The sequence below is a fragment of the Ornithorhynchus anatinus genome, chromosome 4 (genome assembly GCF_004115215.2).
Source record: "Ornithorhynchus anatinus isolate Pmale09 chromosome 4, mOrnAna1.pri.v4, whole genome shotgun sequence".
NCBI classification, from domain to species: domain Eukaryota; kingdom Metazoa; phylum Chordata; class Mammalia; order Monotremata; family Ornithorhynchidae; genus Ornithorhynchus; species Ornithorhynchus anatinus.
In genome coordinates, this window is record NC_041731.1 from 62,815,366 (window position 1) to 62,959,544 (window position 144,179).

The window sequence follows — 144,179 nt, forward strand, 5'->3', positions numbered from 1 at the left end:
ACTGCTGCTCTCTTGGTCAGAAACTCACTGGCTTTCAGACTGGAGTAGAACAAATTGAGTGTGGCTAGGGCATTTGGTGTTCACTGTGATTCTTCCAGGGAATCAATCAGTGGTATTTTTGGAGCACTTACTGTGTGCAGAGCACTATTCTAAGCCTGTGGCAGAGCACAGTACAGTAGACATATTACCTGAACACAAGGAGCTTAAAGTCTAGAGCAGCTACCTATTACTTATTTGGTAATGAATGCTTTTCCTAAAAGATATCATCAAAGTGGTCACTTTGATAAGTGTAAGCTTGATGTGGGCAGGGAATGTGTCTGTTTACCTTGAATTGTACTCTCCCAAACGCTTAATACAGTGCTCTGCACACAGTAAGCAATCAATAAATACGACTGAATGAATGATTATTCCCTAACCACTTGGAGTGAACTCAATTTTCATGTAATGATGATGACTATCACTAAAAAGAGATTGCCCAAAGTGTTTCACAAGCAGAGGGTCCAGCTCTGGAGTGTGAATTTTACAGCACCTTTTAGCAGAACACCCCAGCCCCGACCCCAAGCATACTTTTAAGGCTTTATGTGCTTGGTGGGTTGGAGTAAAGGATAGGTTTCTGACCTTCAAATTCAGAGCCCCTGAACTGGGGCTCTACGTTGAACGCGCTAGAAATGATCCCCTACTGATGAGTATACTTCCAGTCTGGCCCTAGTGGATAGAGGGTTAAGGAGGGATGAGTAGGACACAGGAAAGAAGGAAGAATAATAGTTAACATTAGATCAAAACTTTCTCTATGGGAGGGGTAGCAGGACAGGAGTTCAAGCAGTATGGATTTTGTGCCAACTGGGATTTGAAAATACTATGCCATCTCCAACTATTCCTCCTCGGGGCTAGTGACTTGCTGGGACTGGCCTAAATAACACTGGACTCTGCCCAGGAAGCAAAGTCATCTTGACATTTGGCAATATTGATGTGAACTCTGCTCTGCCCGGCCCCCCCCCCCACCAAATAACCCATTCCTGCTCTATAAAGAGGCTTACGCACAAAAAAGACAAAGCATTAGTACTTACATTTATTTCCGTTATGCAGTGTACACGCATATTGCTGAGCAAAATTGGATCGCAACAAATATACAAATACCATAACAAGCATCAAAGAACATAACTGGCACTAGTGTTATAAGCATATTAATGGAACCGAGGAGGAGGAGGCGGCGTCATGAAAGAGGACTGTAGCTCATGGCATTTTTCTTTTTTATCAAATCAAAACTCTCAGTAGCACCATAATGGCAATACTTACAAGAAACACAGGAGACGGAACTTTTTTTTTTTCCCACTTATCTGGATAGTCACTTGCTTTGCATTTTAGTGAATTACATAGGTAGGTTAATGCAGGCAGTTTAGCCAACTCTAGTTGGTGTTAGCTGACGTCCGTCATAAGCGAGCGCATAAGGGAAGAAGCCAGCCATATTCTTAATCTTCCTTTTGAAGTTGTGCGAGCTCTGCCCTGTGCTTTGATTCCATGACTGGGGATGTCTGGGTTTTGCAAACCGATGGGGAAGTAAAGTGTTATCCACTAAAGCCTGAGTGAGTCTTTGGTAGGCTAATACATTTTCATTATTATTAATAACAACACGTAGTTAACTATCTACCACAGTCTTTTTTTTCCCTCTAGTTTTCTTCAGAATCCAGGGTGGCCAGAGAGGATTTTACAGCCAAATCCTCAAACGACCAGGCACTTTCAACCCAGTCTGTTCCAAAGGCACCGAGAATCAATGGGGCACGGTCTCCCCGCCTCGAACGAAAGGTGGCTTTCTTGAAAATGCTTCTAGAGCAACGGAGGCTTGGTTTACAATTTTCATATATTTAGCGTTACTTGTCTTAATTACCATTACAACGCTCTTATAAGGTGTCATGGAGGTTCTACAAGGTCTATCAAGTACCGTGTTTCGTTATTTCAAAGTTGTGCAAAGACGGCCGTGACCTCGCTCAAGGCGTACAAGCGTCCAACCGGTAGTCAGAGGGTCAGTTTTTTAGATCCACGTTGCATTTGGTTTCTACTGGAAGAAAAACATCCCAAGTTTCCGCCCAGTTATGAGCGGGATGTAAAGAGCGGGGGCTAGTGCAGAACAGCCTGTGAGATTCCTGGGGGGGTGGGGAGCAGTGGGAGCAGGGGGCAGGGGGGAAAAGATTCATATTTTGCTGAATCAGTGATCCTTAGTGGTTTTGATAAATTGCGACCACCCACTTTTAACCCTATGCCTCAAGTCTGTCTCGAGAAGACGGTAGGACTACATTAGTATTTTATATATCTATCTGTATATCTATCTGTTAGATAGATATACAGATAGATATCCGTTATAAATTAAACCAAATTTCCATCTGAATACACAAATAAGTACTTTCAAGCAAAGTTTTGTGGCCAACACATACACACACACACACACGCGCGCACAAAAAAAAAAAACCCCGTTAGTTTTGACTTTACAGTTTATTGTCCGTTGTAATGCACTTTTAAAGCCTTCATTTCACTTCAAGAAGTTCGGTGGCCCAGAGCCACCTGTTGCGATGTCCTGCCTCTCTGCCGTAGAAAATGGAATTGCCCCATCCTTATAAAAAGTCACTTCTGCCGGCCACTGGAAGCTTACCGTAGCCACGGGCCGTTCGACCGGACTCCAGGCGGTGGGGGGGGGGGGGTGCTGTTTTGAGTGGTCCACATCTCGCGGCCTCTCAGGGCCTAGATCTCCGTGTGGATGGCAGCGTTCAGTTCCCTAGCCGGCTGGGAGTGGTGGTTGTTGTTGGCTTCCTTCAGGACGTCCCCGAAGCAGGAGCGGACGGCGCCGGTGCCCCCGGGGTCGGAGCGTTCCTCGGCCCCGTGGCTCGGCGCCGGCCCGTCCCCGCCACTCGGGACCGGGGAGTTTTCCAGGCGGTCGTTTTCCACCTCGGGGAGGACGCTGACCGTGGCGAAACGGGCGTGGTAGTCACTGGACCCGTGACTGCAGGAAGTCTTCATGCTCTCCAGGTCCGAGCAGCTGAACTCGGAAAAATGGCTCGAGTGCGACTCCGCCACCGACGGCAGGCTGTCGCTCAGCGAAGGGGAGTCGAATTCACTGGAGTTGGTGCTCTGTTGTTCTAGCAACTGGGCGTCCATGTCTTCCCGGGTCTCGTTTATCTTCATGCTGCTCTTTTTCCTCAGTTTCCCTTTGGATTTCTTCCCGCCGGCGGCTTCTTTGGACCACTTCGGGGCGCTGGATTTGCCGTCCGGCAGGCCGCCGCCGGGCCCGGCAGCCGCGTTCCCCCGGGAGGGCACGCTGCCGTCGTCCACGCTGCTGCTCCCGCTGTGGTGGCGGAACTTGGCTGGCTTCGACTCGATGTCGACTTGGACCTCCATGCTGTTGCCCTCCCTGGAACCGGAAACACAGACAAGTAGAGCCCTCTCTTCCTCTTCTCTCGACTTCTTCCTGCATCCCTCTGACTTGCTCCCTTTATTCATCCCCCCACTCCCAGACCCACCGTATCTCTGTAATTTATTTACATTAATGTCTGTCTGCCCCCCAATATGTCTGAATACTGTACCCTCCCAAGCGCTTACGCTCGGCCCCCGGTAAGCGCCCAATAAATACGACTGACATTCGGCCTGGCCGGTGAGCATTTGTTCATTTGAGCTTGGACAGGTCACTTAACCATTCCGTGCCTCAGTTTCCTCCTTTGTAAAATTGGGATGAGATACAGATTTTCCCAATCTTCTAGGTTGTGAGCCCCGTGTGGTACAGACTGTCTGATGACCGTGCAACTATCCTAGCACTTAAATGCACAATACCGTAATTACTGAATACCAGCGAATGTGACACCATCGTGTATTTAATTCAGCTGACAACTTTTTTCATATGGAAACTGAAAAGGATTCTATAAAAAGTTAAGTCCAGCACATCTCCAAAGAGGCTTTAAGTCACTTCCCTTTGCCCTGGACAATTCCCACCTCTAGTCTATAATCACTGTCAACTTTAAGTGCCAAACTTTGAACTCGATTCCTCTCCAAATAAAGGCCTGAGAGTATTGTGTTATTCTACAATCTCACTGTTAGCTTAAGTACCAAACTTCCCATTTTCCTAACTCATTTCCTTTCCAAACAGAGGACTGAGAGTTGTTTGGTTAATAGTTTCATATTCTATGTCAAACGAATTCAGTGATCAAGTGACCAAATTGAATATTTAGCCTAAAAACCAGGAGAGGCACAAGTTCTCAATTTTAAATAATTTTGTTCTTACTTATCCAGTGGGATGTAGGAATTTAGAATGGATCCTGCCATTGCTTTGGTGCTGGCATTATCGCTAACTGTTCCCAAACTGACAGTGCCAGATTCACCGCTCAGGCTGTAGCGTTCTTTCTGTACATCTGCTTGTACTTCCAACCTTGGGAGGAGGAGAAAAAAGAAAATCCGATAAGCATCACCCGCCACACCAAATTGGCACTTTTGTAGCCTGAGAATTTATGTTGGTTTGATAGTTACTTCAGAAAATTAACAAAACATTTTAAAGAATACTTCTCTTGCTTAATAGCAGTGTTCTTTCAGACTACACCATTTCATCAGTTCAGAACAGAAAAATCCTAGAATGTGAAATGGGGCATAGTGGAACTTGCACTTAAAACGCATAAAATAAATAGCTTTAGAGTCTCGTTCCTAGCTCCTGGCACTTTGCCTTCAAGTGGCCAACTTGGAAGCACCTGACAGGACCTGACCCAGTGGAAGAAATCTTTTAATTCCCACCAAATCCCAATAAGAAAGCCTTTCAGAGAGCCACTTTACCACGCTGGGAAGCCAGAAGAGGATAGTCAGCTTACTCACTGGTTTCTCCCCTTCCAGCTCTGCTGCCTGAAACATTTTTCTTCAGTGTTCTTTTGCACCTGTCTCTGCACTCCATAAACACCTCCAGTACTTACCTCTCCGCAACAGGCAGAAACTCCTGGCTTTTAAGGCAGTCCATCAAATCTCTTCCTTTTGTTTAAGTTCTCATCCTTCCCCTCAAGCTAACACCTTCACCTTGTTCTCCTCTCTCACCTCCCCTTGCTCAAGTCCTTCCTGCCTGAAATCCCCTCCCCCTCCAGAGGCTTTCCCCAGTTCATCTGTCTTCTTGCCCACTCATGTCCTCTAAGCTCCCTCCACCCCACAAGGCATTTCAGTCCACAGTGACTTACATCCTTCACTATTTAAATATTTATTCCTCCGGCACACTCATCTTATCCTTTTCTTGAACTTCCTATCTGAAAGTTATCTCCCCAGATAGGTCATTAGCTCCTTGAGAGCAGGGATCTTGCCTCCAAGTGCTTAGAACAAAACTCTGCCCACAGTTGAAGCTCAATAAATGTTATTGTCTGATGGATTAATCATAATCATATACCTTGATAAGAGGAGAAGAAAAGGACCCAGTAACAATGGGAAGCAGCATATTAGTCTGTAAGCCCGTCAAAGGGCAGGGACTGTCTCTATCTGTTACCGATTTGTACATTGCAAGCGCTTAGTACAGTGCTCTGTACATAGTAAGCGCTCAATAAATTCTCTTGAATGAATAGAGCATGGGCCTGGGAGTCAGAAGAACCTGGGCTGTAGTCCCGGCTCCATTTGCCTGCTGTGTGATCTTTGGCATGTCCCTTTAACTACTCGGTGCCTCAGTTTTCTTGGCTGCAAAATGGGGATTCAAAACCAGTTCTCCCTCCTACTTAGATTGTGAGCTCCATGCAGGACAGAGACTGTATCTGACCTGATTTATCTTGTATCTACTCCAGCACGTAAGACCGTGCTTGACATATAGTAAGTGCTTAAAAAAATGCCATAAAAAATTCGGTAGCCAAAGCAGATTTTGTTTCCTTTAAGTATAGAATTTGAAATAACGTTGATGGAAATAGAAAAAACATTTCTATTCATCACCTGGCCTAGGGCCAACTTTTGATTTTAAATATGGAGTTGAACAGGAGGCAAGCATTTTTAGACAGCAGGAGGACTTTGTTGGAACAGGCTTCAAAATCTCACAGGAAAGAAGCCGCCTTTGTGGGTCTTTTCAGACCCGAGAAGAGCAAACAGAGTCCAGTCCAAAGATCTGTGGGGGGAAAATACCACTGACCATTTTTTAATACTGACCACTGTATTTTTAAGTGCTTATTCATTCATTCATTTAATCATATTTATTGGGAGCTTACTGTGTGCAAAGCATTACACTAAGCACTTGGAAAGTACAATTTGCTTACTTTTGTGTCAGGCATTGTACTAAAATCTGAGATATATACACCTGGGATAAATACAGCTGGGATATATGAGAAGCAGCGTGGCTTAGTGGGTTCTAATGCCAGTTCTGCCACTTATCAACTGTGTGACTTTGGGCAAGTCCCGAAACTTTTCTGTGCCTCAGTTACCTCATCTGTAAAATGGGGATTAAGACTGTAAACCGCACTTGGGACAACCTGATTACTGTGTATATACAATAGTGCTTAGAACAGTGCTCGGCACGTAGGAAGCACTTAAATACCATCATTAATATTATTACAGCTGATCAGGTTGGACACATGTCCTATATGGGGCTTAAAATCTTAATCCCCATTTCACAGATGAGGTGACTGAGGCATAGAAGTTAAGTGACTTGTCCAAAGTCACATGGCAAACAAGTGATGAAGCCCGGATTAAAACCCAGGTCCTTCTGACTCCCAGGTCCGTGCTCTATCCACTAGGCCACGCTGCTTGATAAAGAGCACCTGTGGTTATTGTTTAATTAAAACGGACATAATTTGAGTCTTTTCAGTCAGTCAATCAGTGGTGTTTTTTGAGTGCCTGATTGCCTGGGGGACTACAACGGCAGCAAGACCTATATCGCCTGCCCTCAGGAAACTTACAAATCTAATGGGGGAGACAGACAAAATGTCAGGGTGACACAGCTGAATAAACAGAATATGCCGATAAATATCCCCAAGTGCTAAAGAGAGGAATTAAAGTTATAAGAAACAAGGACAGCTGCTCGAGTAACTGAAGTGCACAAATGATATTAGCAAACCAGTGATTCCAAGTTAACATAGCTAGACACTGTTGGTAACATTTCCTTGACCCTTGTTGAACAGTGAGATACTAGGCCTTGCTGATAAATTTTTATCCAGTTAGGGTGAAGTAAAAATCATTTCTCACCTGTTAAAACAGTTGACCATTGCACTTCCTGACAAGCTTCCTGTTATACTAGCCCCGGCCAGGGCCATAGTGCTGGCAGTTTCACTGAGATTGTCGCGAATGGCTCCTATTCGATCCATGTGGCTACCACTTGCACTCAAACTGCCGGTCAACCCACCGACGCTTCCCTCCCCAATGCTAGGGTTGTGCCGGGCTTCTGCTACTGAAGTCGTATCTGAATAAAAGATTTCAAAAATGGGAAATGTCGTTTAATCTGGCCGAGGGAATTTCGAGAAAACACCACAAAGTATCAGGAGACCTTGCTTGTTGAGTCTTTTGCACACAAACCCTCCCCCAACCCTCTCCCGGACAGAGAACACCATGAAAAGGAGACGATCCAAGGCCAGTAAAGTCAGGGTGATGAAAAGATAAGGCCAGGAGAGACTGCTCCCCCACCCCCAAACATACTGTAATCTTGTCTTTTTGGCTGCTTCTCCCATTACTTGGGTCTTTCCCCTTGCCAAACCTCATCCCTTCCCACTTCCAGAGACCCTCTAAAAACCCACCTCCCACCAGAGGTTGCCAGTTTGATCCCCACCCTTCTAGTCATGCCTCCTACCAGCCTACTTTTGGCCCCCCTTGAGGTTTATTTCTTTAAATGTCTACATTTCATTATTTTCTCTTCTTTCTTATTGGATATTTGCAATCTGTATCTGCTTCCCTCCCTCCATTAGATTGAGAGCTTCCTGAAGGAAGAGTATAGACCTTTAACTTGCAGTGACTATTCCCATACCCAGTATTCATTCATTCATTCATTACTGGGCGCTTCCTGAGTGCAGAGGACTGTACTAAACACCTAGGAGAGTACAATACAGTAGAGTGCCCCGCAAGAAAAGGCTATTGCTATTGGACCCGTTTTTGCTTCCAAGTTATCGATAACGTAAAGGTTTTCGGTGTGCCTCTTTGAGTAGGACTCAATTCTTGAACCTTCTTGGAAACATAATCTGATGAAATGCATGCTAATATCAGTATGAAAAGCACACACTATTACTGACACAAAAATAGTCAAAAAGGAAAACACCACTTGCTGAGAATGGAGCAACTTTCTCTGAAGGGGATACCTACTTTCAGAATTAGCAGTTAGAGTATTCTTTTAGACTTTTCAAAGGTCAGTTTCCGATAAGTTTCTGAGAAGCAGCATGGCCTAGTGGCAAGAGTAGAGGCGTGGGAATCAGAGGATGTCGGTTCTAATCCCGGCTCTGCCACTTATCTACTGTGTGACCTTGGGCAGGTCACTTAACTTTTTTGTGCCTCATTTACCTCATCTGTAAAATGGGGATTAAGACTGTGAGCCCCGTGTGGGACAACCTTATTATCTTGTCTCTACCCCAGCACTCAGAACAGTGCTTAGCACATAGTAAGTGCTTAACAAATACCATCGTTATTATTATAAGGGCCAGATAATATACATGAGGGGGTATATAGGACCAGCTGTTTCTGAACAGAGGCTTGAAGAAAATTACACAATTTGAAAGCAGCAATGGGTCCTGGAGACAAACATGATGGTATAATGATGGACAACTCTGCTGTGGGCGCGGTATGTTTGCCAACTGTTGCCTCCCACAGAGCCCCAGAGGTAAACGTCACCATCAGTGACTTCACCCCAACTACAACTACAACCGTCCTAGGGGCCGTGAGAGAAATGTGCCCTCCGCCTGTGCTTTTAGAATCCCCTAGAGCGTTCGGGTCCAGAAGAAGACCCGATGCTGAAGATGCTGATGGGCCCCGTCCCTCCATCACTTGGATAATGGTAGTGGAGACCTGGGTCTGCACACATTCCCCCCACCGGGCCGCCAGCTTGGCGGAGGTGAGACTGAGAGGAGGGACAGGTATGCCGGACTATCATGGGCGGTGTCCCTTGGGAACAGTAGCCTATGTGAAAACTCATGCCAGCAGTGGCATCCCTAGACTGTAAGCGCATTGTGGGCAGGGGACGCATCTGTTTGCTATACTGTATACTCTCCCAAGCACTTAATAAATACGACAATGAATAAAAAGCACAGTTCTCCACAAACTCGGTTGGCTCTGGGCGGGAAGGATCTGTAACTTTCAACATGTAAAACGTTTAGAGCTGATTAAGATTTGGTAAAAAGGTGATTTTTCACCACATCCTTCTGATCGATCATAGTATTTGAATGCTTACTGGGTACAGAGCTCTGTATTAATAATAATAATGACAATGCTGGTATTAGAACAGTGCTTGGCACACAGTAAGCACTTAAAGTGCTGGGGTAGATACAAGGTAATCAGGTTGTCCCACATGGGGCTCAGTTTTAATCCCCATTTTACAGATGAGGTAACAGGCACAGAGAAAAGTGACTTGCTCAAAGTCACACAGCCGACAAGTGGCAGAGCCGGGATTAGAACCCGCGACCTCTGACTCCCAAGCCTGGGCTTTTTCCACTAAGCCACACTGCTTCTCTGTTAAGCTTCCTGTATGCCAAGCGCCTTCACCAGATTCTCCTCTTTGCTCAGTTATGAAAGCCTGCAGCCTATAATATGAAGTTGTTCTACTGTTTCACCCTGGACTCTCCCTGCCATTTTTTGGATCAGTAGGATAAAAATAGGTTTTCAAAAATGCAAAACAGCCCTTGCTTTTTAACACTCAAACACAATTTTAAAAGTAAAAAATGAGGCCGTGTAGAACACTCAAGATAAAAACACTTGTTTGCTTCAGTCGAAAGCCTTCCTCACCTACTGCTGTATTGGTTCCTCCAACATTTATATCATTTTCATCATCAAATTCGATCCTGACTCCTTTTCCATTGCCAGCTGACACTCCACAGCCTCCACTTCGGCAGAGAGAGATGGGAACAACTCCGTATACATAAGCCAACATGATGGGAACACCGATTCCTGTAATAAAATATGTAAATTAGACTTAAAAATACACTAGTAAGATGTGATTACAAAATATTTCAAAGATGTGATTACAAAATATTTCAAAGCCACATAGAAATCACTACAATAAATGAACGATTCCACTAAAATTCACCCATCTGAGACCAGTTCCCTCCCCAGAGCCACAGAGTTTTGTACTACGCAACACTGCTACTGGTCTGAATAAATTGACCAGAGGTTTCCTTCGAGACTTAGTAAACCTTGTACTAGAAGGTTGATGGGGGAAGTCTTCTTAAGTTTAAATTTTCAATACATAAGAAGTCTAGAATTGGGAGCACTGAAAGTTTGTCATTATTTGCTTACCTACAGTTACCGCAGCTACAACCGGAGATACAATTACCGACAGAGTTACGCCGCCGGCTATAGCTAGATTCCGCTTATGCTTTGAAATATCCTTGCCTTCATATCGGTTGTGAATCTTGAGAATACAAAGAAAAGAAGGGGATAAGGGGAAGAAGATGTCAGTAGCTAAAATGCACATATATACGTTTACACACGCTCACATTACATTATATATTAGAATATGTGTTGGTCTGTCCTCTCATGCATTTCAGTCCTTTTGGGAGCCAGGACATGGACCAAGCATGTCTGACCCCTGACCAGAATCACAGAGTTCCATATATGCACTGTATGCGACACCTCAAAAATTAATGTAATTTTCCAAAGCGATGCTAAGCAAAGCAGCTGGTAGCATTTTACAGAAATGAAATTGACTTTGAATTTGCCAGGCCATTAAAAGTGCTTTTAAACAAAATTCAAGGCTGCTTATCAGCAGGCAAACCCAGTATGATTTTTGAGCACTACCCACAACTGCATCTTGGGTTCCCTATAAGGATATTTACAAAGGCAGTAACTTATTTTGGCCCCTTAGAATCACACTAAATTTTTCACATCCGTCCTCATAACTGTTCACTCTTGAAACGAGATCTGGCCAGGTGTAATCTGCTGGAATTCTAATAATTGAAAATGCAGCAAATTCATTTTTAACATGGTTAATTACTGGATACAGGAAGAAGATACAGGGCTCAAAGACACTTCTGCTATATAGGTTTCTTTCTTTTCAGATTTGTTATGATATGAATTCCAATAAATTCATTTTAGAGAAAATTTGCCCCCTACTTTCTAATTCATTTCTGACCACGGGGAAAAGTTCTAGCAAACAAGACTTAGAAGACTGTAAGCTCCATGAAGATAGGGATTGTGTATACTAGGGATTGTGTGGGTTCCCAAACCCTTAGTACATTGTGCTGCACATAGTAAGTGCTCAGTAAATACCACTGATTGATGAGCTGGAGTTATGTTTCCCTTCTTCCTTTATCTGGGGAAAAAAAGTGAGGCCAAATACTCAATCACAGACTTATGCAGCACAGTGGTCTTTTTCCTGCCTTTTCTGCTGAAGAATCCCAAGTAGTAATTAACAATTATATGGAACAAAATTTGGTTTTAAACTACTGTAATTGTTTTTGGGTTCATGATATATGTATAATTTATTATCCTCATATACCTTTTTCTGATGGACAATTTAGTAGAAGATATTTAGATAAAAGCTATAAACATATGCATGTCTAAATGCTATGAATTAAAATATTTTTATGCCTACTGTTCCTCCATATGGATGGGAATGAAAAGCAGCCTGGCCTAGTGGATAGAACATAGGCTTGGGAGTCAGAAGGATCTGGATTCTAGTCCCGGCTCCACTTGTCTGCTGAGTGACCTTGTGCAAGTCACTTCACTTTTCTGTGCTTCGGTTGCCTCAACTGTAAGATAGGAATTAAGACTGTGAGCCCCATGTGGGACACGGACTGTTTCCAACCCGATTTGCTTGTATACTCAATAGTGCTTAGTACAGTGCCTGGCACATAGTAAGCACTTCGCAAATGCCACTATTATTAGTAGTAGTAGTAGTAATTTTAGGGTGAATTGGAATAAAATGACATCAGTGAAAACTCTTTAACTTTAAAACAACTCCCTTGCACTGGGGCTGGATTCCTCCAACACTGGCCCTCTTTTTTTGAATTTGAAACTTTCAAAGGAAAGGGAAATTAAATAGTTTAGGATCAAAGTGAATCAACCTTAATTAAGTTACGAAGCATAACACAGTTCTTTTCAGACTGTGATCCTTATGTTTAAGAAGAATGAAGAATATTTAACAGAAGGTGTCTGTTTTGAACAATGCGCTGCAGAGATTATGCCTTGTGGGCAGGGAATGTCTCTGTTTATTGTTGTACTATACTCTCCCAAGCGCTAAGTACAGTGCTCTGCCCACAGTAAGCACTCAATAAATACGATTGAATGAATGAACCTATTAAATCCATTCGATGATCATGAAAATGGGTCACCTTACAAGTGACTTTATAATAAGCAATTGAAATACATTAGTTCAGCCCCAGGTCCACCAAAATAATGTGCAAAATGTCCAAATAAATATGGCCCTGAGCTGGGCATTTGATTGATTTGGTTGAACAGCCAAGTTTGAGGTTTTCACTAGGGCAAACAATCTCAGTAAACATAAACAGGAGAGAGGTCATAGTAAGCTCTTACTGTAATGTTAGATTGTGTACCCTGAGGGACAATTACTATTCTAATACTCACCTGAGTCCTCTTTTCCAGCACTTAATACAGTGCTCTGCACACTGTAAGCGCTTAATAAATACTATGACTATTACCACAAAGAGGAAATACTGGTGCTTTTGATGGGTGGCGTCTCTGAACTGGTGCCCCCTCAATCTGGGAAATGGCAGAATGAAAACTCCTCTGTCCTGGAGCTTGGCTGTCCTGCAGCCAGCCTTCTTGGGAGTCAACTCTGGATAGCGGTGCTGCCTAGGAGTGTGACCCTACTGCCTAGGAGTGTGACCCTATTGGACTGGGGGCCTGAGACAAACTCCACCTTCTTGGATTCACTCGAAGATGCTTGCTGGAGGTTTCTGGCCCCAAGCAAGCCTTCACGGGCCCACTTGAGTGGATGGTTACCAGCTAACCTTTGGCCTCTGGGAACCAGAAGGGAGCTGTGAGCTGGAGCGTGCTGGGCGCCTGCCACCTGCGATGCCCCTCTGTACCCAAATCACAATGCAATATGCATAATGATGGCATTTGTTAAGCGCTTACTATGTGTCAAGCACCGTTCTAACCGCTGCGGTAGATCTGAGCTAATCGGGTTGGACACAGTCCCTGTCCCACAAGGGGCTCACGGTCTTAATTGCCCTTTTGCAGATGAAGGAACGGAGGCCCAGAGAAGTGAAGTGAAGTGAAGGGACTTGCCCAAGGTAACACAGCAGACACGTGGCGGAGCCGAGACTAGAACCCAGGTCTTTCTGACTCCCGGGCCCGAACTCTATCCACTAGGCCATGCTGCTTCTCCTGTTTATGGTATTCGAGGAGTAACCCAGCTCCACAAATGTGGAACAGGCAGATATAAAATGGATGCTGCTTCAAAAAAAAAAATTATATTCTCAGATTTTTAAGACAGTATGAACAATGTTTTTTTTCCACGAAGGTTATGTGCAGGGGAAGGAAGGAATGTGGATGTGAAATGTAATAAACATGTCCATGTCCATTGCGACTTCTTGATTTCTAATAACTGAAAGCACGCAAGACTGCCAAGGCTTCCAGATTTAGAACATTTGGGGAGCAATTTTTCACTTTGTTAACGAAGTGGCTTTTTAAATACCTTCTAGACTGAAGAGAATATGTTTGTTTTTTATTTCCTAGTAAAAAGGCACATACACATTTAAGGAAAAACACTACGCGTGGTGTAAAGAGAGATGCACTTCAGAATAAAAAGGAAAAAAACAACCACCTCAAACCCAGCAGAACAAAGAACTTTACCTTCCGCCCCACGTACACAGGGATTCCGATAATCATGGCAGGAATAGCAATGCCTGCTATTAAAGCAATTCCTACAGGAGCACCCACAAGCGTTCCCAGCTGCCACAATATTTTCTTCTTCCGACTCCAGGGTTTTTTCCCCCAAAAAGTACAACCTGATGGGCTAATAGAAACATGTGTAGGTAAAGCAGTTCTCAAGGCCATTTGGGAAACTAAACAATAACTGCTGGGAAGTCTTCAATTCAAGGTCCCACCTTCCACTCTATGGATTTCTTTCATTTCTCTTAATCCTCAGAAATTACTGACAATGAATAAGAATGGAAAATAATTTTGTGAAACGAAATGTCTGCCTACTTAAACATCAGTAATTTACTATCTCTTTTGAGGTGTAAACCCCACCTACCCTCCCCCCAAACTCAAAATTATTACGGCCAAGCCAAAGCCTGGGAAATTACAGAGTAGGCAGTCTCTAGACTGTATGCTTGTTTTAAGCAGGGAAAAGGTCCATTAATTCTGTTGCACTGTACTCTCCCAAGCGCTTAGTACAGTGCTCTGTACATACTAAGCGCTCAATAAATACCATTGACTAATTTTCCTGACATTCCCTGCTCACAACGAGTTTAAAGTCTAGAGAAAACTTATAGCCTGCAGAGAGACAGACTGATCAAAGCAATTCACACATTTACTTTATCTCCTTACCTGACATACTGCCATATTCCTCTTTCAGTCTTTGGATCCCTAAAATCAATTAAGGACTTTTTTCCTGCCCATGTTTCAATTATTTAATCAAAGAGTAAACGTCTGTGTGATGGACAAAACCCAGGTAGACCTATTTTCAGAATCTAATCGAACTATAAATTTTACTTTTACTATTTTGCAAAGTTGGGATACCAACCGTGGTTAAACGGAAATGGTTTCCCAGAACTCTGCCAGTCCCATTAAATGCTACCCTGCTCCTTTCCTCTTAAATTTATGGCACAGAAATGGACTAAAAGGTAAACCTCCAGGCTTAAGTTACAAGAGTCCGTTAAAAATGCTAGTCATCAAACTTTTCAAAATGCCCTGGCTCCAGGACGAAGAATGGCCCTATACCATCTGTTCCTAAACTTACCTTAAATAATGTAAATCTGAGATCTCTTTCATACACAGCCAACAGAATTCACAACCACAGACAGCACACGTCATGTGGTTGCAGCTTCCATCGTTCATTTTGATTATGTAAGCGGCACAGCGTGGGCATGGCTTTATATCGTCAGCTGTTGAAACAAGTCATAGGAGACGTTTATTGAAATTTAAAAGCAGTTGGAACGCAGTCGGTGTGCACTTTTCATTGTCAGATAGTTTCTGGGAGAAGATGGTCAAATCACACATGGCCACGTTTACCCATCCTTAAAAAAACACACCAACCCTCCCTGCCCACGCCAGTTATCGCCCCATCACCCTCCCGCCATTGCTCTCCAAACTCCTCGGACAAGTTGGTTAACTCTGCAGTCTCCTCTTTCTCTCCTCCAACTCTCTCCTCGACCCTCTGCAATCTGGCTTCTGCCCCCTTCACTCCACCAAAACCAACCTCTCTCTGGTCACCGATGACGTCCTTCTTGCCCAAGCCGATGGACTCTAACCTGTCCTAAGCCTCTCAGACCTGTCGGCTGCCTTGGACACTTTTGGCCACCCCCTTCTGGAAACACTTTCTAACCTTGGCGTCACTGACACTGTCCTGTCCTCTTGCTTCCCTGGCTGCGCCTTCTCAGTCTCTTACTCTAACAGCTTCGACTACCAATCCGATGCACGTGACTCACAAATCTACCTCTCCAACCCTGTCCTCTCCCCTTCTCTGCAATCTTCAATTTCCTCCTGTCTTCCGTGGCCTGGGTTCTAATCCTGGCTGTCACTTGTCTGCTATGTGACCTGGGGCAAGTCATTTGACTTCTCTGGGCCTCAGTTTCTGTAAAATGGGGATTGAGACTGAGCCCCACATGGGACTTGGACTGCATCCAACTTGATAAGCTGTATCTACCCCAGGGTTTAGTGCACTTTCAAATACCATAAAAAACCCCAAACTTCTCTGTGCCTCAGTTTCCTCATCTGCAAAATGGAACTTCACTACCGGTTCTCCCTCTTAGACTGTAAGCCCCATGTGGGACCCGATGATTTGGTATCTACCCCAGCACTTAGTATGATGCTTGGCACCTAGGGCTTAACAAATACCATTATTATTATTATTGTTTAATTATTATTATTTCTCCTCAGATGTCCTGCCAACACCTCAAACCTTGTCTTTCCCTTGACTTTCCTATCACTGTAGACAGCATCACTGTCCTCTGTCTCACATGTCCACTACCTTGGCATTATCGGACTGATCTCTCTCATTCGACCCAAATACGTAGTCAGTTGCCAAATCCCGCTGAAATCCACTCCTTTTTCTCTACCCAAGCTGCCTCCATGCTGGTCCGAGCACTTGTCGTACCCTATCTCGACTGCTGCTTCAGCCTCTCTGCTGACCTCCCTGACTCTAGTCTCTCCTCTTGTCAATCTGTAGTTGAGACTGCTGTTGGGATCACTTTTCTAAAAATTCATCCTGTGCATCTCTCCCTGCTCTTCAGAAACCTCCAATGGCTGCCCATCTATATCTCTAACAAACAGACACTCCTCATCATCGGCTTTAAAAAACTCAATCAGTTCTGTACCTCCTAGGCTCATTTCCCACTCTATCACCCATCATCTCCTATGTCTCGATCATCTCTCCCGCCGCCGATCCCTCGCTCAGGTCCTCCCTTTGACCTGGAACTCCCTTCCCATCAGCAGCCCGGCTACCACCCTCCCCATCTTCAAATCCTCTAAAATCATTGGGAGTCAGAGGTCATGGGTTCGAATCCTGGCTCCACCACTTGTCAGCTGTGTGACTGTGGGCAAGTCCGTCCCCTCCACTCTACCGAGACTGCTCTCTCTAAGGTCACCCATGACCTCCTTCTTGCCAAATCCAATGGCTCCTACTCCATTCTGATCCTCCTTGACCTCTCTGCTGCCTTTGACACTGTCGACCATCCCCTCCTCCTCCGTACCTTATCTCACCTTGGCTTCACGGACTCTGTCCTCTCCTGGTTCTCCTCTTACCTCTCTGGCCGATCATTCTCGGTCTCCTACGCTGGAGCCTCCTCCCCCTCCCATCCTTTAACTGTTGGAGTTCCTCAAGGGTCAGTTCTTGGCCCTCTTCTGTTCTCCATTTACACTCACTCCCTCGGTGAACTCATCCGCTCTCACGGCTTTGACTACCATCTCTACGCAGATGACACGCAGATCTACATCTCCGCCCCTGTCCTCTCCCCCTCCCTTCAGGCTCGCATCTCCTCCTGCCTCCGGGACGTCTCCACCTGGATGTCTGCCCGCCACCTAAAACTCAACATGAGCAAGACTGAGCTCCTCATCTTCCCTCCCAAGCCCGGTCCGCTCCCAGACTTCTCCATCACCGTGGATGGCACGACCATCCTTCCCGTCCCGCAGGCCCGCAATCTCGGTGTCATCCTTGACTCGTCCCTCTCGTTCACCCCACACATCCTATCCGTTACCAAGACCTGCCGGTTTCACCTCTACAATATCGCCAAGATCCGCCCTTTCCTCTCCACCCAAACGGCTACCTTACTATTACGGGCTCTCGTTATATCCCGGCTAGACTACTGTGTCAGCCTTCTCTCTGACCTCCCTTCCTCCTCTCTCGCCCCGCTCCGGTCTATTCTTCACTCCGCTGCCCGGCTCATCTTCCTGCAGAAACGATCTGGGCATGTCACTCCCCTTCTTAAACAACTCCAGTGGTTGCCTATCGACCTCCGCTCCAAACAAAAACTCCTCACTCTAGGCTTCAAGGCTCTCCATCACCTTGCCCCTTCCTACCTCTCCTCCCTTCTCTCTTTCTACCGCCCACCCCGCACGCTCCGCTCCTCTGCCGCCCACCTCCTCGCCGTCCCTCGGTCTCGACTATCCCGCCGTCGACCCCTGGGTCACGTCCTCCCGCGGTCCTGGAACGCCCTCCCTCCTCACCTCCGCCAAACTGATTCTCTTTCCCTCTTCAAAACCTTACTTAAAAATCACCTCCTCCAAGAGGCCTTCCCAGACTGAGCTCCTCTTCCCCCTCTACTCCCTCTGCCATCCCCCCTTTACCTCTCCGCAGCTAAAGCCTCATTTTCCCCTTTTCCCTCTGCTCCTCCACCTCTCCCTTCCCATCCCCACAGCACTGTACCCGTCCGCTCAACTGTATATATTTTCGTTACCCTATTTATTTTGTTAATGAATTGTACATCGCCTTGATTCTATTTAGTTGCCATTGTTTTTACGAGATGTTCTTCCCCTTGACGCTGTTTAGTGCCATTGTTCTTGTCTGTCCGTCTCCCCCGATTAGACTGTAAGCCCGTCAAACGGCAGGGACTGTCTCTATCTGTTGCCGACTTGTTCATCCCAAGCGCTTAGTACAGTGCTCTGCACATAGTAAGCGCTCAATAAATACTATTGAATGAATGAATGAATGAATGAACTTCTTTGGGCCTCAGTTACCTCATCTGTAAAATGGGGATGAAGACTGTGAGCGCCACGTGGGACAACCTGATTACCCTGTATCTCCCCCAGCGCTTAGAACAGTGCTTGGCACGTAGTAAGCGCTTAACAAATACCAACATTATTATTATATCTCTTCCAGGAAGCCTTCCCCGACTAACCTCGCATCTCCCCATTTTATTCTCCCTTCTGCATCGCCTATGCATTTGTGTTCATATCCCTTAGCACCTGAATACTCACCCAACCCCCAGAGCATATTCTTATATTTTGCCGTTTCTCTTAATCAACCAATCGATTGTATTTATTGAGTGCTTACTGTGGGCAGAGTGCAACACTGAGCACTTGGGAGAGCATGATATAACAGAGTTGGTAGACATGCTCCCTGCCTACAAGGAGCTTGCAGTCCAGAGTGGGAGACAAGCACTAATATAAATTAATGAATTATGGATATATACAAAAGTGCTGCAGGGCTGAGGGTGGGATGAATAAAAGGTGCAAATTATTATTAAAAGGTGCAAGGGAGTGAGAGAAGAGGAAATGAGGACATAGCCAGGGAAGCCCTCTTGGAGGAGATGTGGTTTTAATAAAGCTTTGAAGATAGGGAGAATGATTGTCAGACATGAACGGGGAGGAAATTCCAGACCAGAGGCAGGACATGGGCAAGGGGTCCGGTGGTGAGATAGATGAGATTGAGGTAGAGTGAGTAGGCTGCCAAAAGATGATGGAAGTGTGTGGGTTGGGTAACATCTGTAATATATTTTGTTTGTCTTCCTCACTAATAAAATCAGTGGTATTTAAGAACTTTCTACATGCCAGGCACTGTACTAAGCACTGAGTTTATCGTAAGAATGGAGGTTGGACACAGTTCTTGTCCACGTGGGGCTCACGGTCTTAATCCTCATTTTACAGATGAGGGAACAGGCACAGAGAAGTGATGTGTCTTCCAAAGTCACACAGCAGACACGTGGCAGAGCAGCCATTAGAACCCAGCTCCTGACTCCTGGGCCCAAACTCTATCCACTAGACTGTACAATACTGTATGCTCCTGATGGGCAGGATCATATTTACTAAGTCTACTGTACTCTTCTGGGCATTTAGCATAGTGCCTTCTACACAATAAGCATTCAATAAATAACGTTAATTGACTGATACATTTGCAAATACGGGAAAATGTCAGAATATCATTTTATAATAATTTTTGTGCCTTCACTCTGAGTACGTACCGGATAAAGGATTTTTATGGAATTAGGGATTGTTCTTCCCACAGCTCTTGCCTATCACGATGTAACGCAATGCAGGGTTGGATTAACTGCTACCGTGTTAATCCCTGTGTTAATCCAAGCATTTACTGTATTCTGCCTTGATTACTGTATCAGCCTCCTTGCTGACCTCCCAGCTTCCTGTCTCTCCCCACTCCAGTCCATAGGAGAAGCAGCGTGGCTCAGTGGAAAGAGCACGGGCTTTGGAGTCAGGGCTCATGAGTTCGAATCCCAGCTCTGCCACTTGTCGGCTGTGTGACTGTGGGCAAGTCACTTAACTTCTCCGTGCCTCAGTTCCCTCATCTGTAAAATGGGGATTAAGACTGTGAGCCCCACGTGGGACAACCTGATTCCCCTATGTCTACCCCAGCGCTTAGAACAGTGCTCGGCACATAGTAAGCGCTTAACAAATACCAACATTATTATTATTACCTCGCTCTGCTGCATGGATCATTTTTCTCCAAAAACATTCAGTCCAAGTTCCCCACTCCCCAAGAGCCTCCGGTGGTTGCCCATTGACCTCCACATCGAACAGAAACTCATTATTAGCTTAAAAACACTCTACCATCTTGTCCCCTCCTACCTCACCTCACTACTCCTACCATAACTCAGCCTGCACACGTCAGTCCTCCAATGCTAACCTTCTCACGGTACCTCAATCTCATCTATCTCACCGCCGACCACTCACCCACGTCCTGTCTATGGCCTGCAACACCCTTCCTCCTCATATCCGACTAACAATTACACTCCTCCTCTTCAAAGCTTTCTTGAAGGCGCATCTCCTCCAAGAGGCTTGCCTGACTAAGCCGTGTTTTCCCTTCTCCCACTCCCTTCTGTGTCGCCCTGACTTGCTCCCTTTACTCCACCCCCTTCCCAGCCCCCCGGTACTTACGCACACATCTGTAATTTATTTTAATGTCTGTCTCCCCCTCTGGACCCTACTTAAAGCTCACCTCCTCCAAGAGGCCTTCCCAGACTGAGCTCCCCTTTTCCCTCTGCTCCCTCTACCCCTTCCTCCACCTCTCTGCAGCTAAACCCTCTTCTCCCCCCTTTCCCTCTGCTCCTCCCCCTCTCCCGTCCCACTCCCTCAGCACTGTACTCGTCTGCTCAACTGTATATATCTTCATTACCCCATTTATTTTGTTAATGAGATGTACCTCATCCTGATTCTATTTATTTGCTATTGTTTTAATGAGATGTTCTTCCCCTCGATTCTATTTATTGCCATCGTTCTTATCTGTCTCCCCCGATTGGACTGTAAGCCCGTCAAAGGGCAGGGACTGTCTCTATCTGTTACCGATTTGTACAGTACAAGCGCTTAGTACAGTGCTCTGCACATAGTAAGTGCTCAATAAATACTATTGAATGAATGAATGTATCTGTTATAGTTTATAATACACTCTCCCAAGCACTTAGTATAGTGCTTTGCACGCAGAAGCACTCAATAAATATGACCGAGGGCTTAGAAAGAATGGTTTTGGGTGTGCGCACGACATGGCTTGAGGTGGGGGTACAACAGTAACTGTTTTCTATAAAGTGAGATTCTTCAGAAGCAGCGTGGTCTACTGGATAAAGCACGTGTCTGGGAGGCAGAGGACCTGGGTTCTACTTTTTTTTCTTTAATAGTCTTTGTTAAATGCTTACTATGTACCAAGAATGGTTCTTGGCATTGGGATACATACAAGCTAATTAAGTTGGACACAGTCCCTGTCCCACAGTGGGCTCACAATATTTTATAAATGAGGTAACTGAGGCCCAGAGAAGTTAAGTGACTTACCCAAGGTCACACAGCAGACACGTGGCAGTGTTGGTTTTAGAACCCAGGTCCTTCTGACTCCCAGGCCCGTGGTCTATCCACTAAGCCACGCTTCTCCTAATTCCAGCTCCTTCACTTGTCTGCTGTATGACCTTGGGCTAGTCACTTAACCTCTCTGTACCTCAGTTTCCACAACCATAAAATGGTAATTCAACACCCGGGCTACCTTCTATTTAGACTGTGGGACTGGGACTGTGTTTCATCTGATTACCGTGAATCTACTCCAGCACTTAGAACAGTGCTTGACACATAGTAAGCACTTCACAGAAACCATAATGGAAAAAAAAAAAGAAAAGAAATCTAACATTCCATCCCTTACTCTGTATTACTACAACTTGCTGTGGGGTATCTTCTCCCTGAAGAAATAAAAGAACTTTCACAACTGTATGTAAATATTTCTTAAAACTAATAGCAGCAAAGGGGAGGGAGGGATGGATGGATGGATGGAGAGGAAAGATCCAGGATACAGAAGAGCAACATAGAGAAGAGGGACAGGGAAAAAAATATCAAAGAAGAGTAAGTACTTTATACAGACGGCAATGCTTCTGGCCAGTTTCCTCCCATACAAGACCTTCTCTTTCAAAATGATTCTAAACAATTTAGTTAAGATTGTTTTGCGGGTGGGGAATTATCTGGCACTTTCTCGTTGTTGACAAGTTGAACAACGATATTTCAGAACCCCGCCCAGACATACCCTCCCGCTCCCAACAACATTCAGATTCCAATTCTCTTTTGCCCTAGTCTTCACAATTCCTCAGTTCGCCTCTTTACATCTGTGACCTTCTTCTTACAGTCAGCTCCTCGGTCAGAGCAGCTTGCTTTTAGTTTATTGATTGAAAACCGGCCAACGATCCCAGTGGCTACTTTAAAAACTTAAGCAGTAAAAGGGACATATGCGGACCGTCCTGGCCAAGAGGAAGGTCATCCTTAAATCGGCAACCAAATCAGGGGCCTCTAGAGACCAAAGATTGAATGATCTCAACGGGAATAAACACCCCCGCAAAAAGAAGCTATGACTTCTTGCAAATGTACAAATGGATTAACTACACAGATTCCCTTTTTTGGTCATTTGCACTTATTTACATTCCTACAGTTTTCTCCTACCCATTCATCTCTGGGAACTGAGTGCTGGGGGCCCATCCCTCGAGCTCTGGAAGAGTTTGGGTCGCTGGTAGGTCCCATGTCCGTGTCCCACATGGGGCTCTCCCAGTCAATTCCCATTTTACAGATGAGGTGACTGAGAGCCAGAGAAGTGAAGCGACTTGCCCTAGGTCACACAGCAGACAAGTGGCGGAGCGCAGATGAGAACCCAAGGACCTTCTGATTCCCCGGCCCGTACTCTGTCCGCTAGGCCACGCTGCTTCTCGGTGATGAGGTGAGGTCAAACCTTCGACACGAGATTGGTAGCAGGCCAGGCTCTGATGCTTATTCCCACCGTTTCCCGCTCCCTGTCCCTCATTTAGCCGATTTCTACAATTCCCAGCAGACTCACCAAGGGTGAGTGACCACACGTGTTCGGCAGTTGATCCCCAGAAATGAGGCCCAGGGCTGCTGACCAGAAATGAGCCAGGGAGGTCAGCACCAGGAAGAATGCCTAAAGTGGTTTTAAGGATTTCAATCTTCCTATGTCGGGTGCCAATCTCCCAGGCTGCCTTTCAGATTGTGAGCCCTCTGAGAGGGCCAGAAACGGACTCATTTATCCCTTACTGTATTCCTCCAGCAGACAGCTGGTGCTCAATAAATAACACTGAATGAAACAAATTGGTGTTAAAATAGAAAGTCTTTTTTACATTTAGCAGTTTAACAGGTTTCTGTTAAAAAAAAATTCAATACTAAAACACTCGACATAATGCTTTGGTCCCAGGATTCAAGTTCATCTATTATTCCTGGAGGAAAACCACCTCAGAGGGACAACCTTAGTTAAATCTGTCTATAAGATATTAGTTACTAGAGTTAGATGGAATGAGATGAGATCATTTTTCTCCCTTACGTTTTCCTCTTCCTGAATTCACTTTTCTTTTTGTGTTCTGACTACTGCTCTCTTTCTTGGGTCCTATACTTCTCTGATTCTTACTTATTCTCCCTTTTGTTCTCGATGTGGGTACTTATTAATTATATGTCTAGGTATTCCTTTGAGTGTTTCCACCTTAAGGCAACGTGAGCCTGCTTAAACGGAATCCCTGCAGGTATGTCCTCTGGAGGAAATTTGATTTCCAAAGAGCTTTGCAAAAGGGGAGAGCTGGAAGGACAAGGGAGTTCCAGGCAGATAGGAAGCCCTGAGCAAGAAGTCAGAGGTGGGAAGATAATAACAATAATAATAATAATTGTGGTATTTGTTAAGTGCTTACTGTGTGCCAGGCACTATACTATGTGCTGGGGTGGGTACAAGCAAATCAGGTGGGACACAATCCCTGTCCCTCATGGGGCTCACAGTCTCAATCCCCATTTTACGGATGAGGAAACTGAGGCTCAGAGCATTAAAGTGACTTGCCCAAGGTCATCCAGTAGACAGTGGTACAGCCAGGAAGAAAAACTGTGGGCATGTCATCCCCCTCCTGAAAAACCTCCAGTGGTTGCCTATCAACCTTCACATGAAGCAAAAACTCACTCTTGGCTTCAGAGCTCTCCATCCCCTGGGCCCCTCCTACCTAATAATGTTGGTATTTGTTAAGCGCTTACTATGTGCCGAGCACTGTTCTAAGCGCTGGGGTAGACATAGGGGAATCAGGTTGTCCCACGTGGGGCTCACAGGCTACCTCACCTCCCTTCTCTCCTTCTACAGCCCAACCTGTACATTCCGCTCCTCTGTTGCCGCTAACCTCTTCACTGGGCCTCCTTCTCTCCTGTCCCATGGTCAACCCCTGGCCCATGTCCTACCTCTGGCCTAGAATGCCCTCTCACCTCACATCTGCCAAACTAGCTCTCTTCCCCCCTTCAAAGCCCTACTGAGAGCTCACCTCTTTCAGGAGGCCTTCCCAGACTGAGCCTCCCTTTTCCTCTGCTCCTCCTCCCCTCCCCATTCCCCCTACTCCCTCCCTCTGCTCTACCCCTTCCCCGCCCCATAGCACTTGTACATATTTGTACATATTTATTATTCTATTTATTTTATTGATGTGTAAACATCTTCGGTGCCTCAGTTACCTCATCTGTAAAATGGGCATTAAGACTGTGAGCCCCACGTGGGACAACCTGATCACCCTGTATCCCCCCCAGCGCTTAGAACAGTGCTTTGCACATAGTAAGCACTTAACAAATGCTATTATTATTATCTATAATTCTATTTATCTATTTTGATGCTATGGATGCCTGTCTACTTGTTTTATTTTGTTGTCTGTCTATACCTTCTAGACTGTGAGCCCATTGTTGGGTAGGGCTCTGTTGCTGAACTGTACTTTCTAAGTGCTTAGTACAGTGCTTTGCACATAGTAAGCGCTCAATATATACGAATGAATGAATGAGTGAATGAATGAACCCAGGTTCTTCTGAATTCTAGGCCCTTGCTCTATCTACAAGGCCAAGCTATGAGAGGAGTTTGGCTAGAGAGGAATGGAACATGCTCTTTGGAATGTAGGGTTCTGTTATAGTGCATTCTTCCAAGCGCTTAGTAATAATAATAATAATGATGTTGGTATTTGTTAAGCGCTTACTATGTGCAAAGCACTGTTCTAAGCACTGGGGTAGATACAGGGTAATCAGGTTGTCCCACGTGAGGCGCACAGTCTTAATCCCCATTTTACAGATGAGGTAACTGAGGCAACGAGAAGTTAAGTGACTTACCCAGAGTCACACAGCTGCCAAGTGGCAGAGTCAGGATTCAAACCCATGACCTCTCAAGCCTGGGCTCTTTCCACTGAGCTATGCTGCTTCTCTAGAGTGGCATGCACACAGTAAGTGCTCAGTAAATAAGACTGACTGACAGATACAGGGAGAAGAGCAAGCTCATTATGGGTAGGAACATGTCTGCTAATTCTGTTGTATTGTACTCTCCCAAGGGCTTAGTATACAGTGCTCTGTATGTAGTAAGTGCTCAATACATATCATGGATCGATACGTAGCGGGGAGAGGGAGCTAAACTGACTGCCTCAAAACCAGTAATGGGCAATCACTGGAGAATTTGGAGGAATGGAGAGATGTGTGCGGGATGATGTTTTAGAAAAATGATCCAGACAGCAGAATGAAATATGGATCTGAGAGGGGAGAGAGGAGGCAAGTGAAGAGGTTGATGCAGAAATCAAGTTGGGATAGGCTTGTGAGAATCTGGATGGAGAGAAGGAGTGAATTCTGGAAATGTGGTAGAAGGAGAGCTGGCGGGTTATGGTGACCGAAACAGAATGGAGACTGAAGGAGAAGGAAGAGTCAAAGATAAGGATAAGGCTAAGGGCTTGAGACATGGGGAGCACAGGGGAATGGGGGTGGGGGGTGGGTGGCTGGTCAACTGTGATGGGAAAGTTAGGAGAAGGAGAGGATTTGGGAGGGAAGCCGTTAGGGAATCAGGGGAATGTATGGCCAGAATGTGATGTGGCATCTGAAGAGATGGCTGTACGCGTGCCTGCAGCATCAGATGCAGGGTGAGGATGACAATCTGCCCGTCTGCCAGCCGGAGCCATAGAACATCCCTCCCTGACCTCCGCCCACAAGATCCCAGCTGTCTCCCAGATAACTGAGGGCAATTTGGGGAGGGGAAGGGGGAACGGGACAGAGGCCTTTGGGGGTGGGGGGAGGAAAAACTGGCGGAGGAGGTTGCTTACAGATCCTCTCGTGCCCTAAGGGAGAGGACACATATGGAAGGCACATTTGTGATGCTGACGTCTTCTCCCTCAGGGCACGGCAGAAACTGCAGGCCAGGGAGCCAGTGACCAGGGGGCATATGTATATAGGTAAAGGGGATGGCTCAATTTGGAATTTCTTATCAGCAGAATGTAACAATAAACCATGGCAATGCACCCACAGAAAAACAAACCAGACTTTGGATGGAAGCTGTTGCGTAAATATGGGGTGAGGTATTTGAAACCAGATCGGAAGCAATGGCTTGAAAATATATGACTGTTCCACTAGACATGACGTAAAAAACTCTGTCCAGATCGAATGTTTAGCCACCATCGCTTGCGGGCTACCCTGGAGACCCTGACCTCGTCCTTCCTGCCTCCCCTCCCCCCCTCCCTGGGGCTTCTGATGATGATGATGATGGTATCTGTTATGTGCTTATTATGTATCAAGCACTGTTTTAAGTCCTGGGGTAGATATAGCTAATCAGGTTGGACACAGTCCCTGGCCTACATGCGGCTCACAGTCTTTAAACTGCCATTTTACAGATGAGGTAACTGAAGTCCAGGGAAATTAAATATAGAAGCAGCAGGGCAGAGTGGATAAAGCACAGGCCTGGGAGTCAGGGCATGAGTTCTAATCCTGGCTCTGCCTCATATCTGCTGCGTGACCTTGGGCAAGTCACTTCACTTATCTGGGCCTCAGTCACCTCATCTGTAACAGTGCCTGGAACATAGTAAGCATTTAACATATGCCACAATTATTATTATCATTGTTCAGTGACTTGTCCAAGGTCACCCAGCAGACAGTGGCAGTGTTGGGATTCGGACCCAGATCCTTCTGACTCCCAGGCCCATGTTCTATCCACTAGGCCATATTGCTTCTACCAGACCAAACCCTGGCTCTGCTCCCCTTCCCTCTGCAGCCTGCCCCTCTTTCCCAAGGGATTAAAGCTACCCTACCACACTTCTCTCCTCCCCTTCAGCTCTCCTACTGTCTGCAGGCTCCTACACCTCAGCGTTCCTCCTGCCTTCCCAACTTCCCTGTGGGCTCTCCCAGCCCTCCCCCTTGTTCTGACTCCGACCCTTTCCAGAGCTCATCCCTCTCTCAGGCAACCTTCACCCGGGGTCACCTCTGAGCCAGAGTGCTTGGGGTGACTCAGATGGAGACACAACTTCTACTTGTGAGATCTATTTTTATCTCTCTAGATGAAGACACTTCCTTTTTTGAGAACCAATATTTTCAAGTGAAGTGAACTCCACTAGTTTTAAAGTTCCAGAGTACTTCTGGGAAGAGTGGCCTAAATCCCGGAAAAATCAGAGAGAACGAGAATCGGGAAGCTACTGAATTATACATTCATCTCCGATAAGATTCATCACGTGGGCTATTCCTTTAGAGGCCCGGAAGTCGGGAGAACGTACCTGCTGCTCCAGACTCTTGGCTATAACTAATGGACGAAGAACGGATCGTTCGCAGACGTAAGCTCTGAGCTCTCTCCTGGCGGGCGGCGTCACAGGTCTGGTTGGGGTGCCAGATCTGTTTGCAGTGGTAGCAGAACTCGGTTCCACAGCCTTCACGTCCACATGTAAGTTTGGGACAGCTGGCACAGCCAAATGCTATCACAGCGTACCTTAAAGAATCGAGGTAGAAAGAGGTTAATTCAATGTGAATATTGACACCTGAGAAATTTGTTCACTGCACTTAAAGCTACCTCAGAAAGATGCAACACTTCCAATATATATGTGTCTGTGTGTGTATATAAATATATATATATATATGTGTATATATATATATACACACACACACATATATGTCAGTCAATTGTTTTTATTGAGTGCTTACTGTGGTGCAGAGCCCTGTACTAAGCACTTGGGAGAGTACGATATAACAGTAACCACATTCCTTGCCCACAACGAGCATAAGCTAGTTGAGGAGATACATATTGAGAGAGAGAGAGAGAGAGAGAGAGAGAGAAAAGCAGTGTGGCTCAGTGGAAAGAGCCCGGGCTCGGGAGTCAGAGGTCATGGATTCTAATTCCGGATCCGCCACTTGTCAGCTGTGTGACTTTGGGCAAGACACTTCACTTCTCTGTGCCTCAGTTCCCTCATCTGTAAAATGGGGATGAAGACTATGAGTCCCACTTGGGACAATCTGATCACCTTGTATTGGCCCCAGCGCTTAGAACAGTGCTTTGTACATAGTAAGCACTTAAATACCATTATTTTTATTATTACATATTCATAAAACTCCTAGCAGTTTTCCCCAAAGGTTTCACTCTCCTCCATACACACTCTCCAAACAGCTATCACAGCCAACTCTATATTTGTGGAATGTTTCCTGATATATACATATATCAGGAAACAGTATATATATTCCTTGCCCATTCAAATGAAAGGCTAGATCCTCTTGCTTTAAAATTTTAAAAAAATCTGGCAGTGGCAAGCCAGATGGACAACGGTGACAAAACGATGAAACTGGACAACCTGAAATTTTGTCCCTGCCAAGATCCCAGGGGAAGCTACAGCCTTATATAATGGCTCTTGCTGCTGCCTGGGGCCCTCCCAGCTTCATCCCCACCATCAAATGGTGCCATCGAGGAAGGGGGCACAGGAGTATAACACCAGGTAGTCCTGGGACTGCTGGGGCAGGTGATTCCCAGAAGTGGCAGGGACCATCAGTAGGGGCAGGAGTTTGGGACTTGGCTTGGTCCTGGCATTGGTGTCTCAGCCAACACGGGACTGAAAGTTTAGGAGCCACCCAATCACCCCCCTCTGATATGGGTGTCAAAGATTTCACTTTTCAGAATTAAACTCTGAAACTTTTTTAATGGTATTTCCTAAGTACCTCGTCTCCCAGTCCTTTCTGCATAGCCCTGACTTGATCCCCTTTGCTCTCCCCATCATCTCAGCCCCACAGCACTTACGTATATAGCCGAATTTTACTTATTTGTATTGATGTCTGTCTCACGGCTCTAGACTGTGACTTTGTTGTGGGCAGGGAATGTCATTATTTATTGTTGTATTGTACTTTCCCAAGCGCTTAGTACAGTGCTCTGCACACAGTAAGTGCTTAATAAATACAATTTAAATGAATGAGTGAATGAAAGTTAAGTACTGACTAAGTGGCAGCTTCTGTTCTAAGCGCTGGGGTAGATACAAGCTAATCAGGCTGGACACAGTCCCTGTCCTACATGGGGCTCACAGTCTTAATCCCCATTTTACAGATGAGGGAACTGAGGCCCAGAGAAGTGAAGTGTCACGTCCAAGGTCCCATAGTAGACACGTGCGGAGCTGGAATTAAAATTCAGGTCATTCCGATTCCTAGGCCCAAGCTCTAACCACTTGGACACGCTCCTTTGCTGTTTCACCTGAAACCAAATGTTGACGCTTCAAAAAGGTTTACAAAATGAAAACGTGGAATAAGATTACATCTGTCTTTCAGATTCAATGTAAACTCTGGGTGATGAAAGACAGAAGAGAGTAGAGCAGATTCTCAGGAATTCCATGAGTAGTAAAGCCTAACAAAAAAACCACTGTAAATTATTAAAGAGTCCTGTTTAAAGAGCTGCTCTGTGAAAGCCTGCTCTTTAAAAATGGTCTTACAAATTATAGCCCATGTATTTGACCATTTTTAAAGCTTGCGATATATAGAAAGAGCACAGTCCTTCATCAAAGACAACACCGCTGACTCTGAAATTCATAGAAACGGGGAAGCAGCGTGGCCTAGTGGATAGAGTCCGGGCCTGGGAGTCAGCAGGACTTGGATTCTAAACCCGGATCTGCCACTTGTCTGCTGAGTGACCTTGGGCAAGTTGCATCTCTGTGACCCAGTTACCTCATCTGTAAACTGGGATTTAAGATGGTGAGCCCCACGTGGGACTGGGATGATGTCCGACCTGATCAGCTTGTATCTACCCCGGCATTTAGAACAGTGCCTGACACTTAAATGTCATTTAAAAATATTCACCGAGTGAATATTTATATATTATACATAATATACATATAATATATATATTTATTCACATTAAATAAACCAAAAGGCTGCTCTCTTGCTGTGTGATGTTTCAAGCTTGCAGCAGTTAGCCCTGTTTTCTTTTTTGCTTCCTCGTCACTTGTTTCTGATGAACATTTTGCTCAAAAATAGCCACTTCTGCTGCTGGTCTATCTCCAGCAAATGATGCCTAGTTTTCAGCTGGGATGCAACACTGCCTGATAAATCAATCATATTTATTGAGCGCTTATTGTGCTGAGAGCACTTGTACTGAGCTCCTGGGAGAGCACAACACAAAAATATAACATACATATTCCCTGCCCACAATGAGCTTACAGTCTAAAGGGGAGGCAGACATTAATATAAACAAAGTACGGATATGTACGTAAGTGCTGTGGGACTGGAGGGGTGTATAAAGGGAGCAAGTCAGGGTGATGCAGAAGAGAGTGGGAGAAGAAAAAACGAGCTTAGTCAGGAAAGGCCTCTTGGAGGAGAAGAGCCTTCAGGAGAGCTTTGAAGGTGGGGAGAGTCATTGTTGGATTGGAGGAGGGAGTTCCAGACCAGAGGCTGGACGTGGGTGAGAGGTCGGTGATAAGATAGACAAGAACGAGGTACCGTAAGTAGGTTGGCATTAGAGGAGACAAGTGTGCGGGCTGGGTGGCAGTAGAAGAGTAGCGAGGTGAGGTAGGAGGGGGCAAGGTGATTGACTGCTTTAAAGCTGATGGTAAGGAGTTTTCATTTGATGTGGAGGTGGTTGGTTAACCTTGGAGGTTCTTGGGGAGTGGGTAAACATGGATTGAATGGTCCTGTAGAAAAATGATTGGGGCAGCATAGTGAAGTAAGAGAAGCAGCATGGCTCAGTGAAAAGAGCACGGGCTTGGGAGTCAGAGGTCATGGGTTCGAATCCCGGCTCTGCCACTTGTCAGCTGTGTGACTGTGGGCAAGTCACTTAACTTCTCTGGGCCTCAGTTACCTCATCTGGAAAATGGGGGTTAAGACTGTGAGCCTCACATGGGACAACCTAATTACCCTGTATCTACCCCAGCGCTTAGAACAGTGCTCAGCACATAGTAAGCGCTTAACAAATACCAACATTATTATTATGGACTGGCATGGGGAGAGACGGGGGAAGAGGGGTCAGCAAGGCGGCTGATGCAGCACTCCGGGTGGGATAGGATAAATGCTTGGATTAACATGGTAACAATTTGGATAGAGAGGAACGGGTGGATTTTAGTGATGCTGTGAAGGTTGAACCGATTGAATTTAGTGAGAGATGGAATATTTGGGCTGAATGAGAGAGAGGAGTCAAGGAAAATGCCACGGTTACAGGCTTATGAGACAGGAGAGACGGTGGTTTTCTCTACAGTGATGGAAAAGTCGAGGGGAGGACAGGGTCTGGTTGGAAAGATAAGGAGTTCTGCTTTGGACATGATAAGTTTGAGGTGATGGCAGGACATCCAAATAGAGATGTCTTGAAGGCAAAAGGAAATGTGAGATTTCAAAGAGGGAGAGGGATCGGAACTTGGGATGTAGATTTGGGAGTCATCCACACATAGATGGTAGGTGAAGCCATGGGAGCAGATGAGGTCTCCAAAGGAGTGGGTGTAGTTGGAGAATAGAAGGGGACACAGAACTGAACCTTGAGGGATATCCACAGTTTGGAGGTGGGAGGCAGAAGAGGAGCCTGCAGAAGAGACTGAGAATGTGTGGCCAGAGAGATAGGAGAAGAACCAGGGGAGGACAATGTCAGTGGAGCCGAGGTTGGATAATGTTTCCTGTAGCTTTATCCACTAGGCCGTGCTGCTTCCCTAGCTCTGATGCTAGGAGACTAACTACTGTACAGAGCTTCACTGTTCATGACCTTGTCTCACCATTTGATATTGAGTATGGCCAGGAAATGACCCAGATGGAACGTTTCAGGGGAGTCCGTACTTTGTTGCTCTGATCGTCTTCCTAAAATGTCTCTCTGCAGACATTTCCCTACCCTCCAGAAGTCTCCACTCATTACTTATTCTCCGCATCGAGAAGAAACTCGTGACCATTGGCTTTAAAGTGATAGAGCACTTACCTATTGTTCGATGGTATTATCAATCACTTACTGTGTTCAGAGCATTGCAATAAGTGCTTGGAAAAGTACAATACAATAGAGTTGGTAGATACAGTCTCTGTCCTCCAGCGCTTAGAACAGTGCTTTGCACATAGTAAACGCTTAACAAATGCCATCATAAAAAAAAAGGAGCTTACAGTGTAGTTACAAAACTACACCCCGCAACTTCCCAACTACAGTAGATTCTCCAAAATAACTACACCCCCCCACCCCAACAGTCACTCTCTGAAATTCCCAAGCTCACCTCATTGTGCCTTGCTTGACTTTCCTCCAAACCCTGGCTCATGTCCTTCCTCCTGCCTCGAACTCGTCTCCTTCAAAATCTGCCCGACCTCAGCTCTCCCTATCTTCACAACCCTTGCGAAATTCCACCTCATCCAGTAGGCTTTCCCTGATTAATTTTTCTTCTCTCGGGGTCAAATCCTCCCAATTATCAGAGCACCATCTCAGCACTTTTAATAATAAAGAGTAATTATGGTACTTAAGTACTTACTATGTGCCCAGCACTGTTCTAAGAGCTGAGGTAGATACAAATTAATCAGGTTGGACACAGTCCCTGTCCCAGATTGGGCTCACACTCTTAATCTCCTTTTCTTTTTTTACAGATGAGGTAACTGAGGCACAGTGTCCGCAAGACTTTTGGACATATCAAAGTGTATTTTCTGCTATGTAAGCATGTCTTCATTTTTAAATCATGTTGTGTCTATAATAACAGTTGCAATAAGAGTGGTATTTGTCAAGTGCTTACTATGTTCCAAGCTTTGTACTAAGTCTTAGAGCAAGAGGCAAAAGTCCCTGTCCCTCTTGAGGATCACAGTTTAAATAGGAGAACAGGTATTTAATCTCCTTTAAAGATAAGGAAACTGAGGCACAGAGAAATTAAATGAGTTGCCCAAGATCTCACATCAGGGAAACAGCAAGGCTGAGATTAGAATTTAATTCTTCTGACAGCCAGATCCAAGCTATTTCCACTAGGCCGTGATGCTTTTCTATCCCTGTTGTTGGATTCTAAGTTCCCTGATGGGGAGAGATCCTGTCTTCTTCCTCAATTGTGATTTCATTCATTTAATTATGCTATTTCTTAAGTCCTTACTATGTGCCAGCACTGTAATAAACACTGGAGAAGATGCAAGATAAATAGGTCGGACAAAGTCCCTGTCCCACATGAAGCTCATAAGTAGGACTCTCCAATGCTTTGTACAGTGCTCTGCGCACAGTAGATACTCCATAAATATAGTGCAATGTTTGGTTATGGTTGCTGCCTGATTTCTTTAGTCCTAGAGCCTTTTTTTTTTCCCCGGGGAGTGGGCACAAAACAGCACCTCTTCCTGTTAAGCTAATAATCACACTTTAAAAATAAGTTTTCTAGTTTTATTGCATTGGCAATATTTTGCCCAACAACTGTTTCAAAGACAGTTTTAAAAATCTCAAGTTCAAATTGCTTTGGAACTCCCCTTATATAATTACACTCAACCACACCCTACTTAAAGAGTTCATTCACTCTATTTTGGAAATAGAAACTCTATTTTGAGTAATGTCGCCTCACAGAAAGACTCTGTGTTTTGCCAGGTGACAGAGAAAAGGTGGAAGAGAAAGGATCGGTCACTTAGAGTGACTGTCAGGTCCATTCGGCAAACCCTCAAGATATAGTACTTGTGGCCCTGGGGACACCGTCATGTACACCAGATTTACCCTCATGCACTCGCCTTGCCCCTGCCCCCCCCATGCCTACACACATGTCCCCCATGCCCAACACACACATGTTCATGAAGACTGAAAACCAGTAGCAATGCTTACTGGTATTCCTGGTGCAAAGTGGACCAGAAGAGAACAGTTGCAGCATAGGGACTTGTAGTGGGAGTAATACTGTGGCCTAGTGGGAAGACCACAGGCCTGGGAGCCAGAAGACCTGGGTTCTAATCCCAGCTGTGCTACTTGACTGCTGTGTGACCCCGAGCAAGTCACTTCACTCCTCTGTGCCTCAGTCGCCTCATCTGTAAAATGGAGATTCAACACCTGTTCCCCCTCCTACGAGATTGTGAGCGCTGTGTGGGTCAGGGACTGTGTCTGACCTGATTATCCTGTATCTTCCCCAGCACTTAGAACAGTGCTTGACACACAGTAAGCGCTTGAGGAATACTACAATTACTGAGGAAGAGGAGGAAGGAGAGGAAGGTCGTCACTCTCCCCTCGGGGATATTTCCATCACAGTCTTGCAACAGCTGAGGCCCTGTAGCTGAGGGGAAACTGATGTTAACTGGGCACCGCCCCCAGCTGTCAAACCTCCCCGCCCCCAAATCCCCCAAGGCCACCTCCAAGCCACTCAAATAATAGGCCTCGTATTTGTTAAGTGCTTACTATGTGGAAATTGGGTTGGATACCATCCCTGTCCCACAAGGGGCTCACAGTCTTAATCCCCATTTTACAGATGAGGTAACTGGAACATAGAGAAGTGAAGTGACTTGCCCAAGGCCACACAGCGGACAAGTGGCAGAGCCGGAATTAGAACCACTGGGAGGCGGCTGACTCGAGACAGCCACCCTTCCAATTTATATATAGTTGGATGAAGTGCAAAATGCCACACCCTTTGACTTGTTAGTACAAGTAGTGACTGATCTTCAAATAGTTGAATATTGGTTTCATTTACTTATATTTATCTTCTAAGGTGTGATTTTTTGAGGGATGGGGATGGGTAGTGGAGGTTGGGGGAATGGCCAGTTGATACATTTTTATAGAAGATCAATTTAAATATAAAGGATTCTAGGACCAACCCAGCTACCCAGGGAGTTACCAAATTGGAAGGGGAATGCTTGGCCTTTAAGTGTCCTGCTGCACTGGTCTAGACAAGGCAGCTGGGTCCTGTCCAGGATCCAGCCCGCACACTTAGCTCCTCCAGTGCTAACTTTCTCACTGGGTCTCTATCTCGCCTGTCTTGCCGCCTACCCCTAGTCCACATCCTGCCTCTGGCCTGGAACGCCCTCCCTCCTCTAATCCGCTAGACAATGACTCTTCCCCGCTTCAAAGCCTTACTGAAGGCAGATCTCTTCAAAGAGGCCTTCCCAGACTAAACCCCACTTTTCCTCATCTCCCACTCCCTTCTGCATCGCCTTGACCTGCTCCCTTTGCTCTTCCCTCCTCCCAGCCCCAAAGCACTTATGCACACATCTGTCATTTTATTTATCCCTTTGCTCTTCCGCCCTCCCAACTCCACAGCACTTATATACACATCTCTCATTTTATTTGTGTTGATGTCTGTCTCCCCACCTCTAGACTGTGAGCTCGTTGTGGGCAGGGAATGTCACTGTTTATTGTTGTATTGTACTTTCCCAAGAGCTTAGCACAGTGCTCTGCACACAATCAGTGCTAAATAAGTACGACTGAATGAATGAATGAATGAATGACCAGGGTGGGTTAGCTCACGGCTCCCAGGTTGGGTTGAACCTCCACAAATGGCAAGTACAGCGGGTATTGTCCCTGCGGCAAAGAACCCAGTGATGATATGATGATGATGTGATGATGATTATAATACTAAAATATTCATTCCATCATATTTATTGAGCGCTCACTGTGTGCAGACCACTGTACTAAGCACGTGGTACTTGGTAATAAACAGTGACATTCCTTGTCCATAATGAGCTTACAGTCTAGAGGAAAGGGTTGATGTTGGGGATTGAACCCAGAGCCTCATACAGGTGAAGCATATGGTCTACCACTGAGCTACTCTCCCCGTCGTCTGTGTCTTTTGCAGATAGTCGTATTTACTGAGTGCTTACTGTGTGCAGAGCACTGTATTAAGTGCATGGGAGGGTACAATGTAATAAACAGACACATTCCCTGCCCACAGCGGGCTTACAGTATAGAGGAATTGTCCATCCCGCTGCCACAGAAGGTCCAGTCAGTCCTTATTTATTGAGTGCTTACTATGTGCGGAACACTGTACTAAATACTTTGGAGAATACAACAGATTTCATGGATACGTCCCCTGCCCATAATGAGCTTACTGTCTGAAATAGAGTCGGTGAACAGAATACCAGTTTTCAAAGGGCTTACAATCTAGAGAAGCAGAGCAGCCTAGTGGAAAGAGAAAGGGTGTGGGAATCTTCAGGACCTGGGTTCTACTCCTGGCTCCACCACTTACAAGCTTCGTGACCTTGGGCCATCACTCAGTCAGTGGTAGTTACTGAGGGCTCCTTGTGTTAAGAGTACTGTACTAGGTGCTTGGGAGAATATAATACATCAGAGATGGCCGTCACACTTACAAGGAGCTTACAGTCTCCAGGAGAAGCTTCAAGTAATTTACTATGTGTGCCTCAGTTTTCTCATCTGTAAAATGGGGATTCAAAACCCAGTGTCCCTCTTAGACTGTAAGGCCCATGTCCAAACTGATTAACTTGCATCTACCCCAGTGCTTAGCATCATGCTCTTGGCATATATGTTCCTCCCTCTCTAGACTGTAAGCTCTCTGTGGGCAGGGGATGTGTCTTTTGTGGTGCTGTACTTTCCCAAGCACTTAGTACAGTGCTCTGCATACAGTAAGCGCTCAATAAATACAACTGAATGAATGAATATGTGTTTAACAATTGCTACAATTATTATTACTGGAGGGGATAAATGAGGAATAGTTTCAATAAGGGGATTCCACTTCTCTGGATGTTAAGAGTAAACTACAGGAAGACTACCGGTGTTCATCAAGAAGGAAAAAATATGAGCCAAAGATGAAGACCTACAGAAACGGAGAACAACATTCATTCATTCAATCATATCTATTGATCGCTTACTGTGTGCACAGCCCTGTACTAAGCGCTTGGAATGTACAATTTGGCAACAGATAGAGACAATCCCAGCCCCACAACGGGCTCACAATCTAAAAGGGGGAGACAGACAATAAAACAAAACAGCAGCAACTCACTTTATCGAGAAAATGGGTCACAGGCACAGGGAGGTGAAGATTATGATTCTATTTTATCAAGGACAATACAATATTTTAAATCACCTGACAGGACATGCTGTCATACATAACTTTTCAAAGCTAAAACCAACACCTCAATAGAATAGAATTTTTTTTAAAGTTTCTCTTTTCAGCATATTGGGCTGGGGGAGGAAGGGAGCAGGTGTTCCCTTGGCAACCCCATGGGATTAAGTTCCTGAGAGGCCTTTCGGTTGGCAAGGTGAGAGGCTTATAGAATAAGGACGCTGAAGGCGTGTCTGGCTTCCATCACACTGGGTGAAATTCCAACAAAAAAAGCTTTCTAAGTAACACTGAAACATTAGTTCATTAGCACGACAGGGGAAATCAGATGGTAGCTGACTGAGGTAACTGAACTTTAAACAGTTTCCATGAACTGCTGATTCAGGGCCAGAGAAGCAGGTTGGCATCCCTGACCCGAGATGATCTGTGAGAATAAAACTGGCATTATCCATGGCCACAGAAAAGCATGGCCACCCAAAACTGTACACCACGAGCCAAAATGGCACATAGAAAATTGGGTCTGGATACACAGCCTGAGCCTTCCCGTCCCGCCCCCTCATTCCCCTGGAGGGACAGGGACCACGTCTAATTTCCACCTCTATATTTATTCCCACTGCTTAGTTCGGTGCTTTGCACACAGTAAGCACTTAATAAATGTGATTACTTCCACTATTACTCCAAAACCACGATCGGAAGAACTGGGGAATCTGTTCCTTCAACAAACTTACGACAGGCAGGGCATGTGAAACGATCTGTTAAACCATTTTCTAAATTTGGTCTAAAATATCTTTTCCAGTCAAATTCACATTATTCAGAGAAAAAGCGGCATTCAGATCCTCATGACAGCTTAAAGTCAAGCGCCTGAAGAGCGGAGACACTCTGTGAAATCTCGGCAGTCTTGCCACAAGAGATCCAAGCGACAAACCTCAATGTGAATAGCAAATGGGCCCTTCCTCATCCTCTCAATCGACCAATTAATCCTATTTATTGAGCAGCAGAGAAGCAGCATGGCACAGTGGATAGACCATGGGCCTGAGTCAGAAGGTTGTGAGTTCTAACCCCGGCTCTACCACTTGTTTGCTGTGTGACTTTGGGCAAATCACTTCACTTCTCTGTGCCTCAGTTACCTCATCTGTAAAATGGGGATTGAGACTGTGACCTCATGTGGGACTGGGACTATGTTCAACCCGATTTGCTTGTATCCACCCCAGCGCTTAGTACGGTGCCTGGCACATAGTAAGCACTTAACAAATACCATCAGTATTATTATTATTGAGCGCTTACTCTCCCGAGCAAGCCTGAGGATTAGTCCTATTGCAAGGCCATGTCCTGAACATCATGTGGAACAGGGACGGTGTGCAATAGCATAACCACATATCTACCCTACTGCTTCACACATTTTACTACTGCTGATTCATTGGAAATAATTCAAATTAAAAAAAATATAAACTATTTTCAAAAACGCAAAAATGCATTCTCACTATTTTTTGGCTTCCCATGCGCATTCAAAAGAGTTCCCAAAACTCTGCAACAACACTTGGATCAAAATAAGAAGCATGTGTAGTCATGAGCGGAATGTCGAAGCTGAACAGAACCAATGTCATGCTGATCCGGGTTTTTTCCCATCACATGTCTACCAACTCTGTTACACTGTACTTTCCCAAGCGTTTAGTACAGTGCTCTGCAAACAGTAAAGCACTCAATAAATACCAGTGATTGTTCACTGAAGGGAAGTGATCCACACTCCTTACCATTGGCTTTAAAACACTCAATCACCTCGCCCCCTCCTACTGCACCTCGCTCCTCTTCCATTACAACTCAGCCCACACACTTCGCTCCTCTAATGCCAACCTTCTCACTGTACCTCCATCTCATCTATCTCACCACCAACTTCTCTTTCATATCCTCCCTCTGGCCTGGAATACCTTCCCTCTTCATATTTGACAATTACTCTCCCACTTCTAAGCCTTATTGAAGGCACATCTCCTCCAAGAAACCTTCCCTGACTAAACCATCTTTTCCTTTTCTTTCACTCCCTTCTGCCACACCCTGACCTGCTCCTTTTATTCATCCCCCCTTCCAGCCCCACAGCACTTACGTATCTGGAATTGTATTTCTTTATATTAATTTCTGTCTACCCCTCTAGACTGTAAGCTCATTGTGAGCAGGGAATGTGTCTGTTACATATTTTCGTTACCCTATTTATTTTGTTAATGAATTGTACATCGCCTTGATTCTATTTAGTTGCCATTGTTTTTACGAGATGTTCTTCCCCTTGATGCTGTTTAGTGCCATTGTTCTTGTCTGTCCGTCTCCCCCGATTAGACTGTAAGCCCGTCAAACGGCAGGGACTGTCTCTATCTGTTGCCGACTTGTTCATCCCAAGCGCTTAGTACGGTGCTCTGCACATAGTAAGCGCTCAATAAATACTATTGAATGAATGAATGAATGTTACATTATATTGTTCTCTCCCAAACTCTTAGTACAGTGCTCTGCACACAGTAAGCACTCAAAAATATGGCTATGGCAGCACTGCTGGGCAGTACAAATGACTTCATTCCCATCACAGGTATGGAGGGGATCCCAAGGAGATAGCAATTATACTACAATGATCACCTCAACGTGGCATCTCCTATTAAAGATAAGCCCCCCTGAAACATAGGAAATGAGCCCACATGTGAAAGCAGGGTATTGCTTCAACTTTGAAAAACACTACTATTGCAGTCAGAGTCCTAAAAACTCTGCAGAGATCTAAAAGCATGAAGTACAGATCTACAAGCAAGAAGTACACTTGAGACTTGGGTAGCCCAAATCATTTTTTCAACATATGGAAGACTAAAGAAAAGCCAAAGGATTTCAAAATGTCTCCATAATGAACATTTTCAAGAAAAAAAAGTAAATGTTGATGGAGGAAACTATAGGAAATCTCATGCTCTCTCTCTCTCTCTTTTTTGGTATTCATTACGCATTCACCATTTGCCAGGCACTGTACTAAATGCTAGGGTAGATACAAGCTAATCAGGTTGGACACAGTCCATGTCCCACATGGGCCTCACAGTCTTAATACTCATTTTACAGATGAGGGAACGGAGGCACAGAGAAGTGAAGTGATTTGCCCAAAGTCACACTGCAGACAAGGGGCAGAGCCGACATTAGAACCCAGGTCCCTCTTACTCTCAGGCTGTCTCGGCTCTCCACTGCTAGTAAGTCCCTAATTGGAAGCTTTTGGGGCAGGCCTTGAAGAATGTTGTTAACCATGGACTTCCTGAAATTTAGTGGTGTTTTAGACCAAAATGCAACACAGGAGACGACTCGCATACAAGACAGCTGCTGGAGAAGTTAAGGGGGGGGGGAGGAGCGTGGTTGAAGGACGGGGCTGGCTACACCCAAAGTCTACCAAAGCCACTACCAAAATCAACAACAGAAAATACCAAGTAAATGCTGGTACCTTGGGGAATCCATCAAAATCCTTAAGAATAACTACACCTTGACAATACAGTTGGACAAGGCAGAGTTACAGATTACCTGCTAACCCTTGGGGGGAAGGCAGGGATGAGAAATTGACCTAACCCAGTTCTATTTATTTTAGGCTTTTCTGGTTGAAGATGCAACAGGGTCTGAACACACTAACTGAATAAACCAACAGACAAATGAGAAGAGGTATAGACAAGTTCCCATGCATGAGAGATGAATATGGGTCTGCACGACCTTGGATGCTGGGAGTTGATTGGGGAAGGCTTGGTGGAGATGAAATTTTAGGATGGTTTGGACTATGGAGAGAATTTTGGGATGTTGAATCTGGGGAGGGAGTTCCAAGCCAGAGGATCAGTGTGTAAACAAAAGGATGGAGCGGGGTTGGGGGGAGAAGAGTTGAGACCGTAAGCTCGTGTGGGCAGGGGATGTGTCTGTTTATTGTTAAATTGTACCCTCCCAAATGCTTAGTACAGTGCTCTGCACACAATGCATGCTCAATAAATACGACTGAATGAAAGATGCTGCTGGAAAGTTAATTTGGGAGGAAAAAAAAGAGAAAGTTGGAGAGTAGAGGGTGAAGAGAAAGCAAAGGGGTGGCGTGAGTGGGTGGAGAGGCTTGAAGCTGATTTTGAGGAAGTGGTGCTGTGACAGCGGGTTAGACAGCATCAATTCTGCCCGTTGTAGTGTGCGTTTTCATTACACGTTAGAATACAGTTGGAAATTACGGAACAGTCTTCAAACAACTTGCAACTATCCGGATAGAACAAGGTACAAGATCAGAAGAAGTGGCTGCACACGTGCATGGCAGTGGTCAATCAATCGTTTTTTAAGTGTAATACTGTGTGAACCTCATCCCAAATTTCCATAAAATGGTGTTCCCTCCAGAAATATAGGAGAATTGAGTTTACTGGGCTACAAATGTTCAATTGTACATGGGTTTTGGGGAGTTACTCTGAACAAAGTATCTTCACTGCTTCAATATTAAAACTGTAAAAATTTCCTTGAGTTTTTTCGTTTGTTTTTTTTTACAGCAATACATGCGATGCTGGGATCTGGCCCGGCATTACTGACATTAAAAAATTTAAATCTCAGATGCATTCAAAAGTATTTTTCTATGGTACTTTTAAACTGCCCTGGCAAACATTTCACTATAAAATGTGGAAAAATCGGTGCATTAAAGGACTAGAGACATTCTAGTTTTCAAAATTAGAAAAAAACAGAACTCTGCTTGTGCTGTTCTGCTCACTCCGAATCCCTAGCATGGCAATCAGATGTCCTTTCAGAGGTCAAATCCAGTGCACATTGGATGTTCAACATAGGCAATGATCCATCTTTAAAAAAAGTCTGGCAGCGTGGCTTAGTGGAAAGAGCATGGGCTTGGTAGTCAGAGGTTGTGGGTTTGTCTGCTGTGTGACTTTGGGTAAGTCACTTAACTTTTCTGTGCCTCAGTTGTCTTTTCTACAAAAGATAGATACCAGATTATCAGGTTGTCCTACATGGGGATTAAGACTGTGAGCCCCATGTAGGACAACCTGATAATCTGGTATCTATCCCAGTGCTTAGAACAGTGCTTGGCACATAGTAAGCACTTAAATACCATCATTATTATAACATCTATTTTTATTCTTTATATCTAATTTTATTACATTTGAATATATATTATATACAGAGAGATTCTGATGCCTTAAAGTGTATCGAACAGTGTGCTGACCACAGGCGTTCAATAAATTAAAGTGGAAAAAACATAATTCTGATTAGTTTGGATATAAAGCACCCACATTACTTCATTAATTGAATAATTAATTAATTGAATTGAATTCAGAGTTTTGAATTTGTAGCCAATTTGGCTAGGCTTTTCTAACAATGTAAAAATACGGAAATATTTCACTTCCCTGTAACTGAAAATGGTTTTAATGAACACAGTGGAGTAAATTCTATGACAATGCAACCACATGACATTAACATGTCCTCTATAGTCTAGTCCCCTAGACTAAGCTTGCTGGTAGCAGGGAATATGTCTGTTATACTGTAATTTCCCAGGCGCTTAGTACAATATTCTGCACATACTAAGCGCTCAATAAATAGGATTGAGTGAATGAACAGTACCAAAACAATTGTACTTCTTCCTTACCTTACCAGACTGTTCTAAAACAAGTTAACCCCACTTCTATGGTGGCATTTATGAAATTTAATACTGCAAGAATAGAAATGTGATTTATTCTCCTAATAATAATGGATTCCTACAACTCGGTGACTATTATCTGTGACCTTTCCTGTCAGGTCACGATTGTAGGTACTTCCCCAATTTTTCCCTCTTTCACTGACACCCTAAAACCCCCTTTTTCTCCCCTGGTGAAGCGTGGTTTGAGGGGGTCTCAAGTAAGGCAATGAAGGGAGATAAACACCTGTACCATCACCGAATCTCCTCTCCTCTCAAGCACAGATGCCCAAAGAGACATTTTATTCTTTCTTTAAATTCACATTTGTTTGTGGTGGGTCTTATTTGGGAGAAGTCTCTCCACGCTTTGAAGAGACAGATCCACCCAGGAAAGGAGTGGCTGAACTGAAGTCACAAAGGGGAAAGGCATAGACAGGGCTTCCTCTAGACTGCTCTTTGTGGGCAGAATCTACAAACTCTGTTACATTGTATTCTTCCCCCTCCCACCCCCAAGTGCTTAGTACAGTGCTCTGCACAAAGTAAGCACTCAATAAATATCATTAATTGATTGGTTTTTTTCTGAACTTTGTCCAAGGTTCTGTTCTCCCTGTGTGTCTTAAACTGTGTGTCATGGACTGTGTCCAACTGTGTCCAACCTGATTATCTTGTATTTACCATAGCACTTGGTACAGTGTTTGACACATAGGAAGTGTTTAACAGCTACCATGATTCTAATTATTTTGCCTCCTCTTCAAATACTGCTTGAGAGGGAAGGGGAGAAAAGAGGAAGCATTTGGAAGTGAAGTGGCCTCAGTCACAAAGTGATGTGTTAAATGACTAGATGGTAATTTTGAGATAAGTTTATTTTTAATGCCATGTTTTTTCTTGTTTTCAGAAAAATACAGAAATGTAAAGAAACAGGAGGCAGTATGGCCCTGTGGAAACAGCACAGACCTGGGGCTCAGAGGACCTGGGTTCTAATCCTGGGCTCTGCCACTTGTCTGTTGCATGACTCTGGACAAGTCACAAATTCTGAGCCTCAGTTACCTCAGCGGTAAAATGGGGATTAATTCATACTCCCTCCTACTTGGAATGTGAGTCCCATGTAGGACAGGGACGGTGTCCAGCCTGATTTACTCCAGTATTTAGTAAGCACCTGACAAGTACCATTAGAAAAAAAATACATTATTTAGCAGCTGAAGATAACCTGGTAAACATCAACCTTTTTTGAGCCTTTTAACATACAGGAGCATTGGAATAAAATGTTTCCCTTCTCTTGGTCCCCAGCATTCTTTCTTTCATGCTCCTGGTTACGATTAATCAGTCAATCGATCAAGTACTTGGTAGAGTACAATACAAGCAGACACCATCTCTGGCCACGAGGAGCTTACAATCTAGCCAAGGAGACAGATAAAAGGAATCACAAATAGGGTCAAGTGTCTTTCTTCAGCCTCTTCCCAATCCAGTTTATACTTCACCCTACTGCTCGGATCACTCTTCTACAAAGGTGATCACCTTTCCACAGATAGGGCGAAATGCCCCTAGAGTATACAAAACAATATGTACAAAAGTGTAACTGGATGTAGTGACTGCAAAGGTCTTCAGGGGGTAGAGATATACTGAATAGGGGAGAAGAAAAGCAGGAGGCGGCTTTCCAAAGAACTTTGGCAATGGGGTTTTGTGATCCGGCAGATTTGAAAGGGGAGGGAGTTCAAGAATTGAGTTTTTCAGAGTTGGGGTATGAAAGGGTGAAGGTTGAGGTTCCCGTGATGGGGAAGATTGCCCAGTTTCCAGGGGGCCCACCTCCCCAAGAGAAAGGTTGTAAAGTGAACTGTTTGCAAAGTCCTAGGGGCACCTCTGGTTAATGTTGAAAGAGACCTGCAGGTGCTAACTTGAAATTGATGCTATGATGTAGGTGGAACTGACCACTTAAGAGCTAACCCGTGGCCTCACCGTGGTGACTGCAAATCAGTAGTGGCAAGATTATTCCAAGCATATATAATATATGAGTTATAGCAGTGTAGCTTAGTGGATACAACATAGGCCTGAGAGTCAAAAGAACGAGCTCTGACACTTGTCTGCTGTGTGACCTTGGGCATGCCTATTCACTGTACCTCAGTTCCCTCATCTGTAAAATGGGGATTAAGAACGTGAGCCCCTTGTGGGACAGGGACTGTGTCCAACCAGTTTAATTTGTGTTTACCCCAGGGTTTAGTACTCATAGAGAGCTCTTAAATACCATTCCAAAAAAAAAAAGTGCACACTATCCCTGTGTGCATGGGAAGGGAAGTGACTAACATCATTCTGCCTTCTGGGTGGTGCTCATGAGAATTGTGGGGGCAATAAAATGTGAGGAATGAAAGTCTCTATTGCAGTCGGATAAGTGGGGGATGGAAACTAACCAGCAGATCGGCTCCAGGCTGGTACAAAAGACTTCTGGCATCGGCCGGGAATGGGGAGCAGGGACGGGAGTCACTTGGGGTTCTGGTTAGCAAAGGGCATTAGCCAGGAGTCACAAATGGGGGAATAAAGGATGAAGCGTGGTGAAGACAGAGTTGGGGGGCACTGGGGGTGAAGAGAGAGAATAGGTAAGTGGGAGAGAGCTGATGGAGTGCCTAAAAGCCAATAACCAGAAGTTTGTAGTGGTAATAATAATTGTGGCACTTGTTAAGCACTTACTATGTGCCAGGCACTGTACTAAGTGCTGGGGTGGATACAAGCAGAACGGATTAGACCCAATCCCTGTCCTATACAGGCCTCGCAATCTCAATCCCCATTTTACAGATGAAGTAAATGAGGCCCAGCTAAGTGAAGTGACTTGCTCAAGTTGACACAACAGACAAGTGGCGGAGCCAGGATTAGAACCCCTGACCTTCTGATTCACAGGCCTGTGCTCTATCCACTAAGCTATGCTGCTTCTAGTAATAGAACTAGCAGTTGTATTCATAGTAGTAATAATAATAATAATTATTATGGTATTTGTTAAGCACTTACTATGTGCCAAGCACCTTTCTAAGCGCTGGGGTAGATACAAGATAATCAGCTGGGCATAGGCCCTCACACCCTCAATCCCCATTTTACAGATGAGGTAACTGAGGCAGAGAGAAGTGAAGTGACTTGCCCGAGGTCACCCAACAAACAAGTGATGAAGCCGGGATTAGAACCCATGATCTCTGACTCCCAAGCCCGGGCTCTTTCCACAAGTACATGTAGGAGCAGCAGCAGTATTTATTATGTGCTCACTGTGTGCAGGACACTGTATTAAGCACTTGGGTAGAGCAGACAGATGCAGAACCTGTCCTTCGAGAGGCTCACATATTCTAAGACAAGTGGGTAGCCAATGGAGGCTTTTAGGAGTGGAGAATGTGGGCAGGGTGACGCTGCAGAAGGGTTAGGGTGAGGTATAGAATGGACAGGGCAGAGGCTAAAGAAAGATAGAGACCAGTGAGAGGCTGATGCACAGTAGTCAAACCAGGAATCATCAAGCAACTGGACCAGGATGGTGGTGGTTTGGCTGGAAAAGGAAAAGGGTGGACCTGGGAAATGCTGTGGAGGAAAACACAATGGATTTCATCATCAGGCTGCTGAAAGAGTTGCAAAAGAGAAGGGAGTCAAAGTTGGTGCCCAGGTTGCGGGTTTGAGGATGGTGGTGGTGTCCACTGTGATGGGAAAATCAGGTGGAGGAAAGGATTTAGGAGGAGAAAGATGAGGTGTAAGCACTCGATCAATCCTGACTGAGAAGAGTAGGGGAGCCAGGACAGGGCCTTGAAAGGCATCTGCAGATGGAAGGGGAGAAGTGGGAGAGGAGCCAGTGAGAGCTAAATGTAGCAGGAGGAGTGGTCTACAGTATCAAAGACAGGAGGACGGTTCCGATAGAGACCAATTCGATATGGTCTTCCCAACGGGCCAACCTTAGAAATAAGCTAGAAAAATTCATCAGCCCACAAAAAATGTCATCAACTCAACAGGGTAAAGAACTACCTGCTCTCCCTCCTCGCTTAGACTGTGAACCCCATGTGGGACAGGATCTGTATCTGATCTGATTATCTTGTATTCTACCCCAGCACTTAGTACAGTGCTTGGCACACAGTGAGCACTCAAATTCCATAAAAAAGAAAGGTGAAAAATATGAGTCTTCTGGGCAATAGAACCACTCTACCTGGGAGAAGGCAGGTTAGACAGATCTGATTTGTTTCTGTGGCTTGTTTCTGTGTCTCTCTTGGGCAGTAGAGGTGTTTGGAGCTCCAAGAGCAACGATACGTCTGTTCCCCAAAGGTTTTTGGCTGAACTACAATCATCACAGAGTCAGCACACCACAACACTTCCTTTTCATCATCTGTAAAGTGGGGATTATTCCTACCTCTCTCTACCTCAAGGGGTATTGTGAGATTAAAATGAGATAACTGATGTGAAAGCACTTTGGAAAAATAACACACTGCATCTCTTTGTCTGGGCAAGGTGGAGGGGAAGACAGAGAATGACTCAATAAATCAATCACCCATGGTAGTGGAAGGATGAGCAAGTATGGAGCACCCACTTCAATCAATCAGTGGTATTTACTGAGCACTTACTGGGGCAAAGCAGTATACGGAGAGCCTGTGGCAATGCTTAGAACTAAGCTCTTGGAAAGTAGTCCGTGAGGAGCTTACATTCTTAATAGGGGAGACGCATATGAAAATATCTACAGAGTAGTCAGGGTAAATAAATTAACAACTGAATAATAACAGTGATAAAAGTGCCAAGGATGAGCATGAATAAGTTCTTGAGTATAAGAGCTAGCTAATAATATCACCCAATTTCAGGTCCTGGAAATTAACAGAGGCAGGTTACTTGAAAAAGGTGGAATTTTAGGATGGTTTTGAATATGGGAAGAGTTGCAGCCTGCTGAATTTGTTGTGGGCAAGGAATGTGTCCACCAACTCTGTTCATTCAATCATATTTATTGAGCGCTTACTGTGTGCAAAGCATTGTACTAAGTGCTTGAGAGAGTACAATATAACAACACACATTCCCTGCCCACAATGCGCTCACGGTCTAGAGTCGATTGTACGCTCCAAAAGTGCTGTACGGTACAAGGCTCTGCACATAGTAAGCACTCAATAAATACCATTGATTGATTGATTGACTGAATTTGGGGAGAGGAGTTCCAAGTTGAGGGAACACTGAGGAAACCACACTGTCTAATGTCACCGATGACCTTTTTGCCAAATCCAAAGGACTCTACTACATCCAATCATCTAATCCCTCTTAGCTCCCTTGGGCACTGAGGACCACCCCTTTCTTCCGGAAATATCATCGAATCTTGGCTACACAGTCACACTCTTCTCTCATTTCCCTGGATGCTATTTCTCAGTCCCTTTCACAGATTCCTCCTCTGCTTCTCATCCCCTAAGTGTGGGAGTCCCTCAAGACTCGAGTTCTTTGTCCCCTTCCATTCTCCCTTGGAGAACTCATTCACGTCCACAGCTTCAACTACCATCTTTAGGTGGATGATTCCCAAATACACCTCTCCAGCCCCAAACCCTCTCCTCTACAGTCTTACGTTTCCTCCTGCCCTCCAGACATTTCCACTTCGATGTTCCACCAACACCACAAACATCACATGTCCAAAATACAACTCCCTCCATCTTGCTACCCAAACCCTCTCCTCCCCTACCTACTTTCCCATCACGGTAGACAACACCACTACCCTCTTTCTCTCTTTCACGTGCCCATGCCCTGGCATTAACTTTGACAACATTCTCAATCGACATACATATCCAGTCTTTCTCCAAATCTTGTCAATCAATTGGATTTATTGAGCAATTACTGTGTGCAGAGCACTGTACTAAGCGCGTGGGAGGTACAATATAACTGAGTTGGTAGACATGTTCCTTGCCCTCAACGAGTTGATTTTACCTTCATAATACCTCTAGAATCCACCCTTTCCTTGACACTCAGCCACTTGTCAGTCTGCCTTGATTACTATATCAGCCTCTTCACTGAACTTCCCACCTCCAACCTCTCCCCGCTGCAGTCCATACTTTGCTGTCTGGATCACTTTTTTAAAAACAAAACTGCTCTGCACACATCTCCCCATTTCCGATTAATCTGTATCTACCCCAGTGCTTGGTACAGTGCCTGGCATATTGTAAGCATTTAAATACCATTAAAAAAACCTCCTAAACAACCACCAGTGGCTGCCCATCCACCTCCACATGAAACAGAACCTCCTTATCACTGGCTTTAAGCCACTCAATCAGCTTTCTCCCTCCCTACCTAGCCTAGCTGATCTCCCACTACAACCCATCCAGCTCACTCTGCTCCTCGATTTGGTCTTTCTTGCCGCCGACCCCTTGACTACAACCTCCCTCTGGCCTGGAACTCCCTCCTCTTCCATATCGACCACCATCCTCCCTATCCTCAAAACCCTGTGAAAATCAAATCTCCTCCAAGAAGCCTTTCCAAACTGTGGCCTATCAACATATCTGGTCATTGCCTTCTGGCTTACCCGCAGGCTCCTGGCCCCCCGGCCCTGTTGCCAAGAGACCCCCCTGCCTCACTTGCTCCGCGTACGCCAGACTACCCTGTCCTTTTGGCCCCTCTTCACCACTGCGATGGAACCAAACATCGGGTTCCTGCAGCCTCATCTCCCTGCGTGCTCTCGACCCTTTCTACTGAAACCGATCGAACTCGAACTGTCTGCCCCTCTACATTGTGAGTTTCCCTTAATACTGCGAGCTGGTTGTGTATCTAACAGCCCTACTGAAAGTGCACCTCCTCCAAGAGGCCTTCCCAGACTAAGCCCCCTTTTCCTCAGCTCCCTCTCCCTTCCGTGTCACCTCAACTCGCTCCCTGTGCACTTCCCCCCATCTCCCCGTCCCACAGCACTTATGTATATATGATCCACAATTTATTTATATTGATGCCTGTTTACTTGTTTTGATGTCTGTCTCCCCATCCCCGCCAGATTGTACGCCCATTGTGGGCAGGGGATTATCTCTCTTTATTACTGTATTGTACTTTCCAAGTGTTTAGTACAGTGCTAGCTCGGCACAAAGTAAGAGCTCAATAAATACAACTGAATGAACTGAATGGATAAATAGTGCACTCTCCCAAGCGCTCAGTACAGTGCTCTGCACACAGTAAGTGCTCAATAAATCCTGACCTTCTAGACTGTAAGCTTGTTGCGGGTAGGAAATGTCTCTACCAACTCTGTTGTAGTGTCATAATAATCATGGCATTTGTTAAGTGCTTACTATATGCTGAGCACTGTGCTAAGAGCTCCTGAGCACTGAACACAGTGTTCTGCACACAGTAAGCACTCAATAAATATGACTGATTGCCCCTGGCATGCTGTGGGAAAGAAAACAGCCCTTGCAGCATGAGGCCTCCTAAAACCTAGCGTGGGCTGGTGGCTACCATAGCCATTGCTGTGACTTTGGGAATGCTGTGGACTCTGAATCGTTAGCCTGCTCCTCCAGCCACAGTTTCCTACTGACTCTTGTTTTTATTTGCTGCATTATGCATTTGTCCTTGACCTTTATGCTGACTGAATGTTTTGTTGTTTCATTGCTCCCTCTGTGCCTGTCTCCAGTCCTTTCCCCAACCTACAATCATAAGTTATGAGCTCCTTGAGGGACAAGGCCCTTATCTAATTTCCACCTGTGTCCTCTTTCCCAGGACCCAGGACAGTTCTCTACACACGTAATAAACACCATTATTACTACCAGTCAAGAAGACAATGGTATTTATTATTATTAAACAACAACAACAATAATAATGGTATTTGTTAAGCACTTACTGTGCACCAGGCACTGTACAAACCACTGGAGTGGATATAAGCGAATCGAGTTGGACACAGTCCCTGGCCCATGTGAGGCTCACTGTCTCAAGCCCCATTTTACAGATGAGGTAACAGGCACAGAGAAGTGAAGTGATTTGCCCAAGATCACACAGCAGACAAGTGGAGGAGTCAGGATTATTATTATTATTACCTTATTAATTTTGTTAATGAGGTGTACATCCCCTTGATTCTATTTATTGCTATTAAGTTGTCTTGTTTTTGTCCGTCTGTCTCCCCCGATTAGACTGTAAGCCCGTCAATGGGTAGGGATTGTCTCTATCTGTTGCCCAATTGTACATTCCAAGCGCTTAGTACAGTGCTCTGCACATAGTAAGCGCTCAATAAATACTATTGAATGAATGAATGAATGATTGGAAGCCATGACCTATGACTCCCAAGTCTGTGCTCTAACCACTACACTGTCCTGCTTCTCATTCAATGAGCACTTGCTATATGCACAGCACTGTACCAAGTGCTTGGAAGACACGAACCCTGCCCTCAAGGTGTTTACAACTCAAATCTGCACCACTTTACCAACAATTCGGACACCTGCTCGACCTCATCATCGCTTGACACCGTACGGCCTCTACCTTCAACTCTGAAACTCCCATTCTCAGACCACAACCTCCTCACAAAGTATTCTCTCCTACACACCGTCTCCCCACAATTCTATCCTGTCCCTGACAGAGGCCGCTGATCTCTCTCGACCTCCCCCAGTTATCCCAGGTCACCCTGCCCCGTTTCTTTTCCATAGCCAAATTACCTTCTCTTGACACCCAAATCCTCAACCCTCAACTCCACCCTCTCCACCGAATTCAACTCCCTTGCTCTCCATCCCTCTGATCTCATCCAACCAGTCCGCCGCCGTGTCCGCTTTGGGGCTCAAGCTGCAGAGGACTACCGGTGGAAATCCAGACACCAGGCTGACTCTGTCCACCTCAAACTCATCATCGCCTGCTGTAACTCTGCCCTCTTTCAACAGTGTTTCTCTTCCCTTGACTCCCATGCCCAACTGCCCGAGCCAGGTGCTCCAGACTTCACATTTTCCACCTTTCGATTCTCAGCAAATACTTCTTTCCATTCAAGGGTGACTGAACATGTGGGCAGGGAATGTGTTGGCTTACTGTGGTACTGTCCTCTCCCAAGCGCTTACTACAGTGCTCTTCACACAGTGAACGTTCAATAAATACGAATGAATGAATGAATCTAGCTGGAAGCACATCTAGCGGGAGGTCATGGGTTCTAATCCCGACTCCGTGTCTTGTCTGCTTGGGCAAGTCACTTCTCTGTGCCTCAGTCACCTCATCTGTAAAATGGGGACTGAGACTGTGTGCCCCAGGTGGGACAGGGACTAGGTTCAACCTGCTTACCTTTTATCTACCCCAGTGCTTAGAATAGCGCTTGGCAGATAGAAGCACTTAACAAATGCCATTATTATCATCATCTAACGGGTCTAGCGGGACGAGAACTAGAAAGGGACTTCTTACCCACAGTCCGGAGCGGGGCACCACCGGCAATCCGGGTCTGCGACGAGCCACCGCCTTAGCATAAATTCTTCGTATTTTTCCATCAAGATGTCATCGCTCAATATCAAGCGAATGTCATGGGGATTAAACCGTTCAGAGCATTCCGGGCAGCTGATGTTAACTCTGCTTTCGGATATTTCTATCCTCAGATATTGCCGTAAGCAATCCACACAAGACCTATGGTGACAGGTCATTATGTCGGGGAACCGGTCCTTGGAATGCCGCAAGAGACATAAGGGGCACTCCAGAAAGTCGCCGCTCTGCTTGCTGCCGGGGGCTGTGCCATTGTCAGAGGAGGTACAGGAGGAGAAGATAGAGTTCTTATCCGTGCACATTTCAGAATGGATGCTTTCGATACTTGCGATGCCATCTACTCCGCTAGTTAGATCCCTCGATTTCCGCTTGGTGTCTTTTTTCCTCCGAAACAGGGAGCCGAGGGAAATGCGTCGTTTTTTGGGGGCCTTTTTGACAGAAGGCAAGCTCATGGAGGAAGTGGAAGACTGCAGGTCTCGATCCGAACCCATTTGCCGGTGCAGACTCATGTCTAGGATACTCATTAGAACGGAAACTGGGGCAGGGTTAGCCCAGAACGCTAATCAGAGTTCAAGATAAAAGATAAAACAGCATTCCTGTTTTGGCGTCCAGATGAAGTCATGTTGTGAACTAAGGCTACTTGACAGATGGAATTCTTTCCAGAGATTTTTCACAAAAGCATCATTTCCAGGAGGTGACTCTTTGAGGGGCTCTGCAAAACAAACACATGCATCTTAGTTTAATTATATCCTTAAAGTTATGAAATCACTTGGAAAATTAAAACCAGGGATAATTTCTATGCAAAAAGCTTGCTTTGGGCAAAAAGACACCCATCGGGAAATGGATGATCCTTGCTGGAAACCCTCTCAGCAAGATTCACTCCATATAAATGCAGGGCACTTCATTTGCTCAATTTTTATACCTTATTTACAAGTCAAGCAATTAGCAATTAAGAAAATATGTAATTCAGTCATCCTATCAATAAAGCTGAGTCTTTACCAATTTATCATATTAAACAGTTTCTTTCCCTTCAACAAAACGAAACTAAGCACTTTTTTCTACACTAAGCACAAAAGACTTTTTTCTTTTTTTATCATTATATTTAAGCGCTATATGTGTCAAGCACTGTTCTAAGCGCTAAGATAAACGTTAATCAGGTTGGACACGGTCCCTGTCCCACAAGGGGTTCACAGCCTAAATTAGGAGGGAGAACAAGTATTTAATCCCCATTTTACAGTTGGGAAAACTGAGGGACTGGGGAAGTTAAGTGACTTCCCCAAGGTTACACAGCAGGCAAGTGGCAGAGCCGGGATTAGAAGCCAGGTCCTAGGCCATACTGCTTCTCCTCAATTAGAAGTCAACTGAGGTATTGTACATGAGTAGTGGAAAAAAAAACAAGCAAAAACAGTACATGGAAAGACTGACTGTTTATATACAGCATGCCCTAAGGAAAATGTACTCATTTTACACTGAAATGCAAACAAAAGAGTAGGTTTTTGGAACATGTGGTACGAGTGTTAAAGTTCAACTCTGATCTCTTCAACAAGGAAGATTAGGAAATTAATATGGGCACTGAACGCCGAAGCTTGATTTTGAATAAAATACTCGTAAACTCTTGGACCTGACTGAGAAACTGCTTATCAGTAGTTTTTTTGAATTCATATGAACACATATGGCAAGGCAGTCACCTCAGAAGTCCTGCGTTTAACTGAGGTGAGAAGGAAAAGGCCTACTTTCAATCTATGCAGTCTTGAATTGCTATGTTTCTGTGACACTTTCCATTGTCCACTCTAACTGGAAACACTTTGCAGAACCACGCTAGTGTCCAACCCTAACATCTGGGTATAATTCTGACTAGCATTATTTTTACAACTGCCGAATGAGTTTAAGATGAAAAATACCACCAAAATCCCGACCTGGGCCACATTTCTAGAATAATACTGCATATCTGGATAGGAAAAATACATAAAATACATAAAATAATCCACGTTTTCTGACAACACTTTACTCACAAGTATGGCACATTAAAATATGCACCATTTAATGTATCTTCTCCAATACAAGGTTTATATCTAAAAGTTCAACAACAAACCATAAAAGTAATTACCTCTATAGTATTCACACCCACAAAATTTCTCCCCCCAAAACACTGAAGAATGTTCAGCCCTAATCAATTCTCAGAGTCCAAATTTACATTATGTGTAAATTGAAAACACAAGTAGCTCTGAGAAAAGGCAATCTGTGTATGTCTCTCTCTCTCTCAGATATTCTTTATCTAGGGGAATGCTGGGTTTCACACATTTAAGGAAATACAAAAGACACACTTCATACTAAAAAGTGGCAGAGCATTAGCTGTGATGGGTAAAAATGCTTCACTCAAACAGGAGCAATACTACTCTTCAGTTCAAAAAACAAATCAAAATCAAAATAAAGAGACAGAACCATTTCACGTTATTATTCAAAATACTCATCAACAGAGCATACGGAAAATGCCAAGGGACCGACATCAATAAATAAATCATTGAAACAATTCTGCCCGAGGGACCTGAATTATATTTTGCAAACGCAGCTACACTACTTACTTTTAGGTAGTAACAAGCAGATCTGGATCATCTTTAATAATACCATAACGGGAGTTTTTAATGAGAATGTTTACTTGCAACAACAGTTTACAGTACAGTAACCAGGGTGGCTGAAACCAGAAACATCACTTCTAGCAAAGGAGGAAAGAATGCGCAAGGCAGGAGTTCTGCCAATTCTAACAGATGTGTGGAACTCAAAAAAAATAGCAGCTTTAGTTATTCATAAACTACACTTTTGAAAAACAAAGTTTCTTCCTTGCCCTAACGAAAGAATTTTGAATCTTGAGGTTTCTCTATACCTTAGCGGTAGGTTAACTGCTCTTTCTGAGAGTAAGGTTAGCTTACCCAAGAGATGATAAACTTTTTGATAGCCTGGGCTATGAGGACTTGGATTTTAATTCTGGCTCTGCCATTAGCCTGCTTTGTGACCTTGGGCAAGACACTTCTCTGTGCCTCAGTTTTCTCATCTATAAACTGATCACTGATTAAACTATAAATGGGGATTAAATCCTAGACTGTAAGCTCCACTAGGGACAAGGACTGTGCCTAAACTAATAATGTTATGTCTACCCCAGTTCATTCATTCATTCGTTCATTCATTCATTATTTATTGAGCATTTACGGTGTGCAGAGCAGTGTACTAAGCACTTAAGAGAGTATAATACAACAATAAACAGACACATGCCCTGCCCACAATGAGCTTACAGTATGGGGGTGGGGGGCCGATGAGACAGACATCAATATAAATAAATAAAATTACAGACATGTAACCAAGTGCTGTGGGGTAGGACGGGGGGAAGAGCAAAAGGAGCAAGTCAGGCAGATGCAGAAGGGAGTGAGAGATGAGGAAAGGTGGGGCTTAGTCTGGGAAGGCCTCTTGGAGGAGATGTGCCTTCAATAAGGCTTTGAAGGAAGGGAGAGTCATTGTCTGTCGGATGTGAGGAGGGAGGGCGTTCCAGGCCAGAGGCATGACGTGGGCTAGGGTTCGGCGGAGAGATAGGCAAGATCAAGGGACAGTGAGAAGGTCAGCACCAGAGGAATGAAGTTTGCGGGCTGGGTTGTTGAAGAGGAGAAGCAAGGTGAGGTAGGAGGGGGCAAGGAGGAGGAGTACTTTAAAGCCAGTGGTGAGGAGTTTTTGTTTGATGTGGAGGTGGATGGGGAACCACTGGAGTTTTCTGAGGAGCAGGGTGACATGTCCTGAACATTTTTGAAGAAAAATGATCCAGACAGCAGAGTAAAGTATGGACTGAAGTGGGGAGAGATGGGAGGCCGGGAGGTCAGCAAGGAGGCTGATGCAGTAATCCAGGCAGGATAGGATCAGTGATTGCATTAACGTGGTAATACAGTGCTTAGTACAGTGCTTGGCACATAGTAAGTGCTTAACAAATACTATAATTATTATTTTAGGTGTTTTGTCAGATTTTGAAATACACAGATAAATTGCTATTTAGAACCAACCAACCAAAACAATTCCTTAAGTTTCAACATGTAGAAGGGACTGAGTGAGGGGAACAAAAGCAGAAAAAAAAAAAATCAACTTACACATTTTCGTTACTGCTGAGGATTGAAAAACAAAGCCCAGTGGGGTCAAACCAAATCTATACTTACAATGAAACTGTATTAGTTTTATTAAATATAAGATCTTTTGGAATGACTATTCCAGGGTGAGTTATGTTTTTAATTCCTGGCCTTGATCCCTGGAAGTGCAAGTTAGGAGAGGAAGAAGGTTCAAGAGCCGGTCCTTATGGGAGTGTAGGATGCAGAACTTAGATTTTTTTCCTTACCAGAGGGGTCAATACTAATGAATCAAAACTTGGGTGGGCAAGGAGGGGAAGGTTCTTATTTTAGCTTTATTAGATTGGCAAGGGATCCCAGGTAAAATCACTTTACTCTTTCTGAGTCGATTTCTAACCTGTAAAACAAGGATATCTTCTGTCAGAGTGACGAGAATACCGTGAAGAGCTTCACTGGTATTTACTAAGCGACGACTGTGTGCCGAGCGCTGTACTAAACACCTGGGAAAGTACAACAGAGTTGTGGTCCCTGCCCACAAAGAGCTTATAGTCTCCAAGGATGTGCAGAACTGTTAGTGATACTGAGAAGCAGTGGGGCATAGTGGAGAGAGCATGGGCCTGGGCATCACAAGGACCTGGGTTCTAATCCCGGCCCTCCCACTTGTTTGCTGTGTGACCCTGGGCAAGTCACTTCACTTCTCTGGGCCTCAGTTTCCTCATCTGTAAAATGGGGATTAAGACTGGGATCCCCATGTGGGACAGGGATTTTGTCTAATCTGATTAGGTTGTATCTATCCCAGCGTTTAAAACAGTGTGTGGCACAGAGTGCTTAACAAATACCATTATTATTATTAATAATAATAACAATAATAATGATAATACACTGTGATGATGGTGCATCCTGACAGAAATGACTGTTGAGCATCGGTCCTGAGGCTTCAAGACTGAGAACCTGCACAAAGGAAACTGTAAGCTCGTTGTGGGCAGGGAATGTGTCTGTTTGTTTTTGTACTCTACTCCCCTGGGTGCTTAGTACAGTGCTTTGCACACAGTAACCACTCAATAAATACGATTGAATGAGTGAATGAATCTGTTCTGCCAGTCATGTTGGAGAGTGGCAGCTTGGGGAAGTTTTGGGGGAAATGGCATATGGGGGTCAAGAAGAGACTTGATCCTGAAGAGTGGGAGAGGATGGCAGAGCTGGGTCTCATACCAAGCCCCCTCTTTTGCTCCCTTCAAGATCCCCAGACCCAGCTATCTCAACCTGTTGCCCACATGCCTTCGCCGCACCCTCTTTCAAGCTCCTACTGAGGTTCCCCCAAATACCATTCCTGCCATTCCATTTGACAGGACTAGTTTCATTCAGAAAATACCATCTCATTTGTACCCATATTCCAACCAATTTAGATTTTTTTTAAAATAATGGCCTACCATTTAGAGGAATCTGTAATTAAAACTACCACCAAATTGCTAGGGGTCTCAACATAAAAGTTAACAAGGAGAATAAAATGCAATCACACACTCCTGTTGAATTTCCCTCTACAGAGCTAAAACTTTGCTCGGCACCTCTTTGGAGATTTATCAGGGAAAAGCAGGGTGGGAAGGGAATCGAAGGGAAAAAAAAAGCATCGTTATCCTATCACCTTACTTTTCACAAGCATTCCTGTTATGCACTCTAACTGTGCAGAAAAAATCTGTTTACAATGCCCAAGTTGAATGTCTAGAAGTACCTGCTTCAGATGACATTTGACTTCTTCAGCCAATTCTTTAGAGTATTATGAAAACACTTGAGGAAAGCAGTTTAATTTGTAAATTGGTAATTGAATTTCTAAACCAAAGTTAAACTTTGCTGCAGCATCTCCAAGTGACTGCTGGCAATAATACTGCTATTTAAATTCATAGTTCAGTAATGAGAATTCAGAAAATTATTCTCCCCCACCTCAAAGCCTTATTGAAGGCACATCTCTTCCAGGAGGCCTTCCCTAAGCTCCCCTTTCCTCTTCTCCCACTCCCTTCTGTGTTGCCCTAACTTGCCTCTCGATTCACCCCCTCTCTCAGCCACAGCACTTATGTACATATCTGTAATTTATTTATTTATTCATATTAATGTCTGTCTCCCTCTCTGGGCTGTGAGCTTGTTGTGGGCAGGGAATGTGTCTGTTACTGTTGTACTGTACTCTCTCAAGCGCTTGGTGCAGTACTTTGCACACAGTAAGGACTCAATAAATCTGAATGAATGAATCAATTGACTGATCAAATGAATGCATGAATGGATCTGTTAAGCACTTACTATATACCACACACTGTGCTAAATTCTGGGGTAAATTCAATAATATCAGACACAGTTCCTGTCCCACATGAGGCTTTTGGTGTAAGGAAATAGGAGAATAGGTATTTTATTTTCCATTTTACAGATGAGGAAACAGAGGGGGAAAGAACTTCAGTGATTTACTGCAGGTCACGAAGCAGCCGTAAGGCAGAGGTGGGATTAAAACCAGGTCTATTGACTCAGCCCTCTGCCTTCTCCACGAAAGAGGGCTAAAAGAATGATGCATCAAAGGAATGGCTGCAATTTAAACTGTATTACAACTACAGTGCTCCTTGAAGGTTGTTTCATAAGCTCTAAGGCTCAACAGTTATAATAGCAAACCTTTGCCACAATCTCAGGGTAAGGGTCTAAATGACAAACAGCGTGGCCTAGGTGGAAAGAGCATGAGCCTGGGAGTCAGAAGACCTGGGTTCTAATCTTGGCTCTCCCACTTGTCTGCTGTCTAACCTTGGACAAGTCACTTCACTTCCTTACGCCTCTGTTACCTCATCTGTAAAATGGAGATTAATACTGTGAGCCCCATGTGGGACATGGACCGTGACCAGCCCGATTAGCTTGTATCTATCTACCCCAGTGCTTAGTACAGTGCCTGGTAAATAGTAAGCGCTTAAATAAAAAAAATCTGGACTCAAATGAATAGGGTTGAAAAGAAAATTGGGTAAGGCTAGAAAAGGTTAGGGTTCTAAAGTTTTTGTTGGCTTCCATACTCCATAGTCTTACTCTCACTTTTCATAATTTCTACCCCTTAATACTTAAGTCTTGCAGAAAGATTCAAGATAAACTAAAATACTCCTCATTCCATTTATAAATAGAGTTGTTCTTTGGTTCAAAGGCAGTGTGGCTGACGAGGAGACCGTCTCATTGAATCGCTGCAAACTGTGGCCAGGGAAATACAGTAGAGTACGTTTTCTGGCCCTTTTTTTGCCTGGGTGGCTCTTTTCCCACTCTCTTCTGTGTCACCCTTGCACTTGGATTTGCTCCCTTTTTTCACCCCTCCTTTCCCCTCTACCCCTCCACACCCCTGCCCCCACCCGCCCAGCCCCACAGATCTTATACATATATCCGTAATTTATCTGTATTAATGTCTGTCTTTCCCTCTACTGTAAGCTCGATAGGGCCGGGAACATGTCACCCAACTTTGTTACAGCGTACTCTCCCAAGTGCTTAGTACAGTGCTCTACACACTGTAAGCACTCAATAACTAAGCACTCAATACCTATAACTGATTGATTGGGTGAGCACTGCTCAGACTCTAAAGGGAAAGCTATGGGGTTTTCTATGGTATTTGATAAGCACTTACAGTTTGTCCAAAACTGTTCTAACCACTGGGTTAAAGCACAAGTTATTTAGGCTGAAAACAGTCCCTGTCCCACATGGGGCTTATAGTCTAAGCAGGAGGAATAATGGGTATCTAATCCCCATTTTAGAGTCTAAGAATCTGAGGCACAGAGAAGTCAGGTGACTCTTCCAAGCTGGGTTTCCAATTGTCCGAGCTGGGATTAGAACCCAGGCACTCTGACTCCTGGGCCCAGGCTGTTTCCACCTCCAGCCAGACAAAAGCTTGAGTTGTTCATGTAGTAGTGATGCCGGTTTTACACTGAGCCATTCGGGATCTCTGAGATATTCTGCTCAGTGGCCAGCCTGCTGCCCCCATTATCTCTGTCAGCCATCTCCTACTACTGGGAATGGGAGGATCAGACATGTAGAAGAAATGATCCCAATGAATGCTATTCGAAACCGGAATTTGAGAACTAGGCTCTATTTCCAACTTTTCCAAAGCTTGACTGTAGTTTTTTTTACCCACCAAACAGTTTCAAGCTTTTCCATGCTGTTGCTTTCTTTCTCTCTAAGTGTGGTGGAGATGGCTTAACTTTTTTTGTATTTACAGCTAAATGAATGTCCTGTATTTGTGGGCCTAATTCCAACAGCCTCTACTCCATCCTAATCCTCTTCAACCTTTCAGCTGCCTTGGATACTGTGGACCATTCCCTTCCCCTGGAAACACTATCCAACTTGATTTTACTTACATTACCCTCTCCTGGTTCCCATCTTATCTTTCTAGCCGCTGGTTCTCAGTGTCTTTCATGGGCTCCTCCTCTGCCTCCTACCCTCTAACCTGTGGGAGTTCCTTAAGGCTCAGGTTTGGGTCCTCTTCTATTCTCCATCTACACCCACTTCCTTGGAAAACTCATTTGCTCCCATCACTTCAACTACCATCTTTCATCCATTCATTTATTCAGTTGTACTCATTGAAGCGCTAATTGTGTGCAGAGCACTATACCAAGCGCTTGGGAGAGTACAATATAACAATAAACAGACACAGTCCCTGTCCACAAATGAGCTTTGTGGAAAGAACCTGGGCTTCGGAGTCAGAGGTCATGAGTTCGACTCCCAGCTCTGCCACTTGTCAGCTGTGTGACTGTGGGCAAGTCACTTCACTCCTCTGTGCCTCAGTTCCCTTATCTGTAAAATGGGGATTAACTGTGAGCCTCACGTGGGACAATCTGATCACCCTGAATCTACCCTAGCGCTTAGAACAGTGCTCTGCACATAGTAAGCGCTTAACAAATACCAACGTTATTATGATTCCTAAATCTAAATCTCCAGTCCTGATCTTTCTCCTCTGCAGTTTGTATTTCCTCCTGCCTTCAGGATGTCTCTACAATGGATGTCCTGAAAACACCTCACTCATCTTCTCAACCAAGGCCTGTCTTCCCCCTGACTTGAGAAGCAGCGTGGTTCAATGGAAAGAGCACGGGCTTGGGTTCCAATCCCTGCTCTGCCACTTAGCAGCGGTGTGACTTTGGGCAAGTCACTTAACTTCTCTGGGCCTCAGTTACCTCATCTGGAAAATGGGGATTAAGACCGTGAGCCCCACGTGGGACAACCTAATTACCTTGTATCTACCCAGTGCTTAGAACGGTGCTTGGCACATAGTAAGCGCTTAACAAATACCAAAATTATTATTATTTCCCAACACTGTAGGCAGCACCACCACCTTCCCTGTCTCACAAGCCCAAAACCTTGGCACCATCCTCAAGTCATCTCTTTCATTCAACCCACATATTCACTAAACTGTCGTTTCCCTTCCATCTCAACTGCTACTATGCTGATCCAATTACTTATCCCACCTTGACTAACGCATCAGCCTCCTTGCTGACCGCCTTGTTTCCGCTCTCTCCCCACTACAGTCCTTACTTCACTCTGCTGTCTAGATCACTCTTCTTCTTCTTCATCTTCAAAAAAAGGAACTGCACAGTCAGTGTCTCTCCATTCCACAAGAACTGCCAGGGGTTATCTATCCACCTCCGCATCAAAAAGAAACCCCTTCCCATAGGCTTTAAAGCACACAATCACCTCTCCTGCTCCGGACCTCACCTTGCTGATTTCCTGCTACAGTCCAGTACACTCACTTTGCTCCTATAATAATAATAATAATGATATTTGTTAAGCACTATGTGCTAAGCACTGTTCTAAGCACTGGGGGGTGGGATACAAGGCAATCAGGTTGTCCCACGTGGGGCTCACACTCTTAATCCCCATTTTACAGATGAGGTAACTAAGGCACAGAGAAGTGAAATGACTTGCCCAAAGTCACACAGCTGAGAAGTGGTGGAGCCATGAGCCATGCTGCTCTAATGCCAACCTATTCACAGTACTTTGAGCTCATCCATCACGCCGCTGTCCCCTTGCCCCCATCTGGCCTCTGGCCTGGGACCCTCTCCCCCAAAAGGTTTCCAACAAGATGATCACTCTCCTCACCCTCAAAGCCTTATTAAAATCATGTTTCCTCCAAGAGGCCTTCCCTGACTAAGCTTTCATTTCCTCTCCTCCTCCTCTGCTCCATAGATTTATACCCTTTATTCACTTCACCCTCAGCCTTTTCTATACATATCCATAATTTATTTTAATGCCTGTCTCTCCCTCTAGAATTTATGTTCTTTGAGGGCAGGGATCGTTTCTACCAATGTTGTCATATTGTACCCTCCCAAGTGCTTAGTACAGTGCTTTGCACACAGTGAGTGTTCAATAAATATGATTATTATTGATAATAATTATAAAATACCATCATTATTAAGTGCTTGCTATGTGGTATTTGTTAAGTGCTTACTATGGGCCAGGCACTGTACTAAACGCTGGAATGGATACAAGCTAATTGGGTTGGACACAGTCCCTGTCCCATGTGGGGCTCACAACCTCAATCCCCATTTTACAGGTCATCAAGGCCCAGGGAAGTTCATTTATTCATTCATTCAATAGTATTTATTGAGCGCTTACTATGTGCAGAGCACTGTACTAAGTGCTTGGAATGTACAAATCGGTAACAGATAAAGTCCCTGCCCACTGATGGGCTTACAGTCTAATCGGGGGAGACAGACAAAAACAATAGCAATAAATAGAATCGAGAAGTGACTTGCCCAAGGTCATAGAGCAGACTTGTGGCAAAGGCGAGATCAGAACCCATGACATTTTGACTCCCAGGCTCATGTTCTATCCACTACGCCATACTGCTTCACACTATTTGCCAAATACTGACCAAGACACAACATATTCAGATTGGACGCAGACTCTGCCCCAAATGAAGCTTAGTCTAAGGGTGGTGAGAGAATAGGGGCTTTATCTCTATTCTACAGACAATAAAACAGACACAGACAAATTAAGTCACTTATCCAAGGTCACACCGCAGGCAAGTGGTGCAGCCTGGACTACAACCCAGATCTCCTTACTACTGGTCAGTAAGTCAATTGTATTTGAGTGCTTACTGTGGGCAGAGCTCTGTACTAAGCACGTAGGAGTGTACAATATAACAGATTACCTGCCCACAACGAGCATACTGTCTAGAGGGAGAGACAAACATTAATATAAATAAATTACAGATATATATATATATATGTTATATATATTATATGGGTATATTGTCCCATGGTCTTTTCTCTGAGCTATGTTTAGGATGGGTTACTTTATTACAGTCCCACATCACCTATGTAGATAGATTAAGACTCTGCCAATTCCCCCATCGGTAATTTATTTTAATGTCCATCTCCCCTTCTAGACCATAAGGTCCTCGAGGGCAGATATCCATCCTACCAACTCTATTGATGAATTGATTAGGCATATTGGAAAATGCTAGTTATCTAAGAATCAGGGCTGTCAAAGAGGCGGCTTTGCAGAATCATATAGGGGATGCACGCAAAATCCCTACAGAGTTCCAGAAGGCAATATCAGAGTGGATCCTGGCCACTTACATTCAGATATTAGAGCAGGTCCTGTTCCTTAAATGGAGTAGAAGACATGCTCCCCGTTGAAGTGCTTCTTGCTAATCACCTTAGGAGAACCACAGGGCCTACGGCTTGCAGGAGAAGGAAGAGGAAGTTTCTTGACTGATAGTGAGTTAAGGCTGCTGGTTAATCAGATTAGCAGACAATCATGCAAATACTCTAGGGGAGCTGCATACTCCAACATTATAAACTCCTCCACAGGGGATCATTCAATCAATTCTGCCCAATTTGTGTGTGTGTGTGTTGTGGGGGGGGGGGGGGGGGAAGGGGGTGCTTCCAAATAACCACTTGGAAGAGCTTTCAAGTATGACTGGATGACCAAGACTCACTCTATCATAGCAATAATCAAGAAAGGTTAGTTTAGTTCATTCGTTTTTAAAAATAGATAAAATCAAATATATTCAATCTCTGCCAGTAGGTGATGTCTTTAGCTTATCTATTTTGTTTGTTTAGAAACCTATCTTTATATCTCTCTCCCCGCCCCCCACTGCTCTGTTTACTCACGTGCAGCTTCACAGCCTTGTCAACAACAAGTATAGGCTGAGCCCAGATTATAAAATTGGTCCCCACATACCAATTAAAATTAGAACATCCCTTCAAAGACTGTTATATGAGTGACACCCAGAACAGAAGGTGCCCAGTAAACAGGAGGAAGAATGGAAAGAGGGAGCTAAATCAGAGAGGGATTGAAAGTTCGATTCAATTCAATCGTACTGATTGAGCGCTTATTGTGTACAGAGCACTGTTGAGTGCTTGGTAGGGTACAACAATAAACAGACAAATTCCCTGCCCTCAATGAGCTTACAGTCAAGAGGAGTTTTGATCAACTCCAATAAAATCCTGGTTAATTCTCTGGTCTTCAATGTAAATTTTTAAAGAGAATGTTCTGAAATTTTCTGAATGTTCTCAAAGTAATTCTCCTTTATGTAAAAATATTTGATGAATGTAGTTAGCTCTCAAGGATAAAGTATAAACTCTTTACTTGGAAGAACTTCAAAATGATTTACAGAAGATTTGGGAAGCACAGTGGAAAAAACGGGTTTTGGGAGTCAAAGGACCCGCGTTCTAATCCTGACTCCACCACGTGTCTGCTGTAAAACCATGGGCAAGTCACTTAACCTTTTTGTGCCTCAGTTACCTCATTTGTAAAACGAGGATTAAGACTGCGAGCCCCTTATGGGACATGAACTGTGATCAACCTGATTAGCTTGCACCTACCCCAGTACTTAGTACAGTGTCTGGCACATCGTAACTGCTTAACAAATACTGTAGAAAAAGAAGAAATGGAAATCTTCAAGAAGTCTAATCCCAACATACTTCAATTCATTTCTAATTGCAAATGATGGTCAGATGATATCTTGAACACCTGAACATCATTTCACCAAGTCTTCTCATTTTATCTTTAGCTGAATTATTAAATTGAGTACTGTGTTTTATTTAGACCTTCAGAATGAGAGGAGGGGGGAAAGGAGAAAAGCATGCTCTAGTAGATACAGCAACATCCTGAGAGTCAGAGAAGTGGGTTCTAATCCTGGCTCTGCCACATGCTTGCTGTGTGACCTTGGGCAAGTCATTTCATTTCCTCTGGGCTTCAGTTCCCTCATCTGCAAAACGGGAATCAAAACTGTGAGCCCCACGTGGGAGACGAATTGTGTCCAACCTGATTACCTCGTATCTACCCCAGTGTTTAGAACAGTGCTTGGCCCAGCTCTATTATTATTATTAGAATTCACTCCTGCATCCGCTGCCCAAATCCTCCTCTGGTCAAGGGCAGCATGACTTCCTACTGCTGCTGTGGCTGCACCAGAATGAAGTCTGCTGGGCTGACGGTGGGTATTTCCCCAGCCTGACTGCCCTGGGAAGTCCCAGACACAACTTGGAAAGGCCCATTGGCCACTGTGGCTGAGGTTTCTGTCCCATCCTCATCTGTCCATTCATTCATTCAATCCTATTTATTGAGCACAGTGTACAGAACACTATATTAAGTACTTGGGAGAGTACAATGCAACAATAAATGGACACATTCCCTGCCCACGATGAGTTTTCATGGGCAGCGGGGGGAGGCAGATAATATAAATAAATTATGGATATGTACATAAGTGCTGTGGGGCTGGGAGGGGAGAAGAATAAAGGGAGCAGGTCAGGGTGATGCAGAAGGGAGTGGAAGAAGAGGGGGGCTAAGTCAGGGAAGGCTTTCTGGAAGAGATGTGCTTTCGATAAGGCTTTGAAGTGGGAAAGAATAAAAAGAGGTAGGGTTTATATCTCTAATAAAAATTGTTCCCCAGTTTAGAGAAGAATGATTACTACAGGAAGTGGTTTTCATCTGCCCATTCCACTTAGGTTATTGTTCAGTCCCCTTAATCTGTTATAAGATCGAAAGGGGAGCAGCGTGGCTCAGTGGAAAGAGCACGGGCTTTGGAGTCAGGGCTCATGAGTTCGAATCCCAGCTCTGCCACTTGGCTGTGTGACTGTGGGCAAGTCACTTAACTTCTCTGTGCCTCAGTTCCCTCATCTGTAAAATGGGGATTAAGACTGTGAGCCCCACGTGGGACAACCTGATTCCCCTATGTCTACCCCAGCGCTTAGAACAGTGCTCGGCACATAGTAAGCGCTTAACAAATACCAACATTATTATTATTATTAATGTGATTTTAATCAGTTTTTTGATAGTTCTCCTGCTCAAAATATGAGAGATCAAGAGGTTCTCTTGATGCCTGGCTCATCTTCCTGCAGAAACGATCTGGGCATGTCACTCCCCTTCTTAAACAACTCCAGTGGTTGCCTATCAACCTCCACTCCAAGCAAAAACTCCTCACTCTAGGCTTCGAGGGTCTACATCACCTTGCCCCTTCCTACCTCTCCTCCCTTCTCTCTTTCTACCGCCCACCCCGCACGCTCCGCTCCTCTGCCGCCCACCTCCTCGCCGTCCCTCGGTCTCGCCTATCCCGCCGTCGACCCCCGGGCCACGTCCTCCCGCGGTCCCGGAACGCCCTCCCTCCTCACCTCCGCCAAACTGACTCTCTTCCCCTCTTCAAAACCCTGCTTAAAACTCACCTCCTCCAAGAGGTCTTCCCAGACTGAGCTCCTCTTCTCCCTCTACTCCCTTTACCACCCCCCCTTCACCTCTCCGCAGCTTAACCCTCTTTTCCCCCATTTCCCTCTGCTCCTCCTCCTCTCCCTTCCCCTCCCCTCAGCACTGTACTCGTCTGCTCAACTGTATATATTTATTACCCTATTTATTTTGTTAATGAAATGTACATCGCCTCGATTCTATTTAGTTGCCATTGTTTTTACGAGATGTTCTTCCCCTTGACTCTATTTATTGCCATTGTTCTTGTCTGTCCGTCTCCCCCGATTAGACCGTACGCTTGTCAAACGGCGGGGACGGTCTCTGTTGCCGACTTGTTCATTCCAAGCGCTTAGTACAGTGCTCTGCACATAGTAAGTGCTCAATAAATACTACTGAATGAATGAATGAATTGAATGAGGTTACAGAAAAACAAGAGACAAGCCACAACTGCGATACTATATTGTTAACAAGGTTAACTATATAATTAATAGGCTTCAGTATAGTTTGTGGACCTAATTTTTTTAGAAAGATCTTACAAAGCTCCCTCTGCATTTCCCTGAAGATTCTTTTTTTTAATCAGGATTAGCCCGCTGCTCTTATTTTTGCTTTGTCAGGAAGAAAGCCATTTGTTCCCCAAATAAGCTTTCATCTGTGAAGTTCAAATTTTTATTAGCCTAACATTCCTTGCTTTCAAAACAGTCAAATATGCACAAAGGTCAGTTGTTACCATTAATTATTTGCTAACAAATATTATTCATTTAGGAAGTGGGTAAAAAGAACGGTCAAAATTCCACTAAAAGTTATGCTTAAATAGAATTTCCATGGCTGATGATCAATCAATGGTATTTATTGAGCGCTCATTATGTGCACAGCACAGCATTAAGCTCTTGGGAGAGTATAATACAGAAGAATTAGCAGATGAGCTCCCAGCTAGGGGAAGAAGAAAAGCATGATTTTATTGCTCTTCCCTGGCTGCAAGATAATCCAAACCCAAACAAACCAGGTCTGGAATAGATCAGCTAGCTGGGCTGTCTTCAGGGTTAATATTTTCAATAATATGGTTTTCTTTGGACGGAAAGCTTCCAGTAGAGAGCAAACGTCTTCTCTCATCACTGAATATGCAAACCACAAAAGTATTTAATAGTTAAATCACTATCACACAGTGGTATTTATTGAGCACTTACTGAGTGCCAAGCACAGTACTAAGCTCTTGGGAGAGTGCGATAATGTAAGTGGACACTACATTATACTCGCCCTCAAGGAGACAAGTATTAAAATAAATTACTGGTATGAGAAACAACCAACTATAATATAATAATGTTGGTATTTGTTAAGCGCTTACTATGTGCTGAGCACTGTTCTAAGCGCTGGGGTAGACACAGGGGAATCAGGTTGTCCCACGAGGGGCTCACAGTCTTAATCCCCATTTTTACAGATGAGGTAACTGAGGCACCGAGAAGTTAAGTGACTTGCCCAAAGTCACACGGCTGACAAGTGGCCGAGCTGGGATTCAAATCCATGACTTCTGACTCCAAAGCCCGTGCTCTTTCCACTGAACCACGCTGCTTAATTATGACATAGTAGATAGAGCACAGGCCTGGGAGTCAGAAGGTCATGGGTTCTAATCCCGGACTCTGCCACTTGTCTGCTGCGTGATCTTGGCCAAGTCACTTTACTTCTCTGTGCCTCAGTTACCTCATCTGTAAAATGTGGATTGAGACTGTGAGCCCCATGTGAAGCAGTGTGGCTTAGTGGAAAGAGCCCAGGCTTGGGATTCAAAGGTCATGGGTTCTAATCCCACCTCTATCACTTATCAGCTGTGTGACTATGGGCAAGTCATTAACTTCTCTGTGCCTCAGTTACCTCATCTGTAAATTGGGGATTGAGACTGTGAGCCCCAGGTGGGACAACCTTGCATCTACCCCAGCATTTAGAACAGTGCTCCGCATGTAGTAAACACTTAACAATTACCACCATCATCATCATGTGGGAAAGGGTCTGGGTCCAACCTGATTTGCTTATATCCACCCCAGTGCCTAGTACAGTGCCTGGCACATAGTAAGCGCTTAACAAATATCACTATTATTAGTAGTAGTATCCAAATGCAGTTGTTGGGGGTGAATACTAAAGTGCTTGGGGAATTTGGACTTAAGCACATACATGATGCACAGGGGAGGGACAGGAGTGAGAAGATAAGAGGTTGGGGGAGCTTTTTAGAAGAGATGTAGCTCTAAGACTTTGATAATGGAGAGAGTGGAGGCATGTCATACCTGAAGCGGGACTCTAAGCTCGTGTGGGCATGGAATGTGTCTGTTTATTGTTATATTGTACTCTCCCAAGCTCTCCCAAGCGCTTAGTACAGCACCTTGCACACAGTAAGCATTCAATAAATACGACAATGAATGAATGAGGACATTCCAGGCAGGAGGGAGGACGTGGGCCTGGGGTCGACAACAAGAGAGATGAGATTGAGGCTGGGGTTTGAGAAGCGGTATGGGTTCTAATCCCAGCTCCGCCGCCTGCCTGCTGTTCGATCTTGGGTAATTCATTTCACTTCTCACGGCCTCGGTTAGCTCATCTGCAAAATGAGATTAGGACTTTGAGTCCCAAGTGGGACAGGATCTACGTCCAATCTGGTTAGCTTGTATCTACCCCAGCGCTTAGTACAATGCCTGGCATATACTGAGTGCTCAGCGAATACTATTAAAAAAAAGGAGCAAAGTGTGCAGGAAGATCAGTAGTGGGAAAGGAGCAAGGAATAGGAAGTGGAGAGAGAGAGCTGAGTGTGTTATGGCCAAGACAGAGAAGTTTCTGCTTGCAGAGATGGATGGGAAACTACTTCAGGTATATGAGGAGTAGGGAGATTTTCGTATGATTTTTAGAAAATGAGCCAGGCAGCAGAGTGAAGGGGGAGAGGCTGGAGGCAAGGAGGCCAGCAAGGAGGCTGATTAGGTAGTAGAGATGGGGTATAAGTGCTTGAGCCCCCACTACAACGGACTGGATGGAGAGGAAGGGGCTGATTCTGGAGATACTGTGAAGACAGAAATGACAGGATTCGGTTCTCTCCCAAATACTTAGTACAGTGCTCTGCACACAGTAGCGCTTGACAAATACCATCGACGATGACTGGCTGACTCACTATGTCGGTGGAAGGAGAGGGATGAGTCAAAGAGAGTGCCAAGGCTGTGAGACAGAGGAGATGGTGGTGTTGATAACAGTGATAGGTAAGTAGGAAGGAGGAAAGGTCTGATTGGGAAGATACGGAGTTTAGGCAACGCGCTGTAATCAATTTATGTTTGCCTGCCGGCCAGTATACTGTAAGCTCACTGAGGGCAGAAACCATATTTTTTCCCTTATTGTTTCGTACTGTGTGCAGAGCACTGTACTAAGTGCTTGGGAAAGTACAATACAACAATAAACAGAGACATTCCCTGCCCACAACGAGCTTACAGTCTAGATGGGGGCGGAGGGAAGACAGATAGTAATACGAATAAGAAAACTACAGATATGTACATAAGTGCTGTGGGGATATTTTTTCCCTTACTGAAGGCTCCCAAATGTCAGCAGGAATGGTGTTCTTGCCTCATTAGATCCTCAATAAATACCAAAGAAGGAAATCAAGTTCTTACAAAGCAACACAGGACTTTTCCAAAATGTAAAACTAGCAATAGGTTCATGGAGGGTTTGAATAAATTAAGGGACAAGAGATCCAGAATAGGAAACCAAAAGGAAAACTAAGGGATGTTATCCTAAACTGTAGAAGAGTTGTCAAGGGGAATAATATCACAGGGTTCATCTAAGATCATGCTGCTGTCACAGGCAAATACTGGATCTAAGATTGGTCTGATTAAGTAGAGCTATTTACTGATAATGACAAGAATCGTATTTTATTACTGTGTGCTAAACACTGCACTAAATTCTGAAGCACATATAAGATAATCAGTTAAGACATGGTCCCACAGTGTAAGGGGGCTGGAGGGGACTCACAATCTAAGGGGAAGAGAGAACAGATATTTCATCTCCTTTTTAAAGATGAGAAAACAGCCTCGGAGAAGTCAAGCTGACAGCAGATTAGCGGCAGGGGCGGAATAAGAACCCAGGTCCTCTGATTCCCAGGGCCATGCTCATTCCATTAGGCCATGCTGCTTCCTCATATATCTTGTAAGCTTGGGTAATTTACTGGAAATTTATCACACCCCTCTCTGATAACTTCAGCTATTTGCAAGGAGAAGGTGGTCACCTCTGGGCTCGAGTGGATTTTTAATCTCGTTCAAGTTTAAATGTGTTTAAAAATTAGGGCTAGCCCTTCTTTAATCTTCTTCAAGTATTCATGAAGCTGCTCTGGTTCAGAGACCTCACTAAAGAACAGGTCAGAGAGTTAATATGAACGTGTACCTCATAAACCTATGACTTTATAGCTCCTCTATCTACATCTAATTTACAAGATGTGCTTTCGTTGGAGGAGATTCCGCTGCCATAAAAATTCCATAATGCCAGCTGCTCTCCTTAAAAAGCTTGCATCGATAGTATTTATTGTGCACTTAGTGTACACAGAGCACTGTACAAAATGCTTGAGAGAGTACAATAGAATTGTAGACTAGTACAAAATTGTTTCGTTTTGTAGTCTGTCTCCCCCTTCTAGACAGTGAGCCCGATGCCCGATGCCGGGTAGAATTGTCTCTATTTGTTGCCAAATTGTACTTTCGAAGTGTGCTTAGTACAGTTCTCTGCACATAGTAAACGCTGAATAAATACAATTGAATGAATAGAACAGAGTTGGTAGACACATTCCCTGCCCACAACGGACTTACATGCTCACGGTGTTTTGCTAGGGGCTGAATGGATCCACTCAGATAGTCCCTGCCCTCAAGAAATGTATACTATATGGTCTTCATAATCCAACAATGACATGGACGGAGAAATAAATACGGATGCCGGGTAGGAATTGTCTCTATTTGTTGCCAAATTGTACTTTCGAAGTGCTTAGTTCAGTTCTCTGCATATAGTAAACGCTGAATAAATACAATTGAATGAATAGAACAGAGTTGGTAGACACATTCCCTGCCCACAACGGATTTATATGCTCATGGTGCTTTGCTAGGGGCTGAATGGATCCACTCAGATAGTCCCTGCCCTTGAGAAATGTATACTATATGGTCTTCATAATCCAACAATGACATGGATGGAGAAATAAATACGTACATTTAAAAAAGACACTATATGCAAGCCAATGGAAAAATCAATTAATTTTGGACCTCCTACTAAATAAACTGCTGCCCCAAAGCAAAATGTCCACATCCTGGGATGTGGAATGAGATGAAGATATCCTAAAAGCACAACAATGGGAGGGGAAAATAATGAACTGGGATGAACTGTGTATGTCCTTAGAAGACTCTGTGCCTGTTTTAATATGCCCTGTACACAGATATATCTTCTAGGGTAAAGACCTTTGAATGTTGTGAGGTATTGAAGCACGATGGCCTAGTGGATAGAGCACAGGCCTGAGAGTCAGAAGGTCATGGGTTCTAATCCCAGCTCCGCCACTTGTCTGCTGTGTGACCTTGGGCAAGTCGCTTAACTTCTCCATGCCTCAGGTCCCTCATCTGTAAAATGGGGATTAAGATTGTGAGCCCTATGTGGGACAGGAACTGTGTCCAACCCGATTATCTTCTATCTACCCCAGCACTTAGAACAATGCCTGGCACTTAGTAAGCAGTAACAAATACCATAATTATTATTATATCCTCTAGACCAGACAGTCTAGATCTCTTTAGACTAAGTTCGTTGTGTCTGTTTATTGTGTACTGTACTCTCCCAAGCACTTAGTACAATGTTCTGCACACAGTAAGTGCTCAATAAATACGATTGAATGAATGAATATTTTGAGACTGTGGAGGGAAAGAGTACCAGAAATTAAGCTGAGGAGGTGAATAGGGAGTTTGTTTTGAAGGAGGATAACTGGGTGCAGAAATGACCCCCCAAATGTACCTGGATGGGCAGAGAAAGGTGTCCCAAGAGATCATGCTGGAGAAGCAGCATGGCTTAGTGGAATTAGTCTGTGCGTCACAGGATCTGGATTCTAATCCCAACTCTGCCAATTGCTTACTATGTGGCCATGGGCAAATCACTTCACTTCTCTGTGCCTTGGTTTTTTCATCTGTAAAATGGGGACTGTTTTCCCTCTCTGCTAGACTCTGAGCCCCAGTACCCTCTCACCCTTTCTCGCCACCGACCTCTGGCCCACGTCCTGCCTCTGGCCTGGAACGCCTTCCCTCCTCAAATCCAACAGACAATTACTCTCTCCCCACCGCCCCCACCTCAAAGCCTTATTGAAGACACATCTCCTCCAAGAGGCCATCCCAAACTAGGCTCCACTTTTCCTTATCTCCCACTCCCTTCTGCTTCACCCTGACTTGCTCTCTTTGCTCTTCCCCTCTCCCAGCAGCACTTCACTTATGGATATATCTGTTATTTTATTTATTTTTATTAATGTCTGTCTCTGCCCCTCTAGACTACAAGCTCACTGTGCGCAGGGAATGCCACTGGTCATTGTTATATTATACTTTTCAAGCTCTTAGTACAGTGCTCTGCACAGAGTAAGCGCTCAATAAATACGACTGACTGTGGGACAGAGACTGTGCCCAACCTGATAAACTTCGATCTAACTCAGTGCTTAGAGCGGTGCTTGGCATATAGCACGTGCTTAACAAATACCATTAAAAAGAAGATGAAAGTTCAGTCTGTCACCAAATCTTGTCAGTTCTACCTTCATAACATCTCCTGAATCAGTCCTTTCCTCTCCATTCAAACTGCTATCACGCTAAGCCAAGCACTTTCATCCCACCTTTGCTACTGCACCCAATCACTCTAATCCAATCACTTATCCTACCCTGCCTCGATTACTCTATCAGAGTTCTTGCTGACTTCCATGCCTCCTGTGTCTCCCCACTCCAGTCAATACTTCACTCTGTTGCCCGGATCATTTTTCTCAGAAACGTTCAGGCCACGTCTCTCCACTCCTCAAGAACCTCCAGTGGTTGTCTGCATCAAACAGAATCTCCTCACCGTCGGAGCCAACCCCTTGCCCAGGTCTCTCCAGTGGCCTGGAACTCCCTCCCCTTCATAATAATAATGTTGGTATTTGTTAAGTGCTTACTATGTGCCGAGCACTGTTCTAAGCGCTGGGGGTGATACAGGGTAGTCAGGTTGTCCCACGTGAGGCTCACAGTTAATTCCCATTTTACAGATGAGGTAACTGAGGCACAGAGAAGTTAAGTGACTTGCCCACGGTCACACAGCTGCCAAGTGGCAGAGGTGGGATCTTCGTATCTGACAGACCACCATTCTCCCCAGCTCCAAAGCCCTCCTAAAATCATATTTCTTCCAAGAGCCTTCCCTAATTAAACCCTCCACTTTCCCTATTCGCCCTCCCTCCTGCGTTGTCTATGTATTTGGGTGTGGCCCATAAGCACTTTGATATCCAACCCACTCCTATCCCCCAGCATTATATACACATTCATCTGTAATTTATTTAAATGTCACTTCCCTCTAGTCTATAAGCTTCTCGTGGGCAGGGATTGTGTCTACCAACTCCACTGCATCCTGTTTTCCCCAAGTAGAGTACTCTGTACTTGGTAAGTGTTCAATAAATACCATTAACTAATTGTCCCTTTCTCCCTCGCCTTAATCTCTAAAATCATTTTGTACATACTTAATTCCGAAAAGAAGCAAGAAGGGCAGCACATAAGTAAATACACCGGTCTACCACAGTCATTACCTTGCTCCAAATGCATATTTAGGTCAGCTATAGTCAACCATGGCATTTCTACCAAGGGCTGCCAACAGTCAGATATTCAAGAATCTGGAGATAGGGCATTTCCAAGGAATAGGAAAGCTTCAATCAGGCAAGTTCATAAATACACCTTTTGAGGCAAGCTAACCAAGTGGGAAAATCTTTCGACAATTTTAGGGTATTTTAAAATGGAACTTCAATTTAAATTTTTAATAGCATATCTTGAAATTATATAAATGCATCCGAAAGCCTTTCTGTGTGATGCGCGATCTAATAAAAATGAATCTTAACAGTGACAGTGGTAAGCCTGTGTGGGCAGGAGGGGAAGACCAGAGAAAAACAGGGGAATTTCACACGCCGGGTGGGAAAGGAAATGAGAAGCTGCAAGATGGGGCCTGCAGAGCAAGCCCCCGGAGTCAAAGCTGGACCAGAGTGCTGGATCCCTATGCCTGAGAGTGGTCAAATGAGTAGAGATCCAGGGCTGGCAGCGGGCAAGAGGCCTGAGGTTGAGCCAATTCTTGGCATGAGAAAATGAAAGCCACAAGTGGCTAGGTCCCGAGCCAGATCAACAGCACACAGTATGTCTGGGGAAAAAGGCTGAGACCTGGTGATGGGCAGGAGGCCCAGAAAATGGAAGCTGAGGCCCGAGGAATGCAGGAAATTTCGGGGAAGGCCCATGAGAGCCAACTCAGATGTAGCAGGGCCTGTGGGAACTGGATCAAACATTAGAGTGCCTCAAGAGAACTGGTGGAGAGAGACCTGAGGGGTAAAAAAGGGGCTGAGGACAGACAAAAATATAGGAAGAGAAGAAAGAGGGAGACCAAACAAATCGGACAGGTAGGGTGGAAAAATGGAGCACACACACACAAGAATTCAGGTTCCCTGTAAATTCTTCACAGAGTTAAGCTAAAGTGACATCGGCAGTCTTTATTAACTGCACCTGCTTATAAATGTCCACAACTTTAATGGCCCCATCCAATATTCCGAGACAAGGCCATTTTGAATTGTGAGGCTGCTGTTAAAGAGAGTGGCATTAGAAACCGATAAGGCCGTTTATTATCTACAGCAACAAAATAGCTATGCTTTCAAATCATACCCTTTGTAGTTAAAAATGAATACATCTACAAGTGGACTCTCACGAATGGCTCAGTCAAGCACTTTTAAAGACCCAATTCCATCTACAGAAGAATGTATACCAAACAAGCCTAAATTCACAAAGGCGTCCACTGAGACTTTTTGAAATGCCACATCAACAAGGTTCTTGGGTAGAGAAACAGATAGATGACCTAAAACAGATAGCTACTGTAAGAAAAGTGGACAGATAATGGAAAAATCAGCAATTATCAATAAAATAATAATAATAACATTGGTATTTGTTAAGTGCTTACTATGTGCAGAGCACTGTTCTAAGTACTGGGGTAGATACAGGGTAATCAGGTTGTCCCACGTCAGGCTCACAGTTTTAATCCCCATTTTAGAGATGAGGTAACAGGCACAGAGAAGTTAAGTGACTTGCCCACAGTCACACAGCTGACAAGTGGCAGAGCCGGAATTCAAATCCATGACCTCTGACTCCCAAGCCCGGGCTCTTTCCACTGAGCCACGCTGCTTTCATATCTCTATAACTTGTGCACATCAGCAAGAATCAAACCAGGAGGGTTCCTGGAAGAAGTAAGATGCTAAAGTACAATAATGGTTAGAATTTAGTAAATTCTAATTTGTGTTAGAAAGTAATATTCCTTTTACATAAGTTTCAACTCTTGCCAATGTTCTCATTTCTACTCGTTTATATATGCCTGTTTAAAAATAGATATGTAAACATGTTACACACCAACTAAATTATAAACTTCCATTAGAAAAAAACAGATAAACTATCAAGAGTTAGGCTTCACAACAAACTCATTCGTTCATTCAATTGCATTTATTAAGTGCTTACTGTGTGCAGAGCACTGTACTAAGTGCTTGGAAAAGTATAATACAACAATAAAGAGATACACTCCTTGCCTTCAATAAGTTTATAGTCTGGGGAATGGGGGGGGAAGACAGACATGAATATAAATAAATGACAGATATGTACGTAAGTGTTGTGGAACTGAGAGCGGGGAAGAGCAAAAGGAATAAGTCAGGGTGATGCAGAATGGAGTGGGAGATGAGGAAAGGTGAGACTTAGTCTGGGAAGGCCTCTTGGAGGAGATTTGGCACCTAGTAAGCGCTTAATAAATACCACTATTATTAATAAGGCTTTGAAGGCAGGGAGAACAATTTTCTGTCTGGAAAAGCAGAGTGGCCTAATGGCTAATGGCTGTGAGCACAGGCCTCGCAGTCAAAGGACCTGGGTTCTAATCCCAGCTCCACCACTTGCATTCGTTAAGTCACTTAATTTCTCTTTGCCATCTGTAAAATGGGGATTAGACTGTGAGCCCCATGTGAGACAAGGACTGTGGCCCACCTGGTTAGCTTGCTGCACTTACAACAGTGCCTGGCACACAGTAAGCGCTCAATAAATACTATTGAATTGAATTAAATATCATTTTTTTTTTTTAAAAAAAAAAAGCAATGATGGACACCTTGGTGTACTCATCTAGAAATTCTCCACCACTTCTCCATCAAAATTCTTTCCCTAACAAAGCATCACACTTCTGGAGTACTAAAGATGTGGGAGCTCCTGTCTCTTGATAAAATTCAGACTGTGTCCACGTCCAGTTGATCTGCTCTAACTTACTCTAACTTACTCTAACCCTGCCTGTAAGGAAAGCCAATACTAACATTCCCACTGATACCCAAAGAAACCGATTTCACAAAGTTGTAAATGGCTTGATCAAGGTCAAAGAGCGAGTTAGCGTTACAGAAATAGAACCCAGATTTCTGCAATAAACAGTTTATTAGCCCAGGTTGGCTTTACCTGGATCCATATTATTTTAGAATGGAAATGCTCTACTATCTGTGATCTTTAGATGAAATATTAAAAAAAAAGATGGTAAAATAATATTTTGAAATTATTTATGGGAAGTGAAGGAGGATTTTTTTTTAATTGGGAGGCAGTATTATGGACTATATTCATTGAATCGTATTTATTTAATGCTTACTGTGCAGAGCACTATATTAAATGATCAGAAAAAAAATGTTGCTGTTAATCTCTGAGCAAATATTTGTAATAGAGAGATAGGGGGATCATATACAGAGGTGCACAAAATTCGCCACAGTTTAACAGTACCCGGCACATAGTAAGCGCTTAACAACTATCATTATCATTACAAATGGTATTTTCCTTTGTGTGCCTGAGTAGCTACAAAATCGAGAAGATCATATAAGTGCATAAATATTAGTATATATTGAAAACTGAGTTTAATTGTTTCAATTTAGCACCATACATTTCACTTCTATTATATGAGGAAAATCACATCCTTGGCCTGGACCAACTTTCAGCACTTCCAAGTTCTCTGAAATTTTTATCATCTAGTAAAATGTTCTCGAAATAAAATTTTTGGTAGCTATGTGTTTCAGTACTCTATCTCCCTCAACTCCCATGCTTAGTGTCTCCACTATCTATTTCTGACCTTTAACTCCCTCCTGATAACCTCATCAACTACTTTACTGACAAAATTGAAACCATCAGGCATGAAGCTCCCTCAAATCTCCTCTTTACCTCTCCCCAGGTTCCTCCCACCCTAACATCCACTTTCTCATCCTTCTCATCCAAATCCTAAGAGGAAATCTCCCACTTGCTCTCACAAATCTATCCCTGTACCTGTGCCTCTGAAACCTTTCATTCTCACCTTCTAAAGACACTTGTGCTACCTCTTCTCTCCCAAACGACCAACTTCAGCTACTCATTCTTGGGTGGTTCCTTCCCCTTTGCCTTCAGGCATGCCCCCCTTCTCCCTGATTCTGAAAACCCCTTTTCTGGATCCAACTGCACTATCCATCTCCCTCCACCCATAACCGGCTGGAGACACCCATTTACCTCAACCTTCTCTCCTCTGACCCCCTTCTTGACCCCCAACGTTCAACTTTCCGACCCTTTCACTGCACTGGGCCTGCTTCCTCTCCAAGGCCACCGATGACCTCCTCCTTGCCAAATGTGAAAGACTCTATCCTAATCATTTTTGACCTCTTTGTCTGCTCTGATTGACTTCTAACCATCCCACTTTATATCCCTAACTGCTATTTGACCACTTCTGTACCACCTCAGCATAGGATTTTATAAGCCATAAGATTTTTACACCTATCTTTCTATTTAATATTATATTCTTCTTTCTGTAATTTTAGTGTCTGTCTCCCGGCTAGATTGCAAGCTTCCTGAGGGCAGAGACCATTTCTTTGGGTGCCATTACACTCTCCCAGGTGCTTAGTACAATGCTCTGCATATAGCATGCAGTAAATACTACTGATGGACTGATTAGGCCAAGTGGTTCAAAGTCACATGAGCTTCCATCACCAGGTGCCCAGGGATTCTCAAGGGAGGCTATATGTCCTGAAAGCTACATTCTGGTGGCTACTCTCACAACCATAAGCCAAAATAATTAGAGGAAACTACTCTTACAATGCGTCCATTTCAGGGTCGCACCTGGAGAGTTTCCAGTACTCTACCAGTCTTGAGTATGGGAGGGAGAGTGAAGCAGAGGCCTGTCCATTCCATTCCTAGCTTAGGCAGCAGCTAGCGAGTGGAAGACACTCTGCTACAAGTCAAAACTCACCCGTGCTGGGCAGCAGCGGCACGGGAGAGAATAGAAGGCACAGACTCATGTTGACTGTGTGGAGGAGGCAATGGGAAACCACTTCCATAATTTTTCCAAGAAAACTCTACGGATCTACTACCAGAACGACTGCAGATGGAAGTGGGCCATTCTGGGAGAGATGTGTCCACGGCGAATCTATAGTTCGGAGACGACTCGACGACATAAGACAGACTCTTACAATGCAGAAGTGCTTCATTCTTGGGACACAGATGTCCTGCTACTGGTCCACAAAACTCCTCTACTTCAGATTCCCTTCAAGGTGCAATGCTGTTCTTCTAGGGCCAGACCACCAGTCAAAGCATTATTAAGACCAGCTCTCCTCCAAGAAGCCTTCTCCGATTAAGTCCTCTTTTCCCCTGGCTCGCTCTCCCTTTTACCTTGTCTGTGCATTTGCATCTCTGAACTCTGGACATTTGATAGTCACCCCATTCCCAAATCCACTACAGTTATAAATTTATCTTTAAATTATACATTATAAATTATTTATTTAATGTCAGTCTCCCCCTCTAGACCATACATTCATTATGGGCAAGGAACACGACCATTAATTCTGTTATAATGTACTCTTCTGTGCTTAGTACAGTGCTCTGCACTTAATAAGTGCTCAATACATACCACTCATTGACTTTTCTTTTTAATGGTATTTTTTAAGTGCTTACTAAGTGCCAGGCACTGTTCTAGAGCACTGGGGTAGATACAAGGTAATCAGGTTGTACACATTCCATGTCCCTCATGGGGCTCACAGTCTTAATCCCCATTTTACAGAGGAGGTAACTGAGGCACAGAAGTGAAATGACTTGCTTAAGGTTATACAGCAGAGAGGTGGAGGAGGCAGGATTAGAACTCAGGTCCTTATGGCACCCAGGCCCGTGTTCTACTCTCAGGCCCGTGTTCTATCTACATACTTCCTGGCTTGGGAAGGGTGGGGACACAGAGGTCGGAGAAGCAAAACTGACCCCACAGATCACTCTTTTTCAAAATGAAAAGTTCACCCAGTTGAGAACAGGAAAGCCCAAAATCAAGCAGGCCAAAAAGAAGTTTGAAAAGCCCCTTGCAGGAGGTGCCAGAGCTAATAATAAAAGGTTCCTCAAATGGAACAAAAGGCGGAAGCCAGCTAGGGATTCGGTTGGACCACTGGATTGCGGTGGAAAAGACACACACGGGGAAGAAGAGGAGACAGTCGAGAGGCTCGATGAATTTTTTCATTTGGTCTTTATAAAGGAAGACGCAAAGGAGGTTCCATCTTCAAACTGTTTCACCTAACAGGCAAATCAGACTGTACTAACCGGATATTCTGGACTAAACGAACCCAAGAGATGGAAGCAAATATCCACCACTGGATGATATCCACCCAAGAGTTTTGTTCCTTCTGTGTTGAAGGAACACAGAAGGGCAATTGCAGAACACCTGCTTCTGCTCCTCAGCAGTCTCTGAATAACAGTTTAGGGTGTGGCTGTGCTTCTCTTCTCTCCCTAAAATATTTTGGTGGCTCTAGGACCTTGGTCCTATCTCCCTAAACCCTTCCTCTTCCTTGCCTCTCTCCATCCCCTTCGGCCCCAGCCAATCACCAACTGGTCTAAGTCAGAGGTGTTGGAAACTAATCTCAAAGCAACCTCTACTCTATAGAGATTATGCAGTTGCATTAATTTCAAGCATAATTCTAATTTGAAAGAGTCCTGCTCCAACTGACTTCACTGAAACTCATGAACAGCAAAATCTGTATGGTTGGCTCCTGGCCAAAGAAAAGTGTGTTTAAGATATAAATGTTCCAAGACACCCAGGAAAAAATAGTACACTGTGGTAGAATTTATAATAGGATAGATCTCAAAATTGCCATGGGTCCTCAATATCAGAGAAGTTAACAATGAACTCTTTATCTATTTGATCCTTCTTTTACGTTGCCATTACCTACGGTCTGAAAATGGCCTATGTGTTTTATTTTCCCTCTAGAAACTACCATTCCCTCAAAGCGATATTTCATGGTCATCGTCAATGAACTATTTAAAAACGGGCTGAAATATCCTCAAAAGTGTATCTGCCTTTTTGTGCATGCTCTGTTCTAGTGCTCAACAAAGCAAATTAGATAGAGTTCCTGCTTTTTTAAGATATACATGTCCTAACTGTTCATGTATCTTTTCTACTTTTCAGAGAACATATACACCACCAGCAAAAGTTGAGATAAAAAAAATTGGCTCAGAAACTTCCTTATGGTCTGATAATGAGATGCTTATCCAGGCAGACCATGAGGGAAAATCTCTCTAATTTGGACAAGGTGGGGAGGAGGAAGGGCCATGAGGGAAGAGTGGTCTGAATTAGTAAAAAGACTATTCATAATAATAATAGTTATGGTATTTGTTAAGCCCTTACTATGGGCCAGCCACTCTACAAAGCGCTGGGGTGGATACAAGCAAATCGGGTTGAAAACAATCCCTGTCCTCCAAGGAGCTCACAGTCTGCAACCCCATTTTAGAGATGAGGTACCTGAGGCACAGAGAAATGAAGTGACTTTTCCAAGTTCCACTCAGCAGACAAGTAGAGGAGCTGGGATTAGAACTCACACCCTTCTGACTTCCAGGCCCGAGCTCTATCCATATTGAGTGCACGGTTTGTACAGAGCATTCTCAAGTAGGGAGAGAAGACATCTTCGGACAGAAAACTCTTAAAATCAGTGGCAGAGGATGGGAACGTTAAATGAGAGTGGATACAGACTGTGACCTCCTTGAAGGCAGGGGGTCATGTCCGCTAACTCTACTGTATTCTCCCAAGCATTGCTCTGCACAGAGTTAAGTGCTCATTTGATACTACTGATCGATCCACACAAAAGGTGAGAGGGGATGGAAGGAACTCTCTCTGTCGTTCCTATTCTCGTTTCATTCTCCATCTTACAGAATATTCTCTGTAAGGTGACCAGTTTCTACAAATTAGCACTTCAATCTACTTTAAAGTCTTTCCAGGGAATACTTGTTTTTCAAAGTTGCCAACTCCTCGCCTGTATCCTTCTGGAACTCCCACTCCCTTCCTATCTGACAGTCAAGTCCACCACTCTCCTCACCTGCAAAGCTCTCCTAACATCACACCTACTCTAAAACGCCTTCCCCAGCTAAACTCTAATCTCCCGTGTGCCCTCCCCTTTGCAGTGACTAGGCACTTGGGGCTGTGTCCCACTTAAGCACTTTGATAAATAATAATAAAGATGACATTTGTTAAGCGCTTACTATGTGCCACGCACCGTTCTAAGCATTAGGATAGATACGAGGTTATCGGGTTGCCCCACGTGGGGCTCACAGTCTTAATCCCCATTTTACAGATGAGGTAACAGACACAGAGAAGTGAAGTGACTTGCCCAAAGTCACACAGCTGACAAGTGGCGGAGGTGGGATTAGAATTCATGACCTCTGACTTCCAAGCTCGTGCTCTTTCCACTAAGCCATGCTGCTTCTCTATAGTGATAGTCACTCCAGTCCGACAAGCACTAATGAACATATCCCTCTAATATTCAGATTGTGAGCCCCTTGAGACACAGGGTTCGTGTCTAATTTCTACCTGTATGCTCTTTCCCAGCACTTAGTACAGTGCCCTGTACAGAGTAAGCACTTAATATTACTTCCACTACTATTACTTCCCCTATCTGTAATTTATTTTAATGTCTGCCTCCCCCTGTAGACTGTAAGCTCCTCGTAGGCAAAGGTAGCATCTATCAACTATAAGCAGCAGCTCAGTGGAAAGAGCCCGGGCTTGGAAGCCAGAGGTCATGGGTTCTAATCCTGGCTCTGCCACTTGTCAGCTGTGTGACTGTGGGCAAGTCACTTAACTTCTCTGTGCCTCAATTACCTCATCTGTAAAATGGGGATTAACTGTGAGCCACAGTCGGGACAATCTGATTACCCTGTATCTACCCCGCACTTAGAACAGTGCTCTGCACATAGTAAGTGCTTAATACTAACAAAAACCAACATTTACAGCGTCTATTGTAGTGTCCTTTCCCAAGCGCTTAGTACGGCACACATCACCCATAGTAAGTGCTCAACACCACTGACTGACTGAATGACCAATTTAACAATCATATGAAAACATCAGATCACAGAGACGAAGGAGATTTAAAGAACATAATTTTCCCATATTTCCCCAAATGCTTTCCTCTCAATGATCTAATTCACCCTCAATACTGCTGTGAGGCAGGGAAGATCAGATCAGATATTATCTCTATTGTGCAGATAATAACAATATTTATAATACATGAATAATGTATAATATATAAAATACAATATATAATAAATATAATTCAACCACAATTCATAATCCAAAAATAATATATATATAGAATGTGAATAATATATATTAAAATAATTTTTAAAGCACTTACTATGTGTCAAGCATTGTTCTAAGCCCTGGGATAGATATAAGCTAATCAGGTTGGACACAGTTCCTGTCCCCCACGTGGTTCACAGTCTTGATCCCCATTTTACAAATGGGTAACAGAGGCCCAGAGAAGTGAAGTGACTTGCCCGAGTCACACAACAGACAAGTCTGAGTCCCAGGCCAGTGTGCTCTATTCACTAGGCCAGGCTGCTGAGAACCCCGAGGCAAAACGAGGTGAAATGACTTTCCTAGAGAGACAATATCTGTGAGAATGACTGTGGGTCTTGCTTTTGTGGTACTCTTCCAAGTGCTTAGCACAGTGCTTTGCACTCAGTAGGTACTCAATAAATAACCGGTGACAAAACGAGGTGGAGTGAGGACTCAGGCTTCTGACTTCCAGCACTCTTTTCATTTAACCATGCTTGTGCTGCCTCTTGTTTAATTATGAGAAGCTAGGATTGAAAGTCATCTTAAATGAGAATCAGAGTGGCCTAAGGAAAGGCCACTGGCCTGGCAGTCAGAGGACTTGGGTTCTAATTCCAGCGCTACCAACCATCTGTTATGTCACCTTGGGTAAGTCACTTCACTTCTCAGTGCCTCGGTTACTTCGCATCTTGTAATCTCACCTCAGTGCTTCGAAAAGTGCCTGGCACAGAGTTTAAAGGTTTTAAAAACACCATTAAAAAAAGTGGGCAATAGGGTTTTTTAAATCTATTCTGCTGGGATTAGAGATATAGGAATATTTTTTTACAATTATATACACAGGCCAGAGTAAATAGAGCGTTCTGTAGAGCTTTCTGATTTCATTATTGTTTGGGCATCTCTGCCCTAGCTACCCATAGGTTGTTTTGGGTTGATCTGTTTATTGTTAGGTTTCACTTTTTTTCCCCCCCGAAGAAGAAAAGGGTGTAAAGGGCTTTACCAAAAAAACTGTGAGTCAGAGAAACCAAATCTGACCAAGATATTAAGACTTACTCAACTCTCCAGACTTGCACTAAGACACTGCCTCATGGTAGGTCAATGGCTCCTAATTTGGGGAAGATGATTAAAATTCTAAAGGCATAATTGTTTTAACCCATAAGATTAAAATTAGATCTTTGTGGTTTCCTCAAGGCCTCTGGCAAGATTCCAAAATATTTGGCCTTAAGCAGTAAGCTCGCTGAGGGTGTCTATTTACTCTACTGTACTCTCCTAAGCCCTTAGAACGACTGCCAAGGGATCTTTTTACTATAAGATGAAGGTGAAAGGGTCTACATTTCTGACTGTTGTATCTTTACTATAAGATGAAGCTGAAAAGGTCTACATTTCTGACTGTTGGATCTTTACTATAAGATGACGCTGAAAAGGTCTACATTTCTGACTGATGGATCTCTACTATAGGAGGAAGCTGAAAAGGTCTACATTTCTGACTGTTGGATCTTTACTATAAGATGACGCTGAAAAGGTCTACATTTCTGACTGATGGATCTCTACTATAGGAGGAAGCTGAAAGGGTCTACATTTCTGACTGTTGGATCTTTACTATAAAGATGACGCTGAAAAGGTCTACATTTCTGACTGTTGGATCTCTACTATAGGAGGAAGCTGAAAGGGTCTACATTTCTGACTGTTGGATCTTTACTATAAGATGACACTGAAAAGGTCTACATTTCTGACTGTTGGATCTCTACTATAGGAGGAAGCTGAAAGGGTCTACATTTCTGACTGTTGGATCTCTACTATACGAGGAAGCTGAAAGGGTCTACATTTCTGACTGTTGGATCTTTACTATAAAGATGATGCTGAAAAGGTCTACATTTCTGACTGTTGGATCTCTACTATAGGAGGAAGCTGAAAGGGTCTACATTTCTGACTGTTGGATCTTTACTATAAGATGACGCTGAAAAGGTCTACATTTCTGACTGTTGGATCTCTACTATAGGAGGAAGCTGAAAGGGTCTACATTTCTGACTGTTGGATCTCTACTATACGAGGAAGCTGAAAGGGTCTACATTTCTGACTGTTGGATCTTTACTATAAGATGAAGCTGAAAAGATCTACATTTCTGACTGTTGGATCCTTACTATAAGATGACGCTGAAAAGGTCTACATTTCTGACTGTTGGATCTCTACTATAGGAGGAAGCTGAAAGGGTCTACATTTCTGACTGTTGGATCTTTACTATAAAGATGATGCTGAAAGGGTCTGCATTTCTGACTGTTGGATCTCTACTATAGGAGGAAGCTGAAAGGGTCTACATTTCTGACTGTTGGATCTCTACTATACGAGGGAGCTGAAAGGGTCTACATTTCTGACTGTTAAAATGACTGAGGGGTCTCTGGCCAGCCTAAGAGAGAGAGAAACTCATGGGGGTCACGGCTACGATCTGCCAAAAAGGAGACAAGAAGGGAAGTTGGAATCTTGGCTCCGCTTCCGGACTCTAAAGGCTCCAGAGGGTGAAGTGGGCTATAACTTTGGCTCCCCGTCTTGTCGAGAAAGTTGTGGATGTGAAGCAAATGGTTATGCTCTCTGGCATCAATCCCTTGGGGAGGATGGGACAGCTCGTCCCCAGGGAGCTGCTATCTCTGCTAGCTCCCCATAACTTTACGACTGTCCATTTTCATTTCTGGTGCCCGGCAAAGGATAAAAAAACCTCTACCACGGCCCCCTCTGAGGCTCAGGTCCGAGCTACCGCCCGTCTTAACGCCGGATACCAGGAACCAGAGCAGATCTGTCTGAACTCTCTTTCAGGAGAAGGGGGGGCCCATGCACATGTTAGGGATAGGGTTAGGGATAGGGACTCTGTCGCCGCCGCCCCCGACGACCTCTCGCCCACATCCCACCTATGGCCTCCGACACCCTCCGTCCTCATATCCGTGAGATAATTGCTCTCCCCCACTTCAGAGCCTTATTGACGTCACATCTCCCCCAAGAAGGCTTCCCTGACTAAGCCCTCTTCTCCCACTCGCTTCTGCGTCGCTCTGAATCGCTCATTCATCCTCCCTCCCATCCCCCCGGCACACAGGTATAGATCTGTAATTTATCTAGTTATTTATTATTTTATATTCAGATCTGTCTCCCCCTCGAGACTGTGGGCTCGTTGTGGGCAGGAACGTGTCTGTTATATTGTACTCTTCCAAGCGCTTAATACGGCGCTTTGCACACGGTAAGTGCTCAATAAATACAACTGAATGGATGAAAGTGTCCAACTTGATTTGCTTATAGCCATCCCAACACTTAGTACGGTGCCTGGTGATAGTAAGAAGCAGTGTGGCTTTGGGGAAAGAGCCTGGGCTTGGGAGTCAGAGGTCATGAGTTCTAAACCCTGCTCTGCCACCTGTCTGCAGTGTGACCTTGGGCAAGTCACTTCACTGTGCCTCAGTTGTAAAATCGGGATTGAGACCGTGAGCCCCACGTGGGACAACCTGATTACCTTGTATCTACCCCAGCATTTAGAACGGTGCTTGGCACGGAGTAAGCGCTTAACAAATACCAGCATCATTACTTAAATGTCACAGTTATTATGAACACTCAGTATTCTTAGTCGTTGGAGAAATATGAATGCTGTCCTTGCGGGCGCTGAGAATTTTCTCCTGATGAGGAATGCATCATGCACGTATGAGGCCGGGATTATATCGTGGCGGCCGTATGCCCGCCCCTACATCACATCCCTACGCGCACTCAAACAGGGACTCTACGAGTCACCGGCTCCGGCCCAAGTCCAGATGGCAAGGCTTTGGTATTTTGTTTTAAACTGACTGGCACGAGGCTGTGCAGACAAACTGCCTCCACTCTACCCCAACTGGAGGTCGGTGGGAAGGTAAAGACATTTAGATCTTATTTGTAATTTCAGGGAGTCAAAATTAAGGTTTCGTTCTGACAGCCCCCATGCGAGAAATCACATGGTACTCTCCAGATGACAGAACACTGAATTGAATGTACTATTTCAGCCGTATCGTCACGCCAATCCCTCCTTTCAGTTTCCCCGCGTGTATGTCGGAGGCCACTGGACACTTAAGAGTCTCATCCAGGCTGCTTCCTATTTTTATGATGATTGATAGTGGGCGATGTGGCTAGGAGAATAACAGTTTTCCAATAAAGGAGAACGGCATTTAATGCACAGGAGCAAGCCAAATACAGAGCCAATCAATGGTATTTATTGAGTGCTTTACTGCAGAGTACTTAGCAGTTGGGAAGAGTACATTACAACAGAGTTGACAGACATCATCCCTGCCCAGGAGGAGCTTACAGTCTAGAGGGAGGGACAGGCACTGAAATAGGGAAAATGGCAGGGTGTAAGGATAAAGACAAAAGTGCCATTGGGCTGAAGGTGGAGTGACTGTTAGGTACCTAAAAGGAACAGATCCAAATGCACAGGTGACGCAGAAGGGAGAGCGTCAGCATCACACTGACAAACTAGACTTCCTGAAGTCCAGCTCATGAAAATAGGTCACAGATCCTCCTTTTTCTGGAGGGGGCTTTCTACACCTGAACTAAGGCTCATAGCCATAGGCTTTACAAAACAACAACTGCTTGTCTCAAGCCTTCCAAATGTAGCCAGAGGCGGTAGCGGACTACTCAGTAACCCATCACCTTCCTCTTCGACCAGAAAGGCTATGCTACAATTGCTTCGATCGTATTAACCGAGCACTTACTGCGTGCAGAGTACTGTACTAAGCGCTCGGGAGAGTACAATGGCTTAGTGGAAAGAGCCCGGCTTTGGGAGTCAGAGGACGTGGGACCGGCATCCCGGCACCGCCACTCCTCCACTCTGTGACCCTGGGCAAGTCACTTAACTTCTCTGTGCCTCAGTTACCTCATCTGCAAAATGGGGATTAAAAGTGTGAGCCCCACGAGGGACAACCTGATTACCTTGAATCTACCCCAGCGCTTAGAAGAGTGCTTGGCACATAGAAAGCGCTTAACAAATACTATAATTATTATTATTACAATAGAGAGGTTCCCTGCCCACAACGAGCTTACAGTCTAGAGATCTCACCTCCTCCAGGAGGCCTTCCCAGACTGAGCCTTCCCTTTCCCTCTGCTCCTCCTCCCCTCCCCATCTCCCCGACTCCCTCCCTCTGCTCTACCCCCTTCCCCTCCCCACAGCACTTGTGTATATTTGTACATATTTATGGCTCTATTTATTTTATCAATGATATGCATTTATCCATGGTTCTATTTATCTATTTTGATGGGAGTGATGCCTATTTGTTTTGTTTTGCGGTCTGCTCCCCCCTTCTATACTGTGAGCCCGTTGTTGGGCAGGGATTATCTCTATCTGTTGCCGAACTGTGCTTTCCAAGCGCTTAGTACAGTGCTCTGCACACAGTAAGCGCTCAAGAATGAATGAATATGCACCCACTCTGACTAGTGCCATTAAGGAGAAAGAAGGGTTCTACAAGAATCTAGACAGACTCCTCACAGCAGAATCTTAGGGGAGATTTCATCCCACCAGTACTTAAAGAGCAGTGGCTTAATCGGGGTGTGGCCAACCTCCCGAACCCAAGAGCCGAGACCCCAAAATATAACACGGCTGAGAGCCGCGGGTGAAAATGACCAGGAGGCATCCGTGAAGGTGGGGGAGGAGGGAACAAATGGAGGAGAGCCGACACATCGGGGGAGGCGCTGAGTTCGAGGCCGCCACAGAGCACAGCCTCTCCCTTCCTCTTTCCACTTGTAGCCCTGTGACACTTAACTTCTCCGGGCCTGTCACCTCATCTGTAAAATGGAGATTAAATCCTCCTCCCTCCTACTTAGCCTGGGAGCCAGCCCCATGTGGGGCAGGAACTGTGTCCAACCTGATTATCTCATATCAACCCCAGAAGGTAGTACAGTGCCTGGCACGTTGTAGGTCAATAACAAGTATCGTTTAAAAAAAAAGGGGGGGGGGGGAAATACACTGCAATTTTGGCCTATTTTCAAGGTTGAGTCAAAAATATCAACAAGACCTCACCACAGGAAAAAAGAATGCACCCTAAATGTTGACAAGAGCCCAGAGCGTTTCATTACCTTTTGGTGGATGAAGTATACCATCATTTAGGATTCAGATGTACTTAAAGCAATACCATTTTCTGTTGCTGTACAGATGAGGTTGTTCGGGTATCCTGTTTCAGTCTTAGGCATCTTCCGTCAGTGAACGAAGAGCTGACTCCTTATGATCGAAACCCTAAACACGATAAAAGGAAAATAAAAATGAATTCCTAAGTGAAGGAACCAATTTTCTTCTGGAAACTTAACTGCTCTACTGAACCATAAATCCAAGCCTTTAAGAGCTCAAGTGTACCATGAGAGACAGTGCTCCCTTTTTAGTCAATTATTAAACTTCCTCTGCTTCACCTGGTAGTTTGCCAAGCACGCTGCATGATATTCCTGAATATAAATTTAGGAACAATTAGCCCACCTCTGAGCAGAGGCCAGATTAAATTTTCTTTACCATAGCAACAAACTTGGCCTCGAGGTTTCAAATCGGGCCTATAACAATATCCTGGAAAAGTCACTTACTATGCTGCTGGGAAATCAGCAACACAGAGGTTAAAGAAAAGTTGAACCAGCAAAACAGAGGTTAAAGAAAAGTAGAACCCAAAAAAAAACAAAAACGAAAGCTCCTTTTTTTTTTTTCAGAACCAGGAAATGAAACAAACATTTTAATTCCTGAACTTCCTATCAACTGCAGAATAAACAAACTATCTGCTTAGAAGAAAATGAAATAGATACTTAGGCTGAGGTTGGAATAAGATTTTAGATTCCAATTAAACCTACCAGGATATTTAATAGGATCACGTACACAATTCCAAAGAAAGCTGGATGCCTTAAATTATCCATGCTAACTTCCAGCAATCCAAAGCGAACTAGATTAACATAAAGTACTTTCAATTTGAGACTGCTAAATAGGAAAACGTAACAGACTTGGAATGCTAAGCAAGCAAACCATTTTTATATATATATATATATGCATATATATATATATATATACACACATACACACACACATATACACAAAGTATAGAGTGTGTATTATATATGTATAAAATATATTCACACACATACACACCAAAAGCAATTCTCCTATACCGCATGCTTCCACTACTCATTTTGGATGGAATGCCGTTGGAAAACTAAGAATCGCTTTTCCGTCGATACGCATCTGCCGGGACTTAAAGCCATGCAATTTCAAAAGAAACAGTCGGGTACACGTGTGGCGAATTGGTCACTGTGTGCATACCAAGTGGACTTTCTTTAACACAGGAATGTTCAGTAACATAACCCCATTACCCTGAGGACTGACTTTCATTACGTCAACATCTAATAAACCTCCTTTTCCTCTTGGATGCTACGCTTTTACACTGTTTTGTAAATAGAAAATACCATCCACCGTTTCTATTACGTCGGTCACCAAACCCTGCCCTACCCTGTTTTAAGAATGTGAGAGACGGACGCTTGACGTACCTGGGCAATTTCTCCCCCCCCTCGGTGTTTAGTACAGAGCTCCGCGGCTCCCGATAAATACCGTGACCACAGATCCTCCGAAGAGAGGGTTTAAAATGCTTAAAAGACAGGCACCTAGGACTGATCTTAACTCTCGGAGTAGGTGGCAATTTTTTAGTCCTACCTTATTAGTTCAGTGGAAAGTACAGAAGCTATACATGCTTTAGAAATAAAGATAAAAGAAAGATAAAGAACGATGGGGCTGACTGTGTAAGTCAATAGAAATAAGACAGTACTGTATCTGTTGTTTCCAAGTCAGGAATATTTCAAAGATACTAATAACGAATTAGTTCCAAAATGTAAACTTCATCGCAAAGCTTTCCAAACAAAATAACTCACAAGGGCTGCTATGGAAGCTAACTCCATTAAAATGTTATCAAAATATTAATAAGCCCCACCAAAATGAAATTGATCCAACAAATTAAAAGGAACAAGATAGCTTTGTTAACGTTTCAACTATCTAAAAGGCACAATAACAACACACTTTTAACATGGGTCTTCTGATACGGAGGCGGGGAGGGCCGATTAAAAATATTCTACATATCCCGAAAAATCAGGCTAACTCCCAAGTTTGGAATCCAACTCTCTCGCACGGAGATGTCTGAGTGGGCTGAGCTTCGAACAAACGGTATTTGGATATAAAAATGAACCATTTTAATTTCATTTCCTGAAGAGTTGATTGTGCTTTACCTTCTGAAGTAAATTCATTCCAACAGCAGGTATTTAAAGGGCAGGAGAGCTTTCCTAATAATACTGGAGCGTGGACACGGTGAGGGTTGAAAACAGAGTAAATTGGTTTCTGCCCACTGGGCAGGCAAAACAATCAACAAAGGGCGGGGAGGCTCCTTCCATTTTACAGATGGGTAGGAAGAGTCACAGAATAAATGGAGATTCGAAGATTGAGGGGCAACTCTGGTAACGAATTGGGCTCGACTTAAGGAAACAAACTGGGACGCGCTTGGATCCCGGTAGAACTATACCGTCCTCGGCACATCGACAGGAAGGATCAAAATCCTGAGCAGCTTTCTAACAACCCCCCACAAAAAAGAGGTAAATGATTTAATTTCCCACTCCATTAAAGACCTAATCAAAGAAGGATTACGGTGTCTGACAACGGGCCATCATCATTTTATTTCCACCTACGAAAGACATTCCCTCTCCGTACCCGGATTGGAAAAGTACAGGCTCGGTGGAAAGAGCCCCGGGCTGCGGAGTCAGAGGTCGTGGGTTCCGATCCCGGCCCCGCCGCTCGTCAGCTGTGTGACTTGGGGCAAGTCACTTCCCTTCTCTGGGCCTCAGTTCCCTCAACTGTCAAATGGGGATGAAGACCGTGAGCCCCACGTGGGACCACCTCATCACCTTGTATCCTCTCTCCACACCTGTATCGGAAAACTACAGGGATAGCCTTCTTTAAATACCATCTTTTTTTCAGGAATAACCGGAAGATTCCTCAAAAATGGGGAGGAAAAAAATGCATCCTTCCTGGATCTGAATTTCTTTTTAACTTTCAAGGTGGAAAAACAGACTCTTTTCCCTTCTAGTGCTAAGTGCTTCCCTTCTCTCCCCCTTCCACTGGCTCTGCTCCCGGGGGGCCGAACCCTAAAAGTTTCTCCCCTTATGGAGATCTGGGATGCGCAAAGGAAGCAGGGGTGGAGGTGAGCTTACAGGTCGGGGGGGGGGGGGGGATTCCATCCATCAGTGGTATTTACTGAGTGCTTCGTGCGTGCAGAGCACTGTACTAAGCGTTTGGGAGCGGCCAATACACCAATACAACATCAGGGGGGCAACTTGGTGGGCTGGAAAGTGAAGAAAAAGGTAGAGAGTTGGCATGACATCACGCACCCATCCACCAGCTTGGGAAAACTGACAAGCCGTATTCAACCAACGAGTGGTATTTATTGAGCGCCTACTATCTGCAGAGAGCACTGTAATAAGCCCTTGGGAGAGTTCCATATAACAACTGACTGATCGATGACACTGAGTGCTTGCTCTATGCAGAGTTGTACTGTACTAAACGGTTGGGAGAGTTCAATATAACAATCCACCGACTGATCTATGACACTGAGTGCTCGCTGTGCGCAGAGCACTGTACTAAACGGCTGGCAGATTTCAATATAACAATCCACCGACAGATCTATGACACTGAGGGCTCGCTGTGTGCAGAGCACTGTACTAAGCAGTTGGGAGAGTTCAATATAACCATCAATCGACCGAACAATGACCTTGACTGAGTGCTCGCTGGTTGCAGAGCGCTGTACTAAGCGCTTGGGAGAGTTCAATATAACAATCAGTCGACCAAACAATGACACTGAGTGCTTGCTGGGTGCAGAGCGCTGTACTGAGCGCTTGGGTGAGTACAATAGAAAAAACAGATACATTTCTTGCCCACAGCTAGCTCACAGTCTAGCCAGTGGTAATTGAGCGCTTACTGTGTGCACAGCACCATACTAATAATAATGTTGGTATTTGTTAAGCGCTTACTGTGTGCAGAGCACTGTTCTAAGCACTGGGGGTGATACAGGGTAGTCAGGTCGTCCCACGTGAGGCTCACAGTTAATCCCCATTTTACAGATGAGGGAACTGAGGCACAGAGAAGTGACGCGACTTGCCCGAAGTCACACAGCCGACAAGTGGCAGAGCCGGGATTAGAACCCGTGACTTCTGACTCCTAAGTCCATGCTCTTTCCACTGAGCCACGCCGCTTACTAGAACAGTGCTCGGCACATAGCAAGCGCTCAACAAATGCTATAATTATTATTATACTGGGCGCTTGGGAGAGTGATTCTATTTATTTGCTATTGATTCTATTTGTTATTCTATTTATTTATTATTTATTGATTGATTCTATTTATTTGCTATTGTTTTCATGAGATGTTCATCCCCTCGATTCTATTTATTGCTATCGTTCTTGCCCGTCTCCCCCGATTAGACCGTGAGCCCGTCAAAGGGCAGGGACTGTCTCTATCTGGCACCGATTTGTCTATTCCAAGCGCTTAGTACAGTGCTCTGCACATAGTAAGCGCTCAATAAATACTATTGAATGAACGAATGAATGAGATTGTACGATACCACGGAGTGGACAGACGTGCTCCCTGACCCCAACGAGTTTACAGTCTAGAGGAGATCCAGCAGTCAGTGGTACATACTGAGCAGAACACTGTACTAAGCACCGGGGGAGCGTCCAATACAACAGAATTGGAAGACACACTCCCCGCCCACAACGAGCTTATAGTCTTGAGGGGATTGACCTGTCAACCAACGGTATTTAGGGAGGGCTTCCTGGGTGCAGAGCACTGTACTGGGCGGTCAGGAGCGTCCATACAACAGACGCGGTAGCCACGTTCCCCGCCCACAACGAGCTTACAATCCAGAGAGGATTTACCCATCCGTGGCATTTACTGAGCGCTTCCTGCGCGCGGAGCACCGTACTGGGCGTTCGGGAGCGTCCAGTACAACAGCATCGGCGAATTCCCCGCCCACAACGAGCTTACAGTCTAGAGGGGATTTACCCATCCGTGGCATTTACTGAGCGCTTCCTGCGTGCAGAGCACTGTCTGAGCACCTGCGAGAGTCCAATACGACAGAAGCGGTAAACACGTTCCCCGCCCACAACGACCTTACAGCTTGAGGGGGGATTCCACCCATCGGTGGTATTTGCTGAGCGCTCACAATGTGCACAGCACTGGACTAAACGGTCGGGAGAGTCTAATCCAGAGTCGGTAGAGAGGTTCCCCGTGCATAACAACAACAATGACAGTATTTGTTAAGCGCTCAGTATGTGCCAAGCACTAGGGTAACAATAATAGTAACAATGATGGTATTTCTAAGAACTTACTATGTGTACTATAAGCACTGGGGTAATAATAATAAGAATGATGGCATTTGTTAGGCGCTTACTATGTGCCAAGCCCTGTTCTAAGCACTGGGGGTCATAATAAGCACGATGGTATTTGTTAAACGCTTACTATGTGCCAAGCCCTGTTCTAAGCGCTGGGGTCATAATAAGCACGATGGCATTTGTTGAGCGCTTACTATGTGCCAAGCCCTGTTCTAAGCGCTGGGGGGGGAGGGCGGATACAAGGTATTGTCCCCCGTGGGGCTCCCGGTCTTCATCCCCATTTTCCAGATGAGGTCACTGAGGCCCAGAGAAGCTCAGTGACAGGCCCAAGGACGGTCTCTTTCTGTTGCCCAATTGTCCCTTCCGAGCGCTTAGTACAGTGCTCCGCACATAGTAAGCGCCCAATAAATACTATTGAGTGACAAAGACAGAGGCAGCGCCGCTCGGGAGAAGGAGCCCCTTGTGGGGCAGGGCCGGTCTCTCTCTGCTGCCTGATTGTCCATTCCGAGCGCTCAGCACAGTGCTCTGCACAGAGTCAGCACTCCATAAATACTACTGAAGGAATGAATGACTGTATGAGTCTCCCCCGTTCAGACTGTGAGCCCGTCGTCAGGCAGGGATTGTCTCTCTCTGTTGCCCAAGTGTCCATCCCGAGCGCTCAGCACAGTGCTCCGCACATAGGAAGCGCTCAATAAATGCTACTGATGAAGGAGTGACCGGATGAGTCTCCCCCATTTGGACTGTGAGTCCGTCGTTGGGCAGGGCTGGTGTCTATCTGTTGCCCAATTGTCCATTCCCAGCGCTCAGCACAGTGCTCTGCACGTGAGAAGCAGCGTGGCTCAGTGGAAAGAGCCTGGGCTTTGGAGTCAGAGGTCATGAGTTCGAATCCCGGCTCTGCCACTTGTCAGCTGGGTGACTGTGGGCCAGTCACTTCCCTTCTCTGGGCCTCAGTTCCCTCATCTGTCAAATGGGGATTAAGACTGGGAGCCCCACGTGGGACAACCTGATTCCCCTGTGTCTCCCCCAGCGCTTAGAACAGTGCTCGGCACCTAGTAAGCGCTTAACAAATACCAACATTATTATTAGTAGGCGCTCCATAAATGCTACCGATGAAGGAGTGACTGGATGAGCCTCCTCCTTTCAGACTGGGAGCCCGTCGTGGGGCAGGGATTGTCTCTCTCTGTTGCCCAACTGTCCATTCCCAGCGCTCAGCACAGCGGTCTGCACATAGGAAGCGCTCCATAAATGCTACCGATGAAGGAGTGACTGGATGAGCCTCCCCCTTTCAGACTGGGAGCTCGTCGTGGGGCAGGGCCGGTCTCTCTCTGTTGCCCCATTGTCCATCCTGAGCGCTCAGCACAGTGCTCTGCACATCGATCAGACCGTAAGCCCGTCAAAGGGCAGGGACCGTCTCTATCTGTTGCCGACTTGTTCATCCCAAGCGCTTAGTACAGTGCTCTGCACATAGTAAGCGCTCAATAAATACTATTGAATGAATGAATAGGAAGCGCTTCATAAATGCTACTGATGGAGTGACTGGATGAGCCTCCCCCTTTCAGACTGGGAGCTCGTCGTGGGGCAGGGCCGGTCTCTCCCTGTTGCCCCATTGTCCATCCTGAGCGCTCAGCACAGCGCTCTGCACATAGGAAGCGCTCCATAAATGCTACTGATGGAGTGACTGGATGAGCCTCCCCCTTGCAGACTGGGAGCCCGTCGTGGGGCAGGGCCGGTCTCTCTCTGTTGCCCAATTGTCCATTCCGAGCGCTCAGCACACTGCTCTGCACATAGGAAGCGCTCAATAAATACTATTGAATGAATGAATAGGAAGCGCTTCATAAATGCTACCGATGAAGGAGTGACTGGATGAGCCTCCCCCTTGCAGACTGGGAGCCCGTCGTGGGGCAGGGCCGGTCTCTCCCTGTTGCCCCATTGTCCACCCTGAGCGCTCAGCACAGCGCTCTGCACATAGGAAGCGCTCCATAAATGCTACTGATGGAGTGACTGGATGAGCCTCCCCCTTTCAGACTGGGAACCCGTCGTGGGGCAGGGCCGGTCTCTCCCTGTTGCCCCATTGTCCATCCTGAGCGCTCAGCACAGCGCTCTGCACATAGGAAGCGCTCCATAAATGCTACCGATGAAGGGGTGACTGGATGAGCCTCCCCCTTGCAGACTGGGAGCCCGTCGTGGGGCAGGGCCGGTCTCTCCCTGTTGCCCCACTGTCCATATTCCCAGCGCTCCGCACAGAGTCGGCGCTGAATCGCTCCCAGCGAAGGCACGAAGGAAGGAAGGCGCGTCCCCCGCGGTCCGGGGCGGAGCGTACTGGACGTCGGGGCCGGTTAGCGTCCCGCCGCCCCGCACTATCCCATCCCATTTGGGGGAAGCGCTCTAACCCTGCGCAGACCCCGGCGCCGGACAAGTGGGGGGGGGCGGGGGGGGGAGGACAACGGTGCAGCGGGGACCGGGGACGGGGGGGGGGCGGGGCGCTGAGCGCAGGGTTGAGCGCAGGGTTGAGCGCAGGGCGGTACCTGGAAGCGGCGGCGGCGGCGGGTCCATGTCCTGCGGGCGGTGGGGCCGGCGGGGGCGCAGGGGCGGAGGGGCGGAGGGGCGGCGCCGCCCCGTTCTGGACCCACCGACCGGCGGGGAAACTCCGCCCCTCCCCCGCCCCCGTGACGTCACGCGCCCCGCCCCCCCGGCCGTGACGTCGGCACGCCCGGCCCCGCCCCTCCCCGCCCGCGCGGCCTCCTCCGCTTCGCCCCTCCCTGCTGCGTCGCGACGTCCCCCGCCCCGCCCGCTCGGCCCCCCCCCCCCCGCCTCCAGGCCGGCGTCGTGACGTCGGCACGCCCGGCCCCGCCCCTCCCCGGCCGTTCGGCCTCCTCATCGCTCCCTCCCCCCTTCCGCGTTATGACGTCACACCCCCCCCCCCCGCGGCTCCTCCTCATGGCTCCCTCCCCCTTCGCGTCATAATAATAATGATGTTGGTATTTGGTATTGTGTGCAGAGCAGTGGTCTAAGCGCTGGGGGAGAGACAGGGGTATCAGGTTGTCCCACGTGGGGCTCACAGACAATCCTCATTCATTCATTCATTCATTCATTCATTCATCCATTCATTCATTCAATAGTAATAACAATGTTGGTATTTGTTAAGCGCTGACTAGGTGCCGAGCACTGTTCTAAGCGCCGGGGTAGACACAGGGGAATCAGGTTGTCCCACGTGGGGCTCACAGACAATCCTCATTCATTCATTCATTCATTCATTCATTCATTCATTCAATAGTAATAACAATGTTGGTATTTGTTAAGCGCTGACTAGGTGCCGAGCACTGTTCTAAGCGCCGGGGGAGACACAGGGGAAATCAGGTTGTCCCACGTGGGGCTCCCAGTCTTCATCCCCATTTTCCAGATGAGGGAACTGAGGCCCAGAGAAGGGAAGTGACTTGCCCACAGTCACCCAGCTGCCAAGTGGCAGAGCCGGGATTCGAACTCATGACCTCTGACTCCAAAGCCCGGGCTCTTTCCACTGAGCCAGTATTTATTGAGCGCTTACTCTGTGCAGAGCACTGTTCTGAGCGCTGGGGGAGAGACAGGGGCATCAGGTTGTCCCACGTGAGGCTCACAGTTAATCCCCATTTTACAGATGAGGTCACTGAGGCACAGAGAAGTGACGCGACTTGCCCGAAGTCACACAGCCGACAAGTGGCAGAGCCGGGATTCGAACTCATGACCTCTGACTCCAAAGCCCGGGCTCTTTCCACTGAGCCAGTATTTATTGAGCGCTTACTCTGTGCAGAGCACTGTTCTGAGCGCTGGGGGAGAGACAGGGGCATCAGGTGGTCCCACGTGGGGCTCACAGACAATCCTCATTTGTTCATTCATTCATTCATTCATTCATTCATTCATTCATTCATTCCATAGCATTTATTGAGCGCTTACTATGTGCAGAGCACTGTACTAAGCGCTTGGAATGGACAAATGGGTAACAGAGAGAGACAGCCCCTGCCCTTTGACGGGCTTACAGTCTAATCGGGGGAGACGGACAGACGAGAAGAATGGCAATAAATAAGGCTCACAGTCTTAATCCCCATTTTAATAATAATAAAAATAATAATAATGTTGGTATTCGTTACTGTGTGCAGAGCGCTGTTCTAAGCGCTGGGGGAGAGACAGGGGCATCAGGTTGTCCCACGGGAGGCTCCCAGGCTTCATCCCCATTTTAATAATAATAATAACAATGTTGGGATTTGTTAAGCTCTTCCTATGTGCAGAGCACTGTTGTAAGCGCTGGGGGAGATCCAGGGGCATCAGGTGGTCCCACGGGAGGCTCCCAACCTTCATCCCCATTTGACAGAGGAGGGAACTGAGGCCCACAGAAGGGAAAAATGATGGCATTTAAGTGCTTACTCTGGGCCGAGCACTCTTTTAAGCGCTGGCTGAGATTCAGGGTCATCAGGTTGTCCCACGTGAGGCTCACAGTCTTCATCCCCATTTGAATAATAATCATGTTGGTATTTGTTAAGCGCTTACTCTGTGCAGAGCACTGCTGTAAGCGCTGGGGGAGAGACAGGGCCATCAGGTGGTCCCACGTGGGGCTCACAGTTTTCATCCCCATTTTACGGAGGAGGTCACTGAGGCCCAGAGAAGTGAAGTGACTCGCCCACAGTCCACCCAGCTGACAAGTGGCAGAGGCGGGATTCGAACCCACGACCTCTGACTCCCAAGCCGGGGCTCTTTCCGCTAAGCCACGCTGCTTCTCTACTACGTGCCAAGCACTGTTCTAAGCGCTGGGGTAGATACAAGGTCATCAGGTTGTCCCCCTGGGGCTCACAGGCTTCATCCCCATTTGACAGAGGAGGGAACTGAGGCCTTGAGAAGGGAACTGACCTGCCCAAAGTCACACAGCTGACAGGTGGCCGAGCTGGGATTCGAACCCATGACCTCTGACTCCCCAGCCCGGGCTCTGGCCACTGAGCCACGCTGCTTAGATACGGGGTAATCGGGTTGTCCCACAAGAGGCTCGCACTTTTAATGCTCATTTGACAGATGAGGGAACTGAGGCACAGAGAAGTGAAGGGACTTGTCCGAGGTCACACAGCAGACAAGCGGCGGAGCCGGGATTTATTGAGCACTTGTTGTGTGCACAGCGCTGTGCTAAGCACTTGGGAAAGTACAGAGACAATCTCTGCCCACAAGGTGCTCACGTCCATCCGCCCTCCCCACCCATCCCTTCTGCGGTCATCCTCGCTCACCCAGCCAACTCGAGAAAAGGGAGCAGTCTGGGCCCGCTGTGATAGGTCGTAACAATCAATCATTGGTATCTATTGAGCACTTACTGTGTGCACAGCACTGTGCTAAACACTTGGATGGATACAACAGCGCTGGTGGACATGTCCCCCCCGCACCTGCTCCTGTGTCCCAGTGAAGCGGTGTGGTGCAGTGGATAGAGCGCGGACTTGGAGGTCAGAAGGTCGTGGCTCAGTGGAAAGAGCAGGGGCTTTGGAGTCAGAGGTCATGGGTTCGAATCCCAGCTCGGCCACCTGTCAGCTGTGTGACTGTGGGCAAGGCACTTCACTGCTCTGTGCCTCAGTTACTTCATCTGTAAAAATGGGGATGAAGACTGTGAGCCCCACGGGGGACAACCTGATTCCCCTGTGTCTACCCCAGCGCTTAGAACAGTGCTCGGCACAGAGTAAGCGCTTAACAAATACCAACATTATTATTATTATTATTAAGGTCATGGGTTCCAATCCAGGCTCCACCACTTAATAATAATAATAATAATAATAATATTGTTGGCCTTTGTTAAGCGCTTACTATGTGCAGAGCACTGTTCTAAGTGCTGGGGTAGACACAGGGGAATCAGGTTGTCCCATGTGGGGCTCACAGTCTTCATCCCCATTTTACAGATGAGGTCATTGAGGCACAGAGAAGTGAAGTGACTTGCCCATAGTCACACAGCTGACAAGTGGCAGAGCCGGGATTTGAACCCATGACCTCTGACTCCAAAGCCCACGCTCTTTCCACTGAGCCACGCTGCTTCTCCACTGCTCCACTTCTCCACGCAGCACTTGTCTGCTGCGTGACCTTGGGCAAGTCACTTCACTCCTCTGGGCCTCAGTTATCTCACCTGGAAAATGGGGATGGAGACTGTGAGCCCCACGTGGGACAGGGACCGTGTCCATCCCGATTTGCTTGCATCCACCCCAGTCCTTAGGACAGTGTCTGGCACAGAGTAAGTGCTTAACAAATATCATCATCATAATAATGTTGGTATTTGTTAAGCGCTTACTATGTGCGGAGCACTGTTCTAAGCGCTGGGGGGTGATACAGGGTGATCAGGTTGTCCCACGTGGGGCTCACGGTCTTAATCCCCATTTTCCAGATGAGGGAACTGAGGCTCAGAGAAGTGAAGTGACTTGCCCTCAGTCACACAGCTGCCGAGTGGCAGAGCCATTTCCAATCTACTGATGGTATTCATTAATAATAAATTAATTACGGTATTTGTTAAGCTCTTACTATGTGCAGAGCACTGTTCTAAGCGCTGGGGTAGATACAAGGGAATCAGATTGCCCCATGTGGGGCTCACATTTTTTAATCCCCATTTTTACAGATGAGGTAACTGAGGCACGGAGAAGTTATGTGACTTGCTCGAGGTCCACAGCTGACCAGGGGTGGAGCCGGGATTAGAACCCACGACCTCTGACTCCCAAGCCCGTGCTCTTTCCACTAAGCCACGCTGCTTCTTAATGGGTGTACAGCACCGTGCTAAACACTTGGAAGGATACAACAGCGCTGATGGCCATGTTCCTCTCCCGACGTCCAGTACGGTGTCCCGTTTTCCATCTATTGCCGGTATTCACTGAGCGCTTTTTGGGTGCAGAGCAAAGTACAAAGTGGTTGGGGAAATATGATAGAGGCGGTCGACGCAATCCTTCCAATTAAGCCCTCTTTTCCCTGGTTCCCTCTCCCTTCTGTGTCAAAAATCCACTTGGATTTTTTTTTTTTTAACGGCATGTGTTAGGTGCTTACTATGTGCCAGGCACTGGACTAAACGCTGGTGTGGATACAAGCTGATCGGGTTGAAAACCGTCCATGTCCCATACCGGGCTCACAGTCTTCCTCCCCTTTTGATAGATGAGATAAATGAGGCACAGAGAAGTGACTTGCCCAGGGTCGCTCAGCAGGCACGTGGTAGAGCTTGGATTTGAATCCAGGTCTCTGGTCTATCAAATTCATTCAATAGTATTTATTTATTGAGCGCTTACTAGGTGCAGAGCACTGGACTAAGCGCTTGGAATGAACAAGGCGGCAACAGATAGAGACGGTCCCTGCCGTTTGACGGGCTTACGGTCTCGTGGCTCAGTGGGAGAAGCAGCGTGGCTCAGTGGAAAGAGCAGCGACTTGGGAGTCAGAGGGCCTGGGTTCGAATCCCTGCTCTGCCTCTTGTCAGCTGGGTGACTGTGGGCAAGTCACTTCACTTCTCGGTGCCTCAGTTCCCTCATCTGTAAAATGGGGATGAAGACTGTGAGCCTCACGTGGCACAACCTGATTCCCCTGTATCTCCCCCGGCGCATAGAACGGTGCTCTGCACATAGTAAGCGCTTAACAAATACCAACATTATTATTATTAATTAGGCCTTGCCGCTTCCCTGGAGCTGTGCGCTCTTTGGGCATTTGATATTTGCCCCGCCCTCAACCCCATGGCACTCGGGTACAGATCTCTTCTCTGTGCCTCAGTTCCCTCATCTGTAAAATGGGGATTAAAAGCGTGTGAGCCCCACGTGGGACAATCTGATTCCCCTGTATCTCCCCCAGCGCTTAGAACAGTGCTCGGCACCTAGTCAGCGCTTTACAAATACCAACATTATTATTATTATCTATAAATTGTAGATCACATTATTTATATTAACGTCACCCCTCTAGAATGTAGACTCCTTGGGGGCAGGAAACGTGTCTCTGTAAAGGAAACTACAGGTCGGGGGAAGCAGCACAGCTATAGGGAGAAGAGATGGGGCGAATAAGTGCCTAGCAGGTAAACAGGAGGGAGGAAAATAGAGTTGGGAGATGATGTTTATTATCTCTTTGCTCTGAGACTCTTTTCCCTTTCAAAAATGCCTCTTTAATAGCTCCACTTTGGGGACTAAGCCTATCCTGTGAGACCCTTCGTTGATCAGCGCTCGAAACACAGTAAGCCCTTAACAAACACCATCATCGTCATCATTCTCCAGCAGCTTCAACATCCTCTCCCCTTCCTCTGTAACTCAACATCTTTGCTCCGACAAGAACCTCTCTCTCCTTCATTCCCTCTTCCAGTCTTGCTTCTGCGCTTTTCCGCGGGAAATGTTTCCCCCAGTGAGCCGAGCACATTGATTTCCTACCCCCGACTCCATTCCCTTTCCAGACAAGTCTCTCCGGTCTCCCTTGGCAGTAGTAGACAGGTGGGAGATGATAGACCGACTGCCGTGTTACCACCCGTTATTTCGTAAAGCGAAACCATCATCTTTCCCCCTCGTGTTTGGCGTTTAACTTAATTAAACTAGAGAGGAGGAGAATGGCAGTTGTGGCCATGGGTGGGAGGATTTATATCTTTGTGTACAACAAAACTGCAACGATAAGTTTTTGGATCTCCAAATCCGGACTTCAAAAGAGAAAAATCTATAAAAACTTCAGCCCCTCGAATGACCTTTCTCCGGATCCCCGGTGGCAGCCCTGGCCGAAGAGGTGGTCCAAGTACCGCTGATTTATCAAATTCCATATAGATCTAGAGAATGTGGTAAACTACTTGAAAATCTGTGAAATTTTGCAGTCTGTAATCCAGGTTGTGCCTCTAAAACCCAGAAACACGAATTCAATCTATGAAAACAGCAGATCTGCCCTCCATTACCTAACATTTTGGGTTTCAAACAGTGTCTACGCATCAAAAAAATACAAGTATCCTGGGTAGCTTTACAGCGTGGCTCAGTGGAAAGAGCCCAGGCTTGGGAGTCAGAGGTCATGGGTTCGAATTCAGGCTCTGCCACTTGTCAGCTGCGTGACTGTGGGCGAGTCACTTATCTTCTCTGGGCCTCAGTTCCCTCATCTGTAAAATGGGGGTGAAGACTGTGAGCCTCACATGGGACAACCTGACTACCCTGTATCTTCCCCAGCGCTTAGAGCAGTGCTCTGCACACAGTAAGCACTTAACAAATACCAACATTATTATTATTATGTAATAGAACCTAATGTGGCACTGAAATCTTATTCTTGGAAAATGTCGTCTTGGGCAATCGCTTCTGAATCACTGAATCAAAGGGAACTAGAATCATGCTCTCGAGTGCTCTGACTTTTCATAAATGAACTATTTGGCAAGTATCTGCAAGTACTAGAATTAAAATATATGCAGGAGAGGAGAGTTTGGGAACATCTCTCCCCCAGTATCCAAGCTCTATTCCTGTTTATCTCACCTTTTGATGCCGACCACAATCTTCTTCCCCTGCCTCTCTTAGCCTTTTTTTTCCCTCCTATCCCAAGAGCACTTTCTGAAAAAGCTGCTTCTGGAGTAGCTGAATGCTAAATGCCTAGAACATATACCTATATATATATATATATATATATAATTAAGGATATATATATATGTATATATTAATGTTGGTATTTGTTAAGCGCTTACTATGTGCAGTGCACTGTTCTAAGCGCTAGGGTAGGTACAGGGCCATCAGGTTGTCCCACGTGGGGATCCCAGTCTTAATCCCCATTTTACAGATGAGGTAACTGAGGCACCGAGAAATGAAGTGACTTGCCCACAGTCACCCAGCTGACAAGTGGCAGAGTCGGGATGCAAACCCATGACCTCCGACTCCCACGCCCGGGCTCTTTCCACTGAACCACATATGAATGTACACATATATGTATGTCTATGTATTTTGATGTCTGTTAAGTGCTTACTACGTGCCGGGCACCGTATTAAGCCCTAGGGTAGAGGGAGGCTAGTCAGGTTGGACCCCGTCCCTGTGCCACACGGGGCTCACAGTCACAGTCCCCATTTTACAGATGAGGTAACTGAGACACAGAGAACTTAAGCGTCTTGCCCAAGGTCATGCGGCGGACAAGCGGCAGAGCTGGGATTAAAACGCAGGTCCTTCCGACTCCCAAGTCTGTGCTCTATCCACTAGTCCACATAAAGCCCTATAGCTCGAGCATAGAGCGGGCAAAATGTCCGACAAGATGCGCTCCAACTCCCGGAAGCTAGATAAATTGGTTCTAGATCGATCTGTGGCATCTATTGAGCACTTACTGTGTACTCAGCACTTGGGAGAGCGCAATACAGTGGAGGTGGTAGACAAGATCCCTGACCATAAGGAGCTTGCAGTCTCTCTGGGGAGGCAGACGTTAAAATAAATTAAAGATAGGAAAATTAGTAGGGTATAAGGATGTGTAGATAACTGCTCTGGGACTGGATTGAGTAGTAAAGTGCTTAAGGGATACACAGTCAAGTGCATAGATGACAGAGAAGGGAGGGTGGGTAGGGGAATTGAAAACTTAATGAGGGAAGGCCTCCTGGAGGAGATGTATTTTAGGAGGGTTTTGGAGGTGAGGAGAGAGAGGTGGACCATTCGATACGAAGGTGGTGGTACCGAAGGGAGAACGCGGACGAGGGTTCGGCAGCCGGAGAGACTAGGTTGGTGTTAGAAAAGCAAAGTGTACTGGTTACCTTGTAGTGGGATATCAGTGAGGTCAGGTAGGAAGGAGAGAGCTGACTGAGCGCCTTAAAGCCGACAGCAAGGAAGTCCTATTCGATGAGGAGGTGGATGGGCAATCGTTGGCGGTTTTAGAGAAGTGGGGAGATAAAGACGGAACAGTTTTTCAGAAGTCTGATTTTGGCAACAGAGTAAAGCGGGGTCTGTTCGGGGGAGAGAAAAGATACAGGGAGGTCAGCAAGGAAGCTGATACAATAGTCCAGGCCCTCCCCTTCCCTCTTCCCCTCCCCTCAGCACTGTGTTCATTTGTATATATTTTTTATTACCCTATTTATTTTGTTAATGAGGTGTACATCCCCTTGATTCTATTTATCGGGATTAGGTTGTCTTGTTTTTGTTTCGTTCTGTTTTGCTCTGCCGTCTGTCTCCCCCGATTAGACTGTGAGCCCGTCGCTGGGCAGGGATTGTCTCTATCTGTTGCCGACTTGTACCTTCCAAGCTCTTAGTACAGTGCTCCGCACATAGTAAGCGCTCCATAAATACTATTGCTTGAATGAATGAGTGAACGAAACGAGAGGTTGAATCAGGTAGCGGTTTGGATGGAGAGAAAAGGATAAATTCTGTAGATGTGAAGATAGACTCGACAGGATTTCATGACTGGTTTTCGTAATGGTAATAGTTAAATGCTTACCCTGTGCCAGGCACTGTACTAAGCGCTGGGGTTGGACACAGCCCCTGTCCCACATAGGGCTCACCGTCTTACTCCCCATTTTACAGATGATATAACTGAGGCACAGAGAATAATAGAGAGAAGCAGCATGGCTCAGTGGAAAGAGCACGGGCTTTGGAGTCAGAGGTCATGGGTTCGAATCCTGGCTCGGCCACTTGTCAGCTGTGTGACTTTGGGCAAGTCACTTAACTTCTCGGTGCCTCAGTTACCTCATCTGTAAAATGGGGATTAAGATTGTGAGCCCCAAGTGGGACAACCTGATTCCCCTGTGTCTACCCCAGTGCTTAGAACAGTGCTCGGCACATAGTAAGCGCCTAACAAATACCAACATTATTATTATTATTATTAATAATAATAACTCTAATGATGGTATTCGTTAAGCCACTTACTATGTACCAAGCACTATTCTAAGCGCTGAGCAGTGTTCAAAATGCTGAGCACTATTTTAAGCACCTAGCACCGTTCTAAGGGCTGAGCAGTGAAGTGATTTGCCCAAGGTCACACAGCTGACATGTGGTAGAGCCAGAATTAGAATCCAGGTCCTACTGACTCCCAGGCCCATGCTCTATCCACCAGCCCAGGCTGCTTCTCGACTGACTATGTGAGTTGAATGAGAGAGATGAGTCAAGGACGATGTCAAGATTACAGGTTTGTGTGCCTGGGAGGATGGTGGTGCTGTCTACATTGATAGGAAAGTCAAGGGGAGAACACGGTTTGGGTGGGAAAATGAGGAGTTCTGGTTTGGACATGTTAAGTTTGAGGCGTCAGTGGGATATCCAAGTAGAGATGTCTTAAAGGCCTGAAGAATTGTAAAACTGCGGAGCGGGAGAGAAGTCAGGATTGGAGAAGTAGATTTGGAAAATCATCAGTGCAGAGATGGTAGTTGAGATCGTGGGAGCGAATGAGTTCTCCAAGGGAGTGAGTGTAGATGGAGAATAGAAGAGGACCCAGAACTAAACCTTGAGGGACTCCCACAGTTAGGGCGTGGGAGAAAAACCAGGAGAGAAGGGAATCGGTGAAGCCAAGGTCGGACCATGTTTCCAGGAGCAGGAGGCTCATTCATACATTCAATCGTATTTCTTGAGCATTTACCGTGCGCAAAGCACTGTATTAAGCGTTTGAGGCGTTCCACAGTGTCAAAGTGAGCCACTGGATTGGACAAGAAGGGTGACATCGATGACCTTAGAGCCTTTTCTGTGGCGTGAAGGGGGTGGAAGCCAGATCGCAGAGGGCCCAGGAGAGTATGGAGGAAGGAAAGTGGGTGCAGTGAATGTCTGTAACCGACTCAAAGAGTTTGGAAAAGAACGGTAGGAGGGAGATGGGGCGATAACTAGAGGGTGAGGTTTGGCAAGGGAGGGTTTTCTCTTTTTTAGGACAGAGGATAAAGTGGTATGTTTGAGAGCAATGGGGAGGGAGTCCATGGAAAGAAAGCATTTGAAGTCAGGGAAGGAAGAATGGAGGGGGAAATCGCTTTGATGAGAGATGAGATGGGGGTCAGGAGCACAGATGGAGGGGCTGGAATTTGAGAGGAGGCGGGCGCTGTCTCTTCTTGAGATACTGCTGGGTAGGATGGGAGAGCTAAAGAGGGAATTGGAAGAGGAAGGGACTATGGAACAGGGGATAATTTAGGGAGACCACGCCTAATTGTTTCAATTTTATCAACAAAGCACGTGGCCAGGTCATTAAGCACGCTGGAGAAGCAGCGTAGCTCAGCAGAAAGAGCCCGGGCTTGGGAGTCAGAGGTCATGAGCTCTAATCCCAGCCCGGTCGCTTGTCAGCTGTGTGATCTTGGGCAAGTTACTTCACTTCTCTGGGCCTCAGTTCCCTCATCTGTCAAATGGGGATGAAGACTGTGAGCCTCACGTGGGGCAACCTGATCACCCTGTATCACCGCCCAGCACTTAGAACAGTGCTTTGCACACAGTAAGCGCTTAACAAATGCCATCATTATTATTATTAATAAAGGCACGTGAGGCGGCAGCCATGGGGCAGGAAATTTGAGGAGCGAGTTAAAAGCCTGAAACAACCCAACTCACTTTAGCTGCTACTCTCCAGCTTGAGCTCTTTCACGTCTCCTAAACTTCACCTTCTCTCCTACCATTCATTGCTAAGCGTATGCTGTTCTCCCTTGCCTGCAACATCCCTCCAAAACCACCAGACCACAACTCTCCCCTTCGTCGAAGTTCTTTTCAAATCCCACCTTCTCCTGGAAGCCTTCCCCGCTTAATACAAACCATTTCGGTCGTACCCTTAAATTGTATATTTATTTATATTAATGTCCGTCTCCCTTTCTAGACTGGAAGCTCCTTACGGGCCGGGAACTTGTCTGCTAATTCTGCTATATTGTACGTAGTAAGTGTTTAATAAATACCACTGATGATGATGATGATGATGAATAAATAATTCATTTATTCACTCCATCATATTTTTTGAATGCTTAGTACTGTGTACTAAGTACTTAGTACTTATTGAGTGCTTGCTGGGTGCAGAGCACAGTACTAAGCGTTTGGGCGAGTACAATACAACAATCAACAGATACATTCCCTGCCCACAGCGAGCTTACAGTCTAGAGGGACGAGCTTAAATAATAATAATAACTAATAATAATGATTATATCATTTGTTAAGTGCTTAACTATGTGCCAGGCACTGTACTAAGCGCTGGGGCGGATACAAGTAGGTCGGGTTGGACACAGTCCCTGTCCCACGTGGGGCTCACAGTTTCAATCCCCATTTTACAGGTGAGGTAACTGAGGCCCAGAGAAGTGACTTGCCCAAAGTCACACAGCTGACAAGTGACGGAGTTGGGATTAGAACCCATGACCTCTGACTCCCAAGCCCGGGCTCTTTCCACTGAGCCACGCTGCTTCTCCTGAATTGAATATACAGATGTGTAGAAATAATATACAAATAAGTAACACTGTACATATGCTCATCAGGGCTGAGAATAACATTAAATATTAAAGCACACAATACACAGGTGAACATATGTATAGCTTTATTTATTTGCATAATTTTAATGTATTGTACATTCAATTATTTATTCATCATCAGTGATATTCTTACCGTGGGCAGAGCATTGTACTAAACGCTTGGGAGACTACAACAGAGTTGTTAGACACATTCCCTGCCCACATCAAGCTTACAGTTGTTTCATTCTAATTTGTGCTTGCTTTTCGCTTTCTACTTGTCTTCCTCTAGGTTTCACGACTGTAAATCTTTGATTGATTTCTCTGACTACCGTGGTGACTTCCTCAATAGCTGGGCCAAGTACCGTGTCATTTCATGTTTTGGAAAATGGGTGTTTTGAAGGGCCTCATCTTCAAATGATGAGGAGAACATTGAAATGTTGCCATCTCATACCAATAATGAAATCTGTAGTATTTATTAAGTACTTACTACGTGCCGAGCACTCTTTTAAACACTGGGAAGAGAAAATATACGCAGGTCGCACACAGCTCCTGTCCCTCGCGGGGCTCACAGTCTAAGAGGGAGGGAGAATGCGTGTTGAATCCCCACTGTGCAGATGAGAGAACTGAGGCACAGAGAAGGGAAGCGACTTACCCAGAGTCACACAGCACGTAAGTTGTAGAGCTGGGATTAGAACCCAGGTCTTCTAACTCCCAGGCCTGTGCTCTTTTCACTGGGCCAAGCACATTTTCTCTTTGCTGGGATGGACCTGAGCTGCCTTTGTTCTTCAGAGGTGCTTTGACGGAACACAGAAGACCACATAACATCTTAATAACGCGTACGCATTTGTAAGTGGGTTTCTGGGCGTTTGGTTTATTAATAGCCTTATAACTCGGTTTCATGGTGTTCTTCATAATCCGGAGTCACTTCTGCTTTGGCGATCCACCACCTGTCATCACCGTACGTTAACATGATTTGCATTGTGCAATGAAGGTTCTTGTGAGACTCGTGTTTGTCAGAATTCTGAGGCGATACATTGTGCAGTAATCATTTTGCCTCAGACTCTTTATCTCTGAGTCATTAGCATCGAACGAATCTTGCCGGACTCACGGTGGGCGGGAGATGTGTCTACCACCTCTGTTGTATTGTACTCTCCCAATCGCCTAGTACAGTGCTCAGCACACAGTAAGTGCTCAAACAATAGCAAGCTAATAACTGATTTAGCTTGGCCACCCCTAACGTCTTGATGTCTTCCTTGTAGACAGCATTACGGAGCAGCACCTGGTTTTTGTTTATATTAGGAATTGAAGTTTGGCTCCTGTCGTTGTGGGCGGGGAACACCGTTACCAACTCCGTTCTCCGGCGCTCTCCCAAGGGCCTAGCACAGTGCTCCCCACACAGTAAGTGCTCAATACATACCACTGATAGATTCCAATAGGGCTGTTGTGATTTTGCCGCAGAACTTCTTGCACGGCTTCTCCAGGGGCTTCACAGGGGCCGGACTGCAAGCTCGTGCTTAAGACTGTAAACCTCTGCCTTTAGACTGTCAGCTCGTTCATTCACTCTTTTATTCATTCAGTCGTATTTATTGAGCACTTACTATGTGCAAAATACCATACTAAGCGCTTGGGAGAGTACGATATAACAATGGACACATTCTCTACCCCCAACGAGCAAGGAATGTGTCTGCTAATTCGGTTGTAATGTTCTCTGCCAAGCCCCTAGAATTGATGGTCACAGGAAAGTTTTCGGCAACAGCAGGCTGTCACTGTCGAGTTTGCCAAACCCATGTAGCCCAGTGACTTGTGGACTATAACTAAATCTTTGTAGAAACCTTCTTTTTTTGTTACAGTCGATGGTTGAGGGCACACACGTATTGGTGACGGTGGCAAAGATCTTTTGTTTCAGGGCAGGAATAGCCGCAACAGTGTCTGTCTCGCTCCGACCTCTCACCCACATCCTCCCTCTGGCCTGGAACGCTCTCCCTCCTCATATCAGCCAGATAATTGCTCTCTCCCCTCTCAAAGTCTTATCGAAGGCACATCTCCTCCAAGAAGCCTTCCCAGACTAAGTCCTCCTCTCCTCTTCTCCCACTCCCTTCTGCGCCGCTCTTACTTGCTCCGTCATTCATCCTCCCTCCCATCCCCACAGCACGTGTGCGTCTATCTGTAATTTCTTTATTCGTCTATTCATTTATATTAATGTCTGTCTCCCCCCGCCCCAGACTGTGAGCTCGCTATGGGCAGGAATGTGTCTGTTTGTTGTTCCACTGACCTCTCCCAAGCGCGTACTCCAGTGCTCCGCACACAGTAAGCGCTCCATAAATACGACTGAATGAATGAATGGACTGCAGGTTCGGAAGGTCGAATATTAGCGATTGTCCAGATGTTCTGAAGAGGGAAGGCCTCTCTAAAAGACGGCGTATCCAGAACCTACCTCCGTGAGCTGTCTTCGCCTGGTAGTCTCCTTTTATTTAGGGCTGCGATATTGACTCTCTCTGGCCAGCTCACGCGACACTGAGTTCATATCAAGCCACCTCGTGCGACATTCGAGCTCTTCTTCTGGCCGTTCTCGGTGTCACGTAGCATCGTGGTAATCAGTGACACAATGGTTGTTTTCTTAGTATAAGCCCTTTTTTCCTGTTCCGCGTCTTCACACCGCAAGCGAACAGTTCACGGGCCGTGATCTCCTGGCAAGCCCACTTTGGTTTGGTTTGAGACAGGTAGGAAATCAGTAGTGCATCTAGAATTAAAGACTGGGTTTTTATTCAGAGGAGGGTTTCCGGCCGCTGGGCGTACTAACAGGCTTATAAACTTAAATGAATCGCATTAGAATTTCCCGAGTGATAACCCCGTGAATGTATTTATTGGTCAGGATGATGCATTAAAAGTCTAAACTCCTTGAGTTTGTATCTTTTAACTTGATTATACTTCTAAGTGCTTAGTAGGCATGTGCTCTGCGCATGATGGTTGCTTAATAAATATTATTGAAGAAGAAAGAAGAGAGTCTGTGGATTTAGAGAAGGAAAAAAAATCATAACTTTTCTGGCCAAGGCTTGCCTGCTATATATGGAAATAAAACTGATTTTGCAACACATTGTTAAAAAGTTTTCTGCAATACCATGCTTGAACTTTTTTTAAAGAATACTTAGAAAACCAAGAGTGAAATACTGTCTTCTGCCCCCATTTTAGCTTTTCTGGGATTATCCCTGAGTCATTTCTTCAGAAATGTTATGACTATAGTGAGATTATGTCATTATTGATTTAAATCGCAGACCATTGTTTAGAGGAATGTCAGCTTCAATTAACTGCTTAGAAATGCTAGTGAACGTCTGACATGAATGTAATTACTCAGATCCATTCGATGGGAGGCAAGAGATTTATTTAAAACAAAATACATGTACAATACTGATTTACGGAATAATAGATGAGTTCCAGGTTTAAATTTTTACAGTATGGCCTAGTAGATAGACCACGGGCCTGGGAGTCAGAAGGACCTGGGTTCTCACCCTGGCTCTGTCGCTTGCCTGCTGTGTCACCTTGGGCAAGTCACTTCACTTCTCTGTGCCTCAGCTACCTCATCTGTTAAATGGGGATTAAAAATGTGAGTCCCATAGGGGACAGGGACTGTGTCCAACCCGATTTGCTTGTATCCGCCCCAGCACTTAGTGCAGTGCCTGGCACTTAGTAAGCGCTTAACAAATACCACTATTATTATTATATTTCTACCTCTGTTCATCTGACGAGTCAGTGTGCTTTTGCAATTCTAGCATCGGAACTGCCCAGCTACCAGAATATTGTGTGATCTAGTGGTAAGAGCACAGGCCTGGGTGTCAGGAGACCTGCATTTTAGATCCGACTCCTGCTCTTGTCTGTTGTGTGACCTTGAGCAAGTCACTTCACTTCTCTGTGCCTCAGGTTCCTCAGCTGTAAAAATGGGGATAAGAAACCTGCGTTCCTCCCATTTAGACTGTGAGCTCCATGTGTCAGCCCAATCTGTTCAAATCTGTAAAATCCTCTCTAGCCTGGAAGCTCCTTATGGGCAGGGAACATGTCTATCAACACTGCTGTATTGTATAAGCGCTCAGTACAGTGCCCTGTACACAGCAGTGCTCAGTAAATATGACTGATTGATTGAGCTCTCCCAGCCGTCAGTACAAGGGTTGGCACATAGTAAGCACTTAACAAATACCACAGTGATTATCATATTTCTTCTTCTTAGTATTATTAAATGTTAGCATTAAAAAACAACTGTTTAAGAGCAGATTATATCATCCCCTTTTCAAAGGAATTTCTGAAAATGACTCAATTCAGATTCCAAAGTAATAGAGTACAAAAATATATCCCACCTATTCTTTAGGAAGTGGAAAGCCTGGCCTGGTGGAAAGAGCATGGGCCTGGAAGTCAGAGGACCTGGATTCTAATCCCGGCTCCTCCCCTTCTCTTCTGTGAGACCTTGGGCAGGTCTTTTAATTTCTCCGTGCCTCAGCTCCATCATCTGTAAAATGGTGATTAAGACTGTGATCCCCACATGGTCCATATGGACCCTTTCGAACCAGCTTAGCTTATATCTACCCCAGTGCTTAGTACAGTGCCTGGAGCGTGGCTCAGTGGAAAGAGCCCGGGCTTGGGAGTCAGAGGTCATGGGTTCGTATCCCAGCTCTGCCACTTATCAACTGTGTGACTGCGGGCAAGTCACTTCACTTCTCTGTGCCTCAGTTACCTCAACTGTAAAATGGGGATTAACTGTGAGCCTCACGTGGGACGACCTGATTACCCTGTATCTACCCCAGCGCTTAGAACAGTGCTCTCCACATAGTAAGCGCTTAACAAATACCAACATTAATAACAATACCCCTCTAGACTGCAAGCTCGTTGTCGGCAGGGAATGTGTCTACCAACTTTGTTGTGTCTACCAACTTTGTTGTCTTGCACTCTCCCACGCATTTAGTACAGTGCTCTGCACACAGTAAGCGCTCAATAAATACTACTGAATGAATGAATAAATACGATTGATGAATTGTTTGATTGAATAGGCGGGGCCCAAAGAAGTTACACTCAAAATGAAACAGTTGCTGCAATGGAAGAAGACATCAACTTTCAGCACCCTGCTATATGGTGAGAGGAAAATGAACCAGAAATATAAGGAAAAAAATTAAAGAAGACGCCTAGGGAGAACGGTGCTTCTTAACTGTGTCCAACCTGATGATTCCGCATCTACCCCAGCACTTATTATAGTGCCTGGCACTTGATAAGTGCTTACGAACAACCATAAAAAAAAAGAAAAAAATCAGGGAAAAGAAACAGGGAGGAAGAAGACAAATGAGAAATGCTAGGCTCATTAAATGGAGCTAGAGTAAAAAATCTAAGCCAACGATAATTCAAATTTACGTTTGACTAATGCTTTCTTTTTACCGTGGATTGCCTGCATGTACTAAGGTGTTTTTGAAGATCATTTTTCAGAAGAAAAGGTTTGGCACCCAAACCTCCACAAGACTAGCTTTGTCCCAAGTACATATCTAATGTTATTAAAGGTTGCATTCTGCAGCCAAGACCGGATTTTTTTTTTCAAACTATGCACTGTTAGTTCCCGCCCTGCTAGACCACCGCAGTATTCCTGACTTCAGCACTTCTGCTCCTTCACTGGCAGCACTTCGCGATTTTCTATTTCCACCCTTCATTTTCCAGTTCTTGCTCCCATCCCGTTGCAACTCAAGAGTTCCTAGAATTCAGAGAGGATGGAAGCGGTCAGTCGGTCAGTCGCATTTACCGTGAGTAGAATGCTGTACTAAGCACTTGGGAGAGTACAATATAGCCATAACGGACACAGTCCCTGCCCACAGTGATCTCACAGTCTAGAGGGGGAGGGTGAAGCAGGAGGGGGAGAGTAGGGGTTTACTGACATCAGCATCCCTGGGCAGCAGCTGACGAACCGAGACGGAGGACCCTGGGATCAGTAGGTCATGGGTTCTAATCCTGACTCTGCCACATGTCTGCTGTGTGACCTTGGGCAAGTCACTTCACTGCTCTGGGCCTCAGTTACCTCATCTGTAAAATGGGGATTAGGACTGTGAGCCCCACAGGGGCAGGGATTGTGTCCAACCCGATTTGCTTGTATCCACCCCAGCATGTAGTGCAGCGCCTGGCACATATAGTAAGCACTTGACAGATACCGTTATTATCGTTATAATTCTATGTATATACATGCATTTTCAAAATAGGGTGTTACTGAAAGAGATTCTGATCCCTGTCTGTGAGTTTTTTGTGGAATCTGTCAAGCACTTACTACATGTCAAACTCTGTTCTAAGCACTGGGGTAGATACAAGATAATCAGGTGGAACACAGTCGCTGTCCCACATGGGCTCACAGTCCTAATTCACATTTTACAGATGAAGTAATTGAGTTTCAGAGAAGTGAAGTGACTTGTCCAAAGTCACACAGCAGACAAGTGGTGGAGCCAGGACTAGAACGCGGGTCCTCTGATTCCCAGGCCCTTGCTCTTTCCACTAGTGCGTCCAAAAGGATGAATGCAAATAAAAGTCCAATCTACATCTAATCTCTCTCTTTTTTTCATGGTATTTGTTAAATTAACCTCTCAGGGTCGCACCTGGAGAGTTCCCACTCCTCTACCAGTCTCGACTTGGGGAGGAAGAGTCAAGCAGAGGCCTGTCCATTCCATTCCTAGCTTGGCCAGTGGCTAGCGAGTGGCAGGCCATCTGCTACGAGTCAAAACTCACCCACGCTGGGCAGCAGCGGCACGGGAGAGAGTCGAGGGTGGAGACTCAAGTTGACTGCGTGGAAGGAGGCAGTGGTCAACCGCTTCCGTATTTTGACCAAGAAAACTCTCTGGATCCACTACCAGAAGGATTGCAGATGGAGGTGGGGCCTTCTGGCAGAGATGTGTCCAAGGCGTCGCTATGGCTCGGACACGACTCCACAGCACAAGACAACAGCGACGACAGTTTTTTAAATGCTTACTGTACTGAGCTCTGGGATAGATGCAAGCTAATCAGGTTGGACACAGTCCATGTCCCACAGGGGGCTCATATTCTTCATCCCCATTTTACAGAGGAGGCAAATGATCTTTCTGATCTCCACCCGACCTTTCTTTCCTCTCGTGTCACCTAATCACTTGAGTCCCCACTCTTCAAGAATTGAAGTCCTCGGCCCTACCCCTCACCCTCACAGTACTTACGTATGTATCTTTACCCTCCGCGACTTCCCTTACTGTAATTTTTTATAAAGTCTGCCTCCCCAACTAGATTACAAGATCCTTGAAGCCGGGATCGGTGTCTACCAACTCTAATGTACTCTCCCAAATACTTAGCACAGTGCTCTGCTCAGAGTAGGGGCTCGCATAATACCATCTAATGATCGATAGATCCAAGAATCGGGGACTGCTCCTTCAACAGTGCGCATCTGTCTCGACACTATGAATGGGGAGTTGAGAGAAATTAAGTTGCAAGGCTTGAGTACTTTAATGCAAGTTTTCATGAACTAAAGTTCTTAATAGACCCAACATTATAGAAGAATTAACTGTCTCTCTCTCTCTATTTGTTAAGGGAGAGAAGCAGGGTGGCTCAGTGGAAAGAGCACGGGCTTAGGAGTCAGAGGTCATGAGTTCGAATCCCAGCTCTGGCACTTGTCAGCTGTGTGACTGTGGGCAAGTCACTTCACTTCTCTGTGCCTCAGTTACCTCATCTGTAAAATGGGGATTAACTGTGAGCCTCACGTGGGACAACCTGATTACCCTGTATCTACCCCAGCGTTTAGACCATTGCTCTCCACATAGTAAGCGCTTAACAAATACCGACATTATTATTATTATTACTATGTGCCAGGCACTGTATTAAGTCCAGGGGTAGATACAAACTAATCAGGTAGGACATAGTTATTGTCCCAGATAGGGCTCCCATTTTGCAGATGAGATAACTGAGGCATAGGGAAATTAAGCGATCTGCCCAAGGTCACCCAGCAGATGAGTGGCAGAGCCGGGATTAGAACCCATGCCCTCTGACTCCCAAGCCCGGGCTCTTTCCACTGAGCCAAATAGGGAATAGGACCTTTGAAGATTTCATCAGTGTTAGTTATCGAGCTCTTTCTCAGCAGGTAGGCACTTGGACTACCCCAAAACCTAAGTCTCTACCCCTACTTACTGAAGCAGGTGAAAAGGAAGCCGAGCTGACCACAAGTGTTTCCATCTTAACTTCCATCAGCTGCAAGTGGAGAAAATCAAGAATGTGGCAAGCGGGACCTGAGTGTGAAATTTTAAACTCCGTGTAGGCGGGCTTTGCCCCTCTCCTGATATTGTACTTTCCCAAGCACTTAGTACAGGAGAAGCAACATGGCTCAGTGGAAAGAACAGGGGCATGGGAGTCAGAGGATGTGGGTTCTAATCCCGGCTCTGCCACTTGTCAGCTGTGTGACTTTGGGCAAGTCACTTAACTTTTCTCTGTCTCAGCTCCCTCAACTGTAAAATGGGGATTAAGACTGTGAGCCCCACACGGGACAACCTGATTACCTTCTTCCCCCCGCACCCCCCAGTGCTTAGAACAGTGCTTAGCACATAGTAAGCGCTTAAATACCATCAATATTATTATTACAGTGCTCTGCACACAGTTAGCTCTCAATAAATAACACTGCCTGCTTGCTTGTTTGATTCTTCCTCCTTGGAAAGGGTGTGTATATGTCACCACCGTGGCAAAATTCAACCGTGTCTCTGGATTGTCATTCATTGTCTGTTGCCATGCCAACCAGCAGGCCTGTGCACACCTATGCTTATGATGTAGAGAATAAAGACACTAGACAGTGAAATTCAGCCATCCCTATAGGCGTGGCCCTGCTCTCCGATCTCACACCCTGGGAATTAGGAGTTGAATATTGTGAATTTTAACACTCGAGTTCAGCATCGTGGTGAAGCCAGAAATCACCAGGCTAATGTCACCCGATCAATCAGATTTTTAGGATAGCTTGCAGACATAATCTCTTTGCCTCCTCTTCCTTTTCCAAAGCAGTCCCAGGAAGGGGAGAAAAGGGAATCGGGGTACAAGCCTAGGAGGGAAACTGTGGGCAAAAGGGTCATCACCAATCAATCAGTGGTATTTACTGAGCACTTACTGTATGCAGAGCACTGTACTGAGTGCTTGGGAGAGTACGATACAAGAGAGTTAGTAGACACTTACTTGCACTGCCCGTAACGAGCATCATCACTGGGTAATGTATGGTAACTCAGGTCAGAGCTATTGTCTTACTTGTAAGGTATGGATTTTTAGAGTCTAACCCATTGTAATTCGATTTCTACCCCCAAATCATTTTTTTTTTAAATTAGGGTTAATTTCTTTTAAAAAAACCCTTAGTTTTAAAATTTACTACTTTATCCTACCAAAATTTACAAATTTATCCTAATTCATCTCTGATTGGATAAATCAAGCGGTGGTTCTCTGTTTTGTGCTGCGTGCACAACACTGTACTTAACACTCGTCAATTAGCACGCTTTTGTGGTGAGTTGTCAAAATTTCCTCTGGAATCCGTAGAACTGGCACACATTTTGGAATTTGGTATTAGGAAGGCTTGGCATTTTGAAGCGCGTCTAACCATTAAAGAGCCCGAAGTGTTTGGGGTTACTGATATCTGCGGTCAGTTTTCGCTTACCTTTTGTTCGTGTCATTCTTCTCACTCCGCCCTTGCCCCTGAATTGAAATTTGAGACTGGCTAGGTTTTAGATGGATGGCTGAGTCTGCTGCTCCAAACTCGGGAAGGCTGTTTTAGTATGGCCACCTTTGCCTACAGGGAGCTGTTTAATCGAAACAGCCACGCTGCTCAGAATCACGCAGTGATTTCTCCTACCCCTTCTCCCTTCCTCCTCCCCGTCCCCAGTCCGATAACAGGAAAATCCCCCGCCCTTTCTAAATTTTAACAAAGGTCTCCTTCACTTCACCCTCTGCTCCTCTGGAGAGGCGGCTGCTGTCACGGCAGAGCGGATAGAGCACCGGCCTGCGGGTCAGAGGGTCATGGCTTCTAATCCTGGCTCCTCCACTTGCCTGCTGTGTGGCCTTGGGCAAGTCATTTCACTTCTCTGGGGCTCAGTTACCACATCTGTCAAATGGGGACTGAGACTGTGAGCCTCACATGGGGCAGGGACTGTGTTCTACCTGAGTCGCTTGTATCCTCCCCAGTTTAGTACAGTGCCTGGCACATAGTAAGCACTGAACAAATACAAAAATTATTATCATCACAGAACCCTCTCCTCCCTCGGACCGGCCTGGCCTTGGGTGGGGGCTGGTGGTTTGGGCCACAGAGTCCTGTCCTCCTGAGGCTGGGATGCTGGGTAATTTCCACAGTTGTTGTTAAGCGCTTACTATGTGTCAAGACTGTTCTAAGCACTGGGATAGATACAAGTTAATCAGGTTGGACACAGTCCTTGCCCCACCTGGGGCTCACATTCTTAATCTCCATTTTACAGATGAGGTCACTGAGGCACAGAGAAGTGAAGTGACTTGCCCAGAGTCACAGAGCAAATACCAGAGCCGGGATTAGAACCAAAGGCCCTTCTGACTCCCAAGCCCGTGCAGTACCCACTAGGCCACACTGCCATGTTTTCCTTGTTGTTCTCTCTGCCTTTCGGAAGTTCTAAGCCCATTTCACCCACAGGCTTCAAATGAAAAATTGTCACCTTTGGAGATGGAGTTACTGACTGCCTACAGCGGGCGGGTTGGACCGAGGGTATGAGACTGGATGACCCAAATAAGACACTAGTTTCAGATTTAATACTCAGAGCTCTAGATGCTATAATTAACTCGGAGTAGTAACTCAATTTTTAGAAACCGTTATGTGACCTTCTACATATCGCCGGCAACTGTTGAGGCCGTCACGGTGACTGAAAGAGAAAGGACTCAATTATGCTGATATGGAGGGCAGGGAAAGAAAAGTGGGAGATTAAAAATGACAATATAGCATAAGCTAAGTAGCGCTGGAATAACCGAACACCGTTCATTCTGTTTTGCCCTCTTCCCTTAGGCTGGCCTCCTTTTTTGATTTCGACTGCTACTTTGACTACGTTCGCCAGGAAAATATGTTAGCCGTAACTAAAACAATGCCGTTTCTAACATCGTTCCAGTTTTCAAAATCCCCATCCACGCTTGCCAGGAGAATCCTGTTAGAAACGTGCTAGAGGAAGTCATGTTTTAACAGTTATTTCCCAGGAAATGTGGTCAGAGCCCGAACGAGTTTATTAACAGTCTTCAAGGGAAAAAATGGACAGGAGACGACAGTAAATACTGTGGGATCCGGCGAGAGTGGGGAATCTGGAGCTCTTTAAGGACTTGGTGGAAGTCCAAACTTGGGAGTTCCTGAAAAAACACCAGATTGGAGAGGAAAGGGGAGGATACCAAGTCAACATCAGTATGAGTGATCAAAGAGAACGAGATGTTTTAAAAATGGAATATCCTGCTGTCTTTATGATTAAGTTGTGTATTTGCAATTCTTCTCGCTAATCACAAACCGATGTTGTTTCCAGGTGAGTTCAAGCATATTTTGGCCAAAGAAATCCAGCTAAATAATCCCCCAGAATGCCTCATGGGATTTTAAGTGATTATGAAGAGCCTTGGTTTTTTTGGGGGGGAGGGTGGGGGGGAGAGGTTATTTGTAAAGCACTTATAGGTACCAGGCACTGTGCTAAGCGTGGGTAGATACAAGCTATTCAGGTTGGACACAGTCCATGCCCCACGTGGGGCTCACAGTCCTCTTTCCCATTTTACAGATGAGGTAACTGGGGCACGGAGAAGTTAAGTGATTTTTGAGCCATTTCGAGCAGCCCCCCTGAGCCCGGAGGACCCGAGGGGCTAAAAGGGCTTGGGGACCAGTGGCCTGGTTGGTGAGGGAGTTCTGGATTCAGCTGGGCCCAATACGTTTTGAGGATTTTACATTAAGATATTATCTTCCAACCTGTTTTAGAGGAGATGTGAAAAATGTCAGTTCTAACAGATGGCATTTTCTAACTATGAACTAATCCGAAGAATGGGCTATTTTCACGAGAGCTTTGTTTACCAGTCAAACAATCGTATTTATTGAGCGCTTACTGTGTGCAGAGCACTGTACTAAGCGCTTGGGAGAGTACAATGGAACAATATAACAGGCACATTCCCTGCCCACAGTGAGTTTACAGTCTAGAGGAGCTTCCGGTCTAAATCATTCATCCATCGAACTGGACTGACGGCTGTCGGAGCCTTCTTCTCCACCATCTCCAAACAGTTTGACTTGGTGGCCAAAAAGGTGGACCTCTGCACAACCCCACTCCCTTCACATCACAAAACCAACCTGCCTCAGGAGGAACCACTGCAAGAAGGGATCGCAGTAAAAAGGTCTGAAGAGAGCCTTCCCTCTCCACTTGCCTATCAGCCCACCTTCCTACCAGCCATCAACAGAACCAACAGAGAAGCAGCATGGCCTAATGGCTAGAGCACTGACCTGGGAGTCAGAAGGACCTGTGTTCTAATCCCGGCTCTGCCACCCGTCTGCTGTGCGACCTCGGGCGATTCACTACACTTCTCTGGGCCTTAGTTACCTCATGTGTAAAATGGGGTTTAAAAATAATAAAAAAAAAGATGATGTTCGTTAAGCCCTTACAATGTGCCAAGCACTATTCTAAGCGCTGGGGTAGATACAGGGTAATCAGGTTGTCCCTCGAGAGGCTCACACTTTTAATCCCCATTTGACAGATGAAGGAACTGAGGCATAGAGAAGCGAAGTGGCTTGCCCACACAGCAGACAGGTGGAGGAGCTGGGATTAGAACCCACGTCCTCTGACTCCCAAGCCTGTGCTCTTTCCACTAAGCCACGCTGTTAAGACTGTGAGCCCCACGTGGGACAGAGACTGTGTCCAACCTGATTAACTTGTATCTACCCCAGCGCTTAGAACAGTGCTTGGCACATAGTAAGTGCTTAACAAGTTCCATAATTATTATTAACTCCTCCAAATACCTCGTCACCCCCACAACATGGCTCCCACAGTCGGCGGCTTCCTCTGCCGGACTGCCACGCCGCCACACCTGGATCCACATCACTAACTGTCCTCAATGTCGCTGAGGAGCCGCCACCTTGACCTGCCATCTATCGCTCCGGCGGGACCGAGAAGAGCAGCCACAGCGTAATGTCACCTCCACAGAACCTCAGCGAGACGGTGGGAACTGCCGCTATGCGACTCTCACCGTGGCTGCAGTCGTGACTTTGGACTCTGATCCTCCAGGAGCATGAAATTCTGCTCCTCTAGTCCCCGTACCCTTCCGATCTGCATCTGTCTTTACGCTCTCTTGGTGTGCTTCATCTCTCCATTTCTGTATGTATCACCGGTCTCCTCTCCCCGCTTTCATTTTAAGATTGTGAGCCCCTGCCGAGGGTCAGGGACTGAGTCTAAATCCTACCTGTGTATTCTTTTCATTCACTCAATTGTATTTACTGGGCGCTTACTGTGTGCAGAGCACCGTACTATTCTTTTCCAGGGTGAGGTACGGTAAGTTCTTAATAAATAATACGTTACTACTATTGGAGAGAGGAAGCCTCTCATACAGTGCTCTGCACACAGTAAGCGCTCAATAAATCTGACTAGTGTCTTCCCTGCTGCATCTGTACACACACACACCTCCCAGACCGTCACTGCCATCGCCATGGCCCTGCCGTTCCCAGAAGTCCGTCAGTCAGTCAGTCGAACAAGGAAGGGCTTTCGAGGAGCTGGAACTTCAGGTCACGGTCGTGGGGGTGAGGAGGAATCTCAGGGCTCCGGTTTCAAACTTTTTTTATAGCATTCGTTAAGCGGTTATTGTGGGTCGAGCACCGTCCTATGAGCTGGGGGAGATAAAAATTAATCAGGTCGGTTAAAGTCCCTGACCCGTATGGGGCTCCCTGTCTAAGTAGGAGGGAGACTAGGTAGCGAATCTCCAATTTGCAGTTGAGGAAACTGAGGCCCAGAGAAGTGAAGCGCCTTGCCCAAGGTCACACGGCAAGCAGGTGGCGGAGCCGGGATTAGAACCTAGGTCCTCTGGCTCCCATCCACTAGGCACGTTGCTTCTCTATGCTGGGCCGTGGAAACATTTCCAAGGGAAGAGGCTGCGCGAGAGTCTCAACAAGGCCGTCAACCCTGGTGGTCCTGAATGGTGGGCTTCTTGGCTGGAACTGGTGGTGTGGTGGCCAGGCACATCGTAGCTAAACTCTCTGTAGGCTTTTAGGGAAGCATTTCCCAGGGGCTCTCCCTAAATAGCCATGTTAAGTGAGAGGGAGAGAGGTGAGAGAGAGAAACTGTGTGTGTGTGTGTGTGTGTGCTTGAGTTAACAGGGTCAGGGCAGGGACTTGACTGTAAACTAGACTGTAAACTTGTTGTAGATAGGGAATGTGCCTGTTTATTGTTATACTTTACTCTCCCAAGCACCTAGTACAGTGCTCCGCACACAGTAAGCGCTCAATAAACATGACCGAATGAATGAACCTGACTCCCAGCCCTGTTGTATTCTCCCAAGCACTTATTACAGAGCTCTGCACACAGTAAGTGCTCGATAAATACCACTGGTTATTTTTTTACTGGCATTTGCTAAGCATTTCCTATGTGCCAGACATTGTACTAAGCACTGTGGTAGATACAAGATCATGAGGTTGGACACAGTCCCTGTCCCACATGGGGCTCACAGTCTTAATTCTCATGGAAGCAGCGCGGCTCGGTGGAAAAGAGCCTGGGCTTCGGAATCAGAGGTCATGAGTTCGACTCCCGGCTCTGCCACTTGTCAGCTGTGTGACTGTGGGTGAGTCACTTCCCTTCTCTGGGCCTCAGTTCCCTCATCTGTAATCTGGGGATTAAGACTGTGAGCCTCACGTGGGACAACCTGATTACTCTGTATCTATGAATGAACCTGACTCCCAGCCCTGTTGTATTCTCCCAAGCACTTATTACAGAGCTCTGCACACAGTAAGTGCTCGATAAATACCATTGGTTATTTTTTTACTGACATTTGCTAAGCATTTCCTATGTGCCAGACATTGTACTAAGCACTGTGGTAGATACAAGATCATGAGGTTGGACACAGTCCCTGTCCCACATGGGGCTCACAGTCTTAATTCTCATGGAAGCAGCGCGGCTCGGTGGAAAAGAGCCTGGGCTTCGGAATCAGAGGTCATGAGTTCGACTCCCGGCTCTGCCACTTGTCAGCTGTGTGACTGTGGGTGAGTCACTTCCCTTCTCTGGGCCTCAGTTCCCTCATCTGTAAAATGGGGATTAAGACTGTGAGCCTCACGTGGGACAACCTGATTACTCTGTATCTACCCAGCGCTTAGAACAGTGCTCTGCACATAGTAAGCGCTTAACAAATACCAACATTATTTTACCGATGAGGTAGCTGAGGCACAGAGAAGTGAAGTGACTGCCCAAGGTCACACGGCAGACAAGCGACGGAACCAGGATGAGAACCCAGGTCCTCTGACTCCCAGACCTGAGCTCTTTCCAATAGGCCAAGCTGACTGATTGGTGGTGACTGCCTTTGTTTCATTCAGCCAGCTCATTCCATCTTATTTATTGAGCACTTACCATGTGCAAAGCCTGTGTGCAAGTCCCTGCCTGTTACCTTTTGTCTCTGACACCTTATGTCCTCCCCCCCATTGCACCGACCCCGTCCCCCCTTCCCCACCCCACAGCACTTGTGTATATATGTATATACTCATTATTCTATTTATTTTATTAACGATGTGTATATATCTATAATTATTATTCTATTTATTTTATTAACGATGTGTGTATATATCCATAATTCTATTTCTTTATATTGATGCTACTGATCCCTGTTTACTTGTTTTGATATCTGTCTCCCCGCTTCTAGACTGTGAGCCTGCTGTTGGGTAGGGACTGTCTCTTTATTGCTGAATTGTAATAATAATGATGGTATTTGTTAAGCGCTTACTATTTGCAAAGCACTGTTCTAAGCAGTGGGGTAGATAGAAGGTAATCAGGTTTCCCACGTGGGGCTCACAGTCTTAATCCTCATTTTACAGGTGAGGTAACTGAGGCACAGAGAAGTTAAGTGACTTGCCCAAAGTCACACAGCTGACAAGTGGCAGAGTGGGATTAGAACGCAAGACCTCTGACTCCCAGGCCCGGGCTCTTTCCACTAAGCCACGCTGCTTCTCCACTTCCCAAGCGCTTAGTACAGTGCTACGCACGCAGTAAGCGCTCAGTAAATACGACTGAGTGAACGAATGAATATTTCCGTCGGTCTCTCCGTTCTTCTATCATTCACCTCTTTACTTCTCTTTCTGTCTCTCTCCCCCCCACACTCACACAAAGACCTTCTTTCTAATGAAAGTAGAAAAGACCTACTGTACTAAAAACCTCAGAGATTATTACTTTATGTGTACTTCTCTCATGTTGTTTTAAATGTGCTGGTTTTCTTACCACGTCTCATAGTCAAGAACAGCTGCAAGTAATATATTTTTATGGCTGAGGGTTTTATGGGAAAAAAATGAACATCTATCCGTTCAGCCACATATTTATATAATGCCTATCACCACAGTACCTAGGCAGTTTGACAAGTATGCCACTTTATCACGGAACAACATGAAGCAGAAAGGAAGACGGTTTCCCCATTCCTCAATCCCACATCGCCCTGGACTCATCAGTAGGAGTCCAGATGATTTACACTCACTATCCCAGAACGTTTTGGCCTTATCTGGCTCTCCTAGGGTGTAAGGAACATTTTTTGGAGTGGGCAGTTAGCGTTTGAACTTCTCCATCTCTTCCATCAGCAATTTTGCAGACGGCCTCCTTCCTCTCTGCTGTTCTCAGATACCGAGAAAACGACTACAGCTTCAATATGTGTCGTCCAGCCAGTTTGGTTTAACGTACTGATGATCCCATTCTTCACTGTAAAATATTAGTCAGCAACGTTTTCTTGTAGTTTGAAATTCGTTCTCTTTCGTGGATAAACCCTGAGTATCTATAATAATAATGTTGGTGTTTGTTAAGCGCTTACTATGTGCAGAGCACTGTTCTAAGCGCTGGGGGAGATACAGGGTAATCAGGTTGTCCCACGTGGGGCTCACAGTCTTCATCCCCATTTTACAGATGAGGACACTGAGGCACAGAGAAGTTAAGTGACTTGCCCACAGTCACACAGCTGACAAGTGGCGGAGCCGGGAGTCGAACCCTTGACCTCTGACTCTCAAGCCCGGGCTCTTTCCACTGAGCCACGCTGCTTCCCTATATTTATATTAATGTCTGTCTCCCTCTCTAGACTGTAAGCTCGTTGTGGGCAGGGATTGTATCCATTTAGGTATCCATCCTCATATTGTACTCTCTCAAGAATTTAATGCAGTGGTTTGCACACATTAAGCGCTCAATAAATACGATCGAATGAATGAAATGCTGAGCTTTTCCTGCCTCTTTATCCAAAAAAAACCTTGTCATTCTTCGATATAATCTTGGTATAGGATTCTTGTTGTGAGCTATAGCTACCCAGTTCAGTAACTGGCACAGCGTAGCCTACTGGAAAGAGCCCGGGCTTGGGAGTCAGAGGTCATGGGTTCGAATCCCGGCTCGGCCACTTGTCAGCTGTGTGACTTTGGGCAAGTCACTTAACTTCTCGGTGCCTCAGTCACCTCATCTGTAAAATGGGGATTAAGACTGTGAGCCCCACGTGGGACAACCTGATTCCCCTGTGTCTACCCCAGCGCTTAGAACGGTGCTCGGCACATAGTAAGCGCTTAACAAATACCAACATTAAATGCCAACAGTTCCTGCAGCTGAGCATTTGATTTTCTTTCCTACTGGAAATCAGATTTTGTCCCAAAATAATCAGAACCGAGCCAACGAACATGGGATCATGAAAGACGGTCTCCTGATGAAGAGTCCGATAGGAGGTACATTAGAACGTTTTTCTCTTACCTACATTTACTAGGCTCATTTTCCCCATACTTTCTCCTTTTATTGCGAAAAAGACGCCCCCATGAAGGATCGAGGCGTTCTACTCTCCAAACGCACGTACTTCCGAATATGAGGAAGCAATGCCTCTGATTCCGGGGACCACCAAATCTGGATGAATGTGGGAAAGATACCTTCATCACCCATTCATGCTTGTCATTTCTCATTAGATCTCATCCTTCATCCTCACATTCCTTCCGCTAACCCCTTCAGGGATAACAATATCGTCCATCACGTTCTTGAAGGGGCGTAACCGATCGGATCCGCAAAACCCCCCTCAAAGCTTCAATTGGGAGGACACGCCATTCTGCCGTATCGCTTGTCTTCGCTATGAATTTTGGCTAGGACCCTGGGAGGCAATTAGGGAATGCTCATCCGATACCACCGGCACCTCCCTGGTTCAAACACTTGTCCTAGCCCTACTCGATTACTGCATCAGCCTCCTCGCCAACCTTCCTGTTTCTCGCTGTCCAAACTTCATTCTGCTGCGCAGATCATTTCTCTAAAACATCATTCAGCACACATATCCATACTCAAAACCTTCCGCTGGTTGCCCGTTCCTCTCCGCATCGAGAAGAAATCGCCGACGATCGGCCGTAAGGCACTCGATCAGCTCTCTCCCCCTTACTTATCTTTCACTCTTCTCCCCCTACGACTCAATCTGCCCGTGTCGCTGCCCTAATACCGACTCGCTCAGTGTGCCTCATTTTTATTTCTCTCACTATCGACTTCTTGTTTAAACCCACCAACTCTTTTGTCCTCTCCCCACTACTTAGTACAGTGTTCTGTTCTCAATGAGCACTTAAAAAATACTGTTGGTTGATGTATTTGCTTCTCTTGATGCCTACTGTTCTCTTTTATTATTTGCCTTTCCTCTGTCTTTTCTGTTGTCCTTCTATGTTCTTTCTTCTTCTGATCTATGAATTGCTTTCAGCCTCCCTTCTCTTCTGCCAGTCACTCTCTCCCACTGGCCACTGTTACTTTTCCTGCCCATATCCTTTTTTATTATATCCTTTTCAGCTGCTCTATGCTCTTTTTCTCACTTGCTGTCATTCTTCACAATCTTCTTTTCCTCTTTGACTTCCTCTCCTTTTTTCTCTGTTCCACTGTTACCCGTGCTACTCTTGTCTTCAGAGTTGCTGCAGCACCTTCACCTCCTCCACATTGTCCTCTTCCTCCTCCTCCTCCTTTTCCTCTTTTTCCTCCTCCTCTTCTCACCCTGGCAGCTGTTAGTTCACTCTTCTCCCCAGATATTTAGTAGACCGATCAAGAACATAGAAGCAGCATGGTTTAGTAGAAAGAGCAGGGGCTTGAGAGGCAGACGGCATGGGTTCTAATCCCGACTCCACCACTTGTCAGCTGTGTGACTTTGGGCAAGACCCTTAACATCTCTGGGCCTCAGTTACCTCAACTGTCAAATGGGGATTAAGACGGGGTGAGCCCCACGTGGGGCAACCTGATTACCTTGTATCTACCCCAGAGCTTGGCACATAACAAATACCATCATCATTATTATTATTACTGTATTTATTGAGCGCTTACTGTGTGCGGAGCATTGTATTAAGCTCTCGGAGAGTACAATCTAACAGTTTGTAGGCACATTCCCTGTCCAAAATGAGCTAATAGTCTAGCGGGAGAGAGGGATTTTGAAGGGAGTGCAAAATGTTCCCACCTCTCCCCACCCTATGAACTTTGTAGACCAGCTGGGTCGTGGATGCAGGGCTTTTGTTTTTCACACTTCTATGGCGATGGGACCTTGGAACCAGCAAATCAGCAGCTGAGCAATGGCAACCAACCTGATAATTCTGACAGGAAGTTCAGAATATCTGTGTGTATCCAGGGGGTGTGTGTGTGTGCATATATGTATTCCTTTCAAGCACAATTTTAAGTCATTCTCTATTTGGTTTTCTTTGGCATAGTATGTTGAAAAGTCTTTAGTAGCTGCCTCCTTGATGTCAACGTTTCAGTGTTCTATAATGCATTCCAGTCTTGGCAAAATGAGGTTCTCATTAAGTCAAAACACCTGGCTAAGCAGCAGTCTTTTAACAAAACAAGATTGTTTTCAAATATTTCTGAGAACATTTTAGTACTCTTCCCAACCCAACAGTAGTCACGTATTGAGTGGAGTCTTGAAAAATGTGTTCCAAAATGGCTATTTGCTATCAAGCTTTCCTCCCTTATCAGATCATGAAATAATTGTAAGATAATAATGATAATAACGTTGGTATTTGTTAAGCACTTACTATATGCCGAGCACTGTTCTAAGCACTGGGGGAGATACAGGGTAATCAGGTTGTCCCACATGAGGCTCACAGTTAATCCCCATTTTACAGATGAGGTACCTGAGGCACCGAGAAGTGAAGTGACGCCCACGGTTACCCAGCTGACAGGTGGCAGATCCGGGATTCGAACCCATGACCGCTGACTCCCAAGCCCGGGCTCTTTCCACCGAGCCACGCTGCTTCTCTTGGCCGGCGAAGTTTGTCATTTAGATTTCAAAAAGGTGATCTGAGGCATTACCGGGAATTCTTTCCTTGGCAACGATGAGAGCAATCTGACTTAAAACACTGCAAAGCTTGGGCATTTCAAGCTCATCTGGGGCAGGGAACGTGTCTACCAACTCTTTTATATTGTTTTCTCCCAAGAAGGAGAGAGGAAGAGAAGCACGGGATGGGGCGAGATACTTTTTTTTATGGTATTTGTATTTATATGCCAGGCACTAAACTAAGTGCTGGGATAGATACAAGCTAATCGGGTTGGATATGTTCCCTGTCCCACATGGGACTCACAGTTTCAATCCCCGTTCTAAAGATGAGGTAACAGGTACAGGGAAGTGAAATGACTTCACCCAGGTCACACAGCAGACAAGTAGTGGAGCCGGGATTAGAACCCAGGTCTTTCTGATTCTCAGGCCACTGCTCTATCCCTTAGGCCATGCTGCTTCTCAAATAGATTCAAAGAGATGGTGGATGCACAGGAAGACATACCCAGGCACCGACACTCACCTTCATTCAGACAATCACAATCACAGGCAGGGAGTTTTGATCTGGAACAGAGCAGAAGCAGTTGGAATTGGTAAACAGCAGTATCCAAATACAGCCAACACCATCAGCTCCTTGGTGTTCTCACCTGGGTTGCCCACCACAGAACCCATGGATAGCTCTCTTCTCTGTAATACTATGACTACTACTAATTTTTATGGTACTTTTTAAGCACTCACTAGGCACCGAGCACTGTTCTAAGCACTGGGGTAGATAGAAGTTGACCAGGTTGTACTCAGTCAGTGTCCCACGTGGGGCTCAGAGCTTTAATCCCCATTTTACAGATGAGTTTCCAGAGGCTCAGAGAAGATAAGTGATTTACCCAACATCACATAGCAGACAAGTGACAGAGGAAGGATTAAAAACCAGGTCCTTCTGACTTCCAGGCCTGTGCTCTATCCACTAGGCCGTGCCGCTTCACATGCTGCTCCTTCTGCTACTATTACTACTAAAAATAATATCTGTGGTATTTGTTAAGCATTTACTATGTACCAAGCACTGTACTAAGCTCTGGAGTAGAGACAAAATAACCAGGTCAGACACAGTCCCTTGTCCCATGTGGGGTTCAAGATGTTCTGGAGGTGAGCTAGTTGTTAGCAGGGAACGTTTCTTCCAGCTCTGTTATACTGTACTCTCATTCATTCAATAGTATTTATTGAGTGCTTACTATGTGCAGGGCACTGTACTAAGCGCTTGGAATGGACAAATCGGCAACAGAGACAGTCCCTGCCCATTGACGGGTTTACAGTCTAATTGAGGGAGACAGACAAAAACAATAGCAATAAATAGAATCTCCCAAGCGGTTAGTACAGTGCTCTGTACAGAGTAAGTGCTCAGTACATACAATTGATTGACTGATAAGGGTCAACAGAGGCTGCACTTAGTTGCTGCGTAGGCTTCCCTTCTTGCAGCCGCTGCTACTCAGACTCAGGTTGAGCTTTCCAGATTCTTGCTCTCATGTGGGTAATTCATTCATTCATTCAATAGTATTCATTGAGTGCTTACTATGTGCAGCACACTGTACTAAGCACTTGGAATGTACAATTCAGAAACAAATAGTGACAATCCCTGCCCAATGACAGGCTCACAGTCTAAAAGGGGGAGACAGACAGCAAAGCAAAACAGAACAAAACAAAAACGAGATAGCATCAAGATAAATAGAATCAGGGAGATATGCACCTCATTAGCAAAATAAATAGGGTAATAAATAATATATACAAATGAGCACAGTGTTGAGGGGAAGGGAAGGGGGAAGAGCAGAGGGTGGGGGGGGGGGAAGCGGAAGGTTGGGGGGAGCAGAGGGTGAGGGGGAATGATGACCAAGGTCACTGGGAAGTACAGGGAAGCAGCCTGACATAGTGGGAAGAGTCTAGGCCTGGGCGTGAGAAGGACCTGGTTTCTAATCCTGGCTCTACCATTTGTCTGCTGTGTGATCTTGGGCAAGTCACTTCACTTCTTTGTGCCTCAATTCCTTCATCTGTAAAATGGGGATTAAGACTGTGAGCCCCATGTGGGAGAGGGACTGTGTCCAACTTGATTAGCTTGTGTCTCCCCCAGTGCTTAGAACGATGTTTGACCCGTAGTAAGTGTTTAACAAAGACTACCATCATCATAATCAACCTCCTCATCACTGGAGATGAAAGCAGAAATCCCACTGGTCCTTCCAGCGGGAGCGGGGAGCAAAATATTTGACTGTCCCACCCATCGAGAGAAGCTGCTCCCTTGAGTTTCACCTCAATTGGCTTGTATATGTGACGGTACCTCAGAAATCATTGGCAATTCACATTTGCATTTGTAAATTGCACGGTTCAGATTTTTGGTTGCTTGAAAATGTAAACAGACTAAAATACTGTTTTGGGTCTGTTGCTCTTCTATCTGGGGGACTGCAATTGGCTCTCGGTTCTCGGTATTTGATTTCCAAGGCCAAGTCTGCACTTCTCAAGGACCTCACCAGCTGACTAACAAACAGCACTATAAACCCACAGGGAGTTCCACAGAGTTAGTTTTAGCACCAAAATGCTGCCAAAAATGTTGTGAATAGGGAGGAGAAGCCATTTTATTGAGAGAAACTTTGGAGAATTCTAGTTCTTCAAAAATCCACAGAGATTTTAAAGCTAAAATAAATAAGTTGTGGTGTTTGTTAAGTGCTTATTATTTGTCAAGCACTGTAATCAATCAAATCAATTGCATTTATTGAGAGCTTACTGTGTGCAGAGCACTGTACTAAGCACTTGAGAGAGTAAAACATAATCGAGTTCGTAGATAGGTTCCCCGCCCACAACGAGCTTATTACAGTCTAGATGGGAAGACAGACATTAATATAAATAATTTATAGCTATGAACGTAAGTGCTGTGGGGCTGAGGGCGGAGCAAATACCAAATGCCCTAAAGGCACTGACACTGTACTGAACATTTGGGTAAGTACAAGATAATCAGGTCCCACATGAGGCTTACAGTCTAAGTAGGATTGAGAACAGTTACTGAATCCCCATTTTACACATGAGGGAATTGAGGCAGAGAGAGTGAAATGACTTTCCCAAGGTCACATAGCAGATAAGTGGCGGAGCCAGGATTAGAGCTCACGTCCTGTGACTCCCAGGTTTATGCTCTTTCTACTAGGCCACACTCCTTCCTCAGAAGATAATTCTGGGGAAGAGAAGATAGTTCTGACCATTTTCTTTGTCAGAAGTTGTTACAGAGATAAATTGAGATGTAGTACAAATGACCTGTATGCAGTATGTAGAATTTAGTATTTACAATCAGAGATTCTGAACTCTCTAAACTCTGTTCTGCAATTCATTACTTTTGGATTTTAGGGCAAAAATCGAATACTCTCTCTGGACTTCTATTTCCTTGCCAGTAAAATGATCTGTTTCATGTGGCTGTTGTGAGGAGTAATGGCAGATAAAGATAGTACTAATCATCAAACGGAGTCTCCTTTTCCCTCAGAAAGTAGGTGCAGCCTGGTTTCCTAAGCCTAGGAGGGACAAGAGCTACTCTTCTGGATTCTCTGTAATCAAGTGGAGGATCGGCTGGCTTCCTTGCAAATCACTCTCCCTTCTGTCAATCCATCAGTGGAATTTACTGAGCGCTGTACAGAACACTGTAGTAAGCACATGGTAATAATAACAATAACAATAATAATCATGGTATGTTCCAAGCGCAATATTATGTGCTGGGGTATATACAAAATAATCAGGTCTCACATGAGGCGCATAGTCTAAGTAGGAGGGAGAACAAATATTGAATCCCCATTTTGTAGCTGAGGGAACCGAGGCACAAAGAAGTGACTTAACCTTGGTGTTATCCTTGAATCATTTCTCGCATTCAACCCATATAATCAATCTGGGATGAAATCCTGCTTGTTCCCTCTTCACGTCTCTAAAATCTGCCCTTTCTTCTCCATCCAAACTATTACCCCGTTAATGCAAGCACACATCCTATCCCACCTTGAATACTGCATCAGCCTCTTTTCTGACCTCCCTGCCTCCCGCCTCTCCCCACTCGAGTCCACACTTCACTGTGCTGTTCGGATCACTTATCTACAGAACGGTTCAGTCCATGTTTCCCCACTTCTCAAGAACCTCCAGTGGTGTATTCGTTGAATAAATATGACTGAATAAGATGACACTCCATTCTGTCAGAATGAACATTTTCACTAAGCTTTTTGGCTAGAACGCCATGGGAGAACTAGACGACGCTCTTCCAACAAAACGGCTCTGTTCCGTACAGTGTGATGGTGATGAAAGCCTGTCCCTCTAGACTGTAAGCTCACTGTGGGCAGGGAATGTGTCCGTTTATTGTCGTATTGTACTTTCCCAAGCATTTAGTGCAATGATCTGCACGCGGTAAGCGCTCGATAAATATGATCAAAGGAAGAATGAATAAGACCAGGAGAACAGTTGTGCACATGTACATGGCATTGGACAAAAGGAAGATGATGCCACACAAAATTTCCTTAATCAAGCAGGCAACTTTCACATTATAGGAGAAGACCAGGTATACTTGCAAAAAATGGATTTTGGGGGTGGGGTAGAGCGGATGGTAAACAGAAGATAACACGTAGGCAGATGTAGCACTTGCAGAGAATCTGATGATTCAAAACTGTTTTGCTGGTTTGAGAGACAAAAAATAAGTAGAAAAGTAGAAAAGGAATTTGGGAGGTATGTCCTCTGGTGGTGGGCTCACTTATCATATGATGTTTCCATATAAAAGATTTTAAGAGAGTGGATTGTTTGTAGAGATAAAATAAATGGTTAATGTTCCAGCTTAGAGGAAAGGGCATCCCTAGATGGGTTTCTTGGCAGTCGTCCATTCTAAAATTTCCTGAGAAGCTATTAGTAGCAACTTACTAAAGATCTCAACATATTAGCCTGAATTATTGTATCGATGGCCTATTTTTGTGTCCCAGCTGGTGCTGATAGCCATATGTCTTAAGTCTCACTCTGTTCCCCATGTGTAGATTGAAATGGAAAATAAATCTGTTGTTGAACAAAATGTCCCAGAAATTTCCCCAAGTTATGGAGAATGAGAAGCTGTGAAGCCTAGAGGAAATAACTTGGGTCTGAGAGTCATAGGCCCTGAGTTCTAATTCCAGTACTGCCAATTTCTTGTTGTGTGACCTTCTGGTAAGTCACATAACTTCTCTTTGCCTCAGTTATCCCAACTGTCAAATAAGGATTAAATCCTTCTCCCTCCAATATAGACTGTGAGACCCATGTGGGACAGGGACTGTATCAAACTCGTTAAAATTGTGTGTCTACCCCATACAAGCCCTTAACCTTGGTGTTATCCTTGAGTCATTTCTCTCGTTCAACCCGCATAATCAATCTGTCATGAAATCCTGTGTGTTCCATCTTCACGTCTCTAAAATCTACTTGACATACAGAACTTTGCAAATACCATTAAAAAAAAGTTATATGGAAAAAAGCATGGTTTTCTTGACCTAACTAGGCTTTCCACCTTTTTCCATCAGCTTATGCTCCATAATTTCATCACGAAATCACTCTCATCAACCTGTTCAGTTAGGACTACAGTGCTAAATGCTTAGTACAGTGCTCTGCACACCATAAGTGCTCAATAAATACCATCGAATGAATATTGAATACCCATGACACTAGCTCCCAATTGTAGAGACTAGCATTTAGAGGTAGAATGAATGGATCAAATCCTGTAATCAAGATTTTATTAAACCAGTTACAGATGAGAAATCAAATGTTTGGCCAGAATTCAAGGAGACCTGGCTAATTAAGAGCTCCACATTCCTGGATCTATTCAACCCTGTCCTACTGCTCCTACAAAATTGTAATTTGCTTTATGATACATGGAAAGCCACAGTACGTCGACTCTAACTTCTATCAAGAGTTAATTTAGAAATTAGAATTAAATTGATATCTTAGAAGAGCAATTTTTTGTGTAAAAAATCATCTTGGGAGTATTCTGATCAATAAAAATGAGATGCTTCCATTTCTGACACCCTTTCTTTTCTCCCAACCCCTGGCAAGTCATTTTTACATTGTTCTTTGCCTTTTTGATAATTCCAATTAGGTTAATTAATATCTTAGAAAGGACAGATATTAAGCTGCCTCTACTCATAGAAAATGATAATAATAATAATAATAATGATAATAATTAAACCCTATGTGCCAAGCACTTTACTAAGTTCTGGGGTAGATACAAGATAATCCGGTCAGACACAGTCCCTGTCCCACATGGGGCTCATAGTCTAGACAGAATCTAGACAGGATGGAGAATAGGTATTGATATCCCATTTTACAGCTGAGGAAACTGAGGCATAGAGAAGTTAAGTGACTTGCTCAAGGTCACATAGCAGGTAAGCGTGGAGCTCAAATTAGAATCCAGGTCCTCTTGACTCCCAGAACCGTGTTCTATCCATTAGGCAACACTGCTTCTTATTCTCCATCCCAAATTAATCCAAATATTTCAATCTTTCACTTTGCCTTCAGCACATCTTTGTTTCTATTTTGCTCTGTGAGGCTTTTTTTATGGTATTTGTTATGCGCTTACTACGTATCAGGCCCTGTAGTAAACTCTCGGTGTAGATACAAGTTAACTAGGCCAGATACAATCCCTGTCCGAAATGAATCTCAAAGTCTAAGTAGGAGGGAGAACAGGTATTGAATCCCCTTTTGGCTCCTGAAAAAAACTGAGGCACAGAGAAGTTAGTGACTTGCCTAAGGTCACACAGCAGGCAAGTGGTGAAGCCGAGATATTTAACTTTTATGGCTTGACTTGCCCTTAGTCAAAGTTTATGGTCAGATTTCATAAATTTGGCTCATTTCCCTATTCCCCCAGAGCCTGTCATGGCATATTAAATGCTAAATGGAGTTCTTTCCAATGATGAGCTAGTTATCGATTTGCCTTCACCAAAAATTCTCATCCATGAGGCACTCTAGAACTCACATTCAGAATGGGTCTCGATAAGAACTTTGGGGCTTGTTTTAATGTGAAATTTCTCATTGACTAAAAATAAGACCAGGAAATTGAATGATCTGGGGAATTGGGCTAAAATCGTGCTTAAAGGCCAGCAGGCTTATTCTTTATCAAATATCAGAAAAAGGCAGACTCTCCACAAAAAAACAACCTCCATTGCCAAAGAGGAATGGGAAAGTAAGACACTTTGGCCTTGAAAACCTCAACCCTTCCAACATTTGAGTTTGTGACAGCAGAATATCCTGGAACAGACAAGTTAATTCTGTGATGCTTATCCTTACGCCTCTGCCCCAAGGCTTGCACAGCTGAACATTTCTAACAATCACTCACAATTTCAAGAGCATAAACAGGAACTCACATTCTGAAGACCACAACAACAACTGGAAAAGACAAATGACTTTCAGAATTTTAAATCAGCTCTCAATAGTCCTATTAAATCATCAGGCTTCTTACATAATTTTTCTCTTAGTAGAAACATTTCCCATCCTTAGGTGCCCAATCACGTGTGGCAGCTTTACAAAAATCATGTTCAAATATATTTTTTGAATTAATTTGTTTTCTCTAGAATGATTTTAAAGTCCCTGATATTCCTTGGCTCACCTCTGGCTCAATGCCCCTCTAGACCATAAGCTCCTTGTGTGCTGGGAACCTTTTCATTAATTAATTAATTCATTCATTCATTCAATAATATTTATTGAGCGCTTACTATGTGCAGAGCACTGTACTAAGCGCTTGGAATGAACAAGTCGGCAACAGATAGAGACAATCCCTGCCCTTTGACGGGCTTACGGTCTAATTGGGGGAGACGGGCAGACAAGAACAATGGCAATAAATAGAGTCAAGGGGAAGAACATCTCGTAAAAACACTGGCAACTAAATAGAATCAGGGTGATGTACATCTCATTAAACAAAATAAATAGGGTGGTAAAGATATATACAGTCGAGTGGATGAGTACAGTGCTGAGGGGGTGGGAAGGGAGAGGGGGAGGAGCAGAGGGAGATGGGGGGAAAAGAGGGTTAAGCTGCGGAGAGGTGAAGGGGGGGGTGGTAGAGGGAGCAGAGGGAGAAGAGGAGCTCAGTCTGGGAAGGCCTCTTGGAGGAGGTGAGTTTTAAGTAGGGTTTTGAAGAGGGGAAGAGAATCAGTTTGGCGGAGGTGAGGAGGGAGGGCGTTCCGGGACCGCGGGAGGAAGTGGCCCGGGGGTCGACGGCGGGATAGGCGAGACCGAAGGACGGCGAGGAGGTGGGCGGCAGAGGAGCGGAGCGTGCGGGGTGGGAGGTAGAAAGAGAGAAGGGAGGAGAGGTAGGAAGGGGCAAGGTGATGTAGAGCCTTGAAGCCTAGAGTGAGGAGTTTTTGTTTTGAGCGGAGGTTGATATCAACTCTGTTATATTGTACTCTCCCAAGTGCTTAGTATAGTGCTCTGCACTCAGTAAATGCTTTGGGCCTGGGAATCAGAAGGACCTGGGTTCTAATCCCGGCTCCACCACTTGTCTGCTATGTGACCTTGGGCAAGCTATTTAACTTCTCTGTACCTCAGTTCCCTTATCTGTAAAATGGAGATTTAGACTGCTAGCCCTATATGGGACAGGGACTGTGTGCAACCTAATTATCTTGCATCTATTCCAGTGCTTAGTACAGTGCCTGGCACATAGGGCTTAACAAATACCATAATTATTGTTTCTCCCCCTCTAGACTTTAAGCTTGTTGTGGGCGGGAAAAGTGTCTGCTTATCATTATATTGTACTCTCCCAAGAGCTTAGTACGGTGCTCTGCACACAGTAAGTGCTCAATAAATGCGATTGAATGAATAAGTATGATTGATTTGATTGATCGATTGATTTCCTCTGAGGCTGCAGCTGTCTCCAGATTATACTCCAATGAGCCCTTCTCGAACCAGGGAAGGGCTAGAGTTTAACTTCTCTCTGCTCCCTTTCCTTTCAGGAGGGGTTTGGAGTGAGTTAACAGGTGGTGGTGTTACTCTGGGGAGGTGACTGTGCCTGGTTGACCTTCAGAGAGATGCCCAGCCTTCACCACTTCCTTCCACAACGTGGGGACGGTTGGGATAGTTTGTGGCCTATTTAGGGTGGAAGACTTGACCAACCTCTTGCCCACATCCTCCCTCTGGCCTGGAACGTCCTCCCTTCTCATATCAGACAGATAATTGCTTTCCTCCACTTCAAAACCTTTTTGAAGGCACATCTCCTCCAAGAGACCTTCCCTCACTAAACCCTCCTCTCCTCGTCTCCCACTCCCTTCTGCGTCACTCTTACTTGCTCCTTCATTCATCCTCCCTTCCATCCCCAAAGCTCATGTGTATATACCTGTATATATCTGTAATATATTTATTTTATCTATTTACGTATTTATATTAATGTCTAGCTCCCTTTCTAGACTGTAAACTCATTGTGGGCAGGGAATGTGTCCGTTTGCTGGTGTATTGCACTCTCCCAAGCGCTTCGTTCAGTCCTCTGCACACAGTAAGAGCTCAGGAAATACGACTGAATGAAAGAACGAATGAGACATGCTCCAGTTAAACGGATGCCAAAACTGGGCATCGCCCCCCTGGTGATTCATGTATAGTCACCCCATTTCAGGAACACCTTATGTGACCCTTTCCAATTGAGAGGTTTTGCTTATATTGTCCCCCATTTGCCTCCATTTTTCTCAGTGTCTTGACAGTGGCACCATGGCACCCTCTAGACTGTCAACTGATTGCGGGCAGGGAATGTGTCTGTTATATTGTTATGTTGTACTCTCCCAAGCGTACCGCACACAGTTAGCTCTCGATAAATAATAATGTTGGTGTTTGTTAAGCGCTTACTGTGTGCCGAGCACTGTTCTAAGCGCTGGGGTAGACATAGGGGAATCAGGTTGTCCCACGTGGGGCTCACAGTCTTAATCCCCCCTTTTACAGATGAGGGAACTGAGGCCCAGAGAAGTTAAGTGACTTGCCCACAGTCACACAGCCGACAAGTGGCAGAGCTGGGATTCGAACTCATGAGCCCTGACTCCAAAGCCCAGGCTCTTTCCACTGAGCCACGCTGCTTCTCTAGCCACGCTGCTTCTCTAAATACGACTGAATGATCGACTGGTCATTTACCAAGTGGTCTTCAGTAAATTGTAATTGGAGCTCTCTTTGCACGTAGAGAGCTTAGTTGGAAGGACCATGAAAGATATAAAGGTAAGTCAGTGAAACCCGGACAAGTTTTCCTGGGGTATAGAAAATAAATATCCAGGCCCTAGAGGTGTCTAGCTATTAGGCAGGATGGGGGAAGACAGGGGTGATTTCCAGCCAGACATCATCTCCTTGCTTGCTCTGGTCTTCATCCTCGTGACTTTGGTGGGTCTGAAAAGTGGGGACTACAAGTCAGGGAAGAAGAGAGAGACCTACTAGTTTAAAAAAAAAATTAGCCATCCCAAGAGGGGCCATGAATGGGTGTAGACTGCCTCGGCTCTGCCAGTGGGGTGGTATGGGGAGTGGGGAAGAAGAGAAGGGGCAGAGAGGGAGTGCGGGCATAGCCGGGATGGAGGGAATGGTTCAGAGGGAATAGGGGAGTGAGATAAAGCTAGCCTAGTGGCAAACATGGCCTAGTGGCAGCATGGCCTATTGGCAGCATGGCCAAGTAGCAAGAGTATGAGTTCAGGAGTCAGAAGACATGGGTTCTAATCCCGGCTCTGCAACTTGCCTGCTGTGTGATTTTGGGCAGATCGCTTAAATTATCTGTGCCTCGGTTGCCTCATCTGAAAAATGGGGATTAAGACTGTGAGCCCCACGTGGCACAGGGACTACCCCATCTACCCCAGTGCTCAGAACAGTGCCTGACACATAGTAAGTGCTTAACAAATGCCATAATTATTATTATTATTATTAGCTGGGACCAGGGAACAGAAGAGCCACAGAGAGGGCAGGGCTTATCTGCTCACTGGAGCTGGGGGGTGAATGTCAGAATGGGTTGCCCCAATAATGTGGGTTCATCACTATGTGAAAATATGGGATGAGGTAGTGAAACCGATTTTAGCACTATCAGAAGACCAGGGGACCAGTTTAGAACACGGACGTAGGTGCCGCAAGTGGCAAAATTATCAGCTGACTACTTTTATGTGCACACAGTGTGGATTGTGGTTGCCCATCCACCTCCACATCAGACAGGAACGCCTTACCATCGGTTTTAAAGCACTCGATCAGCTTGCCCCCTCCTACCTTGCCTCACTGATGTCCTACCACAGCCCAGCCCACACGCTCTGCTCTTCTAACACCACCTTTTAAACGGTGCCCGAATCTCATCTATCTTGCGGCCGACCCCTTCCCCCAATCCTCTCCAGCTCCTGGAACTCCTTCCCCCTCCATATATGCCAGACCACCACTCTCCCCACCTTTAAAGCCCTATTAAAATCACACCTCCTCCAAGAGGCCTTCGCCGACGAATCCCTCTTTTTCCCGGCTCCCTCTCCCTTCTGCCTTGTCTATGCACTCAGATCTCTACCATTTGGGTACTTGATAATAATAATAATGATGGTATTTGTTAAGCGCTTACCACGTGCCAAACACTGCTCTAAGCGCTGTGGGAGATACAAGGTAATCAGGTTGTCCCATGTGGGGCTCACAGTCTTTATCCCCATTTTACAGATGAGGTAACTGAGGCACAGAGAAGTGAAGTGACTTGCCCAAAGTCACACAGCTGACAAGTGGCAGAGCAGGGATTAGAACCCATGACCTCTGACTCCCAAGCCCATGCTCTTTTACTCCACCTTCAACCCCACAGCACTTATGTACATATCTGTAATTTATTTATATCACTGTATATCTCCCTCTCTAGACTGTAAGCTCACTGAGGGAAGGGAACATATCTAAACTCTGTTGTACTCTCCAGTGCTCAGTTCAGTGCTCTGCACACAGTAAGTGGTCAATAAATACGATTGAATGAATGAATTCAAAGGACTGCACTACTTTAATACCTACTGGCTGCCTTTGAAACTTCTTTAACCAAAGAGCTAATGAAATGGTTGTTAGAAATAAGGAATTAACTATTGTTTTTATACCAAGTTTCACTGCTCCGGAAAATGATGAATGTTAAGGAACATTTAACTTAGGTTCATGATATGATGTGAACTCTTAACTCACAACGATCAAATAGAACAAAGTAAAATTAGGTTACATTAAAAGATGGGGTTTCTTGATGAAAAAGACAACATCAAATGGACTCTTCCAACTTCTACAATGGTAAAAAATTAAAAAGACATTAAAAAGTGAAAGCGACTAGTAAAACTGAATATATTCCAGATGTTTTCAAAACTAACATGATGTACCATGCTTAATATGAATTTCTCTGTTTAAGCCAGTAAAAACACAGGATATTTCAATAGAGAGCCTGCAAATGAGTCTGTAAAAGAGTTTGAGGAAAACCTGATGCTTAAATGAAAAAAAAAATTCTTTTGAAGAGGTGTGACATACTAAACTTGTTAAACAGGATTCTATTTTACTGTCTTTTTGGTCAACAAAATATCAGCGAATATAAAAAAGACCTTTTGTGGGGATGGAATGGTGAAGACTCTGGAGTTTTTGCTATGGTTTTTGCATGTCAAAAGGTTTGGCTCACTTTATAAAAGGGGGACAAGGATGCAAAGAGCCAGTGTTTTACAGCATTTTGATTCATGTTTAGACTAGATTTCTAAAATGAAGAGAAGATAAGTTCACTGTCCTTAGAAAAAGGCCTTCCCAGAAGCTCCCACAGTGTATCACCATAATTTTTGTTTTCAATCTCTGTGGGATAATCAGTAAGCTAAAATATAATGGAAGGGAACTCTGAACATCCATAAATATTAATACATTGCATTCAACTGTTAATAGCTGTGATTGTAGAGAGAAGTTCAGGGAACAAAACCAGCTTGCCTAACTTAAACCTCAAACATATTTTTCATCATTTGTAATGGGCTGAAAATTGGAGAGGGCAGTTACTTTTCATTATTCATTTACAGATATGGTTTTAAGCCTCAAAATGATAATAATAATAGTAATAATGTTTGTTGAGCACTCCCTATGTGCTAAGCACTGTACTAAGTGCTGGGGTAGATACAAGGTAATCAAGGGGCTCATAGTCTAAGAAGAAGGGAGAATAGGGATTGGATCTCTATTTTGCTGATGAGGGAACTGAGGTACAGAGAAGTAAAGTGGTTTGCCGAAGTTCACACAGCAGGTAAGTGGTGGAAGAGGGATCGGAACCCAGGTCTTCTGACTCCCAGGCCAATGATCATTCCTCTAGGTCATGCTGCTTCTCGTTATTTCTCCTTATATGGAGGAAAGACTTGATGGGGTAAGTTAACAAAGAATATGAAGGTGATAATAATTATTACAGAGATTTTCTTTCCCCTTTATGGTGCTGTGAAAACTTTATTTACACCTCTCCCAAAAAGAGTATATTAATGTCCTCCAGAATTCCACAGAATGATAAACTTTGAGGAATTAATCAGCCTTGTCTTGTCTTATTCTGTCGAATCGTCTCTGACCCATAGCGATGCCATAGACGCGTCTCTCCCAGAACCCCCCACCTCCATCTGCAATCGGTCTGGTAGTGGATCCATAGAGTTTTCTCGGTAAAAATAAGGAAGCGGTTTACCACTGCTTTTTTCTGCATGGTAAACTTGAGTCTCAGCCCTTGACTCTCTCCCATGCGGCTGCTGCTCAGCAAAGGTGAGTTTTGACTTGTAGCAGATTGCCTTCCACTCGATAGCCACTGCCCAAGCTAGGAATGGAATAGCTATGCATCTGCTTGACTCTCCATCCCATAGTTGAGATTGGTAGAGTCTTGGAAACATTCCAGGTGTGACCTTGAGAGGGGTTTATCAGTCATTAATCCTTAATCAAAAACTCTAGGATTTGGGACAGAGCTCAAGTCACTTAGTCCTTTAGTCTCTTAAGGAATTTTCTTAGTTGAGATCTCAAGGGCCCAAATGAAAGCATTAAAAAAAACCAGCATGACATATTGAAATAATACTAAATTCACTCAAGATATCAACAAAGATTGTCATCATCATCATCAGTGGTATTTACTGAGTGCTTATTACAT

The 144,179-nt window shown here is 45.3% G+C and overlaps 1 protein-coding gene and 2 non-coding genes across 4 annotated transcripts; 2 read left to right on the plus strand and 1 right to left on the minus strand.

The window, feature by feature from the left end:
• Positions 1–1,056: 1,056 nt before the first annotated feature.
• RNF19A (ring finger protein 19A, RBR E3 ubiquitin protein ligase) lies at positions 1,057–97,927 on the minus strand. 2 transcript variants are annotated; one of them, XM_029062887.2, is made up of 11 exons: positions 97,890–97,927; positions 90,051–90,207; positions 52,324–53,107; positions 27,735–27,943; positions 15,041–15,185; positions 13,930–14,092; positions 10,408–10,522; positions 9,898–10,059; positions 7,165–7,378; positions 4,265–4,408; positions 1,057–3,400 (listed from the first exon to the last, which is right to left on the minus strand). In XM_029062887.2, exons 3-11 carry the CDS (start codon positions 52,917–52,919, stop codon positions 2,734–2,736), a joined length of 2,415 nt encoding a protein of 804 aa, XP_028918720.1. In that variant the 5' UTR covers positions 52,920–53,107; positions 90,051–90,207; positions 97,890–97,927; the 3' UTR covers positions 1,057–2,733. The 2 variants fall into 2 exon arrangements, with proteins under 2 accessions (XP_028918720.1, XP_028918721.1); XM_029062888.2 differs by lacking the exons at positions 90,051–90,207; positions 97,890–97,927 and adding an exon at positions 64,067–64,086.
• On the plus strand, positions 79,511–79,648 carry LOC114811551. Its single transcript, XR_003759247.1, has one exon. It is a non-coding gene; the product is annotated as a small nucleolar RNA SNORA7 (small nucleolar RNA).
• An 18,335-nt stretch (positions 97,928–116,262) lies between the features above and the next one.
• Positions 116,263–116,400, plus strand: LOC114811947. The gene has a single exon (XR_003759642.1). It is a non-coding gene; the product is annotated as a small nucleolar RNA SNORA7 (small nucleolar RNA).
• The last annotated feature ends 27,779 nt before the right edge of the window (positions 116,401–144,179 follow it).

Bases quoted from the DNA above. Each gene is read 5' to 3' on its own strand.
- RNF19A (XM_029062887.2), bottom strand. From the start codon at position 52,919: ATGAGTATCCTAGACATGAGTCTGCACCGGCAAATGGGTTCGGATCGA. The intron at 15,186-27,734 runs GTACGTTCTCCC...TTGTTTCAACAG, and splicing joins CCAAGAGTCTGGAGCAGCAG to CTGACGATATAAAGCCATGC. The intron at 4,409-7,164 runs GTGAGAAATGAT...CCTCCTCCCAAG, and splicing joins ATGGTCAACTGTTTTAACAG to GTTGGAAGTACAAGCAGATG.